The sequence below is a fragment of the Orcinus orca genome, chromosome 4 (genome assembly GCF_937001465.1).
Source record: "Orcinus orca chromosome 4, mOrcOrc1.1, whole genome shotgun sequence".
In the NCBI taxonomy this organism is placed as follows: domain Eukaryota; kingdom Metazoa; phylum Chordata; class Mammalia; order Artiodactyla; family Delphinidae; genus Orcinus; species Orcinus orca.
In genome coordinates, this window is record NC_064562.1 from 140,057,336 (window position 1) to 140,201,514 (window position 144,179).

Here is a 144,179-nt window from a genome sequence, read left to right on the forward strand (position 1 = left end):
CAAGAATGAATAGGACTCCTATTGCACTGTCAAGTGTACAAAAATACCGCCCTTCTATACTGTATTTATACACGCTGAGTCTAGGAATGTGACTTCTTGTTTTTCGTCCTAAAATACAGTTGGCTTCCCCTCCTGCCACTACCCTTCTTATAATATATGGGGAAGGTGGCTTGATCTTTAATAATTTTTTTCCTTTCACATTTCATTTGGAGTCATATACATGTACTTATCTGATCTTCTCTCTTCACCAGAATATAAATCTTCCAACATGATTGTATTTTTAAGACAGTCATATCGTGGTTTGAATAAAGAAAATTCCGACCCTGTAAGATTTTCCCCTCTTACTGACCAGCAAAAATAGCCACAAATCCAGGTCTTTCATGCACAATATATTTTCCTTTTGGTATTTAGTCTTATTCTTTGCACTAAGTTATACTCGCATGTCTCTTGCCTCAAATCCCTAAGGTCGCTTAAAGTTCTCTGTGCTCTTAAGGCATAGAATCACAGCAGGCTCAGATCAGATAGTACTACAAAGATCAGTAAGTTCAAAAGCTTCAGAAAACACATTAGGAAATTGAAACAAAACGTTTAAGAGACTTGCCCAAGGTCATACAGGTAGATTTTTTTTTTTTTTTTTTAGGTACACGGGCCTCTCACTGTTGTGGCCTCTCCCGTTGCGGAGCACAGGCTCCGGACGCGCAGGCTCAGCGGCCATGGCTCACGGGCCTAGCCGCTCCGCAGCATGTGGGATCTTCCCGGACCGGGGCACAAACCCGTGTCCCCTGCATTGGCAGGCGAACTCTCAACCACTGCGCCACCAGGGAAGCCCCAGGTAGGTTTTTTTGATGTGCAGTAAAAATATATTTTTTTTAAATTTGTCAGTGTCATAGCAGAGTTATTTTTTTTTAATTTACATCCTATAGTAGATTCCTCTTAATATCACTTGCTTTTACTCAGGACATGGCTGAATCAAGGACATTTATAAGACAAATCTGCTATACCCAACGTAATACAAAGCATTACAAAGCCAAAGATTAAGGAGGCTTAAGGAACCTTGGGGGAAGATATAAATATTTCATCCACTTGGCCTCATCCTATGTGGCTAGAATTCTAAGGCAGTGATGATGACAGTGGGTCTTATTGTCTTTCTTTTAGACCAGGACTGGGGATCTAGACTGATGTATGAAAGACTTAAATTTCCTCTCATCCACTCCCATCACTCAGAAGTAACAATGAAATCCACCATTTCTTTTAATCCTCTTAATTATTTCACTATATGAACTGACACAGGAGAAACAGTTCCACTAAAAACTATTTAGAAATAACCATATTACTATTTTCCTACTTTATTCACGTGGTCACAGATATATTTTAATAATACTTCGTATTTGTTAAAACAATTTGTTAAATATATTCATTAAAGAAAGAGTAGCACTCATTCTTCTCCTTTAATTTATAGTTAGAAACTTAATCAAAGCCTGGTCATAGTGTCACCTTGGTGATTAGTGATTTAACTGAGACAAGGACATGGACCCCAAATTCACATGTTAATACCGCATTTCATTAGAACCAACTATTTTGATTTATCCATTTATCTCAAGCTTATTTATTTCTAACCAACCTACATTGTCAAGTATTACATAAAAATTCTTGCTGATGAAAGGGATTTGTTCATCATTTTCGAACAAAGGACTCTGCTGAGTTTCTGAATCAAGAATCAGTGAACGGCATTTTTTACTTGATCCAGTTATTAAGTCACTGTTATATATGCTGTCAAATATCATCTACCTCACTCTTAGGTACTAGAGTATAAGCACTACTACTACTATTACTACTACTACTACTACTACTATATTCTGAGTGAGCCATAAAATAAAGATTGGGTCATTCTTCTCTAACATGGAAGAAAAAACGTAAGAGTGAAGGAAAGAGCAGTGCTATGAATTCTGAAACTACATGAGCAATTTGTTCAAAGCCAAACCTCAAACAGACTGAAAAAGCTATAATTTTTAGTTAATTTTAACAGCATAAGAAAGGAAGCAAATATCTTTATCCATTTGGCACCACCACCTCCTTATTTTACATTGTACAGTTATAATTCTTGCCCTTGAATCATGAATCTCCAGAACAAGATATGGATTCATTTTAAAGGTCCTTTCTAATAATTCAAAGATTAAACACCTCAACTTCATGCAAGTGAACATAGTTCTCCAATTATCTCTTCTACAAGTTTAATTTCTTTGGAAAATTATTTAAAAGAGGAAATACCCACACAGCTAGGCTCACTTAATGCAACTGTAATTTTAGTTCGGAAAATGCAGCTTTTGGGAGGTGTGGCCAAGATGGCAGAGTAGGAAGACCCTGAGCACACCTCCTTCAACTGACACACCAAAATTACAACTATTTACAGAGCAATTATCTATGAGAACAGCCTGATGACTAGCAGAAAAGATTTTTCACACCTAAAGATATAAAGAAGAAACCACAAAGAGATGGGTAGGAGGGGCTGAGACACAGTATAGTCAAGACTCACATACCCAGGTAGGCTATGCACAAAAAGGAAGATAATCACAATTGCAGAGTTTCTCCGCAAAAAGAGAGGGGTCTAAGCCCCACATTGGGCTCTGCATCCCCGGGGTCCTGACCTAGAAAGATGAGCCCCCAGAACATCTGGCTTTGAAAGACAGTGGAACTTGCATATGGAGAGCCAGAAGGTTGTAGGAAACACAGACTTCATTCTCAAAGGATGCATGCAAAATCTCACACACTCCAAGCGCAGTGCAGAGTCAGTAATTTGAAAGAAGCCTGGGTCAGATACACTTTCTGATCTTAGAGGGCCTCCTGAAGAGGCAACAGGCAACTGGGACTGCCTCAGGGGACACAGATGCTGACAGCAGCCATTTAGGGAAGCTCATTTTATCATCAAGACATTGCGCTGGCAAGTGACATTTTGGAGTCTTCCCACTAGCCTATCAGCACCTGCCCACCAGGGGCTCACCTGCCCACCACCAAGACCAGCACCAGTCCAGGAACCCCTAAGTCATGAAGCCATCCATGCAGGTACCTGGCTCTGCCCACTAGAGGGACAGCACCAGCACTGCCCTCTCACCCCAGCCCTGCTGCCAGTTGCCCTGGAATCTGGCCCCACCCACCAGTGGGCTGAAACCAGACTCCAGACTCCCTGGCCCAGTAATCAATCATTCCACAGCCCAAACGTAACCACCAGTGGGGAAGCACCAACCCCAGGCCTTGCCAGGCACCACAGCCAGTCACCCGAGGACCCAGCCCCACTCACCATCAGGCTGGCGCCAATGGGGCCAGGGACAAGCCCTGCCTACTAGGACACCACAGTAGTTGGCTGCACCACAACAGAAGTGTCAATACAGGCCACATAGGAGGGACCCCTACAGCATTTAGCTCTGGTGAAAAGAAGAGAATGTGCTGCTGGGCTCCACAGGACATATCCTACATAGCCACTGCTCCAAGATCAGGAAACATGACTGACCTAGCTAATACATAGAATAAACACAGAGAATTAGGCAAAATGGAAAGACAGAAAAATGTGTTCCAAACAAAGAAACAAGACAAAAGCCCCAAAGAAGATCTAAGCAAAGTGGAAAAAAAAAATCAACCAATAAAGAGTTCAAGGTAATGATCATGAAGTTGCTCAAAAAAGTTGGGAGAAGAATGGCTAAACACAGAATTTTAACAAAGAGTTACAATACATAAAGAAGAACCAACAGAGATGAAAAATATAATAACTGAAATTAAAAATACACTAGAAGAAATCAAAAGTAGATTAGATGGTACAGAGGAATGGATGAGCAAACTGGAAGACAGAGCTGAACAGAAAAAAAATTTAAAACATGAGGACAATTTAAGAGACCACTGGGAAAACATTAGGCATACAAAGATTCACAGTACAGAGGTCTCAGAAGGAGATAAGAGAGAGAAAGAGGCAGAGAAATTATTTTAAGAAATAATAGACGAAAACTTCCCTAACCTGGGAAAGGAAACAGTCATCCAGGTCCAAGAAGCATAGAAAGTCCCAAACAAGATAAATCCAAAGAGGTCCACACATTATATTTAAAATGGAAAAAAAATAAAGATAGGGAGAGAATATTAAAAGCAGTCAAGGGAAAAGCAATTACTTTCATACAAGGGAACTCCTGTGAGACTACGAGCTGACTCTTCAGCAGAACCCTGCAGGACAGAAGGGAGTGGCATGATATACTTAAAGTGATGAAAGGAAAAATCCTACAACTAAGAAATCCACCAAGGCTATCATTCAGATTTGAAGGAAAGATAAAGAACTTTATAGACAAGCAAAAACTAAAAGAGTTCAGCACCACAAAACTGACTTTACAAGAAATATAAAAGGCACTTCTCTGAGGGGGGAAGAAAAGACCACAACTAAACATGTGAATACTGCAAAAAGAAAAATTCCATTACTAAATGCAAATATATAGTAGAGGTAGCAGACCAACCATTTATAAAGCTGGTAGGAAGATTAAAAGAAAAAAGTAGTAAAATAATCTATATCCACAATAAGAAGTTAAGGAATACACAAAACAAAAACATGTAAAATATGATGTAAAAACCTTAAACGGGGAGGGGGTGGGGGTAGTAAAAATACCCGGTTGTTAGAATGTGTTCAAACTTAAGAGATCATCAACTTAAAATAATTACATAAATAAATATATAGGTTGCTATATATAAACCTCATCAAAAATCTATCATACATATACACACAAAAAAGAAAAATGAATCCAAATATAACACTAAAGATACTCATCAAATCACAAGGGAAGAATGCAAAAGATGAAGAAAGGAACAAAGACTTACAAACAACCAGCAATAATTACATACCTACCAATAATTACTTTAAATGTAAATGGCCTAAATGCTCCAATCAAAAAGACCCAGAGTGACTGAATGGATAAAAAAACAATAACCATCTATATGCTGCCTAAAAGAGACTTACTTCAAATCTAAAGACAAACACACACTGAAAGTGAGGAGATGGAAAAAGGTACTCCATGCAAATGGAAATAAAAATAAAGCTGGGATAGTAAAAGTTACATCATAAAAAATAAACTTTAAAACAAAGACTGTAATAAGACATAAAGAATGACATTACATAATGATAAAGTGAGCAATCCAAAAGATATAACAATTGTAAATATTGATATATATGCACCCAACATAAGAGCATCTAAATACATAAAGCAAATATTAACAAATATAAAGGGAGAAATTGACAGTAAAACAATAATATTACAGAAATTCAACACCTCAGTTACATCAATGGACAGATCATTCAGACAGAAATTCAATAAGGAGATACTAGCATTAAAAGACACATTATATCAGATGGACTTAATAGATACAGATACAACATTCCATACAAAAGAAGCAGAACACACATTCTTTACAAGCACATGGAACATTCTTCAAGATAAATCACACGATAGGCCACAAAAGATGTCTGAATAAATTGAAGAAGACTGAAATCATATCAAGCATTTTTTTTAACCACAATGGTATGAGACTAGAAGTTAACTACAAGAAAAAACTGCAAAAACCATAATGAGAAGGTTAAACAATATGTTACTAAACAATCAATGAGTAACTTAATAAATCAAAGAGGAAATCACAAAATAACTGGAGACAAAATAAAATGGTAACACAGTGATACAAAATCTATGGAACACAGTAAAAGCAGTTCTAAGAGGGACATTATAGCCATACAAGCCTATCTCAGAAAACAAGAAAAATCTCAAATGAACAATCTAATCTTACACTTAAACGAACTAGTAAAAGAACAAACAAATTCCAAAGTTAGTAGAAGAAAAGAAATAATAAAGATCAGAGCAGAAATAAATGTAATAGAGACTAAAAAAAATATAAGAGATCAATGAAACTAAGAACTGGTTCTTTGAAAAGATAAACAAAACTGATTAAACTTTAGCTGGACTCATTAAGAGAAAAAAGAGAAAGGGCTCAAATAAATAAATCAAAAATAAAAGAGGAGATGATAAAACTGACACCACAAAAATACAAAGGATCATAAGAGACTACTATGAAAATTATATGCTAATAAAATGGACAACCTAAAAGAAATGGAAAAATTTCTAGAAACGTACAATCTCCCAAGAATGAATCAGGAAGAAATAAATAATATGAACATACTATCAGTAATGAAAATGAATAAGCAATTTTTAAAACTCCCCAAAAAAAAAACAGTTAGCATCTACCTTTCTCAAACCATTCAAAAAAATTGAAGAGGAAGAAATGATTCAAAACTCATTCTATGAGGCCAGAATTACCCCGACACCAAAACCAAAGACAATGCAAAAAAAGAAAACTATAGGCCAATATCTCTGATGAACATCGATGTAAAAATACTCAACAAAATATTAGTAAACTGAATTCAACAATACATTAAAAGGACCATAACCATGAAGTGGGACTTATCCCAGATATGCAAGGATGTTTTAATATCTACAGATCAATTAATGTGATATACCACATTAACATTAACAAATTGAGGAATAAAAACCATTTGTTATTCTCAAAGATACAGCAAAGCTTTTGACAAAATTCAACATCCATTTATGACAAAAACTCTCAATAAAGTGGGTATAAAGAGAACATACCTCAACATAATAAAGGCCATATATGAAAAGCAAACCTAGAGCCAACGTCATATTCCATGATGAAAAGCTGAAAGCTTTTCCTCTAAGATCAGAAACAAAACAAGGATGCCCAGCCTCACATAAATAAAAATAAAATACTATGTTTATCCAACATAGTATAGGAAGTCCTAGCCACACCAATCAGACAAAAAAAAAAAAAATCCAAATTGTAAAGGAAGAAGTAAAACAGCCACGGTTTGCAGATTACATGATACTATACACAGAAATTCCTAAAGATACCACCAAAAAACTACTAGAGCTTATCGACAAATTCAGTAAAGTTGCAGGATACAAAATTAATATACAGAAATCTACTGTATTTCTATACAATAACAATGAACTAATGGAAAGGGAAATTAAGGAAACAATCCCATTTACAATCACATCAAAAAGAATAAAATACCTAGGAATAAAACTGCTTAAGGAGGAAATAAACCTGTACTCTGTAAACTATAAGACTCATGAAAAAACTGAAGGCCACACAGACAGATGGAAAGATATACTGTGTTCATATAGCAAAAATTAATATTGTTAAAATGACCATATACCCAAGGCAATCTACAGATTCTATGCAATCCTTATAAAAATACCAAGAGCATTTTTTAGAGAACTAGAACAAATAATTCTAAAATCTTTATGGAAACACAAAAGACCCCAAAATAGCCAAAACAATCTGGAGAAAGAATAACAAAGCTGGAGATACCACTCTCCCAGATTTCAAACTAAACTACAAAGCTCCAGTAATAACAAAAGTATGGTACCAGCACAAAAACAGACACACAGATCAATGGAACAGAGTGAAGAGCCCAGAAATAAACCCACGCACATATGGTCAATTAATGTACCACAAAGGAGGCGAGAATATACAATGGAGAAAAGACAACCTCTTCAATAAATGATGTTGGGAAAACTGGACAGCCAGTTGCAAAAGAATCTCAAAATTTTTTAAATAGGGCATATTTCAACTTAGAAGCTTTTGCACATTGACAGAATGAAAGGACAACCTACTGAATGGGAGAAAATATTTGTAAATGATATGACCAAAAAGGAGTTAATATCCAAAATCTATAAACAGCTCATACAATTCAATATCAAAAAACAAACAACCAATTAAAAAATGGGCAAAAGACCTGAATAGACATTTTTCCAAAGAAAACATACAGATGGCCAACAGGCACATGAAAAGATGCACAACATCACTAATCATCAGAGAAGTGCAAATCAAAACCGCAATGAGATTATCACCTCACACCTGTAAGAATGGCTATCGTCAAAAAGACCACAAATAACAAATATTGACAAGGATGTGAAGTAAAGTGAACCCTTGTACACTGTTGGTGGGAATCTAAATTGGTACAGTCACTATGGAAAACAGTATAGAATTTCCTCAAAAACTAAAAATAAACCTACCACATGATCCAGCAATTCTATTCCTGGGTATATAGCTGAAGAAAATGATAACACTAATTCTAAAAGATACATACACCCCAAGGTTCATAGCAGCAGCAGTATTTACAATTGCCAAGATATGGAAGCAACCTAAGTGTCCATCAAGAGACGAATGGATAAAGAAGATGTGAGATATATATATATACACATATAGACAGATATAGATATGTATATACCCACAAACACACATACACACACTACTGGAATACTACTCAGCCATAAAAAAGAATGAAATTTTGCCATTTGCAACAACATGGACGGACCTGGAAGGTATTATTCTTAGTGAAATAAGTCAGACACAGAAAGACAAATACTATATGTTTTCATTTATATGTGGAATCTAAAAAATATAATATACAAGGAAATATAACAAAAAAGAAACATACTCACAGATATAGAGAACAAACTAGTGGTTACCAGTGGGGAGCGGCAAGATAGGGGTAGGGAATTAAGAGGTACAAGCTACTATGTACAAAATAAATAAGGTACAAGGATATATTGTACAACACAGGGAATAGAGGCAATATTTTATAGTAACTATAAATGAAGTATAATCTATAAAAATTTTTAATCACTATGCTGTACAACTGAAACTAATATAATGTTGTAAATCAACTATACCTCAATTTAAAAACATACAACTCAATAAAGAATGGGCAAACTATTTTATCAGATACTTAACCAAAAAATTCATGAATTCATATATACACACACACATGCAGATAGCAAATAAACACATGAAAAGATGCTCCCTATCATGAATCATTAGAGAATTGAAAATTAAACCCAAAATATGATACCACTACACAACTACTAGAATGTCTATTTTTTTTGAATGATGATATCATATGCTGGCAAGAATAAAGAGAAACTGGAACTCATACTTTGCTGGTATGAAGGCAAAATGAAGACACTTTGAAACAGTTTGCCAGTTTCTTATAAAATTAATCACACACTTACCATACGACCACTAATCCCACTGGTAGACATTTAGCCTAGATCAATGCAAACATATGTCCACAGAAAAACCTGCATACAAACGTTTATACTTGCTTATTCATAATTTTCAAAAACTGAAAATAGCTCATATGACCATCAACTGGTAAACAGATGAACAAACTGTGGTATGCTTACATAATTAAATGTTATACTATTCATCAATCAAAAGAATGAACCATGGATACATACAACAACATGGATAAATATCAAAGGCAATATGTGGAGTGTAAGAAGACAGACTCAAAAGGCATCATATTGTATGATTCTATTTATATCATATTCTGAAAAAGACGAAACCATAGTGACAGAAAAGATCAGTAGTTGGTACAGAGTGGGTTGGAGCACGCTGACTATGAGTGAGCACAAGATAACTTTCAAGAGTGACAGAAATGTTCTATATCTTGATTGTGATGGTGGTTACATAACCATCATATTAAAATACATAATAGGATAATATCTCATTGGTTAAAATAAGAATGTAAAATTCATACTGATGAAAGAGAGAGAGAGAAGGCAAGTTCTATTTTCCATTGAATTCCAGCTAATAATTATAGAAGGAATAACAGAATTAGAAAATCACCATTTGGCAACCATATTATAATTACTGAGACAAAAATCAGCAAACAATGCTAAAACTACTAAGTGAAAGTTTCATAAGGAATAGAACACTTACCCAGATTCAAAGTATCTCCCACAAAATAATTAATTAGTTATTAAGAAATACAAATTACTGATTAATGAACTACAGAGTGGAGAAACCAGGTAGATACTGAATTAACATTACTAAGTAATGGCACAAATTGATATTATCTTTTCCTGGTATAAAATACAGTGAAGAAAGCATCACTTCTGTAACATTCCTGCCAAAAAAAGCATACTCTGAATATAAGCATGAGGAAACGTCAGACAAATCCAAACTGAGAGATATTCTACAAAATAGTTGGCTTGTGTACTTCTAAAATGTCTAGGTCAAGAAACAAAGGAAGGCCAAAGAATTGCTCCACATAGAAGGAAAATAAAAAGACATGGTAATTTGATGAAACTCTTGATCCTGAACTGGTTCCTCCACCAGAAGTTTTGTCTTTACTATTGTATATGTTCTCCTCCTCCTCCCCTCCTCCCCTTTCCCCCCTTCCCTCCTCCCCTTTCCCCCCTTCCCTTCCTCCTCCCCCATCTTTCTTCCCAATCATCCCCTTTCCCTTCCTCCTCCCCCATCTTTCTTCCCAATAATCCTCCTCCCTTTCCTCCTCCTCTTCTTATCTACTGCTATAAATGACATTATTGGGACAAACACTGAAATTTGAATGGGGTTTGTGGGTTATAGTATTCTTGTACCAAGGTTAATTTTCTGAGTTTGATATATTTTATGTATTATAGAAGAGTAGGAAATACACACTGAGGTATTTAGGAATAACAGAACATCACATCTGCAACAGACTCTCAAGTGGAAAGAAAAGATAAATAATAGAAATAGATGACAGAATAGTACATACATACATACATACATATATACATAGATGGGTATGTAGATGGGTACATAGATGGAAGAGGCAAATATGCTAAAATGTTAACAATCGGGGATTAAGATGAAGGCTAAACAAGAGTTCTTTGTACTGTCCTTGCAACTTTTCTTAGAGTTTGAAAGTATTTCAAAACAAAAGGTTTAAAAACAAAAGCAGTATTGTATCTCCTCCCTCCACCACCCCCCTCTTTTTTTTCTTGAATTCCACAAAGATATAAATGACCAGTTAGGAAAACTCATTACTGCATTTTTTCCTTACATTCTCCTATAGTTTTTCAGATTTTAAAAAAGACATAAAAGCTGCAATATTAAGGAAAAAACACTTCTATGAAAACTGTGAAGATTTTACAGTCGTGTTTTCTCATTTAAGTGACCATTATAGGCTCTTTCCTTTAACTTAGTCACATTTCAGGGCTGTAAATACAACCGGCTTTGTGACTTTCTCATAAAATCTATTTAGTATTAAGGTTTCCCTAAAATAAAACACACCCCTGAAGAGAGTCTTTTGACCTGACACAACACAGCGTTGGAATAAAAAATACTTTTCTGGTGAAATATTTGAAAACCCACAGTCATTTAGTGATACATATGTGCATGCTTGAACTGAAAGTATGAGTCTAGTTTGAATGAGGTTTGTGGGTGTATAATTACCAGTATTAAATTACGTGCTCAACATTGACTTACGGCCATATTTATTATTGCTATTAAAAATGCTGACTGCAACATGTGACATGTTCTTATGGTAATATGTGGCCCTTATCTAAAATAAAGCACTCCATTTTCTCTTTGCATGACCCTTGTGAATGAGGTCTAATAAACCTGATACAGTTTTTAGTGGTGGAAGCATGCTGGAAAGAAAATTCTAGTACTGATTACTTCTAAAATTAACATAAGAACACAAGGTTGGAATGTTGTTATTCAAAATCCACAGAAGCTGATTAAAGAGGAAAAAAAATAGCTCTAGCTATAAAACCCAGAGTGCTGCTTTGTTCTAAATAACTCGATGCACCCACAACCCAACACAATAAGTCCAACGAAAAATAGAAGAAATTGAGAAAGCTGAGTTGTTAATTTTGAGTTTTTTTGTTTTGTTTTCCTGTTGTTGTTTTGTTTAGTTGTTAATGTTGTTTTTTGTTTTCTTGTTGTTGTCTAGTTTACCTAATCCATTCAAGTGTGAAATATATCCCCAAATAGGCAATAAATACAAGGTATCTATAACTCTAATGGTTTCACATGTTCACAAGGCCAGAAAGAAATGAACAGTGCTTGCTGGATGTCCACCTTTAAATTCAGCCACAGGTTCCTGGACAAATGCTGGGTAGATTCTTAGGAATGAGTAAAGAGCTGTGAGTCATACTGCTCATTTCCTAATGCCAGTCAGACCTGCAACAGGCCTTCACCACAGTGTCACTGCTAAAAAGGTTTTGATGTACCTATTAAAAAAAAAAAAAAGACTCTGGGGTAATTTTTTGGGAGGAGAGGGGGTAGATTAGTTGTTAAAATACTCTAATTTTGTTTTAGTTGCCTAAGTAATTAAACCTGTGAAAGAGCAGGGCTGTAGCTCTCACCTCTCCTTTACTCTTCATTCCACTAGGGTAAAAAAATTTTAAAGGCAAAAAAGCAACCTATACTGGAGAAGGCATCAACAACCAACAGGTAGAACAATCCCTAGTGGTTTTATAGAAAGAGGAATTATACATTTTCAGTCGACAGAATGTTCCTTAAAGGCCAGAAAATATAATCTTTTTTATTTCCAGTCTAGCCTGAAACAGGCCTCTATGAGTCCCCAGGCTATCTTTCTCCATAAAAGGGGCTCTGCCATCTCATTGCAAACTGAGTTTTCATTCATTTGGAAAATATGTCTACATTCTAACTGCAAATCCAAAAAAAAAAAAAGTACAGTCATAACAAAGGGGAACAAAAATATGGCTTATATAAATTTTTTTAAATTAAAAATAATGCCCCATCTTCCAGGATCCTTGTCAGACCATCACTCAATCAATGTTACTGGGCAATAATCTGCCTCTATGCATGAGGTTTTAAATCAAATCTTGCTCTAAAGGCTGAGGTTTAGGAGTACTGCCTAATCCATGAACTGATCCTTTGAAAAATCATGTGCTCTATATAAAAACACAATCCAATCTACTGTTTCCAGTTGAACTGTATACAGAGATATTGGTATACAGAGATATTGTGCTCTGATGTAGAGGGATAGGATGAAAAATTATGACTTTTAGCAAAATAAGTAAAACTAATCATTTTTTATAATCTGATATTATTTAATTTTCTGATTAGAACACTGATACAAGGTGAACTGCACCAAAATTACAAAGTGTTCTATAGCAAGAGTTTTATTTCTCTTTGCTATGATGATCTAAGTAGCCCTTGAAACCTAGATGACATTGTTGTGAACCTACCTAAGATAATTTGGTTTTGTAAATCTTAGGTTCTTTTTGGTAGAAAACAACAGTCAATGAAGGAGAAGAGGGTTAGCTACTCCCCACAACTTCATTGGTTCTAACTGAAACAAGTTTCAAAGCAGCTACCCCACATTTCAACATTCATTAAATAAGCAGACATACGCATTCCTTCAACATGATAAACTCGATGAAGTGCCGGCTCTATCCTTTCAAGTGTCCTTGCATTAAAAGCTAATTCAGTCAGGACTGGCTAAATGATCTGTGGAGCCCAGGGCAAAATAAAGGTGGGGAGTTCCTTCTTCAAAAATTATACGAATTTCAGGATGGCAAGAGCAGAGCATTAAACCAAGTGTGAGTCTCTTCCAAGCACAGGTCACATGAGTACAAAGCCAGTCATGCACTCAGCACAGACACAATATTCCAGAGACAAGATTCGGGTACTTTACAGTCAGTATCAGGCAAGAAGAGATTTAATGATGGATTTACACTGCTAGACAAATAACTGATTTGAAATCCAGCCTGAGGTGCTACAAAGGGAAACTGATTTTTGATATTCAGTATGCTTACTAGCAATATTAGATACTGGTACAATAACAGAAGTTCTCATAGTAGCTACCTCTGTGTAACTTTGGCTTCTTGCTTAAACACAGAAAACAATCCTGAATGGTGCTTTCCTAATTAGGGCAACAAGCTGCCCCTGGAGTGAAACTTAATCAAACTGGCACATAGGTAATCACTCTGACTAAAAGCGTATCTAAATCATAGCCATCATAAAAGACAGTGATTCCAAAGAACATGTTCTATAGACAAAAGGATGTACAGGAAGTGTGGTTTGGCTTTCAATCAAAACTAGGAATCTCAATCAGATACAAAAAGAAAAGAGAAAGTATATTAGCATCGCTACAGGTGAATAAATAAATGTAATTTGGGAGGAAAAGTGATTTTTGGTGGTACCTGAATTTGTAGTGTTTGATTGTTCCTGGTTGATGAAATATAATATCCTCTTGACCTAGGGTTAAAGCAAGTTATCATCCATGAATGATACTACAACTCTGTTTAGATCTTCAGGAGTTGAGAGTTGTCAGCCCAACTCTCCTCTGGGATCCAGGACCCAAAATTTAAAGAGAAACTTCCCCTTACTTTCCCCTTGCCTCCTCCTCCTGTTCTCACAGATACATCCCTCAGACCAGAAGTTCCTGAAAAATGTAACAATTGAGCAAACCTTCCAGAAGCTAAGAACAAAAGGATAGTTAAAATGAAAATTCCAAAGATTAAGGATAAAAGCCTTAGTCTTGGAAAAAGGAAGAAGTTGTACAACCAGAACAGAAATAAAACCCCAAAGATAGTCAATAAGATTCAAAGAGAGATCTGGGAAGCGCAGGTCAAAGGACAGGCTCCAAAATTTTCAGATCTTAACACTGTCCTTCCTTTCCATCAGAGAGGGTCAAGTTTTTACATACATTACACCCTAGTTAATCCTCATAACAATCTGCAGAAGCACTTAATGACCACCTTCTCTTCCAGATGAGAAGACAGATTAACTGATTTACCCATAATCACACAGCAAACAAATGGCTGCCCTCAGTTAAAACTCAGATCTAACTCCAGAAGCTCTAATCTTAACACTACTCAATGTTGCCTCATGTTGAAAGGGGATGAAGGTAAAATTCTAGGGGATGAAGCAGGAATGGGACACTGATTACCAGCATGAATGCAACGAGAACTGCAGGGTTGGATGACAGATGGATGAATACATAGGTAGGTAGGTAGATCGATATAGATAGATAGTCACATTTTACTAGCTTCTGAATTCTTCATCTTAGAGTAATATAAAGGGAACTTTGCTCCCCTCAGTTGACAGCACAATAAAAAAGCCAGTTCAATAGTTCCGAATGTTTCAGCAAGTCAAGGTTACTGTCTTTCCATGATACTTAAAACCAGGAACAACAGAAACTTAATTCTATTGTCACAGGCCTATTATAAAATTATGAAGTTAAGTTCTTTATATAATATTCAATCATTCTTTCTGAAGAGTCCATAAAATACTTCACAATTCTTTGGCACATGGATAAATATTATACAACTTAGAAACAGACAGGAATAAGCCACAGGACAAAGGAAACAGACTATTAAAACTTAGTCAATATTTCCCAGGTGCCATTTTAAAAGAAACCATGATGCAAGGAAACTGGAAACTGTGGGAACTCTTTCTATGCTTCAGTAAACTTTTTAAGATGTGTGTTTTGTAAGAAATTCAAATTAGAACCATTTAAAATTACCACACAATGAGAATGGGGAAATATCATAAATGCTTTTCTGAGAAATAAACAATTAGCAGAAACATGTAAAACGATTACATAAATGAGGTTTTCATTCTGAGCAAATGGCTTGACTGAGGTAAAAAGTGGTTGTCTGCGGATGAAAGAAAAACAGAAAAGGGAACTCTGTGTCTCTTGCTGTGACCCAGAGTGCATATGATTCTACAGAGGGGAATTACTTGATGTTGCTGCTTAACCAAATAATCCTTGCAGAGATGTCCAGAGGCTACACCACAGCTTCCCGTTTCCCTGTTCTGAGATTTTCTGATCCGTAAATTCTCCCCAAACTATTTTTGCCTGAGTTGATATTGCGTGAGCACTTCTGTTTTGTTTTTATTTTTACATTCCAACTGTACATCTGTCTTTGGATTTTTTGAGGTTTCTTCTTAACCTGCTGGTTTTACACTAAATGCTACCCCGCCCCCATATGATGGGAACAAAATATTTCCAATGTGCAGTTTTTCCATTTACTTAATCAGAAGTCACGTGAGACATAAATCTTAGCCAAATTCAGAGGATTCCATATAAACTTTAAAACTGTATCTCAAATAAATAATATAGATCTATCCTGCAGAAGCAGATTATCCATCCTTGACATGATACAATAGCCATCGACCTTAGAAATAAAAAGAGCCTGAAATAAGGTGGAATGGAAATAATAATAAAAGATTGACTGAGCACTACTGTTCTAGGACATAACATACATTATCTTTTCATTTTCAAAATAATCCTATGAGATATATGGCTAAAAATATTGCCATCTCCAATTTACAAATGAGGAAACTGAGCCACAGAGAGCTTAAGAAAATTACTCAATGGCACACAGTAGTTTTTGGTGAGGTGCTAACTTGAACTCAAGTAGTCTGCGTCCAGGGCCCTAACAACTCAGCACACTGCGTCTCAGTCTGGGTAGAAAGACCAAGAAATGCTGCTTAGATAGAATTCACCCAATGGCAACTAACTAGATAAAGGAAAGTGGAGAAAAGTCAAATATGACTCCAAAATTAGGTGACAAGAATAGTGCTGTCATCAAAGTAGAGTTTGGGGAATGCTGAGTTTAAGTTCCTGCAGAACTATCAGGTGGAGATGTCAAGAAAACACTTACAAATACAGGTCCAGAGATCAGAGGAAGAGACCTCAGATAGATAACTGGGAGTCAGCTTCACAGAAGTGATGTTTAGAAAATTGGAAGCAGATAAGGAAAGGAACAGAAAAAGAACAATGGTCAGAATATGTACAGCCTTAAGAATGCTCCCATCTAGGTGGTAGGAATAATGGCAGAAAACTAGGATGGCTGTGCTCAAGTGAAAAGAACATTTTAGGAGGCAGAGGTCAATATTCCATAATATAGAAAAATGAGAACTGAGATTGGTCTACTGTATTTGATATGTAGAAGGTACATCGAGAACTCCAAGACAGTGGTTTCATTTTAGTGGTAAATATTTTTATAAACAATTTTGATAAAAGCAAAAAAGAAGATATGTTGATCAAATCTACAGATGTGAATGATAAAAGTTAATATCAATAAGTGACTCAACATTGAAAAAAATTCCATATACTATAAGGAAAAGCCAAAATTAGCATGATGAAATTTAGTAGGGGCAGGTAAAGTATTCTATATAGTCCAAAAAAATTAATTTCCCACCAAATCTACGAGAAGGTGAAATATCAGTAATTCATATAAAAATGATGTGGGTGATATATTTTTAATTTGAATTTTCCTTTTATTATAAAGTGAATATAATCACATTATAAAAGATTTATTTAAACAGAATATTTTCAAAACCTTATATAATTTCACTACCCTAAGAAGATCAGTGTCAACACTGGTATGTTTACTTATAATCCTTTTGTCTCCCACGTGTATTTTATACATGCAAGTAATATAGGGTAGATACAATTTTATACCCTGCTTTTTTTACTTAACGTTATATCATTAGCAATTTATATACTATAGATTATATTAATATTTATGTGTTTTATTGACTATGTAATAATTTTCCAACTAGTTAATGCAACATAATTTACCTACATAATCCTCTCATTTTAAAGATTATTTTCAGTTTTTCATTTTGGATGCAGTATTATATTGGCTTTGTAAAACAAACTGGGATAATTTTAACATTTTCTATTCACCAGTATAATTCATATTTTATATTTTGTATATATATTTTTATGTTTTATGGCAGGAAGATTACCTGATTCATCAAATGTTAAATGGAGTCACCTATGACACAATATAGACCCAGAGCCTTATTTAGAAACCATTTCTTGACAATATTTCTAAATTTATTCTATACTAGCTAGTCTTATATTTGAAGTCTCATATTGCTTATTTAAATTTTGGTGTTTCATATTTTCCCAGAATGTTTTTTCATTTCATTTTGATTTTCTAGATTTATTAGACTAGAATTGTAAATTGCAGGAGATGGTAAACATTTTCTATAAAAAGCCAAATAATAAACATTGTAGGTTTTGTGAACTCTACTGTCACTGCCATAACTAATCAAATCTGCTGTTTTAGTATGGAAGCAGCCATAGAGATGACATAAACAAAAGGGTGTGCCTGTGTTCCAATAAAACTTTATTTTTTGACTCATATTTTTATATAGGAATTTTTCAAATTCATGAAGTTTGAATTTTATATAATTTTCATATCACAAAATATTATTGATTTTATTTTTTTTCAACCATTTAAAACTGTAAAGATCATTCTTAGTTTACATCCATTCCAAAATGAAGGTCAAATTGCTGTATCGGACTCCCCCTACCACTCAGAAAGAAGCTCAATGCCTAACAGGCACCTTGAGATTATAGAGAGAACGTATATCTCATTTGGGCGTGCGTCTCTGATCCTTTTTCCAAGTAAGCCGAAGAGCTGCTAATTTTGAATGGCACTCAGAACAAGATAAGGTACTGTAACTTTTCCAGGATGATGTGCAAGCTGCTCTGAGACTTGAGTCTTATGGTCCAGCTAACCCAGTAGTCCTTAGAGTGTTTCTGGAAGACAGGAATGCTGTATGGAGCTCTTATCAGGCCTTTATAGGTAAATCACAGTACAGACCTATTGGATTTTAAGCAAAGCTCTACTCTTCTCTGAAGATAACTATTCTCCTCTTGAAAAACCAGCTTTGGCATGCTATTGGACCTTAACAGAGGCTGAAGGGTTTGGCCACAGCCCGCAAAGTTACCATATGACTTGAGATTCCCATCATGAACTGGGTGTTGTCTGAATCATCATACCTTAAGTGTGGGCCTACACTACAACATTCATTATCAAATGAAAGTGGAATATACAAAATGAGGCTTGAGCAGGTTCTTAAAACCACAAGTAAATTGCACGAGCAAGTGGCCTAGAAGCCATGGACCCTATTTCTGCTATGTTATCTTCCTTCTCCTCTCTCTCAACCTGCACCTATGTTCTTATAGGAAATTCTTCATGACCAATTGACTGAGGAAGAAAAACATGGGCCATATTTAGAGATGGTTCTACATGATATGCTGGCAATATCCAAAGTAGACTGCTACATCTTATAGTCTCACTCTGGGGAGGCCATAAAGGAAAATTATGGAGTTATATCTTCTCAGTAGGCATGATTCCAATCAGATATGATTATTTGCCTTGCCTGGAAGGAGAGATTGCCAGAGTGACCTCTACTGTTTCATAAGTGGAGGCTGATAGTTTTGCTAGATGGTGAGGGGCTTTCTTTAACTCCAAAAATACAGAACACCAAAGGCTGCTCCTTATTCTCTCCTTTTCTATGATGGATTATACCTTCCACATTACTGTACCCCTCTGCCTGTCATCTTCACCACTGCCCATGTTTCATTAACTAGAAAGTTACAGAATGAATATAGATAAGGATGAATATAACATATATAGAAATAAAAAATTGTAGGACAGATGGGGAAGTAGTAAGTTGTTCACCTTATAAAACTTTTCATACAATAAAACATTTGCTACTGGTTTTCTAATTGATGTAAGTGTATATCTTTGAAGAATAGGTAAGCAGTGGAAGAAGTAGAAATTTACTTTTTTAATATCTGAACCTATTTTATCTCTGGTCTCATCCACTCTTTAGCTAATCAAAACATCTTCTACAGTCTAGAATAAGACTGATTTATTTTTCATATCTATGTACTTTCAAAATTATTATGTTTAAATATAGAGAAAGCAAATTAAGTAATTCTAGAAAAATTGCAATTTAGTCCAAAAGTCAAAGCTACTTCTCCAATACCAAGGGTTTTAATTAAGTATTTTATCTAGCAGTGTACATCTTAGAAGCTGAAAGAACTGGAGGCATGTGCATGAATAGTGGTAGAGGTAAAAGGGACTTTATACCCAACAAAGATAAGACATGAGGGTAAGGCACCAGGATAAAATGGCTGCCTTCAAATATTTAAAAATAGTCACAAGATGTAAAGTATCAGAAGGTGTACCTGCATATTAATTAATTAATTCGATGAAACTAAAATGTAGATTCTGATTCAATACCAAAAAAATGACTTGCACAAAAGAATTATTCAAGCAGAGGCTAGATAATCAATAATCATCAGTTTTAGGAAAGGGACCCCTGCACTGATGACAAGTTTGATCTATTCTATATAATAACCTTAAATCTTGCCAATGTTTTAATTTTAGGAGAAAAACAGCTCCTCTGAAAAAGAAAATTTCTTTTCCAATCTGTAACACCATCTTTTTAAAATGACAGTTACTGAAAGAAAGGATTTTATGAATAAAAAATGTCAAATGTAATATTAGAAGGCTTTTTTGGCTAATTAATAAGCAAAAAGGCATTCTCGGAAATTCCTCTAGGCCAAATGATGTACAGAGAAATTTTTCTGTAATATCCCCTGAGCCAACTAATATATAACACAGCTCTGACTCACATGGTAGAAGGCAGTCTCACTTGGCAGAGAAACTCCACACTATGGGAAGAATCACAAGGTTTAACCATATTACAGATTAAAGGTTTCCCTTAAAACTTGCTAAAAGAAATATTTTGAAGAGCTCACTTTCTGGATATTGAATGCTTAGACACTGGAAATAGTTATAAATATCATATATCAGTTTTTCTTCAGAGAGTTCAAGACCCAAGGGTCTAATTATGGTCACTTGAATTATGATGTCTGATAATTAATTCCACACATATTGTTTTGTCCTCTTAAGTTTTATATCTGAATGCAAGCAAAGCAAAGGAATAAAAAAATAATCAGTGATTCAGAATTCTCTTACAGCCAATCTACACTAATAGCAGGAGATATGTCTACTGTGTGAGTAAACCAGGGTGGGTTTCTCATACATAGCCTCCCAAAATGCACCATCTCTTGAATTATACAGATTGTTATCAAGTACTTAATAACTTTACTTGACAGTAATTGAAGAAAAAATGATTCCTACCCTCTAACATTCTAAATATCTATCATTCACACTTAGCAACCTTGGCAGAAACCTTTCATTGGCTGTCTTTTTCCAAGCTCCCATTCTTTTCCAACTGACTCCCCACTCTACTCCACTTTTCCTCTATTAGTTCTTTCACTGCCTTCAAGAGTATCTACGTTCAATTATGAGTAAATCACCTATACCCTCCATTTTCACTGGTATATTTTCCAGTCCTTCTTAATCAGACAATTCCACATGCCAGAAACCTTAATAAACATTACTCTTCATACTGTGTTCAATACAACTGTCAAGGAGGAAAGGGTTTACACAATTTGTAGTCTTTATCATTAAGCAATTACCATTTTTGACAGTTATCTGATGATTTCTAGTATGTATTTGGCCTGAATTTCTTTATTTCTCCAGTCCTCCTCCTACCTCTGACTCCGGCTACCCTATTTTTTCTCTTTCTAGTCCTTCTATATTATGTCTCATATCTCAGTCTTATTCTCTCCTCTTTTTATACATTATGTTGTATTAATGTCATAGCTTCAACTCACATTTTGGTTAGAAGCCTCTCACATTTAAATAAACTGTCTAACGCCTATCTCAAACTCCAGATCTCCACCTCCAATAGTCACGTGAATCTACCATCTTCTCCAACCAGCACCTTCTTCTTCTCTGTTAATATGATCCAGTTGTCTCCTGATCACATGGGCAGAGTAACCCAAGGTTGAGGCTTGATTTCTCCCTCTTTCCTCTCTTCAACCACTCATCAAGTTCTATTTATCCATTCTTACTGTTACATCTGTTCCTTCCTTCCATCTCTAAAACACCTCAGTAGTTCCAGTTACTGCCTACTGCAATTATCATTGCTTACTACTTGGGTTCCTCTCCTCCAGTTCATCTCAAATCCCTTCAGTCCTGCACATCACATCCAGATGAAACAGTTCCTGCTCAGTAATGCTGATGGCTCTCTGTTGCCTACTAAATTCATTTAAAACCTGTATCTTGGGCTTCCCTGGTGGCGCAGTAGTTGAGAGTCCGCCTGCCGATGCAGGGGACACGGGTTCGTGCCCCGGTCCGGGAAGATCCCACAAGCCGCGGAACGGCTGGGCCCGTGAGCCATGGCCGCTGAGCCTGCGTGTCCGGAGCCTGTGCTGCGCAACGGGAGAGGCCACAACAGTGAGAGGCCCGCGTAACGCAAAAAAAAAAAAAAAAACCTGTACCTTAACACTAAAGGCCCTAAGGGTCCAGTATCTACCTACCAAACCTCACAACCAACCACTAAACAAATATTCATTGATTTCCTGCTTAAAGTTTTTCAATCCTTTCCCATTGCATAAAGAATGCAGAGGGTAAGGGTAATGCTTCTTTTTCACTCCTCTAGACTTCTAAACACTCCAGGTCTTTTAACCCACTCCTTAATTGTCCTCGTTGAAGTAGTATTCATTTTCTGATTGTAAAGTCTGAGAAAGCTCAGTTCCCTCCTCTTCTTTCTCAATGGGACTCAGAGAGCTGACATTTTTCTCTGCTCCTCCTTGTAATAAGTTTCATAAAAGCAGGGCTCTGTGGGTGGTGACCTATACTGTGCATGGCCACCCCTGTGACTAGGTAAGTAAGTCTGCCTAATTCTGAACTTCAGTAAGAAGTCCACTGTTGTCACACATCCATGTCACTTTCTCCCATAAGAGTTTTATCATTAATAGAGTTGATGTTTAGTTCCGCTGACTCCATTTTAATATTCAACTGATTTATAACTAAAGCAAGAAAAACAAAGATGCCATTTACAGGCCTTCTTGGGAGTCCAAGACAATTCATGTTTCTTATTCTGCCCACCTTTTGGCATCATCCTGTCACTCTCTGCATGCATTCTATACACTTGCCATGCTACTTGTAATTTCCCAGATGAGCCTTCTTGTTTTCACCACCAGAACTGTTAACATGCCATTTCCCCAGCTTGTGGAACTCTTCCAAACTCCTGCCCTTTATTAAAAAGCTTGAAGACAATTTGAATTTTGTTACCTCTTAAAAACCATCCTTGATATTTCCAGGAAACAAATCCAACTTTGGCCTTACTGAAAAGCCAACCAAGTTTTATAAAGGGTACATATCATATCTTAGTATGTCAAATCATACAGGGGTGATTCAAGTTCCTCTGAAAAGCTGTCACCGAAAAACACTTTGCTGTACATTCTCTAGATTCAATATGCCTATACCCTCAAAAAGTATATTACTGTGCAAGTCCAACAGTTAAAAGTTGAAATAGGACTTAGATTTAATAAGATGTTTTTAGCCAGAGAATCCAGAAATATCTGAATCCTGCTCCAGACCACAGGGAATATCCCTTGCCATAAGGCTCCTAGGGAAGCAGACCATAGGGAATATTGGCAAAGGAAAAAGAAAGAAAAAAACCCTTTATTATTAGGCATGCATTGGGCCCTAAACTCAAACGAAGACAATACTAGTGAGTTATAATTTACTGTGTATTATGCTAGAGACCTAAAGGGCCTCTGAGTCCAAACTGGAACCTCAGATCTTATCTCTCTCTTATCAGCCACAAAGAGGAAAAGACAGAAACAAGCTAAGTCTGAAGGAGGCCTTGAGTCTGGTGAAGACTAGCCTGAAGATACACATAAGGGGACATTTGCCTAGAGAAGGTATTGCAGGTTTTGAAACCAGATGAAATCCCCCAGTCAGTGAGTGAAATAGCAAAGAAAAGATCAGGACTGAGCCCCGAAGAGACAAAGAAGCACCACCTTAAGACTCAGTATCCAGAAGGAGGAAAACAGGGAGTAACTGCTATCCTTGAAGCCAAGAGGAAATTTAAAAAAATACTTCAAGGAGTATATATTCTATTATTCAAATTCTACTATTGAGTCAAATAAGATGAAGACTGAGAAAAGCCAACTGGGTTTAGCAGCATGGAGATCACTAGTGACTTCAAATACAAAGTGTAGATGACAGAAGTCCCAGCTTCACTACTGACTAGCTATGTGACTGTGGGCAATCTTCAATTTTTTTGTCTCTCAAAACATGATGAGGAGATGATGATGATAATAATTCCTGGTTCAAAGTGGCATTATGCAGATTAAATACACATTAAATGCTCAACACAGCACCTGTCACATTGCAAACTTTCAAATATTATCTATTAGTCCTGGGAGAGTAAGCAGAGGTCAAAGGCAAACCAATATCCCTTGTTCTTACTTCTCACACGGGCACTATGAGATATTCCATAGTTGTTGTGTCACATCCATTAAACTCCTTCTTCAGCTTCCCAACTCTTCTGTTCTCTTCCTCTCCCTAATTCTTAGAAGTTATCCTCTCCAATATAGTTATTCATTTGCAAAATTAAAGTTCGTGGCATTTCCATGAGTCAAAGCAACATGTTTTCTAAGTAGCTTCACTTGCTTTTTAAACAAATATATTTTGGTACAAGAAATGAAGAAGCCAAACATCTCTTTTTCATCTAAAACCCAAACCCCAAGGTGCTACTACCATCCTCAACAGTTTTCAGTTAGTGCCAAATTCATATGCACACAGTAAATATGCATATGCAGTAACAGTGCGGTATGTAGCCTCCAAATTTATTGTACCTAATAAAACTGTGTGTTGAAACAGTCCTATCTGCCCACAATATGTCTATGGTAGAATGCTGGTGACCTAATAAAAACTTTAATTCCCATTTGACATTCTTCATAGTAGTAATCCCTGTGCTGACAGGTGGCTAGTAATTTCAAATGTAATTATGGAGATAATATCTGCAGATGTTTGGGTATGTACTACAAATTCTTGTAAATGGGTACCATAGGAATATGTGGAAAATGATAGCTAATATAACTTTTACTATAAAGAGACACATTCTCCTCAGGAACATCTGGAAGACCTTGTATGCGAAAGAATTAGAGGTGGGTAACAGGGACCATGCAGAGAACCTTGGCACTTCAGAAGTATACACAGCTTCACGATGTCAGCAAGACATTGATTTGGTGCGAGGATTCTAAGTTTTCACCCTACATCACCTCCCTCTTGGGCTAAACTTCAGGACAGGAGCCAGATGGATAATTCCTCCCTTTTCTTTTTCCAACAAAAGGAACAAACTAAGACAATATATCAAGTTTATAACTGGTAACAAAAGTCAATGGGTGTGCATGGATATATTTTCTTCCTACAAGCATTCTTAAAATGAAATGTTCTGCATATAGCTGGAATGTAACTGTTGGTTATTCAGCTTCTCAAATGATGACAGTCTCAAAAAGCACAAGTATTATTTGTCAGCAGCTGCATTTTGCTAAACAAATTTAAATAATCCCTATTTACACAAGGAGCACAAGGTATTGTACAAAGGCAGCTTCCCACTAGTTCTAATTCTATTTGACATTATTTCTTAAATTATGAAATGCATCAGCAGACTATATTTCTGCCATGGTTAAATTATTAAATGATGACATAATCCATGTAAGATGTGTGGATGAATGCATTATACATACACATAATTGATCCTCCAGTGTTCCCATGTTTCTTGAACTATCTCTATTTAAAGCTCATACTTTTTACTTTTGTAAAAGAGCTTTGTCTATAAAAATGCCTTGCAGTCTATACTAGAAATCATATATCTGAAATAAAATATTTAAACATTTATTCTTTGTATATTTTAGCACTAAATTCTATTTAAAATAGTCATGGCCTTTGCTAACAATATTCTTTACAATTTCAAGTCAAAAATTACTAACTCAAATGGTTTAATTACTCATAACTGCCAGCTCTTTTTTAGAGATGTTAAATATTATCAATTACATTACTATGGAACTTTGTGAAGCACTTTTATACTTTTCATTATTTAGGTTTCACTAAAATCTAGTGAAATAGCTAGTGTTGATGATTCTGGTTTCATTATCCATGAAACTGAAGCTAAGGAAAATAAAACAGCTTTTTGTATCACATGCCTAATACTCACACAAACCAGGAAACATCAGCTGAGATCTGGTTCCTAGCTGATCACTTCTGACCACTCATGAAGATTCTGCAACAACAACAACAACAAAATGTCACAATCTAAAAGACAGACTTCACCTTCAAAATGCTCAGCTCTTTCTCACAGCTATTCATATTGTTTAAATACACACATTGTGTATTAAAGAATTAACCTTACTCAAAGAGACATCAGCTTTTGTCCTCTTTGGCCAGGAGGTGATCTCTAGGAAGAATGTCTTTGCTAACTTAGAGCCATGACTGCCTAACAGTCTAAAAATGTGAATTATGAGGAGTGGTTTGGGCCATGTAGTAACCACACTACCTCCAGGAGGGATGGCAATGAAAAGTCAACCATATGGGCAAACCATGGAGCCCAAATAAAAGCCTGGACGCTAAGGCTCAGGAGAGCTTCCCTGGTTAGCAATACTCTGTGTGTGTTATCACACATCATTGTTGAGAAAGCAATGCTGTCCATGACTCCAGGAAGAGAGGACAACTGGCAGCTCTGTGTTTGGAACCCTCCTGGACTCTGTCCCATGCACTTCTTCCCTTGGCTAATTTTAATCTGTATCCTTTCACTGTAGTAAACCACAACTGTTAAGTATAATAGCTTTCAGTGAGTTCTGTGACTCCTAGCAAATTTTTGAAGCTTAAGGAGAACCTTCTTGATAACCCCGAAACTTGTAATTAGTATCAGAGGTGAGGGTAGTCTTGTGGACTAACTCTCTAACTTTGCAGTTGGCTAACTTCATACTTTCAGATGAATGCAGTGTTTCTCCATATGATCAACTGGTGGGTAACTGGTTAGTCCTTATCTTGAAATGAAACCCACTTCAACTTCACCAGGAAAATGTGATTTATTATAAAAAAATTTTTTTGAGAATTACCAAGATTTTGACTCTACCAATACAGAAAAGAAGCATTCAAATGTAGTATAGAGTGTTTTCTCTCTCAACAGTAGTCTACTGTCTTTGCTGTGATAAAAGAAACCCAAATTACAATATAATGCCCAATGTTGTATGTACAATAGCTCTTTTCTCTCTGTTACAACTAAATAAAGCCAACAAGGCCATGTGTCATTTCCCCTGGTAAAGCATTAAATCAGTTTTTTCAGAAAATTTTGAGCAGCACAAGTCAACCAAATTAGTATTTAAGCCCCTAAAAACACTAAGAAAATGAAGAAACCAATATCCATATGTAAAACAAAGTTAACTTGGAAAGTGCATAAGTCAGTTCATTAAGTTTTACGTATTACTTGAGAACAGAACTCCAGGACCTAAATTGCACATGCATCACTGATTCCTCTCTTTCCAATAAGAAGAGGTGAAATAAGATCTTTCATCCCTTAAGAACCTGGGTACTTTAAACATCTTTGTCAACAGAGTTTCTTAGTATAGTTAAACACTGAATATTCTTTTAGGTTTTAGAGTGTGCCAGAAATATAAGCTTTTTTATTGGAAGGATACCTAAAATGAAGAAACTGGGAGAGAGATTTAAATCTCCTGGAAGATACCACTGAGATTCCTAAAATTTCCTCATTGAGATTTTAATTAAAGGAAAAACCTTCATACAGTTAACAAGGCATGGCCATGCCCACAAATTAGCCCTCTCTAATTTGCTGCTATGGAAAGCCCTGCTTTGGCATGGTACTGTAATTTCTTTCTTGAATTTTACTTCTTTAAAAGTTTAAAAAAGAAAAAAAAAGGAAAAACCTTTTAAAGAAGAATCTCTTTTCCCAGTTGTCCCAAAATAATAATAAAAGCAAAGTTTCTCTAATGATTATTAGTCTAAAAGAAGACTAATTTAAATATAGCAGAGGGATGAGCACTCCCAAACTCAATCTACGAGGCCACCATCACTCTGATACCAAAACCAGACAAAGATGTCACAAAGAAAGAAAACTACAGGCCAATATCACTGATGAACATAGATGCAAAAATCCTCAACAAAATACTAGCAAACAGAATCCAACAGCAGGTTAAAAGGATCATACACCATGATCAAGTGGGGTTTATTCCAGGAATGCAAGAATTCTTCAATATATGCAAATCAATCAATGTGATACACCATATTAACAAATTGAAGGAGAAAAACCATATGATCATCTCAATAGATGCAGAGAAAGCTTTCAACAAAATTCAACACCCATTTATGATAAAAACCCTCCAGAAAGTAGGCATAGAGGGAACTTTCCTCAATATAATAAAGACGATATATGAAAAACCCATAGCCAACATAGTCCTCAATGGTGAAAAACTGAAACCATTTCCACCAAGATCAGGAACAAGACAAAGTTGCCCACTCTCACCACTATTATTCAACATAGTTTTGGAAGTTTTAGCCACAGCAATCAGAGAAAAAAAAGAAATAAAAGGAATCCAAATCGGAAAAGAAGAAGTAAAGCTGTCACTGTTTGTAGATGACATGATACTATACATAGAGAATCCTAAAGATTCTACAGAAAACTACTAGAGCTAATCAATGAATTTGGTAAAGTAGCAGGATACAAAATTAATGCACAGAAATCTCTTGCATTCCTATACACTAATGATGAAAAATCTGAAAGTGAAATTAAGAAAACGCTCCCATTTACCATGGCAACAAAAAGAATAAAATACCTAGGAATAAACCTACCTAAGGAGACAAAAGACCTGTATGCAGAAAATTATAAGACACTGATGAAAGAAATTAAAGATAATACAAATAGATGGAGATATATACCATGTTCTTGAATTGGAAGAATCAACATTGTGAAAATGAGTCTACTACCCAAAGCAATCTACAGATTCAATGCAATCCCTATCAAACTACAACTGGCATTTTTCACAGAACTAGAACAGAAAATTTCACAATTTGTATGGAAACACAAAAGACCCTGAATAGCCAAAGCAATCTTGAGAAAGAAAAATGGAGCTGGAGGAATCAGGCTCCTGGACTTCAGACTATACTACAAAGCTACAGTAATCAAGACAGTATGGTACTGGCACAAAAACAGAAATACAGATCAATGGAACAGGATAGAAAGCCCAGAGATAAACCCATGCACATATTTCACCTTATCTTTGATAAAGAAGGCAAGAATATACAGTGGAGAAAAGACAGCCTCTTCAATAAGTGGTGCTGGGAAATCTGGACAGCAACATGTAAAAGAATGAAATTAGAACACTCCCTAACCCCGTACACAAAAATAAACTCAAAATGGATTAAAGACCTAAATGTAAAGACAGACACCATCAAACTCTTAGAGGAAACCATAGGCAGAATACTCTATGACATAAATCACAGCAAGATCCTTTTTGACCCACCTACTAGAGAAATGGAAATAAAAACAAAAATAAACAGATGGAACCTAATGAAACTTAACAGCTTTTGCACAGCAAAGGAAACCATAAACAAGACCAGAAGACAACCCTCAGAATGGGAGAAAATATTTGCAAATGAAGCAACTGACAAAGGATTAATCTCCAAAACATACAAGCAACTCATGCAGCTCAATATCAAAAAAACAGACAACCCAATCTAAAAATGGGCAGAAGACCTAAATAGACATTTCTCCCAAGAAGATATACAGATTGCCAACAAACACATGAAAGAATGCTCAACATCATTAATCATTAGAGAAATGCAAATCAAAACTACAATGAGCTATCATCTCACACCAGTCAGAATGGCCATCAACAAAAAATCTATAAACGATAAATGCTGGAGAGGGTGTGGAGAAAAGGGAACCCTCTTGCACTCTTGGTGGGAATGTAAATTGATACAGCCACTATGGAGAACAGTATGGAGGTTCCTTAAAAAACTACAAATAGAACTACCATATGACCCAGCAATCCCACTACTGGGCATATACCCTGAGAAAACCATAATTCAAAATGAGTCATGTACCAAAATGTTCATTGCAGCTCTATTTACAATAGCCAGGAGATGGAAGCAACCTAAGTGTCCATCAACAGATGAATGGGTAAAGATGTGACACATATATACAATGTAGTATTACTCAGCCATAAAAAAGGAACAAAACTGAGTTATTTGTAGTGAGGTGGATGGACCTAGAGACTGTCATACAGCGTGAATTAAGTCAGAAAGAGAAAAACAAGTACCGTATGCTAACACATATGTATGGAATCTAAAAAAAAAAAAGAAAAAGAAAATGGTCAGAGAGCCTAGGGTCATGACGGGAATAAAGATGCAGACCTACTAGAGAATGGACTTGAGGATACGGTGGGGGGGAAGGGTAAGCTGGGACAAAGTGAGAGAGTGGCATGGACATATATACATTACCAAACATAAAATAGATAGCTAGTGGGAAGCAGCCACATAGCACAGGGAGATCAGCTCAGTGCTTTGTGACCACCTAGAGGGGTGGGATAGGGAGGGTGGGAGGGAGGGAGATGCAAGAGGGAAGAGATATGGGGACATATGTATATGTATAACTGATTCACTTTGTTATAAAGCAGAAACTGACACACCACTGTAAAGCAATTATACTCTAATAAAGATGTTAAAAATAAATTAAAAACAAATTAAAAATAATAAAAGACTAATTTAAGACTTCATATATATCCAACTTACTAGAGATGGTTCAGTCATCCAAACAGTATTATTTATGTTTTCCCTGTAATCAGAGAACATGTTATACACATTCTTATGAAAGTTTTGGTATTGAGCAAACAATTGTATTATATCACGCCTTTTTAAGTAATGCAATTTTGATTTTTTTCAAGAGGCAGTGATTGATAATATTGACTGATAAGCTATAAAACAGTACTTAAAGAGGAGACATCAAAATTTTATGATACTCTAAAAGAGTCCAAGAGGCATCTGAAAAAAACTAGCCCACACTTAAATGTTGCCTGTTCTCTTTCAAATTGATTTTTCTCTTATTCTGCAAAAAAAGGAAAAAAATTGATCCCAAACTAGTTAACTGTCTTCAATATCAGCTGGAGCATATACAAAAGAACCAAACAGGCAACATTTCTTGACTAAAAAAAGGGAGGTCTACATCAGTAGCATTTATACTGTTATTACATAGAGGTTCAAGTCAACCTGCTACAATCACAGCAAAGGGGATAAGATTTTACACTCATGAGCACAAATGTTTCTCTTTATAGGCCTTTTGCTTTACTGACTCATGAATCTGTGAGAAACAACAGACTTTATGAGAATTTTCCATGGGAAAATGTTCATGAATCTTAGTAATGGCCCAGTTATCATCTCATCAGCATCACATTGAATTTCATTGCAAGGCCAAGGTTAGTGACTTCCTATTGGAACTGCAGTTAACGAAACTGGAACAAAAGGCCTTCATGTCTTTTATTAGAAAATCACTTCTCTCGAAATCTTTCCTCACAAGCTTTTCATCCTCTGCTATCCTCTTTTCACATTTTTTTTTCCCATGTAGCAAATCCCTGCTCTTTGTACAAGACTCACGTCAAATATCACATCCTCTCTGAAGCTTTCCCTGACAAAACCTTGCCTCCTCCCATAGAGTCATCATACCATCCTTAGTACTCCCTTAATACTTGGTGCCTAGTTCCATTAGCACTTACATCTCTATATTGCAGTTATTTGCTACACCTTTTTGATTTTTGTATCCTCAGCACTTAGCAGAGCTACACAGTAAGCATTCAGCCAATATTTATGACATTAATATTTAAATAGATGAAAGAAAGAAAAAAGTACCCCTGAGATCATGGTTAGTTTTATTTATAATTATACCCTGTAAACACTGATAGTCATGAACATTAATATGAATTACAAAAATTTTCATGAATCTAAAATAGAAGTTAATAGAATTTTAAGTAATCTCTGCTGTAAAAAACCAAATGGCAGTATTAAATTCCTACTTATAATAGGACAATACTGACCACATAACAAAGACATTTTTCTTCCATCCTCAAATTATTCAGTATCCAATATCATTTTAATAAGTCCTGATTATAATCCGAGCGGTGCATCTGACCTAATCACCTGAAAAAAGTATGGCCAGCATACGAGGAAGAAAAAGTAGGTAAAATATTCAGCGGGAATGGTCATCTTACACAATCATTCTTATTGAACTCAAGTTTTTGGATTCTTAGATTATGCAAATACTGAAACCACATCAAAAACACAGTCCTGTTTCACAGACTCATAGAATCACTGAACCACTGACTTTGAGAGAGGAGACTGCAAAATGAGAATATCAAAACGCATACAGGGCTTCCCTGGCGGCGCAGTGGTTGAGAGTCTGCCTGCGGATGCAGGGGACGTGGGTTCGTGCCCCGGTCCGGGAGGATGCCACATGCCGGAGAGTGGCTAGTCCCGTGAGCCATGGCCGCTGAGCCTGTGCGTCTGGAGCCTGTGCTCCGCAACGGGAGAGGCCACAACAGTGAGAGGCCAGCGTACCGCAAAAAAAAAAAAAAAAAAGCATACAAATATTTACAACGTGAGTTAAGCCTCCTTTATTTTACATATAAAAATACTGATGCCCAGAGACACTAAATGACGTATAGATCACCATCCTTAAGGACTCTGGTTCACGTTAAAGAAAGGATACCAAGATAGCTTGAAAGGTCCAGTTAACATCTTTATGCTACCATATCCCATAAAAACCTCTGGGCATGAAGCTTTGTGGCTACCATGTATACATACATATAAGAAGGGCTGAGTTCCTTAACATTGGATACAGCAGCTCCCACATAATAGAATGCTGACATTCTAATAGGAGTACCTTCCTCAGGAAGATATGGAAAATAATTGAGCTTATGGGATAACAAGGCAAAGTTTGGGTGCTGGTAACTTATTCTAATTTTTTTCTAAGGCAGTTCTACTCCTACAGTAATATCTCATTTATATGTTTATTTAGCCTCATTTACTGCAGACTGCACTACCTGCCCTAACCAGTCATCTCACAAATATAGGCATCTATCACCAGGTTTACTAAAATAAGAATTTTCACTTAGTCAAAACCGACCCATTGAAAAAGCCATTTCAAAGACTAATCCTTTCTAATAATAGGTCAGAAACAGTAAATGGTTCTTGGGAGGGTGGGGAGGTTGTTTCTGTTTGTTGTTTGTTGATGATTGCTTAATTCCCTAAAGGTTACTCTTCAGTATCTAGCAATGTTTTTCCTGTAGTATTTGAATATTAATGAAAATTACCTGTGGAACTGTCAAAGAAAAACTGCAGCAAACAAGTTAAACAACCAAAGAAGATTTTATTCAAGACTATTACAGTAGGGGGGAAAGACTGAACTCATCTGGGCTGAAATAAAAGGCAGGAGAGTATTTAAGAGTTAGTAGTGGTGAACTAACAGAAAATCACTAGAGGACGTTATTGGGGAGGATGGTCAATGTGATTAGACCATCTGTGTTGCTACTTGGTGCTTGCTGAAATTAGATTCCTACCCTCCCACACAGTCTGAGAGATAGGGGTGTTCTTTCTTGATGATAGTGATTTATACATACTTAATTTTTTGTTGTTGTTTTTTTGGCCGTGCCGCAAGACTTGCAGGACCTTCCCCAAGCGGGATTGACCTGGGGCCATGGCAATGAGAGCACCCAGTCCTAACCACTGGACCACCAGGGAAGTCCCAATGATTACATTTAAAGGGGATGGTCTTCGGTCCTTGAGAAAGACAGTCCTGGACTGTCAATTTGACAAGAGGCCAGGATAAGATATACATCTCAAAGGGGTCAAGAATGAATTTACAATTACAAATTTTCTAAAGTAAATGCTTCAGAAAAAGGGAGCTAGGGGTCTATATCAGAATGAAACAAATCTAGAGTTAAGTCAAGCTGAGTGCCATTAGGTGTTCTGGGTCAATACCAGCCAACCTACAAATTCCTGAGCCCAGTCATTCTTATTCAACAGGCCCTGATGTGGGCTCAGGAAATTTTTAACAAATACTTTAGTGGTTCTCATGCAGGAGTCCCATGGAACGGCTAACAGGTTTCAATTCTTATCAGTTGGTTGGCTTGTTTAAGCTCTGTGTTAATACAGAGAAAATATTCAGGTTCAGAAAAAGGGCCATGATCTGGTGAACTGGTGACATCTGCAATAAGCAAAGGATGGGCATGGATAGGGTCTGTAGGCATGCTGTGTAATTTCTATCCTCACTGGATGCTTCCCTAATGGTGCAAGTCCCATCACTAACCACTTAACTATTTCATTAAAAAAAAAAAAAATCTTGTGAAGTCTGTTTCCTGAATAACCCAGTGCTTCAAGTTACCCTGGAAATACTGCAACTTTAAAGAGAAGCTATGTGGCTTAAAATGGCTTGGATAGCACAGAAAATTTTTCATTTGTAAATGAAAATTAAGGAGCCTATTACTTTATAGCTGTTTCAGGAGATACTAGAATATATTGATACATTTCCTCCAAAGTGCAAGACAAGTTATTGAATATTGAACCCACCTACTATTTAAAAAGAGGTATAATGCTTCATGGGTCTGTTTGGATTTTGGAAGTAATATATACCATATTTGAGCACACTGCTCAGACCCATTTATCAATTAACCTCAAAGGCCGCCAGTTGTAAGGAGAGCCTAGAGCAATAGAAGGCTTTGCAGCAGAACCAAGGTGCAGTACAGGTGGTCACTTGGACTTTATGACCAGCAGATCCAATGATACTCCAAGTTTCTGTGGCAAATAACGATGCCGAATAAAGCCTCTAGCAAGATCTCAAAGGAGAATTATAGCACAGAATGCCCAGATTTTAGAACAAACCCATGCATTCTTCTCTAGATAACTATTCTCCCTTTCAAAAACAGCCCCTGGCTCATTGCTGGGCCCTGACAGAGATCATATTCCTAACTATGGGACATCAAGCGACCATATGACTTGAGATGTCCATTGTGAACTAGTGTTCTAGTGTTATTTGACCCCTCCAATCACAATGTTAAGGTGATGTAGCAAACCATCGTCAAGTGACAATGGCATATAAGTGATGGGGCTTGCCTGGAAGGCAGGAGTTAGTTGCGTGAGCAGGTGGCTCATACCTGTATGTCACCTACTCCTGCTTCATTGTCTCTTCTCCCCTAATCCACACTCAGTGCCTCATAGGAAATTAGTTTGATCATTTGAATGAGGAAGAAAAAACCTGGTTTATAGGCAGTTGTGCATAGTATGCTGTCACAACCTGCAAATGGACTGCTATATTTACACACCCATCCAGCAATGCTCTGAAAGACAGCGGTGAGGTAATCCTCCCTATGAGTAGCACTTCAAGTAATTCACCTGGTTTTCCACTCTGTATGGACTGAGAAATGCAGATCTAAAGTAGTCAGTAACTAGCTGTTTAGCTGAATAGTCAGGGCATTTGAAACAGCAGCACTAGAAGATTAAAGACAAGAAGGACTAGAGAAAGAGTAGCTGGGAGGACCTCTCAGAATGAGCCAGAGAGTGGCTATACTTGTGTTTCATGTGAATGCTCAAAAAAGAGCATCACATGCAGAGGAGACTCTAATAATCAGCTAGACAGATGACATGCTTTATGGATATCATTCAGCCTCTTTAATTAACCATCTAAGTGCTTGCTTAAAAAGAAATGTAGAAAGAGCCTCAATAACAGGAATAGAAGCTACAAATAGACTCAACACCATGAAATTTCACTCTCTAAGGCTTATCTGTCTATTAATTTTGAGTATCTACCTTGCCAACAGCAGAGATGAAGGTTGAGTCCCCAAGATGTCACTATTCCCTGAGGGACTCAGTCAGCAACTGGGTGGCAAATTAAATATTAGACCCTTTGCATCAGTACTACTACTGATGCAAAGTAGTACATGGTTTGTCCTCACTAGCATAGACATATCCTAGACACGAATTTGCTTCCTTAGTCTGTAATTCTTGTGCCAGCAGCAACATCATTAGACATAATGAATGCCTTATTCACCATCATGGTACTGTGCACAACACTGCTACTGATATGGACTCATTTAACCACCTAGGACATATGACAATGGAGTTGTACGATGAATTCACTGATCCTAATACTACTTACCTCATTACCCAGAAGCACCTAGCATAGTAGAATGGTAGAATACCCAACTGAAGCCTGACTGACAGCACCAGTTCACGGAAAACCCTCTCAAAGAAATGAATTCTATCTTACAGAATGCTGAATATACTTTGAGTCAACTGTTTCTCCCATAATTAGAATATATGGATTTGAGAATCAAATGGAAGAAGCGAGAGTGACTCCTTTCACTATTACACTAAATAATTCACTTGCAGAATTTTTACTTTTGAACTCAGCAATTTTGAGTTCTGCTAGCTTGTAAGTCTTAATTTCCAAGATATAAATTATTCTACTGGGAGAAGCAACATTTGTTCTATTGAATTGAAAGTTGAGACCACTTATTTTGAGCTCCTCATGATACTAAACCAACAGACAAAGGTAAGGATTACTTTATTAGCTGGAATGATAGTTTCTGATCATCAAGAGAAAATTAGGTTACTGTTGAACAATGGAAACAGGGAACCTAGAGAATTCTGAGAGACCCATTAGAAATTCCATGTCCAATAGTAAAAGTTGACAGAAAATGATAGTAACTAAAAAAAATCTGGGTCACTGAGAATTCAGACACTTCAGGAAAAAAGATTTGGGTCACTCTCCAAGGCAAAGAACACTGACTTCTACAGGGACTGGTTCAGGGCAAAGGAAGGATGTAAGGTAGTGTAAGAAGGATATAATAAACACCAATTATGGCCTTTTGACCCTTACAGAAATTAGAGTTGTAGTAGCTATTTTTTCCTCCTTTCCTGCTATTATTTTATATGAGGATTGTTGTTGCTGATTAACTTTCCAATTAGTCTTTGATTACAGATTATTCAAACAGGACTATAACTAAATTGAGGAGTAACATCCTCCAGTGATGAATAACCTGCCTTTACCCTAAGATGGATACTGTAACTTCTGGAACACTGACCTCTCTTTGGAGAGAGAAAGAGCATCTTCCTTTATATGAAGGTTATTTGCATCTTGTTAGGCGATGACATTAAAATTATCATTGCTGTGTATGGAAATTCAAACACGGGTAGAAGGGTATCTACGGATGCTAAGTAGTCAAAGGAGTAGACTATAGCTAGGTATTAAGCTCCACACTTATATACTGTTTTGTAATGCTGGGACTAGGAATTAGCAAACCGTATTTCTCCTTTGCCAGCTGCTACTCTGTTAATAAGGTTCTACAGCAGAGACACTAAATTGGAAGGCAAAAAGAGAAGAGAATGGATTTGTTCCTCTTACTTTGCTTGCTCTTCTTGACAGTACCACTCCAGAAACTTCACTTCACCCCTGGCAGCAGAGCTGGTTCCAGCAAGAGTTGGTTCTAACCACAGTCCTAGAATCAGCCTTACCATATTATCTTAACTGTAACAGTATCAGGTGGGCAGCACCTTTCCCTAAGCAATGAGTCCCATTTCTACAAGATCCTTCCAAAGCAGCTGCATACCACTCTCTTCTAAGATGTTTAGTTTCTAGGGTTCTGCAGTTATTGGGTTCTAGGAGTTCAGGTTCTGATAATTATAACTTCTTCCTTTGGTTTCCAAGGATGGTGGCTGCTTCCTGTAGTTATTACTTTCATATTCTCTCAGTCCCTCCTTTTTACCCTGCCAGTTAGCCCAACTCCTGATAAACCACTTTCTATATTATTGACACAATCTCTGTTAAAATAGCTACTATGGTTTCCATTTTCTGATCTTGATACACTGGGATATTAAATAAGGGATCAAATAATTTTTTCTTTCCAAAATGTGTATGAAAGTATATTTTACAGAACATGATACCATTCATCATCACTTGAGTAAATTTGATAACTATCTGAAAATAAAAGATTTGGGTTAGATTTAAGAAAAAGTTTTCTCATATAACTATTTGCCAGTTGCCAAGGCCAAAAACTTTGGAATCACCCTTTGCTTTTTTTGTTCTTATGCCCCACATCTAACCAGTAAGAAAATCTTGCTGCTCCTAAAGATTAAATATAACTAGCATCACTTTCACTTTTACCACCTTCATGGTTACTGCTTTGGACAGTGGTTCTCAACCTTGGCTGCACATTGAAATCACTGGGAAGATTTTAAATTACCAATTCTTGGCCACACCCACAAATATTTTTATTAGTTACTCTGGGTTTGGCCCTAGCATTGGTTATTTTTTAGAAGCTCCTTAACAGAAGCCAAGGTTGAAAAGCACTGACCCTCGATCAAGCCACCATCTTTCTAAACTGTATTATTATAATAGTCCCTATCTAGTTTCACAGCTTATATTTTTTCTTTCCCTAACTCTAAAGTCTATTCTCCACACTGCAGCCAGAGTGACCTTTTTTTTTTAAATTTACATGGTAGTTCAATGGCTTCCCATCACAGAGTAAACTATATCTCCTGACCATGGTCTACAGGCTTTACATGATGTGACCTTAGTGATCATTTGCCTGTTTCTCTCTCTCTCTCTCTCTATCCTCCAGCACTGGCCTATTCCAGTTTTCTTGAACACACCAATCATGCTCTAATCTCAGGGACTTTGCACTTGTATTTTCCAGGTATCCACATGACTCTTCTTTTAGAGAGGCTTTTTTCAGAGAGGCCTTCCTGAACAGCTTATATGAATGGCTCCAGCTTGTCATTCACCACCTTCTTTACCCTGCTCTACTTTTCTTCTCATAAATAACCACTACCTGACATTACATTATGCCTTCACCAATAGAATATAAGTTCCATAACGGTAGCAACTTTGTTGCATTCACTTCTGTATCCCAAGTGCCTGGACAGTATGCAACACAAAAATAGGCACTCAAGAGAGTCAACCAAGATGATGACTTAGGATTCTTATGAGCTCCCCTCATCCTACAAATGTACAGCTACACATAGAGCAACTCTTTCTGAAAGAGATCCAGAAACTGGCTGAGCAACTTCTTCTATAAATTAAAAGAATATGAAAATACCAACATCAAAATGGTAGGAAAGTCTGAGATACTTTCTGGCCATAAATCCCACCCCTGACCCAGTGCCATACAATCAGAAGGGAACCGATAACTCCTAGTTTCTCCCCGAGGAGCAAAGGGTTTAGACCCCACATCTTCAAATTTTAAGACTCCCACTGAAGGGAAGGACCCCCAAAATACCCACCCCTGAAAGCCAATGTGGTTTGTGTCTGTAAGATCCACAAGACTCTAGAAAACAAAGAAACAGTTCTTAACCAGTGCCTGAGCACTCACTGCAGCTATCCCCCCCGAGGGCTCAGCACAGAGGGAGCAGGCAAAATCACCGATCTGCCAGTCTTACCCTGAAAAAGCTTTATCTGCATTTTTAAAAGTGCTGTTTCACAGCCAAGCTTTCAATAAGAAAACATGAGATTTAAACTACATGGTAGACTAGACGAACTTAGACATATACAGAACATTCTATCCAGCAGGATACACATTCTTTTCAAATACACAGGAAACATTCTCCAAGACAGATCATACATTAGGACACAAGTCTTACTAAATTTAAGAAAAATTAAATCATATCATGCATCTTTACGGACCACAGAGGTAAGAAACTAGAAATCAAATATAAGAAGAAAACTGGAAGACGTACAAATATGTGGAGACTAAACAACATGCTGCTGAACAACCAGTGGATCAAGGAGGAACTCAAAAGAGAAATTAAAAAATACCTTGAGACAAATGAAAATGTAAATACAAAGTATCAAAACTTCTGGGATGCAACAAAGCAGATCTGAGAGGAAAGTTCACAGTGATAAACACCTACCTTAAGAAAAAAGAAAAATCTCAAATAGGCAACCTAAATTTACACCTCAAGGAACTAGAAAAAGAAGAACAAAATAAGTCCAAAGTTAGCAGAAGGAAGGAAATAAAGATGAGAGTGGAAATAAATGAAACAGAGACCAAAAGACAGTAGAAAAGATCAATGAAAGTAAGAGCTGTTTTTGAAAAGATAAACAAAATTAACAAACCTATAGCTAGACTACCAAGAAACAAGAGAGTGAATTCAAATAAATAAAATTATAAATGAAGAAGAGATATTATAATTGATACCATAGTAATACAAAGGATTATAACAGGGTACTATGAACAATTAAACACCAACAAACTGTACAACCTGGAAAAAAAATAAATTTCTAGAAACATACAACCTACCAAGACTGAATCATAAAGAAACAGAAATTCCGAACAGACCAATTACTTGTCAGCAGAATAAGTCAGTAATCAAAAACCCCCCAACAAACAAAAGTCCAGGACCAGATGGCTTCCCTGGTAAATTCTACCCAACATTTAAAGAAGAAATAATACCAATTCTTCTCAAAATCTTCCAAAAAATAGAAGAGGAGGGATAACTTTCAAAATCATTTTTCAATGCCAGAATTACCATGATACTAAAGACAGACAAGGACACTACAGGAAAAGGAAACTACAGGTCAATATTCCTGATGAACATAAATGCAAAAATCCTTAACAAAATATTAACAAACTGAATTCAACAATACATTAAAAGGATCATACACTGTGATCAAGTGTGATTTATTCCTGAGATGCAAGGATGACTCAACATATGAAAATTAATTACTATAGTACACTATATTAACAGAAAGATAAAAATCGTGATATGTCAATAGATGCAGAAAAAGCACTTGACAAAATTCAGCACCCTTCAATAATAAAAACTCTCAACAAACTGGTTATAGAGATATGTCCTTCAACATAATAAAAGCCATATATGACAAACCCACAGCTAACATGATACATGATGGTGAAAAGATGACAGCTTTTCTTATAAGATCAGGAACAAATAAAAATGCCCACTCTCACTACTTCTATTTAACATAGTATTATAAGTCCTAGAAAGAGCAATCAGACACGAAAAAGAAATAAAAGGCATTCAGACTGGAAGGGAAGAAGGAAAACTGTCACTATTTGCTGACTACATGATTCTGTATACAGAAAACCCAAAAGACTCTATCAAAAATTATTAGAACTAATAAATGAATTCAGTAAGTTTGCAAGACACAAAATTAATATACAGAAACCTATTGCATTTCTATACACTAATAATGAGCTATCATAAAGAGAAATCAAAAAAAACAGTTCCATTTACAAATGTATCAGGAAGAATAAAACATCTAGGAATAAATTTAACTGAAGACGTAAAACATCAGTACCCTGAAAACTATAAAACATTAATGAAAGAAACTGACAATGATACAAATAAATGAAAAGATATCCTGTGCTCATGGATTAGAAGAATTACTATTATTAAAATGACAATACTACTCAAGGCAAGCTACAGATTCAATGCAATCCTTATCAAAATACCAATGGTATTTTTCACATAACTTGAACAAATAATTTTTAAATTTGTTTGGAACCATAAAAGACCCCGAATAGCCAAACCAATCTTGAGAAAGATGAACAAAGCTGTAGGTATCACACTCCCTGACTTCAAACTACACTCAAAACTACAGTAATCAAAACAGTATGGTACTGGCACAAAAGCAGACACATAGATCAATGAAAAGACTAGAGAGCCCAGAAATAAATCCGTGTATATATGGTCAATTAACCTATGAAAAGGAGGCAAGAATATACAATGTGAAAAAGACAATATTTTCAATAAATGGTGTTGGGAAAACTGGACAGCTACATGTAAAAGAATGAACTTAGAACATCTTCTCACACCACATACCAGACAAATTCAAACTGGATTAAAGATTTAAATGTAAGAACTGAAACCATAAAACTCCTAGAAGAAAAACATAGGCAGTATGCTCTTCGACATCAGTCTTAGCAAAACTTTTTTTATCTCTCTCCTCAGGCAAGGGAAACAAAAGCAAAAATAAACAAACAGGACTACATCAAACTAAAAAAACTTTTGTACAGTGAAGGAAACCATCAACAAAATGAAACGGTAACCTATTTAATGGGAAAAGATATTTGCAAATGTCAAATCGGGGGTTAATATGCAAAATATGTATAAATAACTCATATAAAAACGAACAACCCATTTAAAAAATGCAAGAGGACCTGAATAGGTATTTTTCCAAAGGAGATATACAGGTAGCCAACAGGCACATGAAAAGATGCTCAACATCACTAATCATTAGTGAAATGCAAAACAAAACCACAATGAGATATCACCTCACACCTGTCAGAGTGGCTGTTGTCAAAAAGACAAGAAATAACAAGCGTTGGTGAGGATGTGGAGAAGAGGAACCCTAGTACCCTGTTAGTGAGAATGTAAACTGGCACAGCCACTATGGAAAAGAGTATGCAGCTTCCTCAAAAAATTAAAACTAGAACTATGTTATGATCCAGCAATTCCATTTCTGGGTATTTCTCTGAAGAAAACAAAAACACCCACTCAAAAAGATATATGCACCTCAAAATTCATAGCAGAATTATGTACAATAGCCAAGATATGGAAACAACCTAGGTGTCCATCAATAGTTAAATGGATAAAGATGTGGTGTATTTATACAATGGAATATTACTCAAAAGAAAGAATGAAACATTGCCATTTGCAATAACATGGATAGACCTGAAAGGTTTTATGTTCGGTGAAGTAAGTCAGACAGAGAAAGACAAAAACTTACGTTTTTACTTATATGTGGAATCTAAAAAACAAAACAAACAAATATAGCAAAATAGAAACAGACTCACATATACAGAGAACAAACTAATAGTTATAGGGGCTTTGGGGTAGGGAGGGGGAGGCAAAAGAGGTGAAGGGGATTAAGAGGTACCAACTACCAGTTATAAAATAAGTCACAGAGATATAATGTACAGCACAGGGAATATAGTCAATGTTTTATAATAACTTTGTAGGGTGTGTAACCTATAAATATTTTGAATCCACTATGTTGTACAGCTGAAACTAATACAATATTTTAAGTCAACTATACTTAATTATTTTTACAACCATTTTTTATTGAAGTATAGTTAATTTACAATGTTGTGTTAGCTTCAGGTGTTCAGCAAGGTAATTAAGTTATATATACTCTCTCTCTCTCTCTCTCTCTCTCTCTCTCTATATATATATATATATATATTCTTTCAGATTCTTTTCCATTGTAGATTATTACAAGATACTGAATATAGTTCCCTGTGCTATACAGTAAGTCCCTGTAGTTTATCTATTTTATACATAGTAGTGCACATATGTTAATCCCAACTCCTAACTTATCTCCCCCTGCACCCACTGCTCTCTTCTCTGGTAACCATAAGTTTGTTTTCTATGTCTGTGAGTATATTTCTGTTTTGTAAATAAATTCATTTATATCATTTTTTAGATTCCATTTATAAGTGATATCATATAATATTTCTCTTTTTCTGTCTGACTTGCTTCACTTAGCATGATAATCTCTAGGTGCACCCATGTTGCTGCAAATGGCATTATTTCATTCTTTTTTATGGCTGAGTAATATTCCACTGTGTATATATATACCACATCTTCTTTATCCATTCATCTGTCAGACACTTAGGTTGCTTCCACATCCTGGCTAATGTAAATAGTGCTGCTATGAACACTGGGTTGCATGTACCTTTCTGAAATACGGTTTTCATCCTTTCCAGATATATGCCCAGGAGTGGGATTGCTGGATCACATGGTACCTCTATATTTAGTTTCTTAAGGACCTTCATACTGTTCTCCATAGTGGCTGCACCAATTTACATTCCCAACAACAGTGTAGGAGGGTTCCTTTTTCTCCGCACCCTCTCCAGCATTTATTATTTGTAGACTTTAATGATGGCCATTCTGACTGGTGTGAGGTGATACTGCACTGTAGTTTTGATTTGCATTTCTTTAATAATTAGCATCTTTAATATTAATATTTAGCATCTGTTCATGTGCCTATTGGCCATTTGTATGTCTTCTTTGGAGAAATGTGGGAAAGTAGTTTGTTTGTTTTTGTTTTTTTTGCAGTACGCGGGCCTCTCACTGTTGTATAGCCTCTCCCATTGTGGAGCACAGGCTCCGGACGCACAGGCTCAGCGGCCATGGCTCATGGGCCTAGCCACTCTGTGGCATGTGGGATCTTCCCGGACCGGGCACGAACCCGTGTCCCCTGCATCGGCAGGCAGACTCTCAACCACTGTGTCACCAGGGAAGCCCGGGTAAGTAGTTTTTAATCAATCTGGCTTCTGCTCCAAAAATAGAGTTTTATGATATTAGTTTCAAATTTCTAGTTGATAGGTACTGTCTACAGATGAATAGCAGCTGCTCCCTTTAAATAGGATATTTATATTCTATATTACCAGACTCTTCACTATTCCCTGTGCTATTACAGCTAGTTGTTTCAGCAACTTAACTGCCAGTCCCTATAGGTGTTTTATTTTTTTAACAATCTTATTGGAGTATAATTGCTTTACAACGGTGTGTTAGCTTCTGCTGTATAACAGAGTGAATCACCTATATGTATACATATATCACCACCACAACTCCCTCTTGCGTCTCCCTCCCACCCTCCCTATACCACCCCTCTAGGTGGTCACAAAGCACCGAGCTATTCTATCCATGCAACGCAGCTACTTCTCACTAGCTATTTTACATTTGGTAGTGTATATATGTCAACGCTACTCTCTCACTTCATCCCAGCTTACCCTCTCCCTCCCCATGTCCTCAAGTCCATTCTCTACATCTGCATCTTTATTCCTGTCCTAACCTTAGGTTCCTCAGAACCTTTTTTTTTTTTTTAGATTCCATATATATGTGTTAGCATACAGTATTTGTTTTCCTCCTTCTGACTTAACTTCACTCGGTATGACGACTCTAGGTCCATCCATCTCACTACAAATAACTCAATTTCACTTCTTTTTATGGCTGAGTAATATTGCATTGTATATACGTGCCACATCTTCTTTATCCATTCATCTGTCAATGGACAATTAGGTTGCTTCCATGTCCTGGCTATTGTAAATAGTGCTGTAATGATCATTGTGGTACGACTCTTTTTGAATTAGGATTTTCTCACTGTATATGACCGGTAGTGGGATTGCTGGGGCATATAGTAGTTCTATTTTTAGTATTTTAAGGAACCTCCATACTGTTCTCCATAGTGGCTGTATCAATTTACATTCCCACCAACAATGCAAGAGGGTTCCCTTTTCTCCACACCCTCTCCAGCATGTATTGTTTGGAGATTTTTTGAAGATGGCCATTCTGATTGGTGTGAGGTGATACCTCACTGCAGTTTTGATTTGCATTTCTCTAATGATTAGTAATGGTGAGCATTCTTTCATGTGTTTGTGGGCAATCTGTATATCTTCTTTGGAGAAATGTCTATTTAGATCGTCTGGCCATTTTTGGATTGGGTTGTTTTTTTTTGATATTGAGCTGCACGAACTGCTTGTATATTTTGAAGATTAATCCTTTGCTAGTTGCTTTGTTTGAAAATATTTTCTCCCATTCTGACAGTGCTCTTTTCATCTTGTTTATGGTTTCCTTTGCTGTGCAAAAGCTTTTAAGCTTCATTAGGTCTATTTGTCTATTTTGTTTTTATTTCCATTTCCCTAGGAGGTGGGTCAAAAAGGATCCTGCTGTGATTTATGTCATAGAGTTTTCTGCCTATGTTTTCCTCTAAGAGTTTTACAGTGTCTAGACTTACATTTAGGTCTTTAGTCCATTTTGAGTTTATTTTTGTGTATGGTGTTAGGAAGTATTCTAAATTCATTCTTTTACATGTAGCTGTCCAATTTTCGCAGCACCACTTACTGAAGAGTGGTGTGTCCAGTGGTGTGTTTTGGGGTATCTGTGAACTTAGTATGATTGTAGGCAGCCTGGAGTATCTGTGAACTTAGTATGATTGTAGGCAGCCTCTCTGCTAGTGGGTGGGGTTTTGCTCCTGTCTTGCTAGTTGTTTGGCATGGGGCTCCCGGCACTGGAGCTTGCTGCTCATTGGGTGGAGCTGGGTCTTAGCGTTGAGACGGAGACCTCTGGGAGAGCTCTCATCAACTGATATTATGTGGGGCTGGGAGCTCTCTGGTGGTCCAATGTCCTGAACTTGGCTCTCCCACATCAGAAGCTCAGGCCTGACACCAGGCCGGAGCACCAAGACCCTGTCAGCCTCATGGCTCAGAAGAAAAGGGAGAAAAAAAGAAAGAAAAAATAATATTTTTTAAAAAATAAATAAAATAATGAAGATAAATAATTTTAAAATTAAAGTAAAAAAATTAAAAATAAAGAGAAAAAACAAGAAGAGTGCAAACAAACCAATAAATAAATCCACCAATGATAACAAGTGCTAAAAACTATACTAAGATAAACATAAAAATCAGAAACAAGTCAGTCGCAGATAGCAAACCCCAAGTCTACAGTTGCTCCCGAAGTCCACTGCCTCAATTTTGGGTTGATTCATTGCCTCTTCAGGTATTCCACAGATGCAGGGTACCTCAAGTTCATTGGGGGGATTTAATCCACTGCTCCTGAGGCTGCATGGAGAAATTTCCCTTTCTCTTCTTTGTTCGCACAGCTCCTGGGGTTCAGCTTTGGTTTTGGCCCCACCTTTTGTGTGTAGGTTGCCCTCAGGCTTCTGTTCCCAACCAGACAGGACAGGGTTACAGCAGCAGCTGATTAGGGGGCTCTGGCTCACTCTGGCCGGTGGGAGGGAGGGTTACAGAATGTGGGGCGAGCCTGCGGAGGCAGAGGCCAGCGTGATGTTGCAACAGCCTGAGGCACACCGTGTGTTCTCTCGGGGAAGCTGTTCCTGGATCACGGGACACCGGCAGTGGCGGGCTGCACAGGCTCCTGGGAGGGGAGGTATGGCTAATGATCTGTGCTTGCACACAGGCTTCTTGGTGGCTGCAGCAGCAGCCTTAGCATTTCCTGCCCATCTCTGTAGTCCGTGTTGATAGCTGTGGCTCGCACCCGTCTCTGGAGCTCGTTTAGGCGGTGCTCTGAATCCTCGCTCCTCAGGCACCCTGAAACAATGGTCTCTTGCCTCTTTGACAGTTCCAGACATTTTCCCAGACTCCGTCCTGGCTAGCTGTGGCACACTAGCCCCCTTCAGCTTGTGTTCAGCCAACCCCAGTCCTCTCCCTGGGGTCTGACCTCTGAAGCCAGAGCCTCAGCTTCCAGCCTGCACCCGCCCTGGCGGGTGAGCAGACAAGCCTCTCAGGCTGGTGAGTGCTGGTCAGCACCGATCCTCTGTGCAGGAATCTCTCCGCTTTGCCCTCTGCACCCCTGTTGCTGTGCTCTCTTCCATGGCTCCAAAGCTTCCCCCCTTGCCAGCCCCGTCTCCACCAGTGAAGGGGTTTCCTAGTGTGTGGAAACTTTTCCTCCTTCACAGCTCCCTCCCAGGTGCAGGTCCCGTCTCTATTCTTTTATGTCTTTTTTTTTTCTTTTTTCTTTTGTTCTACCCAGGTACGTGGGGATTTTCTTGCCTTTTGGGAAGTCTGAAGTCTTCTGCCAGCATTCAGTAGGTGTTCTGTAGGAGCTGTTCCACAAATAGATGTATTTCTGATGTATCTGTGGGGAGGAAGGTAATCTCCACATCTTACTCCTCCGCCATCTTGAAGGTCCCCAACTATACTCAATTTAAAAAAAAACAACAGAATATGTAAAGAAGAAAAAAACAATATAAAATAAGTATCATCTAAATCACACATGGCTGAGATTCGAGGTACGATTCATCCCTGGCAAAATTCCTCTCCAGATATGAACCCGTGAAACCAGACACATTATGTGCAGAGACAGAAATCAGAAAGAAGGGGTGATGTGTCCTAAGGAAGTCCAACACCTAGCAAGGCAAATTCCATTAGATTTCAAGGCCTGAGAATAATCCTCTCTGGTTCAATGCTCTGACCTCTAGGCTCACTGAGTGGCAGAATCAAACCCATGGCTCCTAGGGCAGCTCTGCTCCCTCAGCTCTCAGCAAGGGCTATATCCCTGAGGCAGTGGGCAGGATATTCTGATCTGCCAAAACTGAAGAGGAAACAAGAGGAATGAGCCCTGCCTGTTGGACATGTGGTAGGAGTGGCAGCCCTGATGATCTCTGAATCGTCTTCAGAGTCATTCTTCCCTTTTCTTGAATGATAAAGCATGTGTGCAGCAGAACAGCTCTATCATCCTGTCACATAGAATCTAAGAGCCCTCCATCCTTCTATTTTGTCCCATCTTTGTCCCCTTTCACTTCAAACTGGCAGGGTTTTTACTTGTATAATCCCATAATCTCTTTATCAAATGATAGTCAGCCATACCCCTGGTGTTCTCTTTGGAACACACTTGATTTTTTTTTTTTTTTTTTTTTTTTTTTTGCAATATGGACAACCTGAGGATTTTCCAAATCTTTAAATTCTCATTCCCTTTTTACTGAATTCCTTCTTTAATTTCTCTCTCTCCTCTCACATTTTACTGTAAGCAGACAGAAGGACCCGGGCCATACCTTTAACATTTTGCTCTGAAATATCCTCAGCTAAATATCCAATTTCATGGCTTACGAGTTCTACCTTCCAGAAAATACTAGAACAGAGTTCACCAAAGTTGTTTGTCACTTTGTAACAAACATTGCTTTTCCTCCAGTTTTCAATAATCTGTTCCTCATTTCTTTCTGACATTTCACCAGAATGGCCTTTAAGGGCCATATTTCTACCAAGATTCAGTCCACAAGCAATCTAGGATTTTTTTTAAAATGCACCTCAAAATTCCTCTAACCTCTACCCATTATCCAGTTCCAAAGCTACTCGTACATTTTTAGGTATTTTTTACAACAGTACCTCATATCACAGTACCAAAATCTGTATTACCTCACGATGCCATAAATATATACCATAGACTGGGTGGCTTAAACAGTAGAAATTTATTTTCTCCTAATTCTAGAGGCTACAAGTGCAAAATCAAGGTTCCAGGCAATTCAGCTTCTGGTGAGAGTTCTCTTCCTGGCTTGCAGATTTTCCTAGCTTCCTTACTTTTTCTCAGTGTGCTCACATAATCTTTCCAAGTTGTGCACAGAGCAAGGGGCACCAGCCCTGTTGGATTAGAGTTATGACCTCATTAAACTGTTATCATCTCCTCAGAGGTGATTTCAAATGCAGTCACATTGGAGGTTACCATACAAATTTTGAGGGGACACAATTCAGTCCATAGCAGAACTGAATATCAGACCCAGGAATCTGCTTTAATTATTGCTTTTTTACTCCTAAAGTTTTATTTGCAAAGCACTTTAGTTTACAAATCTTTTTGCTGAGCCTTACCATACTTTATACAATATATACAAAGACTTGGACCATAAAAAAGAGAAAACTATCTAGAAAACTATAACAAAGAAATCTCTCCCCACCCCATTCCCCTCATGGACTTAGCTTTTGAATACAAGCATGCATAGGACAAAGAACTGATTTATCTGATGGATTTACTTTATCTGTCTGTCCCATGCAACTGCTTCATTATGGTGTCTTAAACTTGTCAAAGAAAAGCCTAATACATTGCAGCAAGCACATTCTTTGCTGACAGCGAGGTAACGTTTAGCTCCACAGTCTTGCTATTAATAACTGTGGTATTGTTGTTATTAGATGTAGGTCCAAGAGACATCTAAACTTCTCTTCATCAGCATAAAACCTGGCTAGGCCTTTAAATTTTTTTTTTTTCCATGGGAGACTTATCATTCCATGGCTTTATCAAACAGATCATTAGAAAGGTTTTCAAATTGGGAATTTCTTTTTCTGAACTATTTTAGTACATATAGCCAGCTGGAATCTATTGATGGTTTCTGTATATGTAAAGTTAGGGAGGGAGAGAAGGGGGGCTTGAAAGAGGGGGTTAGAGTATCAAGGCCTCAGCCTCCATATGTGTTTCACCAAATATAATTGTTTTATTCTGAAGTAACATTTGCAAATGAATGTAAAATTGCCTATCAGACAGAATAGGTCAGAGAAAGCAATCTCATTGTTCTTATTTTCACTGCTATCTATAAAAGGTTAAAAATTTTTATGATTTCATCCCAAATTTTTTCTCATAACAAGGTATTTTTTTCCCACTACTTTGGAAAATACACCTTAAGACAATTAATGTTGTAATATTCCATCCAGTTGAAAATTAGTACTATATATCAAGCAATACCTGTATCAAACTACACGTCAGATAAAACTAATAATCTGAGAGTTCTGAAATACAAACTTTGAGAAAGACTCAAAAAAAAGTTTTGACCTCAATTATTACTCTCCCTCAAAATAAAACTGATCCATGTCATTTTTACTTGGTCTGTTTTTACCATTTCAATCATTTTCTAATGCCATAGCAATGTAACAGGACCATGATAAGGCTCACTGAAACCTTCACATCATATCAGCCGGAAAAGAAGAGTAATCATGGAGAGAGTCGGACCAGAGTTTTTGGAAACTAGGCTGTGTGGCTGACCTCAAGGAAGATAATCTGTAATCCAAGTAAAAGTGACCAATAGCGTATTGGGCTCAATCCAAGCCAAAAGCTTTATACATCAGGGCCTGGTCTAGCAATTGGGCTGGGAAAACAAGAATTTCCAGGCAATGGCGGTACTCTGGGTCAAGTGAATGGGTGATGGGATTTTAATTCCAGGTGATCCCTTCAGTTTCTAACAAGCCTTTAACCATCACTTGGGGGTCATGGGGAGTTCAGGAAGCAAGGCTCAGGCAAAGGACTCTCAAGGTAGGGTCTCAGAATCTGAAAATTAATTTCCAATAATGAATATCCTTATCTTATTTGTTAAAAGATTTCCTAACTGTCCCAGCTCACAGTGAGGTCACTTTTACATTTAAAAATTTACTCCTTGTGCTTCCCTGGTGGCGCAGTGGTTGAGAGTCTGCCTGCCGATGCAGGGGACACGGGTTCGTGCTCCGGTCCGGGAAGATCCCACATGCCGTGGAGCGTCTGGACCCGTGAGCCATGGCCGCTGAGCCTGCGTGTCCGGAGCCTGTGCTCCGCAACGGGAGAGGCCACAACAGTGAGAGGCCCGCATACCGCATTAAAAAAAAAAAAAAAAAATTTACTCCTTAACGATACTCAATACATATATAGTGCTTTGCAGCTTTCAAAGAACTTGCACATACATAATTTATTCTTCACGGCATACCTGAAACAGGAGTATAAAAGATATATTCATATCCACTTTATCAAAGAGGAGACCAAGAATTGTGTAGCAGCAGGGCCAGGACCCACTCTCTAGTGCTTTTCCAGTGTGCTGTACTATGATGCCTTTAAGGAAGCAGATAATGTAAAGTTCCTCCTTCCTGATCTTTTCCATATGTATGTAAGAGAATGTGGATGGAAGCAACCCACTGTCTTGGCTGTATACTGGCCCTTGTCATCGCCCAGTTCCTCCTCTAAAACCTTAAACATCAGTATCCTACTCAGAAGAAAATCTCCCAACTTGTTTCATTCCCACTAAAATCTACCTAAACTTCACTGAGATCTCAGTCTCTTAAATCCTCCCTTTTGTCTTCCCCACTCAGCTCTCTCCAAATCTTACAGCCTTTATTATTAGCATCCTTATTTTTTCTCATCTTTGTTCTCCTGCTGCACTCACCTGACAAGGCCCCTGACATAGATCAATCCAAGTTCTACCTCCGGGCCAAGTTTCAGAGAGACCCTGAGTTGACATTATTAAATTTTTGTCTTTTTCTCTGGCTAGGTCACTTACCCATTTCTGTAAGTAAGTGTTCTAAACTTTCACTACCATCCTAATGCCTTCACCCTACTTCTGTCATGCTCATTTTCTCAGATGATGTTTTCTACATCATCAAGGTCTTCCAATCAAATTCCTGTCTCCCAAGGTTTAACTGTCTTTGCAGCATCATTTGTTCATCCTTGTCTTCTCTCCCTCCTTTGCCTTGAATCTCATTCCCTACCATATTCCCTCAGTTAGTCCTTCTCAACACAATCTCCTTCATTTCTACTATCCTTTAGTGACAGCCACTTTCTTAAACTTAAAAAAAAAAAAGGAAAAAGAGCAATTTTCTCCCAACTTAAAAAGAACTCTGGATATTCATCCCCAAAAATCTTCACAAAAAAATTCGTGAAAGAGAACTTTATACTTTCCATCTCCACTTCATCAATTTCCCTCCTATAAAGTCCATCCACTTCAAATAAATTTCTATACTGTCTATAATGCAATAGATAATAGACTAGTCAAAGAAGTAAAATGTGTCCATTCAAAAACTGTCTATTTCTGCCTTTCTTTGTCAAGAACCATCTATAATGTGAAACATGCCATTTTTAAAAGTTTTGTTATATATGATTCTTTGGTGGGGAGGCCCCTTGAAAAAATATTCCCTATTTAATTTGGTCATTTATAAATATAAATAATTATATTTATATAATTTATAAATATATAAATAATTATAATAGTTATAATTGGAATAATTATTCCAATTATACATGAAGTTATTATATTTTCAAAAATAGTGAATGGAATAGAAACATATGGATTAATCAGGCATTTTTATTGAAGATGGTTTGCATTCTATTAAAATTTCACAGAAATAAAATATCTTTCATAATCAGAGAATCTTCATCATGGTTTGTTTTTTAACAAGAAAGCAATGGGATATATAGGTTTTTGTTTTTTTTTTTTAATAATGTGCATGAGTGTTTTTACTTATAAACCTAAAATATCAGCCCTTTAAACTTTTTGTAATCCTTCCACTCAAACCTCCAATGTATTGATTTTACATTGAATAACTGTGAAGCAGTTTCAATATTCAGATTTTTCTCTTCCATGTCATAAGTGCCTATGTCTCTTATTTGCTTGGAGTCTGAGTTCATTTAGACATGGTCTAGCTTCTATCAGGCTGTAGGCCAAAGACCTGAGATAACTGCATGACTGCTTAGGAATGCTTTTATAGTTTTTCATCCAGTTTAAGACAGAGAGAAAGAAGTGTATGTCAGAAAGTTACGTGGGGATATTACTGGTGTGTTTGGGCATAGATACACTATGTTGGAATGGGGCATTTACATTTAATTATGGAGCAGTTGTTCAAGTGGGGAAAATATTTACTTGAATGTACATAGATTATGCGGTACTGCCTCTATCCTTAAATGCAAAACATGGCTTTCTCTGTCTGTGGTATTTTGGAATTTCACCCTGTGTTGAGGCAAAAACAATGTTTAACTGCCTTTATACATGCACAGGAAAGGCTTTCAGGCGCCAGTTGTTTCTCAATAGGGAATCCCTTCACAGTAAATTGCATCACTTACTCTTATTGTGGTGATGGTGGGGTAGCAAAACCAAACCAAACCAGCCATGATGTGGGCTGTTAACACAGGAAGGTGCAGAACCCAAGTGCTGCAAACTCTGAGAAGTAAGCTGCTATTCAAATTAACCGTGATACTACATGAGATCTATTTCCAGTTTTCAACCCACTGGAATACACAGAGTACATGTTTCTAAATGAAAAGATTCTGAGGAGAGAGGGCAGATATTTTCTAACAAGCAAGGACCACAAAGGAGAGTATTTGTTTCTCTCTTCCTAATGGACATATAGTTTACTCTCTATTATTCTGAGGCTAATTATCCAGTTGTGGACTCTGCTAGTCACGGTCTCCTTTTCTCTCTGGCTCCTGGCTTTTGAACAAGTTGCTCATTAGCAACCTCACCCAAAGCTGGACAGGAGAAGTAAAATCTGCTGAAACACAAACTAGTCTATCCCACTCCTTGTTAGTAGTTCTCATAAAAGAGGATACAGAAACTGTTTATTAAACTGTTTATTAAACTCATAAACTCAGATTTATGAGTAGATATCAATGATCTATGAATCTCCAGCTCTCAATACCATGGATAATTGAGAGCTGATCACTCTACCAGACACTTAGGCCACAACAATTTCTTTTTAGGCTTATCTCCGCTTTCTCCACTCCTTCAGACTATAATAGACTAGTTCTATTTCCTAAATGTCAGTTTTTGTGATCAAGTCTGAAAATGTCCTTAAAATTATTTCAAAGGCGGTGGTCATCTCCCTCAGCAATTGAAGTAGCAGCAAAATATAAGACATCTGCCCATGCATTCTATACTTGCCCTGTGGGCAATAAAAATAAATCCTTCCGTTCTGCATTTAAGGTAGACTCCATGTGTCATTTACTTTCTTCACACAAAACATATTAAGTGATAGAGTCTGAGAAAGAGAAAAAAAATTTAAGCCTGTCAAATCTTCAGAATTTAATAGACTTTAGCCACTCTGGATTTGATGTGGCTATTTTAAGACTATTAAGTTGGATTATTTTTCTTTGTTATATATGAGCTATATTGGGTTTTAATTTTAATTTTAAACATGAGGAATTCAAAGTAAGTGAAATGAAACTGAAATCTTATCTGTGGACCAGTCTGGAGTTTTATATACACATGTATTAGACCATTGTGCTTCATCATGATGTTTTAATTAAGGAAAATAAAAGAGATTTGAGAGGAATCTAGAGTACTGAATAACGAGAGCAAAAGTTCAATTCAGGAAAAAAAACCCAAATTGAAAGAAAAGATGTTTATATGAACATGAAAGGAATGGATCTAGAAATTTACTGTATTGCTAAAAGTCAATAGTAATGATCTGACATTATTTAGATTAGCATGAGTCAGATGCAGATGCAACCTCCCTTGTCATCCCAAGGGACAACCATCCCTTGTCATCCTAGAGTACTGAATAACGAGAGCAAAAGTTCAATTCAGGAAAAAAAACCCAAATTGAAAGAAAAGATGTTTATATGAACATGAAAGGAATGGATCTAGAAATTTACTGTATTGCTAAAAGTCAATAGTAATGATCTGACATTATTTAGATTAGCATGAGTCAGATGCAGATGCAACCTCCCTTGTCATCCCAGGTAACACTAAAATAAAAGAAAAAAGACCTAAAGATTAAAGCAAATAAAGAGCAAAATGATTATTTGCTCATTCATTCAACAACCATCAATTTAAAATCTAAACACGAAGACTAAAGAAGAAAGCTCTCCTCTGCTTGTAGAGAGCTCCAGAGAAATATAAACAAAATAAAATATAGTTAATACTGAAATGTAAACTGTACACCAACAACCCTTGAGCTAGAAGGTGACAACTAGCGGTTATCAAAACTACTTAACTTTCCCAAGAGATTTCAACTACTCCTTTCGAGATTAATGGTGGCACATCTTTATGCAATAAAATCCACTTTTTATTTCTATTATACCCATTTGAACTTAATCACTAAAGAGATCAGTATTATTAGAAAACAAAATTTGTTTTAATCCCTAAGGTTTCACTGTAACAATGATAGAAAGCTAACACCCAGGATGATTAACCGTTAAGTCCATTCTATTCCTTTCAATAACATTTTATTGAGCACCTACTATATACCAGTTAAATCCCTTAGCTAAAGTACTCCCTCTCAAACCATAGTGGTTATGCTCCTAAAAACCCTGGTTGGAGAATTCATAGGAGAGGAACCTAAGGCCTTATGGAAAATTAAATCAGGAAGACCTATTCACAATAAAACCTAGGATGATGCTCTTTTGCCTTCTTCTAAAGGTATCATGGTTTTTCCACCCTTGGCAAGATTTAAAGCATCATCATCCCCCAACCATCCACTTGCTTATAGTCTTAAAAATAAAATATTTGTTAATTTAAGGACTTTACAAAATTTGCTTAAGATACACTTTTATGGAATGGAACATATTATTACCATTTGACATGAAACACCAAGCAGCCATGCCCTGGGTGCAAAAATAAAATAATATATTTTCATGATCTCTGGGATAAATGTGACTAACTCTACGTATAGAGAACTAAATGCGGGCTGATCAATATGGTAGCCACTGGCCACCTGTAACTGTCAAGCACTTGAAATGAGGCTAGTCCAAATTGAGATATGTTTTAAGTGTAAAATACCACATTTCAAATACTTAGTATGAAAAAAGAATGCAAAAGATATAATTAATAATTTTTATATTTATTGCATGTTGAAGTAATATTTCTGATATGTTGGGTTAAATGAAACATTATTAAAATTAATTTCATCTATTTCTTTTTAGCATTTTTAATGTGCTACTAGAAAAATTTTATCATATATGTGTCTTGCATTATTTTTCTATTGAACAGCACTTCCACAGAGAGGAATAGGCAGAAGAATGTGGGTTCATCCTGGAAGAGACACTCAGCATTACTCAGTGATTGCAACAATTTCAATTTTGAAACTTAGAGTTACCTGCCATTCTGATATACTTGATCAAAAATTCTTTCATTTATGAATAATATTATAAAAATATAAATCAGCATTTTCTGGAACATGCCCTAGTTCATAGTAGGGGAGAATCTGTTAAGCCCCAGTACCCCACCTGACAATTAAAATTGCAGAAACATAATGAGAAACCTGCTCTGATTTAACCCCTTGGATTTAGGCAGTCGGTCATTAGTAACTCTATGTTCTCATACCTAATTATATATATATTATATACAACAGTAAAACAATAGTTCATATTGGTAGCCAAGGTTTTCTTAAATCAACTCTTCATTAAGCCATAGTCCAAAGGGATCAGTAGCAATGATTCAATCTGTCCTCTCGGATATACAACACATAAACTAAGAATGCACAGGGAATCCTTAGGTGGGTTTCTAAGAGACAGTTTCTTCTAAATTTGGCTCCCTTGCTTTGACAACCTGAATTAACATAAGAAGATGAATTGTCTTTTCTTCATTAAATTAAATTATAAGTGCTAAATTAAGTTATACTTTCAAAATAAATCTACGGAAAAAGCTGGATCCAACCAAAATAGTGTCAGAGTATCTGCCCAAATTCTGAAGACTAGGTGGGATCAGAGACTGCAAATGGCTAGTGCTCTGTGCTAAGTCCCACAGAAGACTTGTACAGAGATTTTTATAATTTGGAATTAGTTGCCAAAACTTAAAATTCACAAATTTTACACAGAAACCATGCCCCCTTATTTCTCTAGGAAAACAAAATCAGAAGGATGGCTAACAATTGACATGTGTTCTCCAGTTCATCACAGCTCCCACTACTTCCCATTGACTCAGACTTCATTTTCCTTACTTGACTCTTCCCTGTGTGCATTTGAGTTTGCAACCCCTGAGCTAGGTAAAATTTTGGTAAGTGCATAAGACAGGTTTATGTCATTCATTGTAGAACACCGAGCATTACCTAGGACACATGGATACATGGCTCTTATCAATTATTTAATAATAAATAATAAAAAATCACACAAAAATTAAAGGCACATTTTCTTATAGGGAATGCTCATAGAAGCATATTGGAAACAAGGATTTATGTACAAGTAATTTATTTGGTAGGTAATCCCAGCAACAACAATAGTAAGTAAGGCAGTAACACAGAGAAAGACACTAACACAGAATGTGTTGATGAGCACGTTGATAACAATGGGCAACTAGGGCTCAGTTGTGCTGGGGACCTCTGCAGTTGTTCCACTTCAGAGTTGTTCCATTTGAGGGGCAAAGAAATGGGATATTTATACATGATTCCTGTCCAACAAAAGTTAAGTGCTTGTCCTAGGGGTGTTCGGTCCCCAGCACTTCTAGTCCCATCTCCATTGGCATGACCTAATCATACCCATGACCAAAGAAAGATTCGGGCAGAGAGTTGGAGGTGCTTACATCAGGAAACCATCAGAATGTATAAAAACAGTGATAAAATCCAGGCAGGGCACTCAAAGTATCTGCCATAGTCCACTCCCTTCCACCACTGAGAGCTATTCATGTCACTTGCTTATTTTCCACTCTCCTGTCCCTAATTCTTCAAGGTGGGACAACCTACAATTTCTAAAAAAAAAAAAAAAAAGTACAACTATTCTATGTTCCTCTCAGCTTGCCTAGAACTTTTGCTTAGTTATTTTCCCCCTCACTGGGGTTAGCCAGATCTTCATTCCTGAGGGATATGAGCTTCCTGTTACCAGGCCCTAGTCAGGCCATGACTAATGCTATTGCACAGTCATAATTATCACTAGTCATGGAAGCACCAAAAGGCACCACAGTGAACCTTCTATGTTCTAGGCATACTTCTCTCCTCTCCAATTATGTAGCAGCAATCTTATCTTTTCATGATAATCAGAGTCATTACCCCTGCCAGCATAGTATCTCCTTTCTTTGACTGCAGATCTATAAGCATGAGAAGTCCAAAATTACCAGCCAACAGCTTTAGCCTTAGGTTTATGGAATCCTTAGTGTGCCCCTTAGTTGAAGCATACCAGAGTCTCTAATTCAGCAGAGGCTAAAGTTATAGAGGCAGAAGCACATATTGCAAATACTGAAATTCAGCATTCACTGCTGATAGGTCAGGCATTCAACAGCTACAGTAGCTAGAATAATCTTGGTGATAGGGAGTGTAATGCTATTGGACCTCACGCATATCTTTCATTACTGGTCCTATGACCACTCCATTAACAAGTCCATTGCGTAAGAAGCATTGGTTTGAATGAGGACAGTCTGGCTGACCTCTGCTAAGGTAGACGCTTAAGGATAAATGTAAAACACAAAGATCCACACATTTTGTGCCCACTCCCACAGGACCATCTGAATATCTGTACCCTATAACTTCTTGTATTCAATCTTCCATCTTGCTTCACCTAGGCTTCTTAGCAATGAGCCAAACCACTGGCCACTGCCCAGGAGTCAATGTATATCCTTACCTTACATTGTTTTCCCCTCCTCAAAAAGTTAATTACCAGGTGTATTGCTCAAAGATATACCCTCTTGAAAGGCTTCCCCTAGCCTTTCAGGACTACCCGCAATAGGACTGTCAAGTAACAGTAGTCCATTTTCAGTTTGCATCAACATGTCAAATCAATCTACGAACCAGGCCCAGAGTTTTCCTTCTTTTGACAGCTGAGGGATAGGTACAAGGGTAGGTGACATGAAATGTAGGCCACCTCCTTGTGTAACCTACTTGTTCCTCCAGATATGCATGGGCCTGCCCAACCTTATGGTTTTGTGGTCTGATAATACCCAGTTCATGATGTATAACTCAAATAATACAGTAATTTGGTGTCCCTAACTCAAGGATTTAGTTGCTTTTTTAAAAGTGATAATTCTTTGCCAGAGGCATTATAGCTTTTCCAAGAACCTTAGGAGTCTGTACGACAACTCTCCTATCCAAATTTGCCAGGGAACCTACATAACATTTTACTCTACTAGATACTTCTAGTACCATTGGATCCACTGAGTCATATACTCCAAACAGCTAGGCTGCTTACACTACTCTCAACTTGCTTCAGAGTCCTCTCTGAGTCTCAGTCAAAACCTGCAGCCTTCCAAGGTACCCAATAATTAGACTGAGGCAGTATTTCCTATTATGATACACTATGTACTGGGCCTCTTTCTTAGTGATGGGAGATACAAGGTGCAATAACTTGCCTTTAACTTGGAAGGCATGTCCTAGTATGCCCAAGACCAATAGATGCATAAAACTTTTATTGATATTGAAAGCTCCTGAATATCTGCAGTGTTAAATCTTCCACCATCTAACACACGTCTTAACATACCATTCAGAATATCCGTCACTTTGGGCTCTCCAAACCCAGGTCAGGGAACCAATGTGAAGGTTTTACCAGCTGATAAGTAGATCTATCTTGCTTATGTTCTCAGGAACTGGGTAAATAACAATAGATTGGTCTTTGAACTCATTTGATCCACTGTCACATGAACCTGGGTCAGGATTCTATCAATCACCTGTCCTTCCCAAGTCCTCATTCTAACAAGGGACATGAGAACATTGTGGGAATTAGTGTCAGCTCAGCTCTACATCCCACTGTCCTTAGAAGTTCTGGATACTTCTGCACAGTAAAGTACTTAACCTTGCCCAAAGAGAAATCTGGCTTTTGCCCTTGCTTTCTGAGAAGTAATCTCTAAGCCTCTGGAATGTCACGTCTGATAGGAGTGTCACTGTTTGCTGAGGGCCTTCCTTGGACCACACCAATCTAATCAACGCGGTTCGTTGTGGGGGCTCTGAATCATGCAGTATCAGCTCTACCTCCAGCAGCGCTAGAGACTGAGGTCAGCCATGCGGGCAGTTCACCATGGAATGCAACCAAGACTCCATATACCAAGGTTCAGGTGAGCTTTTCTGGTTGGCAATATTCCATATTGTTATACAACTTTGCCAGAAAGAGTTAACACTGTCCATGACTGTGGACATGACGACAGGACATCTGGAGACAGAATACCTGGAACCTCTATGTTTGGAATCCTCCTGGACTCTATGTATTTCTTCCCTTAAGTGATTTTAATGTGTCCTTTCCCTGTAATAAACCTAACTCTATATTAAAACTTTGTATTTATTCCCCCGTAATAAAACCATGACTGTAAGTGTAACAGCTTTCACTGAGCTCCATGAGTTCTTCTATCAAATTATTGAAACTGAAGGTGGTTTGGGGAACCACCGAACTGACAATTGGTGTAAGTATGGGTGATCTTGTCAACTGTGTTCTCTCCAGCTCTGCCCTCCCCTTTTCCTGGTGTACAATTATTCTGTCTAATGGCCACATTCCTTTGAGAAGAAATGTGGGAATATCTACGTTACATCCTTACTGTAACACTGCAAGATATTTCATTGAAGGGATTTAGCACCCCATTCAACCAAAAGGCTCTGAGTCTAAAAACTGGGTCAAAACTGAGGGACTATAATTTTCTTGTTGCAGTAGTTAACATTATTCCTGTACTAACCTACAGTTTGTTTGTCTGTCTCTCTGTTTTATTATATTGATACAAGTCTAGCAATGCCCTTGTTGGCTGTCCATCTGTCTCACTCCTAGGAACAATATGGCATATTAGTCATTTCCACAGATACCTGAGGGTTAAGGTCCCCTAGCTGCCATCCCAGCCTTGAGGATGGCCCATCATGGTATTAATGTCCACCTTGCCTCCAACAGTTAAGTGCCAACACCTGGCCTCTGCCACTCCGTAATCAAATCATCCTCACTAACATTAGAAAACTGAGTTCCATAGAAGCATCTCTTATCATCAATGCTGGTCTACAGAGGACAGCTCCACTGAACTTCTGATGATGCTGGTATCCTACCCTGCCCCCACTAACACATTCCTTTTCACTTCAATGAATGAAGCACTCAGTAACCCTCAAAGAGAACACTCAGCTGATGGGTCTCTAGTCTTGCATATTACATCTATTCTAACATGCCCATCTCTCTGGGCCTCTTGTCCCACCCTTATTACTCTGTCAAGATATCTGACATCTCTACCTCACTCACTCTAAGTCATCGTTGTTTTCAAGGTTCATGCAGCCATGCCAAAGAGAATTAGAACCAGTTCCAATTGTCCATGCCAGGATATAAAATCCAGAGTTATGGAAGAGTTCCCCTGTATCAATAAATTCTCCTTTATTCAGCATTATATTCTGCTGTTCTTGCTCTAGTATCTTCAAGATTCATTCCCTGTGTATGGTCTCCTAGTTCCTGAAGATCCATATTGATGCATAAGATCTTGACTATTCTCTAGTCAAGTCATGCTGAGACTTGACTCCTATTATTGATCTATGCAATGAGAAGTCATGGGAAGAGGAATGAGCATAGCTTGTGAAGGATCATCATCATCTTGAAAAATATCTACCTTATATCCTCTGTTAGTAGTTTCTAGGCAATGAAAGCCTAGGTATTCTCTTCTAACATGAGAGAGAGAGCAACTACTTCTGGCCTAGAGGCATAAGGAAAATCTAAGGCACTGATTTTCTCAAGCCCAGCCATCTAAACATGCTAATCCCAGATCTTAGTGTTCTATTTCTTTCCTATCAGCGTCCTTTTCTTAAGTGTAGGAGAGTTGCCAGGGCTATGAATTCAGCTTACTTTGTAACTTCTCTATTCTTACAATCAAATTTTGGACCAGTTTCTTAGCATAGTCTGTTTTCTGACTGCTGGAGATGTGGTTCTCTTTAAAAGCTATCATGGAGAATTGGCTTTCACAACACATCTGAAAACAATATTTGGTTGGACTGAGCCTGTTCCTTTTCTTCCTTCAAGACTTCTATGACTACTAACAATAGCTACCTCACTACACAGGTCTTACATGATCACTGTCCTACATATTTCAAGTGTAGAGTTATTGCATGAGTCAGTGCATCCCTCTTCACCTCTACCTCATCTCAATCCACCACAGGTGACAGTATTAGTAACTGTGATGTTACAGATCATCAAGAGGTCTTGACAGTACCCTTATCCTCAGCAATGAAGCCCTTGCCTCTAACTGAAAAGTTAGTGATCTAATCCCAGGGTCTACTTCCTAGTACCCCACTTCTGATACAAACTGTCTAATGTTGGATTCTTCCAGAAGCTGACTCTTATATAAAGGTTTGAATGCAAATAATTTATGTGGGAGGTGATCCTAGAAATAACAATTTGGGGAATGCAAACTAAGACAGCCATCTCTGTGTGATGAATATTCATGAGTCTAGGTGGCCTGGGCCTGACTGTCTCTGCTAATGCAACTTTGGCTTCAGAACCGAGAGTGATGCTGCATTACTATCCAACAGACAGACTATATGCAGGCTTAGGATACCAGCAAGGCAGGGACACACAAAAATAATGTTTGTCTTCAATAAACTTGTCCATAAAAAAAGATCTAAAGAAAAAAATAATTTCACTTCCAGCAATAATTTACATTTTATGTTTTATGATTTACTGCTGTTTTAAAAGTACAGGACGCACAATTTTTTTCAGTAATTTTCAGTGCTAAGATCAGAAAACATCTGAATCTGAGCCACCCTCTGATGATATACTCGGCCTACCCATTGAAGGTAGCAAGTCAAATTCTGCCCTGCTGGGCTTCTGAGCAATCTTCTCCTTCTTAACAATTTTAACACCAACTTTGAGTCAATTCTTCAGCCAAACTTCAAATATGCTCACGCTTAACATCATGCCTGGTTCCTCCCAAACTCACTCAGGCTCTGGTCCAATATGCATGCCATCTCTCCTCTTCCAGAGACCCCCTCCCCTTCCCTAATCTTATTCATTTCCCAAACAGGAAATTTCTGTCTCCTTTCTTCCTTTTAGTGGGGGAGATTCATTACCAAAAGAGAGAGAGAGAGAGAAAATACACATATTTCCCAGAGAAAACTTCAGTCAAAAGAATTATCACAGAAATTAACACACCATTGTAAAGCAATTATACTCCAATAAAGATGTAAAGAAAAAAAAAGAATTATCACATAAGTTTTTACCCCTCTTCCCGCTGCTCCCAATTTAGAAATCACCTCTAGGGGGAAACCATGCTTAATACTAACAATTTTAGTAAATTATGCAATTTATTGCTAAATATCTATTTTTGATCATAGAGAAATTTAAGAATAAGTGACATAATTATTATTTCCTATCTACCAGGCACTGTACACTAAGTATTTAACAGGGATTATATCATTTAATCCTGATTATAACCATTGCTGTAGATACTATTTTTATCCCCATTTTAGTGATGAAGAAACTGAGGTTTAAGAGATTGGAATTTGGATCTCTCTAATGGAAATATTTTCTCTTAATCACCATGCTGTTTCATAAATAAATATTTGTTGAATGGAGTAAAGTATGGAAGAAACAAGATAGAGAAAATGAGAAGGAAAAAGCCGGAGGGGTTCTCTAGAGTGGTTTGGACCCATTCCATTCTCCCCTTTGGAAAACTCTCTTACAGCTTCTAAAAGAACTGCTATGTTCTTGCCACCTGGTTCCCAAGTACTACTTATAAACCTAGGTCTAGATTCAAGTGCATATACAGAAAAACATGAACATATTTCACACTCACAACAAATTCCAGTTGAGTAAGTAAAAATCAGATTGACTCTGTGAAACAGACCTGAAGCCACCATTGCCTTGTTCCACCACTTTCTTTGCTCCCTCTCAGTTTGGAGACAATGCATCTTCTAGCCTTACCTCTGAGCCTAAAGTCCCTGCCTCTCAGACTAAACATGCTGATTGCCAACCAAAACAAACAACTTTACTGACAACCAAGTTCTGCCTAGATAATTTTCGCTTAAAAAACAAAAAACTACAAAGCATGCTCTATCCCCAAAGGAATTCTTTCCTACTCTGCTATTTCTTCATGTTGAGGAGAGAATCTGATGATACGTGAAAATAGCTAGCTGTGAATCAAATATTTCACAGAGATCTCTGCAAGGCTAAATTTAGGAAGAAGAAAAATCTTGAAATTAGTATAAAAATCATAAGTTAAAATCCTGCTTCAACTCTACACTGATCAGTCTTTAAAAAACAGCTAGAGAACAAGCATGCTGTCTTATTAGTCATGTGGATCTGAAATTACTAACAGATACATAATTCCAGGCTTGATCTCATTTCTTGCCTGGCTTTGCTTTTAACTATGTACATCCATGCTGAGGATTCAAGCTGCTTCCCCAGCTCATAACAAGCCCTTTTCAGAGACAGGTCTCCTGCCTCCCTGCTGCCTGTATTAATGAGGAGCATGAGTTTCAAATCAAACTTCAAAAGAACAATTTTCTTGGAACATTATCCTGTAATGGGCTTCAAATACAACCTTCCTTAGGGGTTTAATATCTCTATAGAAAGTAGTTAATCCAGTGAGAGAAAATCTAAGGAAGCCAAAGAGCCTAAATTTGGGGTAGATTTGGTATTTCCCCCATGCTGGGTGGTGGGGGAAGGGAGAACTGAATTCTGGTGACATTAATACATAAATGGGTCTGATTCCAAACGTGAAAGTTTAATCTCACTCACCTTTGGAAAACTAAGCTAGCACCTTTAGACTTAGATTCTCTGATGTATGAGGATATTCAATACGATCCCATACAGCTCATGCAACATGAACCCCATGAAAATAGTCCAAAACCACAATTGATTGGAATTCTTAGGAAAGGAGAGGTTCTAGGTCATTGGATTTTCTTGTCAAGTCAGGAATGAATAGAAAAATCCTTCCTATTTCAACCCTTAGGATCAAAAATGTTTATAAATGCATTAGTCTATTTTCCTGATTTATTAAATGCAGCATGGAGAATATAATTCAATCTCTATTTGATGATTCAGATACCTATGGTTCCTGAGGTCATACCTTTGGGAATCAGTTACTTTGGTGCTATAACTATGAAGTCAGAGGTTAAGAAATAGAGGTAGAGCTGCACTGACATTAGGTTATAGTTATCAGGGTTTAGTAAAAAGTCATCATTGATAGGCACTTACTGTCCTTTTACCTATTTCTTATAAAATTACAGGGTTAAAAAATTCTGATTAATGGGTGAGTCTGATTATTTAAGAATTTGAATGTTTATACTAGCATAGCTTTTCCTTGGGGAGAAAAAATACCTTCCATCTTCATCTGAGAAAGAGCCCATTTCTAACTGGCTGCATGGTTCACATAGATATCATAAAACCTGTTAAAAAATAAAGTGACACAACATAAATTCAATTGAAAGCAACCTAAACTTCCACCTCCGATCCCAAGTTGCTGTTGTTACTGTTGGGGTGGTTGTTTTTGCTGTTGTTTTGGTAAAACAAGGCTGCTACTATACAGTGGGAGTTCCATTTAAATTTAAAGCCATCAAAAGTTAATTCTTCTTCCGTTCAAGAGGGAAAGAAAGACCTTTCAGTAATCTCAGGAGAAAGTTTTTTGTACTCAAATCCTCCCGAGCTGTGCAGCCCTGGAGTAATGAAAGATAAATCAGGCCAGTCACACGCATGAAGACCAAGAATGAGCAGCAAAACTAACCACAGCAATGGTGACTTCAAGTGCCAGCAGGCACAGAAAGGCCTTACTCCAGCAGTTTATTATGCCCCTATTCTCCAAAGGTTGTGTTTTTCCTGGCAAGAGAGGAGGAGAGGAGGTACATCTCCTAACTTGTTAATGACTATGCCTTCTGAGTAAGGAGAGCACTAGTGAAAACACAGGATCCCCGTCCTTTCCATCAGCTCTTTACTTGCCAGCAAGCCAGTGTTTACGGCTTCTTATGTTTGCCTAACAGATACGTTCACCATCAGCAATTCTAACTTGACCTATCCCTCACTGATGGTTATCCAGAGTTCTGTGCCAAGCACAAGGGCTAGGGGAAAAGGGGAGGGCATAGAAAACTGCAGGGGAAGGAAGGGAAAGAGAAAAAGGGTACCAGGCAAGGAAAAACCTGTCATGCACAATCAAACAACTGATTCATGTCAACAATACTAAACCTATGCTAGTTTCTCTGCCTTTCCTACCTATTTTTAGCAGAGCTTTAGGAAGTACAAGACCAAAAAGAAACTGAGTTTCTGCCATTTGATTCTACCCATACGCTACACACAAAATCTTTAAGTAATACCTGTCTTATTTGTCTGTAGGATACAACCAATGCAAGTAACACTCTTCCACTTAAGACTAAGACGAACAGTAAGTAAATTTCATTTTCGACCTAAGGTTCTAATCTGTTTCAACCTGGACCCACCAAGACCTGAACTTTCATCAGATCAACAAAATGATCCTTCTGTCTTTTTGATTGCCAGATCTCATCCAAGTAGTCAACTACTTAGGACTTTATTGACAGAACCTTGGAAAGACTGGGAACAAGGAGATGCAGCCAGGAGAGGAATGCAAAATTTCAGACATGCCGTGTATACTAATAGTGATACTTAAACCACTAAGATTTCCATTCCATTGATACTAATTTATTTCAGATTGCTCCATCGTGCTGCTAATCAAAGCCAGCAAACATACACCAAGACAAGCCAAGGGGGAAAATGACCTTCCTTTACCCATGTCAGTTGTCAAGAGGGTGGTAAATAGCAGAATGAATAAACACATATTTGCTGATGCTTTAATCCCATGATTATAAAATTTTTCAGTTAAAATGCCAGACACAAATTTGTAGAGTATTTATTAAATACTGCCCTAAAATCAGTTTCAGATATCTATAGTCAGATCCCTGAGTTCAGTGTGCCACTGCTTTTGATACTTTTTAAACATATGCTTAGTAAGAAAGGGTTAAATAAAGGATCTTGAACAGTAGGAAGTCTCTTAGGAATAAAGATAGCTATCCTTCAGTGATAGGTTTGAAATATAAAGATGAGCACAAAGTTAGCACAATTGAAAAAAGAAGGCGACTGATACTTTTTCAAGCTATTATGAACTTTAATTAAGTTTATAAACTATAAGTTTAAACTACATTTAAAAAACAATAGACCACATTTTTGCCCTAATTGGTTTAAAAAGCAGAATAGTTGAGGTTAAGTGAAAAGAAACTTTTAATTACTTTAAAAATAGTTTGAAGCAATGGACTAGATTTACTCACAGCAAACTAGATGTATCTTAAAAACATACTCCTAAGTGAAATTTTTAATGTAAGAAATAGAATAAGATCTATAGCAGAATATCATTTATATAAATGTAAAATACATGTATACAAAGCAACAAGGATTCAGTAAGAGTATATATCAAAATTAAAGGATACACAGTGAATGAATCAGAATAAGCTATCTATGGTAGTGTGGGAAAAAAGAGTGGAGAATGAAGATAAAGATAAATTTTTTAAAAATAAGCCTTTGCATGGATCAATGATGGCATTGTACTATGAGCTAAGAAATATGCTTACTATCAACCATATATACCCTTATATACCACAGTCCAAAAAATTAGAGTCACAGTCAATAAAGTTTCTATGTAAATGTGACAAAAATTTTTTTTAACTCCAGCGATAATAAGATGGATAATGGTTAATTAGGTCAACATGAAATGCAATTATATCAGGTCAATGACTACTATGCTTGTGGTTCATGACCCCAAGAAATTCATTGGGAAAAATCAATGAGAAATGCTCCTTAAAATCTGCTCCGTTTTTCTGCATTTTTCCAACAAATTTTAATCCCCAAATGAGAGTAAAACCAAACCTGGGCTTTTGATCTCCTTTAGTGCAAGATCATCTCCAGGTATATATGGAAAAAAGGATACAGATTTCTAATGGTGTAACAAGAAAACCTAGTGATGAATTTGCTATGAAGTAAAGGGTAAAGCCAAAGAAGACACATAGGTTTATAATTTAAGGAAGTATGTTTATAAAGACTGAGAAGAACATTAGTGGAAGAGGGGGTGGTGAGGATTAAGCATCTCTATATTCAGTACATCAGTAATTTTTATACGGCCATTTCTTATACCCTCCTCCAAAGCATGCCTGTGGTTTAAGGTTCAAAGGTCAAGTCAGGTAAAACATTTCTAGAAGGACTAAAAGAGCTCTCTGATGGTCTAGTTTAATCAAGGGACAAAAGGCAGGATATTTTTTAAATCCTCCCTGAATATTATTTCTCACAATTGAGGCTTTGATGAGCATAGAGCAGCAGAGAATTTGAAGCCATATTATTTAACCAGATTCTTAAAAGTCAGTTATCCATGTTAGACAACCATCTAAGTAAGTACCAGGAGGCTTGGCAGCTGTGGCATCTTTTTATTTTCCAAAAATATATAAATATGCATCCTACTCCATATTCTCTCTTACTGTAAGACTGATGCTTACACTTCTCCACAAAGAAGGAGGGTCTATGCTCCCTCACTTTGAACCTGGTGGACCTTCATAACTGCTTCAAGCAACAGATTATGTTGCAAGGAACACTGACTTCCCAGGCTTGGTCATGAAAGATAATATGGTCTCCACCTCTTTCTTTCACTCTCTTCTAGGATACATATCTTGGGAGCTCAGAGGCAACATTTAAGAAGTCTGGTTATCTTGAAGCCAGCATATTAGAAAAATCACACAAAGAAAATACACAGACAAAGAGATGTCTGAGGAGACCTCATTATTCCAGCCCCAAGCTATTGCAGTCCTCAGTCCTCACAACCTGACATATGAGTGAAGAAGCCTTCAAGAGCTCCTTGTTCCTAGCCACAATCTTACCACAACGGCATGAGAGACTCAAGCCAAAACTGCCTAACTTGGCCATTCCTGAATTCCTGACCACAGAAGCCACCTGAGATCTTAAAAAATCATTTTTGTTGCTTTAAACCACTAATGTTTGGGGTGATGTGTTACACAGCAACAGATAACTGATTCAGCAGTCTTTCAGGAAAGATGAAGAACTTAACCAGGGTGTGTCCCTGAACGGATGGCTGTCCCACCTACACGCAGAAAGAAAATCTGTGATTAAGCCTCAGAGCTGGCTGCTTAAGATTCTCATTCGTTTTTGTTGTTGTTATTTGCTAACATTCACTTATAGCTTCCTATGTACTGGTACTGTTATTCCCAACAACCCACTGAAACATTTATTATTTTATTGCCATCGTACATCTGAGGAAACTAAAGAACAGTTAAATAACTGCCAAAATTTAAAAACAATCCATTGAAGGAGCTTCCAGCAGTACAGTCTGATTCTAGGCCCATGCTTCTAACCATCATGCTCTACTGCTTTGGGCACTTTTCAAGACTGAGCTCAATTATAAACTTTTGGAAATGATGACAAAACAAGTCAAACTATAAAATGACAAAGTTAGCTAAATACACTTGCTGAAAATCGTTACCCTAATAATGCTGCTTTGTGCTCTGTGCACCCAAGCAAGGACACCTAAATGCTCTAATCCCATAGACTGATAATCTAATTAGTGAGTGTAAAATGTTAATATACAATTAATCTAAACAGATTAATATATAAATCAGAACAATACCCTGACTCATAGCAAAGGTCATAAAGGCCATTAAGAAGCACACGTACAAACTGGGATCGGGAGACAAGTGACAGTTGTGTTCAATCTAACATAAGGTAAAAAATACTGAGTGTTCAAGAAATGCTAATACTGACATAAAGAATGTTATTCGATCTGAAACAAAGAAACACGAAGAAGAATCAACAACAACAACAAAATGTTTCATTTTTGTCTCAATCCACAGAAAGCACTATATTTAAATCACCCGCTTTAGAATGAAAGTACTGGCAGGAATTCAACATAGCTCATTATGTCCCCTGAGGCATCATTACAGTATGTTTTCTTTTTAAAAAATCACACTTAAACACTTTCTCTCTTATAAACTGTTAAAAAGCATCACTATATTACTATTTCATGACCAAGTAAGTGGTCTCAGCATGTGTGGCTAGCTGTGGGTGGGAACGGAGTAGGAAGTCCTCATCAAAATATGCATCATCACCACCATTCAAGGCATCCTCACAGGAACGTGCTGTATGGCAACATGATGGGTGCTGTGTTTTGACTCCCTCACTGCTACACACAACTTGCCAGCAGTCCATAAAGTGTGCTTCTGGATCATAAAATCTAAGAGATTTTTTCTTCTATTTGGCATGAATCATTTAAACATGAATTCTAAATGTAGTAAGAAATGCCCAAAGCATAATTTCTCCAAAGCTAAATCTTAAATTACGTTTCCCTAATGCTCGGGAGCACAGCATGCAACACTATTGATTTGAATCCTGGAATAATCTTTTAGAGATAGAACAGTAGAATCAAATTCCTGGCTATATAACCCTAGGTGACACCAACAGAGAAAAATGGACAAGGCCATTCCCAGCAATGTTGAGATTTGAGGAAAATCAACCAAGAAGAAAGAGTTGGACAGAGATTGACATAGTTCAACACCTACCACCTTGGAAAATGATGAAAATCACAAACAGAACAGGATTCTCAATAAAGCCACCCCTGAAACGGTCCTTTGAAATGCCATGAATGACCTCTGGAGTGGGCATCCACGGTTCTCAACTTGAACAGTTTTGGGGGGAAAGTTTCCCAAATATATGCTTTCACAGCTCCTTTGCCACCCCCCCTTAAGTTACCCCAGCCCACTTCCACATCCTTCTTTTCTTCCAGGTCCCCACCTCACTGAAAGCTTCTGTCTCTAACTTATTTCCAAAGTTCCTCTACTATATGTTTATGTGGCCACCTAAAATTCACATGGAATTGAAGCTGTATGTAAACATCTATATAAAAATAAAAGATCTTGGGATAGAGCTGAATGCACTTCAAATTCAACATATCTAAATCCCACTCATTCTCTTTCCCCAAAATATACCTCCAACTTTTCTGTTACTGTTAATGACATCACTCTTCTCCTAGTCTCTCAAGCTAGAAAAGTGCACGTTCTCTTTCCATTCCTATAAGAAATAAATACAAAACTTGTCTCATTAATTCTTCCTTCAAACTCCCTCTTGTGTCTGCTTCTTCCTTCCCCTTTTCGCCCCCATCCCACTGGTTCACACATTTATCTTCTCATGCCTGAACTATTTCAAGCACCTCCTACGTAGCCACCTAAGCTGGAATCCCAACCATCAGCCTTTCCCCACCCTAATCTACCTTGCATACACCATATGAGACTTACCTTCCTGAATCACCTCAAACATCTTACCCCTTCATATTCTAAAATGGGTCTTTTAATGGGTCTTTGTTGAAAGGTCAAATTCCTCAAAGGGGCATCTGAGTCTCTGTCTGCCTCCCACTTATCCTTTAATTTTATGACCACACTAAGTGTTGGTGAGTAATGGGGAATGTTGGGGGAACAGGAACCCTTACACACTGCTGGTGGGAATGTAAAATTGTACAACCACTTAGAAAAACAGTTCTTAAAAATGTAAACATTCTCACACCATATGATCCAGGAATTCCATTCCTAATTATTTACCCAAGAGAAATGAAAGCATAGGTCCAAACAAAGATTCTTAAGTTAATATTTGTAGTAGCTTTATTTGTAATCGCCAAAAACTAGAAGCAATCCAAATGCCCATCACAAGGTGAATGGATAAACAAATGATGCTATATCCATCCAATGAAATACTGCTTAGGTATAAAAATAATGAACTATAGATACAAACTACCACATATATGAAGCTCAGAAAAAGTATCCTGAGTGAAAGAAGCCAGATAAAAACACTTCTATAAAGTTCTAAAAACTGCACACTAATGTATAGTGACAGAAAGCGTATCAGCGGTTGCCTGGGAACCCAGAGGTAGGAAGGTAAGAGGACTGGAAGGGAGAAATTACAAAGGTGCTCTAAGAAACTTTTGTCAGTGATGGGTATTATATTGATTGCAGTGATGGTTTCACGGTTAGGAACATACGTTCAAAACTCACCAAACTGTTCACATTAAGTATTCTTTGTACATTGTCTGTCAATTATACCTCAAAAAAAGCTGTTGAAGAGAATATCTTATCTCTGAGAAAATCTTACCTCTGATCACTCACCTTCTAAACCCATTCCTGAGTCAAACTGGTCAACTGATTAATACAAGAATGCACTGTGAACCTTTGCACATCTGTGTTCTTCCTGCAGCCATCCTCTCAAATGAAATACCATACTATTTGTCCTTCCAAACACAGCTGACCTCACACCTCCTCCAATGAGACTCCCCAGACCACTCCAGCTTGTAGAGTTCTTCTTTCTCTTAATTTCTAACTTTCTAATACACTCTAACCATCATTTGGCGAGTTTAACTATGGCACAGAGGCAAACCTAAGTTTGAATCCTAATTTTCTAGTTTATAACTCTGTGACCCTAGAAATTTACTTAATCTGTCTCTATCTCTTAATCATTTATAATAATAGTACCCATTTCATAAAGTTGCTGAATGTAAATTGATTGGCATAATACCTAGCACACAGAATAAGTATCCAATCTTTGTTGTATTAGATTTACTATATGTTTCTTTGTGATATTTCTTATATGAAATAGTTTTGGAAGGGGTGGTAGAGTCATCTGGCCTTCCTAATGGTGCCTGCCAGAAATAATTATATCTAAGCCCTTTTTGTACAATAGACAATAATTAGCTGGTTTAATTTTCCTTTTCCTGTCAATACCCTTTTCCAATATACATGTGTGTGTTTGTGTATATATAGAGACAGCCTGGGAGACAGAGAGCTAGAGCAAGCTGGAGAGGGCAGGAAGAGGGAGGGCAGGGGAGGGAAAGGGAGGCAAGGGGAGGAGAGACTAGGAAGTTGCAAATATTATGGTTTTCTGCTAGAGTAAGCTTAAATTGAATCTAGACATTACATTTAAATAATAAAATGTACTTAGTCATACTCTCAGAATTTGACTTTCTTAGCTACAAATAATAAAATAATCACTACCAAGCATTTATTACCTACATGATTAGACACAAAGAAGTTTGTAGTAAGTTCAGTCACAAGTCAAAAAATGGCTACAATACAATTTGAACCAATGCCTCTCTAATTATGTAATGATACTTCTAACAACTGCATCATTGATTTTACTTTCATCAGCTGTGTCTTAAATAATAAAATACAGATTACAGACTTTTAATAGCCAATCATTTATTTATATTAATTGACTTAATGCTACACCTCACTTAATACAGGGTACTTTATGGAGAGTGGTTCTCAAAATACTTTAGTTTCTTAAATCATTTATTGTTCAGCAGATTTGGTAATATTTTCCTTTCAATGGGAATTTTTCTTCAGGGTAAGTGAGGAAATACTGAAGATCAGTATCAGTACTTTAAGGGCAAGCTGCCATTTCACACTTGCCCTTATTTTTTTTTTTTTTTTTTTTTTTTGCGGTACGTGGGCCTCTCACTGCTGTCTCTCCCGTTGCGGAACATAGGCTCCAGACGCGCAGGCCCAGCGGCCATGGCTCATGGGCCCAGCCGCTCTGCGGCATGTGGGATCCTCCCGGACCCGGGCACGAACCCGTGTCCCCGGCATCGGCAGGCGGACTCTCAACCACTGCGCCACCAGGGAAGCCCCACGCTTGCCCTTAAAGTAACTAGTTTAGCAGCACTGACAATGCCCCCTCATTATTTACTTAATTCAGTATCAAAAGTGTTTGACTTTTCTTCCAATGGGGCCACGTAGATTTATAATTAAAAGAGATAGCCACCTCCCTGTAAGCAATAGGAAGGAATGTAAGAAGAAGACATCACCAATCCAAATAACTAAATACCTAATTGATGTTTTGGAAACTTATGCTTTAAGCAGAGCTTCACCTTTAGAAACTCAGTGCCTGGATAAAAGACAGTACCAAGGCCACTTGGACTGCAAAACACAGTCACAGGTGGAAATGCCAACATGCATAAACTAAATATTTGTAATCTCATCATATAGTTAGATGAATCATGGATGATCTTTTCTAGACATTGTTTAAAGTACTAAGCATGTACACTTCTGAAGAGTAATCACTGATTTTTTTAGCTAAATTACACTTTAACAATTAATTTAGAGTTTTATTATGTACTTGACCAATACTATTTGTAGCATTACCTCTACATTGCTATGATTTATAATTATAATAGCACTTATCAAGCATTAATTATGTAACAAGCACTATTCTAAGTATTTTGCATAGGTTAACTCATGTCACCTTTATAACTCAATGCGATAGGTACAAATCATGGGAGATAAGGCATAAAGAGTTAAAGTAAATGGTGGTATCATTAGCATTATTAGCATTGTTAATAACGCGTTCAAATATGGACTTAGATCTCACAATAAAATTTAAAAACTGAATTTCAAACACTGTCTCATTTACAACTCAAAAATCTATCCAATTATCCAAGTAAAAGGTTTCACCATGTCTTTCTTAAGACATAGATGCTTGGTGTTTTTGTCAAAATAAGAATACTTTCATGAACTCAAAACATAGCTTCCTTCTTAAGAAGCTACATAATTCAAACTTAGAAGTAGTCAAGATATAGACACACTTTTCACTAAACATGAGTATGATTTTACTATTAGAAAATCCAACAAGGAGCAAATAAAAGATGAAGGAGGTCACCTACAACCTTAGAAAGCATTAGAACCACCCACAAAGCAGAATACAGCTTAGACTATTTTCACTTTTTTGTGTGTTCTAACGGATATTTGTATTTCAGATACTTTCAAAATTATATTAGCTTTATAAAATTCTATTTTCTCCACCCCCCCATATCTTTCTTTTCCCACTTTAAGCCAATCAACTCAAGGTCTTTGGGGACTGCCAATTTGGAACATCCTCTGGCCTTGACAACTGGCAGCTGGGATCGATCAGTTCATAAAATCCAACTTGTCAGCTAAAACCAGTCATGTTTTTTAAGCAAGACAATCTGTTAAGCAGGTTAGGCCTTAAATCCTGAAAAACATTTGCAAAAACACATTTTGTACTTGCTCTTCCTAAGTTCTGAGGCTACAGATGTTACAGAAACCACGATTCTGGAAACTCTCCCAACCATCTATTATCCTTCCCTGAAAACTTGAAGGTATCTTCTGGGCTCCACAGCTAGCAGCAGACCAGCTTCCGATAGCCATGGGTGGGAACAGATATCTTCAATGTGGAAGGAATCCTTGATTCACCCTGGGCAGTTACACAGTAATTTCTTTCTGCTGTGCACTTGATCTAGTTCATCGTAAGCCAATGTCATCACAGTGCAGTTAGGCTAGCTTCCAGTACTGGCTCTGTCATAAGAAGAAAAATTTATTATAGAGATTTCAAAGCAATTTCAGAGCTTATAAAGCTAAGTGATCTTAGGCAAGGCACATCTTCTCAAGCTTCAATCTCCTTCTCAGTAAAATGAGAGGGCTGGAATGACCAAACTTCAAATTTCTTTCCAATTCTATAATTCCATGATTCTACTTCTTCCCATTGTTTTCACTTAGCTGGAAGCCTAAGATACTTCCTCACCAATGCCAGCTCTTATAGTTATCCAGGATCACAGTGGGTCAGTCCCCACAAAGCATCATGCCACAAATAATGATGGGTTAGACGAATATTTTTCAGACTTCATCATATTCAACTAAGTACAGGAAGGTTTCAAAACAGATAAATGTTGTTGTTCCCCCACTGAACCGTAATTTGATTATCATTACCTTTCAATATCATAATATCTTGACACTTCCTACCATTACTATCTAAGTTGGCAAATATATACATCAGGCAAATGATCATTCCCTTTGGCTTTACCCCAGGTAAACATCAATCACTGATCAAGCCAAGACCACTCTCAGAATCTTCAACTCACCCTTCCAGACAGCCACCACCAATTATTCAGAATTGGCATGCGTGAAAGAGTATATCTGAAATTGTGATGTATACATTAATTAGTACCAATCCAAACCCAACTGCCATCTGTATGTCTCTAACTGGATATTTCCCGAGACATACACTCATTCTCTTCCCACTAAAGCATCTCCCTTTTTATAAATGGCAATTCCAATAATCCAGACATCCAAATGAGATATCTTACCTCATCCTTACATCTAATCAATCAAGTCTTGCAAATTTTACTTCCTATGTGGTTTTCACATTTATTTTCTCCATTCCAAATAACACTTTCCTAGTCCAAAATCTTATCATTTTTCTTCAAACACATTGCAACAGCTTTTTAACTAGCTTACCTTGCCAATGGTCTTGCGAATATCATGTTTCCCTTTAAAACCTTTCAATGAATCTTAATGCATATTAGCATGACAGTCTCAGGTTATTCAAATAACTTACATGGTGGCTCAGGGTTTCATAAGCATGTAATAGTTGCATGGCCTTTTATAAGCTAGCCTTGGAAGTCAGTACCACGTCTACATACAACACTCTACTGGACAAAGCAGTCACAAGCCCACCCAGATTAAAGGTACACTTGATGGGAGGAGTGTCACTACAACCATGGTTTAAAGCCACCATATCCATCTCTAGTTCCCCAGTTATGCCACTGCACATGCTGTTTCTTCAGCATGGAATGCTGTGATAATTAATTTTATGTGTCAGCTTGACTAGGCCACAATATGTCCAGACAGCTGGTTAAATATTATTTCTGTATGTGTCTATGAGGATGTGTCCAGAAGAGATTAGCATTTGGAGTGGTGGACCAAGTAAAGCAGATGGCCCTCCCCAACGTGGATGGGCATCACTCAATCCACTGAGGGCATGAACAGAACAAAAAGGAAAAGAAAAGTTGAATTAACTCTGCCTGGCTACTTGAGCTGGGACATTGACCTTCTCCTGCCATTGGCACTCCTGGTTCTCAGGCGTTCAGACCCAGACTGAAACCTATACTATCAGCTCTCTGACTCTCAGGCCTTCAAACTACACTACTGGCTTTCCTGAGTCTCCAGTTTGCGGATGGCAGATCGAGGGACTTCTCAGCCTCTAAAATCATGTGAGCGAATATCTTATAATAAATCTCTTCATATACATTTCCTATTGGTTCTCTTTCTCTGGAGAACCCTAAGACAGATACTGTCCTTACCTGACCCCCAGAAAACCCCTGTCATTCCTGTAGTATCATCAAAATACTACTTCCACTGTGACAGCTTCCCTATCAGTACATAATGAACTTGAAATTCTTCCATACTCCAGTACGATCTCACCAACTAGACCAGTGCTTCTCAAGGATACAGATCACCTGGGATCTCATCAAGATTCACACTGATTCAGTAGGTATAAGGTGAAACCAAAGATTCTACATTTCTTACAAGTTCCCAGGTAATATGTATGTTACTGTACCAACCACAGTTTGAATAGCAAAAGGCCACTCAAAGAGCCTACTCAAAAATTGCTGGCCCAGAGTGGAGTGTTGCATCCAAGGAAAGATACCTTTCCTTGGATGCAACACTGGGCACAGGGGCAAACTGCAGATCACGCATCTGGGTGAGAGGCCAGAATGGAATGGGAGAAGATACAGCAGGCACCTAAGAGCAGGCCGATTGTTAAAATATGTGCATTTCTGAGACAGGCAAAGAGGAAATTTTGCCCATAGGAGGGAAATCAGAGAAACCACGCCAAAAGCTACCAAAGGTTTTAAGTGAAGGGTGGGAAGCAGAGAATGGAGGAATCCCAGAGCTAATGAAAGAGAATGTGTAAAAGCTGCTTTTAGGTTTGAAATAGGAAGGGAGCCATTAAGGCACTAGGCTAAAATTAACATTTTCGAAAATATTTGTCTATACCTCCATTGAGGTAAGCATCTATTTATACTGGATTTTTAAAATTTGGATATCTATATCTAAATTCTACTTACCATAAGCTAGATTCCTGAGAACATGAACTGTTTTTATTTATTAGAGACTGGTATTTAAGAACATACATATGCCTTCTGGGTTCATATCTTAACTCTGTCACCACCTGGTTTGTGACAATAGGGAGACTTTTTTTTTTTTTTGCTTTCATTCCCCCAAGCATAAAATAAGGGATAATAATAATGTCTGGACATAGAAATTTTGAGAGGATTAAAACAGAATATATCTGAAAGTGTTTACCTTGGAACATAGTAGCCTTAAAATTAGCGTTCGATATTATTATAGGGAGAGAGTATGATGTCTAAGAGTTGGCTTGAGAATCAAACAACCAAAGTAAAAAATCTCTTGCTCTCCTATTTACTAGTTGTCTGACCTTAAACCTGGTTCTTAACTCCTCTAAGCCTCAATTATTTCAACTGTAAAATTGAGATGCTAATAGTTACTACTTAATAGTTACTACTTAAGAGAATTGAGATCATCCATCCCTGATATATGCGATAAACTTTCAGTGAATACTAGTTATTATTGTTATCAGAAACAACAGCATGACAACACAATCTGGCATTTGGAGGGCTTTCCACAAATACTGAATGACTAAATAAATTAATGAATGTAGAAATGGTTAACATTGATCTCAGCAAATTCACCTCCCTCCAAGACTTTAAAATATTGCTATATACTCAGGGGAAAACTTTTCTTAGGACTCACGCAAGGAAGAGGTCAAGTAGAAACACAGGGCCCCCTCTATCTTCACTTTCATCTTTTTTTTTTTTTTTTATATATATATTTTTTTTATGAAAGAAAAAGAATATTCATTTATTTTTAATGACTTATTAGAACAAATACCTATAGATATCATTATATATATGATATATAAATTAATTATACAATATATCATGTATTAATTATTAAAACATACTCTGGTAAATATTATATATTCAATATGAAACAGGAGGAAAGGGGGCAGGGCACAACCTTTAAAAGAATTACATAGCCCGAGGACACAACATAAACTGATTAGAACAAAATAGGTCCAAGATGGCGGACGAGTCTACTTCCACTAGACCTTGAGCCTCAGTATACACTCATTGTAACACATCAGCAAGCTAAGCGACACACCCACAGGTGCCACGACAGTTCCAAGGATGACCATAAAGGTCAAAAAGTGGGCGGTGGCTCAATTCCTAGAAATCCCCACCCCTTCCCCAAAATAGCTGGAATACTCCTCCCACTCATCAGCGTATGAAATTACTCACCCCTATAAAACTAACAACCCCATACCCTGGTGCTGCCCTCGCCTTCTTTTTTTTTTTATTTTTTTTTTTATTTTTTTTTATAGGTATACCTGGATTTAATTCTCACTTCTACCGCTTGGTAGCTGGATAGCCTTAGGCAAGTTTCATACCTCCCTGAAATTCACTTAATTCAGTCTGTAAAATGGCATAATAACTTATTATAGCATCCTTTTAGGAATTTTAAATCAGTTCTTGAAATAAAAGTACACAATATATAGACAAGTATGGATTCCTCAATAGATGTTTGACCTTTCATTTCTCCAGTATCCCACCCGCATCAAATAAAGAAAAATACTTTTTAAAATTTACGAATATTTCATTGTTGTAAAGTTAAAGCCATAAAAATAATCAAATGGCCTACTATCATACCGTTAGAAGAAAAAAAAAGGTGTTCATGAGAGTTCCATATTAGAATACAAGTTTTCCTTAGGCACCTGTTTATGTATGCTATTCTGCTCTTTGCAATAAATAATTAAATTTAAAAGACTTAATTCCTCACTTTTAAGACCTTATTAGTTTACAAATTACATATTGACCTATGCTAAATTTTATACCGACCCATGCTAATGAATTCAGTACAGAAAACAAAAAACACTGCACTCAAGCAAACTACATATATATATATATATATATATATATATATATATAACTTATATGAGAATTGCTACTCCAGCTTTCTTTTGGTTTCCATTTGCATGAAATACCTTTTTCCATCCCCTTACTTTCAGTCTGTATGTGTCTCTAGGTCTGAAGTGGGTCTCTTGTAGACAGCAAATATATGGGTCTTGTTTTTGTATCCATTCAGCCAATCTGTGTCTTTTGGTGGGAGCATTTAGTCCATTTACATTTAAGGTAATTATCGATATGTGTGTTCCCATTCCCATTTTCTTAATTGTTTGGGGTTTGTTATTGTAGGTCTTTTCCTTCTTTTGTGTTTCTTGCCTAGAGAAGTTCCTTTAGCAGTTGTTGTAGAGCTGGTTTGGTGGTGCTGAACTCTCTCAGCTTTTGCTTGTCTGTAAAGGTTTTAATTTCTCCATCAAATCTGAATGAGATCCTTGCTGGGTAGAGTAATCTTGGTTGCAGGTTTTTCTCCTTCAACACTTTCAATATGTCCTGCCACTCCCTTCTGGCTTGCAGAGTTTCTGCTGAAAGATCAGCTGTTAACCTTATGGGGATTCCCTTGTGTGTTATTTGTTGTTTTTCCCTTGCTGCTTTTAATATGTTTTCTTTGTATTTAATTTTTGACAGTTTGATTAATATGTGTCTTGGCGTATTTCTCCTTGGATTTATCCTGTATGGGACTCTCTGTGCTTCCTGGACTTGATTAACTATTTCCTTTCCCATATTAGGGAAGTTTTCAACTATAATCTCTTCAAATATTTTCTCAGTCCCTTTCTTTTTCTCTTCTTCTTCTGGGACCCCTATAATTCGAATGTTGGTGCGTTTAATGTTGTCCCAGAGGTCTCTGAGACTGTCCTCAGTTCTTTTCATTCTTTTTTCTTTATTCTGCTCTGCAGTAGTTATTTCCACTATTTTATCTTCCAGGTCACTTATCCGTTCTTCTGCCTCAGTTATTCTGCTATTGATCCCATCTAGAGTACTTTTAATTTCATTTATTGTGTTGTTCATCATTGCCTGTTTCATCTTTAGTTCTTCTAGGTCCTTGTTAACTGATTCTTGCATTTTGTCCATTCTATTGTCCATTCTATCTCCAAGATTTCGGATCAACCTTACTATCATTATTCTGAATTCTTTTTCCGGTAGACTGCCTATTTCCTCTTCATTTGTTAGGTCTGGTGGGTTTTTATCTTGCTCCTTCATCTGCTGTGTGTTTTTCTGTCTTTTCATTTTGCTTATCTTACTGTGTTTGGGGTCTCCTTTTTTGCAGGCTGAAGGTTCGTAGTTCCTGTTGTTTTTTGTGTCTGTCCCCAGTGGCTAAGGTTGGTTCAGTGGGTTGTGTCGGCTTCCTGGTGGAGGGTACTAGTGCCTGTGTTCTGGTGGATGAGGCTGGATCTTGTCTTTCTGGTGGGCAGGTCCACGTCTGGTGGTGTGTTTTGGGGTGTCTGTAGACTTATTATGATTTTGGGCAGCCTCTCTGCTAATGGGTGGGGTTGTGTTCCTGTCTTGCTAGTTGTTTGGCATAGGATGTCCAGCACTGTAGCTTGCTGGTCGTTGAGTGAAGCTGGGTGCTGGCGTTGAGATGGAGATCTCTCGGAGATTTTTGCTGTTTGATATTATGTGCAGCTGGGAGGCCTCTTGTGGACCAGTGTCCTGAAGTTGGCTCTCCCACCTCAGAGGCACAGCACTGACTCCTGGCTGCAGCACCAAGAGCCTTTCATCCACAGGGCTCCTTAATTTGGGATGATTCGTTGACTATTCAGGTATTCCACAGATGCAGGGTATATCAAGTTGATTGTGGAGCTTTAATCCGCTGCTTCTGAGGCTGCTGGGAGAGATTTCCCTTTCTCTTCTTTGTTCTCACAGCTCCCAGGGGCTCAGCTTTGGATTTGGCCCCGCCTGTGCGTGTAGGTCGCCGGAGGGCGTCTGTTCTTTGCTCAGACAGGACGGGGTTAAAGGAGCCGCTGATTCGGAGGCTCTGGCTCACTCAGGCCGGGGGGTAGGGAGGGTCACGGAGTGTGGGGCGGGCCTGCAGCGGCAGAGGCCGGCGTGACGTTGCAGCCTGAGGCGCGCCGTGCGATCTCCCGGGCGAGTTGTCCCTGGATCCCGGGACCCCGGCAGTGGCGGGCTGCACAGGCTCCCCGGAAGGGCGCGTGGCCAGTGACCTGTGTTCGCACACAGGCCTCCTGGTGGCGGCAGCAGCGGCCCTAGCGTCCCATGTCCGTCTCCGGGCCCCGCACCCCCAGCCGCGGCTCGCGCCCGTCCCTGGAGCTCTCTCAAGCAGCGTTCTTAATCCCCTCTCCTCGCGCACCAGGAAACAAAGAGGGACGTAAAAGTCTCTTGCCTCTTCGGCAGGTCCAGACCCTTCCCCGGACTCTCTCCCGGCCAGCCGCGGCGCACCAACGCCCTGCAGGCTGTGTTCACGCCGCCAACCCCAGTCCTCTCCCGGCGCTCCGACAAAAGCCGGAGCCTCAGCTCCCAGTCCCGCCCGCCCCGGCGGGCGAGCAGAAAAGCCTCTCGGCTGGTGAGTTCCGGTCGGCCCGATCCTCTGCGCTGGAATCTGTCCGCTTTGCCCTCCGCACCCCTGTTGCTGTGCTCTCCTCCGCGGCTCCCAAGCTCCCCCACTCCGCCTCCCGAAGTCTCCACCCGCGAAGGGGCTTCCTAGTGTGTGGACACTTTTCCTCCTTCACAGCTCTCTCCCGCTGGTGCAGGACCCGTCCCTATCCTTTTGTCTCTGTTTAGTTTTTTCTTTTGCCCTAACCAGGTACGTGGGGGGTTCCTTGCCTTTTGGGAGGTCTGAGGTCTTCTGCCAGCGTTCAGTAGGTGCTCCGTAGGAGTTGTTCCACGCGTAGATGTATTTCTGGTGTATCTGTGGGGAGGAAGGTGATCTCCGCGTCTTACTCTTCCGCCATCTTCCCGGAAGTCTCCACTTTCATCTTTTGTTATAAGTTAAGCTTCCATGTAAATTTCCCTTCAAAAATTGCTTCCACCCCTAAAGAATAAAGATTATATCATATTTTCATAAATATGTCTTCTCCTACAGACCACAAAGATTAGCGCAGCATAAAATGTCTGGTTATAGTCATTCTAATAGGTGTAAACATCTAAACAACAATAAAAATTAAATGAAAGGCAGCTATATCATCACACCATTCCCCATTCCCCATTCCTCTACCTCCTGAGAATCTAAGAATGAAATTAGCTGGGAACAAATATGACACTGACTAGCCTGTTAGAATTAGCATAGTGCTACTGTAACGGCAAAAGAATTAATAGAAGTAACACACCTAGTTCCAATACACATGGTGGGAAACCTCTTGCTGACAGAGATACAGGTAGGACTCATCTCAGCATTCCACTGAACATTTAAAGTAAAAAGCACAACTCAAATGCACCCCAAAGAATTTGCGAATTTAGAAGACATCCGATTACCCCATTTTACAATAAGTGTCTGGACTAGAACCCTTTAGAAGGGTCACACCCTCTCCCAACTAGTGCTTGTTAAAGAAACGCATTTTTGGTGGTATGAGGATGTTTTCCTTTACTTCATATCTATGTTGTTAGACATGGGATAAACTCAAATATATTTTGTTGCATAAATTCATACAATCTTTCTTCTGTCTTCTACTGGATTTAGGAGTGTCACAAAATTTTAAACTCCAGGAGAGAAATCTTCCACAATTTATTTCACATGCAACTCAATGCTTTTTCTTCTGAGAATTAGCACCAGGCAGACCCTATAGACATCCTTTGAGAGAAGTTATGTACATTCCCATGGCTACATATTTCAGATATTTCCATCTTAATAAAAATCCTCCTCACTGGTTTGTCTTCTGTAGGCTCAGTTACACAGTGTTCTTTACATAAGTACTGAGCCCTATATTCTACGCAGATGGAGATAATAGAAATCAAACAATCAGACCTACCATATTCTGAAGATTACTGAGCAAGAGAAAATAATAATCACCAGTGAATTTTAGTCTTATTTTCCCAAGTGATGACACTGAAAACAATAACCTATCCACCCCACTCAGTAGGAGCTGAGGCTCACTATCAACACAGCAACAGATGAGGATATACGGCTTACGTTAAGAGGTGGTAGTTGGCTAGGGGCTGAGGAATATCCCAATTCTGACCCCTCACCACCCACCCCTTAACAACAACAACAACAACAACAGAATCTTCAAAAACCTGGGCCAAGAAACCCTTTATTACTAGAAGACACTCTGGTTCCCAAATCCCATTACAGAATTCCGGGGAGATGACCTACTACACCTCATGGAAGAATCTAATTTCCCAGGTGGATCTAAGGAACCAGCCTTCACACAAAGCCCCAACCCAAATCCCAAATCTATACATCTAAGGGAAGTAAGGGCCTTCCTTCATGAGATATAGAGAGCCAAGAGGAAGAAATGTCCAAGAATTTTTTCCTAATCTAGAGTGGCCTTTCCCATACTACATACCCCAGATCTTTCTCTGGAGTAAGGGAAGGGGAAAGATGCCAAGGAAGATGTTTGTAGGCCTGTATTACATAGACTCATGCGAAAGGAGAGAGCACCCTTTTCCTACATGGGCTGCCATTTTGGTCAATCCAGACCTGTGCTCTCACCTCTTAAGCATAGAATGTGGTGTGTTAGCAATTGGGGTAACCCTTGGGGGTGAGAAAAGGGCTCTAAGTTCCCTTGGAGGTCAAAATGGCTGACAAAAATCTATCTAATCAATTATTACCAACTTTGTATGAGGGAAGTAGGAAAAAGTTATCTTTATATCCCAATAAAAAAAATTCAGGGCTTCCCTGGTGGCGCAGTGGTTGAGAGTCCGCCTGCCAATGCAGGGGACACGGGTTCGTGCCCCGGTCCGGGAAGATTCCACATGCCGCGGAGCGGCTGGGCCCGTGAGCCATGGCCGCTGAGCCTGCGCGTCCGGAGCCTGTGCTCCGCAACGGGAGAGGCCACAGCAGTGAGAGGCCCGCGTACCACCAAAAAAAAAAAAAAAAAAATCATAGAATTTGAATGAGAGGTGTTACTGATATGAGTATACTTTACATTTGATATGGAAGCAAGAAAAAAATAGAAGTACTACTAAATAAATTAAAATTTTAAAAGTGGAAATTTATTACTCATACAATTATTTATAAATGTATATACAAAGAATAACCAGACAACATCAACTTTCTCTCTTTTTAAATAAATATTCTGGAGTTAAATAACAAAGCCACAATTATTCAATTAATTTTCACGTTCTTCATGTGTAATGCTGAAATAGGATTTTATACCTGGGTTCTAGGCAAATCAAAAGATAAGTAACAAGGGCATGAATGCTGGGGTGAACACTGACCCCTCCCCCTCAATCTTCCCACAGATAGCAGTTAAACCACAGACTATAGACTGGGTCTGAGGACTGGCTCAGTTTCCATGAATTCCTTTAGAGCTGAGAGGGCTTTTCTCAGTCAGATGTGTATCCCTACAGACACAAAATGGAGCAATAGGGAAAATATTGGGAATAAAAGAGACTATATATCCTAGGTCCTCACCCAGTGGCTTCTGCCTCAAAATAATAAATGTTTCACAGGACAAAATAAATATCCTCTAAACTTTCTCACTTATTACTATATTCCCCATAGCCCCCAAATAATCACTTTATGAAACTCATTCCTATTGTGAACAACTAATGGAATACTTTTTTTCTTTTTCATGGAAAGGCATTTTATTTTAAATATAACAGTGTGTACATGTCAATCCCAAACTTCCAATCTATCCCTCCCTCACACCCTTCCCCCCCGGTAACCATAAGTTTGTTCTCTAGGTCTGTGAGTCTGTTTCTGTTTTGTAAGTTCATTTGTATCATTTTTTTTTTTAGATCCCGCATATAAGCGATATCATATATTTGTCTTTCTCTGTCTGACTTACTTCATTCACTATGATAATTTCCAGGCCCATCCATGTTGCTGCAAATGGCATTATTTCATTCTTTTCAATGGCTGAGTAATATTCCATTGTATATATGTACCAAATCTTCTTTATCCATTCACCTGTTGATAGACATTTAGGTTGTTTCCACGTCTTGCCTATTGTAAACAGTGCTGCAGTGAAAACTTTTGCTTATACCTAAAATGTATTTCATCTCTTATTGGGTAGATAGAGATGATGCAAATGGCTTATGAGGGTGATCAGCATTACTCACCGATACTGTGTGGCCCAGAGATTTTATGTTCATGTTATGTCAACATCAGTGTCAACACTGTGTTAAAATCTTCATGACAATCAGGTCATTTTATGTTGGCAGTTCCACAATGAGTTTATCCAGAAACTTTTCATCAATATTCATCAGTAAGGGAAAACATTTCAATGATGGAAGCATATTATTTTTATTTTAATGTAGGTTATAGTGTCCCAAAACTGGTCATTTAGGCCTCCTCCAAGGCAGACAACTCTCTAATTATAAATTCCATGAAAAACTACAACCCAACATTTATTGAGCTCTTCCTATATGGCATTTCTGTTAGAGACACTTTGTATGCACTATCTCATTGAATCCACACAACCATCCAGTGAATTAGGTGCTATTTTATTCTCATTTTACTGAAGAAAAGCCTTATAAAAGACCTGGATTTAAACCAAAGCAAGATGACTCCAGTTATGTACATTTAACCTCATATTATCCTGCATTCACCAGAACTTGATGTCTGGAAAAAAAATATTTTTTAAAGCAACATTTGAAAGACCTTGGCTGTGCAGGGCTCATGCCACTTGCACTGCAGTGTTTCTTGGCAGCCTAATATGTAAGTGAAGTATTACAAAATTTATTTTTTGCTGCCCTGGCTCTTTTTCAGGGGGATGAGGGATGCATAACCTTAGCTGTTTAGGCCAAGTAGTACATGCTTGTTGGAGATTCCACCCACCTGACCAGCAAGAGAAAGATATTTTGCACAGACTCATTTCCTCTTGAGGTATAACAACAATTTAAATTTCTCCTTTAAAGCCCAGTTGCATGGTCCATCTGTTCCAACTGGCTATTCTCCTGAATCATGGTGGCTACAGGAGGGAGGTGAGGAAATCTACTTGCTGGAAAAGAATCAACCAATGCTGTATTAAATAAATTTGCATCACGGTTGTAAATACACCCAGGGGCCAAGGTGATGAATGCATTTTATAAATCAAATAAATGAATAATAACTTTTCGAGGTTGCTAAATGTAAAATGTTTGAAGAACTGAACTGAATGAATCCAAACTGTGTCCAAGGGTTACACTTTCTAATTAAAACATACACTGAAAACATTAACCTGTTCATAATCTAAATAAAACTCCGTTTTTTGAATGGCTTTCCATCTTTATGAATTTTTTATTACAACACAAGGTAAACAAATGAAAGTATCCTTAATGAACCCAATATTTTTCAACTTTCTGCAATAAAAAAACAAAAAGAATAAAAATGAAAAGAAACATAAAAAGTGCCACATTTATGATTCTCCTGCACATACCACATCTCAAATGCTAGGCTTCTGCTCTTGCCTTTAGGAACTGACTTAAAAATTCAGAAGCTCTTTACGTGAAAAAGAAAGAAAAAAAGAAAGGGAGGAAGAAAAGGAGATTAGGAGGGAGTGAGGGAGTAAAGAAGGAAAAGAAATTTTAAAAAATGAAAAGGGGGGGATTTCAAATATCTATAAGGACAACACATTGGAATTAATATAATAAAATGCAAGGTTCAAAGTCACCTGTCTCTGAAACTTAGCTGAAAATAAATTGTTTATGATTATTTTTTTAAATACCAAAATAAATCAATTAAATTAAAATTTCGTCAATTAAAATTGGGGCAAGTGAAGCAGGAATTTGCTGCAAACTTTTTGGCACATTATTTTCATTTCCAACTTTTGGTTTATCTGTGCTGTTTTCAACATCTCTTTCTATGGTGTGAATATTAATCAGGCCAATGGTATTCTGTTAGGCATTGTGGGCTCAACAGAGCATGGTTAGATTTGGTTTTAAAGAAATAAGCTCTACTTTTTAAAACAACAGAATGCCTATTAATTGAAACAGAAGGTCTGAAATTGTGAATAATTTGTCTGAATTTATACTCCTTGAAATCAATGGGAAAATCAAGAGTAAAAAATATATCTTCTTTTTCCTACTCTTCTGAAATAAGTTACATTAAGGAAAGAAAAGAAGGAAGGACAGAAAGAAATGTACAATCTAAGGGCACACACATATATCAGTCGCATAATTCTTAGGGGAAGTGGGCAGTAATTCACCCCAGTCTTTGATCTTAGTAGCTTTGTCTGTTTATTCTAATGTAGCATAGAGATAATATAATTTTATGTGGGTGCCATAACATGAAAAATGTAAGGAACATTGCTGCAAGAACTTGTAAGTTTTGCTGGGTGTATTAATGCCACAAATTTAATCATAGTGTGAATCCCCCTAAACTTTCCTCAGAAACACTTAGATTTTTTAAATACTGATTCCCTATTATAACTAAATTATAAGTGCATCCTCTTTTTTAGGCACAATGTGATTAAATTCTTACAGAAGCTTTTGTCACTCAGCCTGTCTTTATATCAGTAAAAAACACATTATTAAACATTTGGGAAAATAGAGCATTTTAGTTGGTAAATGTCAGTCATTCTAAAGTCATTTTCCATACTAAAAAAAAAAAAAAGCCTTCCTCTTGGTTAAAGGAGACCTTTCTTGAACAATATGTACTGATCCTAGGGTGGAAGGTGGGGAATAAGGTTTCAGCCTCCTTTGCTAACACAGTATGGCCAGCTGACACAAATGTGTCCTTTGAACAAAGGCTCATGATGTCTGCTGTTCTCCTACCAATGAAGAAGGCGCCAAACCCACCTTCTTCGACATGATTGTCCTTATGCCATTAAACTCTAACTTCCGCATTACTGTTAGAAAGGTTCCCACAGCACCTCCCTACAGCTCAGAAACTGGACTCCCATAGGGTATAGCAAATTCACTGGAATTCTACAAGAACACTCCATAAAAATAAATACAACTCCAAAAACAGACTTTAGATTTTTGTGATGAGAATTATAAAATTCAGAAAATTTTTCTCAAAATTTTAATTGTTTTGGCACAGCCTCATTAACTAATAGAAGAATTTATAATACAAAAAAAAGAAGGCAGAATCACTGATTTCTAGGAAAAGGCAAAATAAATATTTCAGTTTTTACTACTCACTGTAAATATATTTTTTTCCCTTAAGAAAATAATTTAATAGGGTTTTGTTTAAGAGAACGTTTATACATGAAGGAAGACTAACAATATCCAAGAGTGATCAACCATCAATTAACTTTTAAAACTCATGCTCCAAGCCAAGTGGCCACTAGAGAATTTGGTGTTTATTTGTTTACTTGTAACTAGTTTTTATTGACTATAACCAGGCCACAGGTTCACAAATGATGCCCTCTAAATGAAAGTAAATAGAGAAACCGGAGGAACTTTTTCACTGAAAATTCACAAATTATTCCAGACATATCCAGAAAATTATAAAGTAAATAAACTAAAGGCATGTAACTGATAACAGCCTCTGACTTATGTATTATGTTAGATTTGGTTGTTTTGCCATGCAGATTGCTACAATGAACTCTTTTTACTCTAACATTTTTTATCTCATCTGTTTGGTACTAAGGTTGCTCCCCTAAAACCGCTCAGCCTTAGCCTAATGTTTGATTTTCAAATCTAGCAATAAGCTACTATGAGCCCAGCCCAAATATATCTCAAATAATAAAACAACGTTTCTTTGGGTTTCCTTTGATGTTGCATTACACTGTTCACTCTTCTGGCAGAGTCGATGAAGGCTATTGATATAAGGTATCCAGTCAAGACATGTGTTTACAATTATAGCCTTCAAAATAAAGAGAGGATACATAACCGTATCCCCTGGGGTATGGAAATTACACCATTAGAGGAGCATGGCCAGAGGCCAATGGTCTGTACTGGTACACCTAATGAATAGTGTATTTCCATCTCCAAATGTGCATTCTATTTATAATAACATAATGCTATTTTAGATGAACAAAATATTAGGCATACCTGGCACAGTGACATAACTAAAGCCTTGAGAATAATAAATTGATAGAGCATAATAGTGTCTGGCACAAGGAAAGGCATGTTTAGATGAGGGCATGCTGGGAAAAGGTGCTTACATATACCACAAGCAAAATTACACCCTGCTGTATAAGAGAGAGCACACAAGAGAGGATTTGGGAGATGAGGTCTCTACATTACACTTTGAATTGTTACCAAATAGCAGCTTCAGAATCAATAAGCAAACTCCTCCAATGACCTGGATAACAGGCAATTTCCAAGTTTCAAGGGCAGAGTGGTAGTGTAAATTCTATGATGTCAAGGCCAGTGATAGAAGGGTGGACTCCACATTAGATTCTGAGCTCATAAAATTTGGAAGAAACTTAAAGGCTGCCACATGTCCTGGCTCTTGCTCAAATTCTCTTGCCTGAACTGAATCAGGAGAGAGGGAAGTAAAAACTGCTCATGAAAGGCGTCCCCAGTCCAATACCTGATCTATGAGTGCCAATGTTGGCATCCATTAGTGCATCTTTTCTACTTGTGAAGCAGGAAGAAGAATGTAAAAGTGACTATAAGAGCAACAGACAAACTAGAAAATCTGGCAAGTCACTTCAGCTGCAATGAAACACTGAAACTTGAGTGAAGCTGATATCTGCCATATGCTATTCATTATACCAGAAAAAGAATGAGGAAGTAGTATGAGGAGCAACCCTATAGTCCAGCAAGAAAAGGGAAAGAAGTAATGGGCAATGGTGTGGACATAGTGAAGGCTGCCTGTTATAGCTCAGTACATGCTTACAGCTTTTCTAGGTGTTACCTAACAAGCCCATCAAAAGCATATTTTCCTTAAATTTACAGGTAAAAATCATTATTTATAATTCTTACCACTGTAAAATAGACTCATATGAACCAAAACAAGAATCCCACAGGCCTTCAGTCATAAGTGCTAATAAATTTCTCATTATCTTTATTAAACTATCCATCCCTAAAAGCTGCCTTGGTTCAGAACTCACAGTTAACTTCACATTTAGTCAGGGACATAGGAGTTCAAAAAGGGATCAAAAAAGAAAAGTAAATTTTTGAAAAACAAAACAGAAGGCAAATATAACTTCTAGTCATTTAGTAAACTAGTATAAAATGTTAAGATTCAGACGTTTGACAATATATTTTAATGCTTTGAAGTGAACTGTGTTATCTTAATAGAGCATGCACAAGAATAACAACAACAACAAAAAGAACACAACTTTTTATGTTTTTTCAAAAGGGCTTTGGGACGTCCAAAAAGTATAGGTAATGGCAATACGTTCAAAGGCACTAAAACCTTGGCCATAAGGAAAACTCCCTTACCTTAAGATTTATGAGGCACTGGGATGTGCTGCTAGGAAGAGCTGTGAAGTCTCCAGTGATATACAATTTTATCAGTAGGGTATAACCCATGAATCCAAGGTCATTTAAATAGCAACACACCCTGGGCTAAAAAGAAGATATCAGATATAAAAATCACTTCAAGGGCTTCCCTGGTGGCACAGTGGTTGAGAGTCTGCCTGCCGATGCAGGGGACACGGGTTCGTGCCCCGGTCCGGGAAGATCCCACATGCCACGGAGCGGCTGGGCCCATGAGCCATGGCTGCTGAGCCTGCGCGTCCGGAGCCTGTGCTCCGCAACAGGAGAGGCCACAGCAGTGAGAGGCCCACGTACCGCAAAAAAAAAAAAAAAATCACTTCAAGCTGTGACATTCTACAAGTCTAAAGTGACAAAAGTACAGTTTGCATCACAGTTGTTTTCTCTAATTCCTTCAAAGGTTAAAGAATCATGGAAATACAGCATCTTAAACCTGAATCTTCAAAGATCTTCTAGTCTCCTCATTTTATAGATATACAACATTACCTTATGCAATACATAACTGAAATAATAAAAAGCTGTGAGCAGAGAAATCTAAATTTACTCCAAACTCCTACATTCCCAGTAAATTGATGGGCAGACCTTTAGGTATCTTACATTTAAATTTAGCTTGACCCTGTCCCCATGATTTTGAGATTCAATCTGTTCAGATAGCACCGCTGCACAAGACAGGGGCACAACATCACACAGTCATATTCTTCAACTGATAGATTTACTGAAGTGTTTATTAATAGAACTCCCTTGTTCCCTGACAAAACAAAAATGCAGTTGATTGTTTTCTCCTCTCATTTGTGCCCTCTCAGTCATCAAAATAGATTTTGAAATCATTTTTTCCTTGTGGTGATCACCCTAAAAATCCTCAATGTAAGTGCCATGTAAAAAGGAAAAAATTTTGAGGAAAAAAAAGGTTTGCTTGTTTATCATTTAAGAAAAAAAAGATTGATTCAAATTGCTGAAAAACTGAATGAAGCAGCTTCTTATATTTGCTCAGTCGTGGAAATAGGTGTTTCTATCTGAAAACAAGATCTTGATAAGTATCTCATCAGTTATTTGGAAAGTAGGTAGGTGATTCAGAATGATCAACCTGAAATAGTAAATAGAGGATCTAGGTTGCCTTCCTTGCAATCAGCATAAGTTTTATAAGGATCTTAATAAAACAGTACAATCCAATACAGCTATGGCCCTGCAAGGACTTGGACAAAGTCTACCAGCAGTGAAAGGAAAGAGTCCTCCTGAACACCAGTCAATGTGAATCTACTTTACGTATAATAACAAGCCCTCAGCAATAGGAGAGGGGTGCTCAAGCATGGGCACAGATGAAATGAGATCTCTGAGACCTTGGATCTCAAAGAATTGGCCCCAAGTCTCCCTGGGACATCATCAGGACTAGCCACATGTTTGTCTCTACATAGTGAAGGTTTTGGAAATTATGTTCCTAATATATCTCCTTAAAAGAAGTAAGAGTCAATTAAAGAAAAATGAAATATGCAGGGCATTGTATTAAGGGATATCATAGTGCCTTAAGTTTCTGTTATGTTAAAGACTATTCCAAGATTTCTTCAAAACCTGGGACCTCTGCCCATTCTCAGAATTTGAATTCAATGGTGGGAAATGAAACAGAAAAGAGATGAGAGTGGGATCTCCAAGTTAGTGGACAGGAATAGAGCTTCTTTAGGGTCATTTCTATCGGTCAAATTTTAGAAAAATTTAGGAATGCTAGGCAATTTACAAACATTAGCGAAACTGGAAAATGTGATCCCAAAACAGAAAAAAAAAAAATAGGGGAATATGGAAAAACACTAATAGGTGATTACACACAATAAGATAAAACAGAGAGAGACCCCCACCCCCACCAATCCACACACATGCACTTTCCACCCAATGTTAGTTAGCATGGTCCCATATTATAAAACTCACAATGCTTCACTGAGCTGTGCTTTAGCAGGTGAGCTCCTTTTCATTTTGAGATATCCAGAGCCCACATTAGAGTTCAGCACAATGCCTGACAAACTAGAAGCTGCTCAACAATGCTGGTTAAACAGAACAATCTCCATGTCTTCTCATCATGCCAGAAGATGATAAGTTTAGGACAAGAAACAACAGCAGTGCATGTCATGGTGAATGAAAGGAATAAAAGTACACCATCAAACACATGAGTAATATATAATCCATCTTCTAAGGGGAGTTAATTGCAAAATTTCAGAGGAAATTTGACTGTTCTTGGATTTCTAATTCAGCACCTAGAGGCATAAGTCAGTATGAGAAGATTAACTAGAAATTTAGTCAGTTGCATTCAGTTACCTATGTCGCATTTATTCTTCACAGGAAGAGCAGTGACCTCCAGAAAGAGCTCTTGGCCCATGGCAGAATGTGAATTGGCCTAGCCAAACTTTACAGAAATAATCATATCTCGGTTCAGAAAAATCTATATTGACTTCCCCCTACAGTCTTCCTGCATGTCTTTAAGGTAACCTGACACTAATGTGGCATTCTGAGCATTTTACAACATTAATATATTTAATTCTCATAACAAATGAAAAAACTGAGGAAAAGAGAAATAAATAGTCTTATGCAAAGTTCATCACTCCTGAGGGGCAGATCTGGAACTCAAGTCCAGTCAAGTTGGCTCTAGAACCAATATCTTAATCATTACATTACACAAAGCAGCCCCTACACTTTTGGTTTGGTGTGCCAGTTAATTCAGGATATAAACTCAGCCAGTTCAAAGTTCAAACCCCTCCTCAAGACTATGCTTCCCTGTTGTGGGATCTCTCCCATCTACTCTTCTTCGCTGGGATGGTATCTGGGTACAGCATCCTGGCAGTAAAGGAACAGATTCTCATTTTCTGGATCCGTGCTGGCCTCAACTGTACAGCCTCACCCTGCTTGGTCTTTGGGTATTGGCTTCTGATCCCTCTGTTTCCTCCTGATACTACAAGATTACCCATTTCCTCAGGATGAGTGCTAGCACCTGATAATGCTGTAGTCCCTAACATGGCCTCTAACTGTGAGGTCTACCACCTTAGGTGCCCTCCAAACTCGACCCCAGGAATCTGCGAGTCCATCAGAACTCTTCCTTCTTTGACTTCCACTAGGGCATGTGTGAACTTCTGGATTTCCTATTTGCCATTTTGGGCCACATTTTTGCCTGGGGCTCTGGTAAGTTTGTTAGGACTCCCCAGACATGTGCTGCCCCAGCCCTCACTAGGCTCCTGCTCCAGGCCCTCGTTTCAGCACTTCTCTCCACGAGGGCAAAGGCTGCTATTGCCAATGAGTATGCACCTTACAGGGAACAGAGCTAACTCAGACCCCAGCCCCGCTTCTGACCAGGGCAGGGGCAGCAGCTGCCAGCAAGTGTATCCCTGCTCACACTTGGAAGGACTGAAACTAGCTCCATGGTAAAGACTGTAATTGCTAGTGGGAGCAAAACCAGCTCAGTAGTGTGGCACCAACCCCCCGACCTTGATCCAGCTTCTAACCAAGGTGTGCACACCAGAGGAAAAAGTGAAACCAGCACAGAAGTACAGTCCCAAGCCCTCAGACCCAAGCAAGGTGGAGGCTACAATCACACCCAAGAGAAACACAACTCTACCAGGGCTCCTGCTCCAGCTCTTTGGCCCTAACCCTATCCCCAATAGAGCCAGACTGGCCATTTTGCATAGGAGAAACCCTGGCTCGCACCTGGTTTGACTCTAGTCTCTCCAACTCCAGCTCTATCTTCCCCTCACCAGCACACCCAGGGGGAAGACACAGCCTATGCTCGCTTCAGATCCAGCTCTCTCAACAAAGCCAATGTGCACGTGCAGACTGCACAGGGACACTCTCACGCAAGGACACACCTTCAAGACCAGGACAGGTAAGTGCTTCACCTAATTTCATAGAGAAAGTTAAACAAAACGATAAAAGAAAGGAATATGTTTCAAACAACAGAACAAGAAAAAAAGAACTGGAAAAAAGCTCTAATAAAATGGAGATAAATAATTTACCTGACAAAGAATTTAAATCAATAGTAATAAGAAAGCCAAATAAACATGGTAAAAGAAAATATGAACAAAGTTAGAATATTAATAAAAAACTTGAAAATATAAAAGAAACAGTCAGAGCTGAAAAATACAGTAAGTGAAATTAAAATCATACTAGAAGGAATCAACAACAAATTAGGTGATATACAAGAATGCATAAGCAATCTGAAAGGTAGAATAATAAAAATCACCCAGTCATAACAGCAAAAAGGAAAACAAATCTTAAAAAATAAGGATAGTTTAATGGATCTCTGAGACAACGTCAAGCATACTAACATTTGCATTATAGGGGCCCCAGAAGGAGAAGAGAGAGAGAAAAAGGTAGAAAATGTATATGATGAAATTATGGATGAAAACTTCCCAAACCTAAAGAAGGAAAAAGATTTCAAGATACAAGAAATACAGAGTCCCAAACAAGATGAACCCTAAGAGATCCACAAAAAAACATATCATAATTTAAACGGCAAAAGTAAATAATAAAGAGAGAATTTTTAAACCAGCAAGAGAAAAACAAAGAGGCATTAGCTAATTTTTCTGCAGAAACTTTGCATGCCAGAAGGGAGTGACATAATATATTTAAAGTACTGAAAGGGAAGAACCTATAACCTAGGATACCCTACTCAACAAGGTTAACATTCAGAATTGAAGGAGAGATAAAGAGATTCTCAGACAACCAAAATCTGAAACAGTTCATCAATACTAAACTGACCTTACAAGAAGTGTTAAATGGTCTTCTTTAAGTGAAAAAGAAAAGACTACAACAAAAAAATTTTTAATTACAGGAAAGAAAAATCCCACAGGTAAAGGCAAATGTACAGTAAAGGCTGTGGATTAAGCACTAAAATAAGCCACTACGAAGCTTAAAAGACAAAAATTATAAAATTAAACTATAACTACAATAAGCAGTTAAGGGATAGACATGAAAATGTAAAATATGACACCAAAAACACAAAATATGGGGAACAGGGGTAAAATGAAAACGTAGGTCTTTTAGAATGTGTTTGAACTTAAATGACTATCAGGTTAAAACAAGTATACACAGATATAGGTCAACACATATGAACTCCATGATAATTACAAATCAAGAAGCTACAATAGATACACAAAAACTAAAGGGAAAAGAACACAAACAAAACACACACAAAAAAGTCATTTAACCATAGTAAAAAACACAAAAGGAAAAAGAACAGAGTAAAACTACAACAACAACCAGAAAACAAGTAACAAAATAGCAATAAGTGCATACCTATCAATAATCACTTTAAATGTCAATGGACTAAATGCTCCAATCAAAAGGCATAGTGTGGCTGATTGGATTTTAAAAACTCCCATCTATCTGCTGCCTACAAGAGACTCACTTTAGAGCTAAAGACATACAGACTGAACATGAGGGGATGGAAAAAGATATTTCATGCAAATGAAAACGAAAAGAAGGCTGGTGTAGCAGAACTTGTATCAGACGAAGTATATTTTAAAACGAAATCTATAACAAGACAAAGAAGGGCAATATATATTAATAAAGGTATCAATACAAGCAAGGGATATACATATATAAACATATATGTACCTAATAATAAGAATAGCTAAATACATAAAGCAAATACTAACAAACAAACGGAGAAATTGACAGTAACACAATAATAGTAGGGAAATTTAACACCCCACTTACATCAATGGACAGATTATCTAGAAGGAAAATCAGTAAGGAAACAAGGACCTTATATGACACATTAAATAAGATGAACTTAATAGATATATACAGAACATTCTATCCAAAAGCAGCAGAACACATGTTGTTTTCAAGTGCACATGGAACATTCTCCAGGATAAATCACATACTAGGCCACAAAACAAGTCTCAACAAATTTAAAAGTTTAGAAATTATATCAAGCATCTTTTACAACTATAATGGTATAAAACTAGAAATCAATTACAGGAGGAAAAATGGAGAAAACACAAACATGTGGAGACTAAACAACAAGTTAATAAAAAATAAATGGGTCAACGAAGGAATTAAAGAAGCAATCAGAAAATACCTTGAGAAAAAGAAAAAGAAAAAAATAACTTTCCCAAATCTGTGGGGCACAGCAAAAGCAGCTCTAATAGGGAAGATTATTGCAATACAAGCTCACCTCAAGAAATAAAAAAAATCACAAAGAAGCAACTTACCCTGTCACCTAAAGGAATCAGAAATAAAAATCAGAAGGAAAAGAAGGTCAAAGTAGAACTTCCCTGGTGCCGCAGTGGTTAAGAATCCACCTGCTGATGCAGGAGACAAGGGTTCAATCCCTGGTCCGGGAAGATCCCACAGTCTTAGTGGAGCAACTAAGCCTGTGCACCACAACTACTGAGCCTGCGCTCTAGAGCCCACGAGCCACAACTACTGAGCCCGCGTGCCACAACTACTGAGCCTGCACACCTAGAGCCCATGCTCTGCAACGAGAGAAGCCACCACAATGAGAAGCACACGCACCACAACAAAGAGTAGCCCCCGCTCACCACAACTAGAGAAAGCCTGCGTGCAGCAACGAAGACCCAATGCAGCCAAAAATAAACAAATAAAAAATAAATTAATTTTAAAGAAAGGTCAAAGTAAGCAGAAAGATGAAAATCATACAGATCAGAGAGGAAATACATAAAACAGAGGCAAAAAAACATAAATGATCAATGAAACCAAGAGTTGATCTTTTGAAAAGACAAAATTGATAACCCTTTAGCTGGGCTCATTAAGGAAAAAAGAGAGAGGATCCAAATAAACAAAATAAGAAATCCAAGAGAAGAAATTACAACTGGTATCACAAAGATACAAACAATCATAAAAGAATACTATGAACAGTTATAGGTCAAAAGATTGGACAACCTAGAAGAAATGGATAATTCCTAGAAACATACAATCTTCCAAGACTGAATCAGGAAGAAATAGCTGATGCAAACAGACTGATTAAAAGTACTGAAATAGAATCAGAAATCAAAAAACTCCCAACAAACAAAAATCCAAGACCAGATGGCTTCCAAGGGGATTGTACAAAACATTAAAAAATAGTTAAAACCTATCCTTCTCAAGCTATTCCAAAAAACTGAAGAGGATGCAACACTTCCAAATTCATTCTACAAGGCCACCATTACCCTGATACCAAAACCAGACAAAGACACTAGAAAAAAAGAAAATCACAGACCAATATCTGATGAATACAGATGTAAAAATCCCCAATAAAATATTGGCAGACCGGGCTTCCCTGGTGGCGCAGTGGTTGAGAGTCTGCCTGCCGATGCAGGGGACATGGGTTTGTGCCCCTGTCTGGGAAGATCCCACATGCTGCGGAGCGGCTGGGCCCGTGAGCCATGGCCACTGAGCCTGCGCGTCCGGAGCCTGTGCTCCGCAACAGGAGAGGCCACAACAGTGAGAGGCCCGCGTACCGCAAAAAAAAAAAATAAAAAAATAAATAAAAATAAAATAATTGGCAAACCGAATTCAATGATATATAAAAAGGATCATACACCATGATCAACTGGGATTTATCCAAGGGATGCATGTATGGTTCAATATCCACATATCAATCAATGTGATACACCACATTAACAAAATAAAGGATAAAAAACACATGATCATCTCAACAGATGGAGAAAAAGCATTTAGAAAATTCAATATCCCTTCATGATAAAAATTTTAACAAAGTTGGTATACAGGGAATATATCTCAACCTAATAAAGGACATTTATGACAAACCCACAGCAAATATCATACTCAATGGTGAAAAGCAGAAAACTTTTCCTCTAAAATCATGTACAAGACAAGGATGCCTACTCTCATCATTTCTATGTAATGTAGTATTGCAAGTCTTAGCCACAGCCATCGGGCAAGAAAAGGAAATAAAAGCCATCCAAATTGGAAGTAAACAAGTAAAACTGTCACTATTTACAGATGACATGACAGTATATACAGAAAACCCTAAAGTGTACACCAAAAACCCTATTAGAATAAATGAATTCAATAAATTTGTAGAATACAAGATTCACATACAGAAATCTGTTGCATCTCTATACTCTAATAATGAACTACCATAAAGAGAAAGCAAGAAAACAATCCCATTTACAATCACATCAAAAAGAACAAAATAACTAGGAATAAACTGAATGAAGGAGGTGAAAGACTTATACTCTGAATATCATAAGACACTGATGAAGGAAACTGAGGACACATGGATTGGATAAATTAATGCTGTTAAAATTACCATATTATCCATGGCAATCTACAGAATCAATGCAATTCCTATTAAAATACCTCTGACATTTTTCACAGAACAGAAGATATAATCCTAAGATTTCCATGGAACCATAAAGACCCCAAATAGACAAAGCAATCTTGAGGAAAAAAGAGCACAGCTGGAGGTATCACACTCCATAACTTCAGATTATATTACAAAGCTATAGTCATGAAGACAGTATGATATTGGCACAAAACAAACCCAGATCAATGGAACAAAATAGAGAGCCCAGAAATAAACCCATGCACATATATTCAATTAATATATGACAAAGAAGGCAAAAACAGAGGGGAAAAGACAGCCTCTTCGATAAGTGATGCTGGGAAAACTGAACAGCTACATGTAAAAGAATGAAATTAGAACATTTTCTCACACCATATACAAAAATAAACACAAAATTCATTAAGGATATAAACGTAAGACCAGAAACCATAACACTCTTGGAAGAAAACATTGGTAGTACTCTCTCTGACATGTATCTTGCCAATATTTTTTCAGATGTCTCCTCAGGCAAGAGAAACAAAAGCAAAACTAAACAAATGGGACCTAAGTAAATTTAAATGTTTCTGCAGTGCAAACGAAACACTGAAAAAATGAAAACACAGCCTACTGAATGCAAATAAGATGACGGATAAGGGGTTAATATCCAAAATATATAAACAGTTCATACAACTCAATATCAAAAAAACAAATAAACCAATTAAAATATGGGCAGAAGGCCTGAATGGCCATTTTTCCAAAGAAGACATAGAAATGGCAAAAAGACTCATGAAAAGATGATGAACATAGCTAACAATCAGAGAACGGCAAATAAAAACCAAAATGAAATATCACATCACACCTGTCAGTATGGCTATCATCAAAAAGACAACAAACGATAAATGTTGCTGAGGGTGTAGAGAAAAGGGAATCCTGACACACACTGCCGGTGGGAATGTAAGTTGGTACAGCCACTATGGAAAACAGTATGAAGGTTCCTTAAAAACTAAAAATAGAACTACCATAAGATTCAACCATTCCACAGTTGAGTATATATCTGAAGAAACTGAAAACACTAATTCAAAAAGATATATGCACTCCAATGTTCACAGCAGCATTACTTACAATAGTCAAGATATGGAAGCAAACTAGGTGTCCATCAACAGATAAATGGATAAAGAAAATGATACATGCATACAATGGAATATTACTCAGCCATAAAAAAGAATGAAATTTTTCCCATTTGCAGCAACATGGATGGATCTGGATGGTATGCTTAGTGAAGTTAAGTCAGACAGAGAACAAATACCATATGTTTTCACTTACACGTGGAATCTAAAAAAATAAAACAAATGAATATAACAAAACAGAAACAGACTCACAGATACAAGGAACAAACTAGTGATAACCAGTGATAAGGGGCTAGGGGGCAAAATACAGGAAGGGAATTAAAAGATACAGACATTGAAGGCACACAATAGATATTTGTTGAATGAATAGATAGGCAAATGAATTGAGGTGCTGTGCTTTTACTGACCTGGGAAATACTAAAAAAGCAGACTTAGAGTTTAATACCATGAACTCAGTTTTGGACATCAGGAGTTTGAGATGCCTGTCTCATTCAGGAAAAAGAACTGTAGGTGCTGAATGTATGAGTTGTTGACATAAAACAGACTGCCAGATATCTCTCCAGCTAACATGGGTTTATTTGGGATCAGCAGAGAAATGCAACTTGGGGCCTACAAGCATGAGCCACAAGAAAGTTCCCACACATGAAGGAAGGAGAACACTTTTATAGAAGAGAAAAGGAAGTTGGGAGGGCTAAGTAAACAAAAAGCTCATGGCTTTTCATTGGTTGAGTCCTTGACAGGAAAGAAGAGGAATCTTTCTTCTCCCTGTTGGGCCCTGCTTGATCATAGGGTGTGAGAGCTCCCCTTCTGGTCTCCTGACTCTATTCAGTTGTGGTTTCTCTTTATTAATTTTTTCCATTTTCCCCTTTTGATCAAGATCTTTTTATAAAAGCATCTCTGATCAATTGTCAGGTTTTCTGGGTTTTGCCCCTCAATGCCAGGAAGAATCTTTGCTAGGTATAGTGTCTCACAGCACAGAGAAAGTACACAGATTGGAAACCTACTGAGTTCACATTTGAGTAACAAGGAGGAAGAACACTCAGGCACTTTTTATCTAGAGTTCATATATTATAAAGATCACAGATATTAGAGATCATTTAAAGCATTATGTCATCATCAAAGGTTTGGTGGCAAACTTCCAACAGGCCTGGTCGAGATATCTTGGGAAAGCTGTCTCATCAGACATCTGCTTCAATACCAGGAAATCTTTACTTTCAGGTCAGCAGATGATATGCAGGTACAGTCAGGGTTTGGTGCTTTCTTTATGTATGTCACAGGAATATAAGAGTCTATTCCTTAGATTCTGGCCATACAAGAGTTTGTTAACATACCTGATAGGGGCCTCTTTGGCAAGGTTGAAGAGAGTTCTTCTAGAGGTGTCTTTTCCAACAGATGAAATCTCCAGGTTGCAAGGTGTGATACTTAAGGTCTTCATCTCCAGAGAACGTACTGTGAAAAAACTGCTCTACCAAAACATGTTTTTTTTTGTTTTGTTTTGTTTTGTTTTTCCGGTACGCAGGCCTCTCACTGTTGTGGCCTCTCCCATTGCGGAGCACAGGCTCCGGACGCACAGGCTCAGCGGCCATGGCTCACGGGCCTAGCCGCTCCACGGCATGTGGGATCTTCCAGGACTGGGGCACAAGCCCATGTCCCCTGCATCGGCGGGCAGACTCTCAACCACTGAGCCACCAGGGAAGCCCCAAAACATGGTTATTTTTAATAGAAGAAATTAGGCCTTTCCAGTACTGGAGTATCCCTCCTAATATCAGTTGTGAGTCAAAAGAAATGGAAGCCAACTCTATCGGGTATCTTATGACTATCTTAAATGGTAAGAGTTTATGAATTCCAAAAGGGGTGGATCTGAGATTTAGAAGGACCAACAGCAATGCTTTTGGCCAACGTATATGAAAGGCTTCTACAAATTTTGCCAAATCCATTAGTGTGTTAGACTAAACCAGAGAATTAAGGGGTAAGCTTAGTGGAAGTGTTGTAAAACTGTCCAAACATCACAAACTTGTCATAATACCTGGCCGGTAAAATGGGTTCCTCAATCACTATCAAGTTCAAGATTATCCCAGGCAGGAATAATCTTTTCCAAATGGACTTTAGCCACAGAAGAGGCAGTAGCCTGTCGGCAAGGGAAGGCTTCAGTCCAGTATGAAAACATACAATGACTAGAACATATTTATATCCATTAGATGGAGGAAGTTGTGTAAATCTATTTGCCTGAACTTCAATTTTAAATGTCTGGAAACAGGGGCTTCCCTGGTGGCACAGTGGTTAAGAATCCACCTGCCAAGGCAGGGGACACAGGTTCAAGCCCTGGTCCGGGAAGATCCCACATGCTGCTGAGCACCTAAGCCCATGTGCCACAACTACTGAGCCTGCACTCTAGAGCCTGCGAGCCACAACTACTGAGCCCACGTGCTGCAACTGCTGAAGCCCGCACGCCTACAGCCCGTGCTCCGCAACAAGAGAAGCCACCGCAATGAGAAGCCCACATGCCGCAATTAAGAGTAGCCCCAGCTCGATGCAACTAGAGAAAGCCCGTGCACAGCAACGAAGACCTAACTCAGCCAAAAATAAATAAATAAAATAAATTTGAAATAAATAAATAAATAAATGTCTGGAAACAGTATGAACAGGCTTCCTGTACTTTGGACAAGTAGGACAAGTGAGGCTGGCACTTCTTCCAGCCTTGTTAATGTTTCCCCACCACTACTGATTCATTAATGCTATCATTGTGTCGGCAGATCAATGGTTTAATGCATGTACAGCGACGGGGAGTGGGAATTTCAGAGTCTCTGGGAGGACTGAGTTATTTGGCCCAAGCCAGAGCTTTCTCTTTTATCAAACCAACAACTGTTGCATTTCCAATCTTGTTTTCCCATTTCTGCAGCCAGTTGTTGGGCTTCTCTAGCCAGTTTTCTAATTTATCGTTTGGGGAAATTTCACTTTGGACCATGGCAGCAGTGTGGCTGTTGTTGGTTCCTTTAAGGGCAGCATTCCTTGCGTAAATATCAGCCAGGTGATTTTCCCTTTGCTTCCAGAGAGTCAAGTTCAAAACTCCCCAGAATCTTAATAATACCTAAAGAGGCCAGTAAAAAATATCACATCTATTAATTCCTGAACATAGGAGCCATCTCTATTTTTATTTCTGCTAGAAGTAAGGAAACCATGTTGTTTCTCCAACATTCTAAAATTATGAGCTACTTCAAAAGCATATCTATTATCAGTATAAGTATTGGAATTTGGCCTTGGCTAAAGTACAAGCCTGTTGGGCTGTAGTAACCATAGGTAAAGATGCTGCCTCAAAAACAGGAAAAGGAATAGCAATAGCATACCCAGCACAGTATTTGCCAGTGTCACCTTTTAAATCAGTGAACCATGAGAAGTCAGTGTTACCCACAGGAACTTCTTGTAGATCATGAGGAGTCAAGAGGTAATCCATCAGCGTTAAGTAGTCATGAGGGACTTTGTCAGTGATGGAAGTGAGAAGAGTAGCAGGATCAAGGTTACTACAACTACAGTGTAAAAGAGTTCTGTGAGGAGGAGTTAACAAAAGGATTTCATAGGCGGTAAGGCAGCTAACTGAGAAATATTCATTGTGATAACATTCTGGAGAGCTTTTACTGTATGAGGTACAAAAATGATTAATCCCACAATTTTCTTGGTGGTCTTAATTAAAAGGGTGGTGGCTATAATGGCTCTAAGGCAATGGGGTATCCCCATGCCACAGGGTCCAGTTGCTGGCTGTAGAACCCAATGGGTCTATGGTGGTCCCCATGTTTTTGGGTGAGTATCCCAAGAGCATCCCCTTCTTTTTCATATATAAAAAGGAAAAAAAATAATCTGATAATTGGGATTCCCAAGGGCAGGTGGGTTTATCAAACTCTCCTTTAAGGTCTTGAAATCTGTTGTTCAGCTTTCTCATAAAATTAGGTCAGGGTTGTTATTGTTTAGTGAAACATACAAAGGTTTGGCCATTAACGAGATATTTGAAATCCATTCTGACAATAACCATCTAGCCCAAGAAAATCTTGCAGATGGTGCTTAGTTTTGGATTAGGGGAAACTTAGGACACCATGAATTCTATATGGATCTAGGTACAGGCCTTGTTCTGATTTCAGATGCCCTAAATATTGAACCTGAGTTTGAGCAAACTGCAATTTTTCTTTGACAACTTTATGTTCCTTTAAGGCTAAAAGCTTTAGCAAGTGGATGCTGTTTTCCTGTGAGGAGGCTTGAGAAGGAGAACAAAGAAGCAAATCATCCACATACTACTACAAAGTAGAACCTCTAGGGGACTCTATATTATCCAGATCAGCCTCCAGGATTTGTGAGAAATAAGAACCTCAGTAAAACACTGCGGCATTACCATCCAGGTGAACTGTTTTTCTTCCCAAGTGAAGGCAAAAGGTACTGACTAGCTTCATCAAGTGGAATACTAAGGAATGCACTGCAAAAATCAATTTTAGTAAAGAATCTGTTTCCAGTGGGAATGGATGTTAGTAATGTATGAGGGTTAGGAACAACAGGGTGTCAAGGGATAACAATGTAGTTTATCGCTCGCAGGTCCTGGACAAACCTCCACCTTCAGCCCTTGGATTTTCTCACTGGTAAAATGGGAATGTGATATCTTCTATTATGGACTTTAGGCCTTAAAGGGCTTTACAGAGTATTGATTAATTCTGGGAAGAGGTTTTGAGGGATCTATTTGAATCCTGATGGGAGGTGTACTATGAATTTTGCCAACATCAATTGGAGATTTTGCCCCTAAGGAAGGTGGCAGCTGATTCAATAGAGAAAAATGATCAGTGTTTCCAAAATCAGCTCTAGTACTGTCAGGGAGGAAACAGTAAAAGATTTCAAGGGTCATTTAATTTATTTAAGGATGACTAGTGGGATTGAGCACTGATAGTGTGGCTCTGGTGTCAGTTAAGACTGGCATCCCCACTCTGGAGAAATGCTTCTCCAAGTTGATTAAGAGGGAGTATTCGGAAGAACCTTTGTAACCTTGTCATTGAGAAATGAGGGGATGTCGGAAAGACTGGTTAGAGGGTGGAAGGTGCCTAAAGAGCTTAAATTTGCTACGATCTCTTTTCCAATGTCCTGGCTCTTTGCAATAATAAGAGAAGCTAGGAAAATTTTTATTTCGGCTAGGAGACTTCATTTGCTAGAGTTAATTAAGAATTTTGGTGGTCTTCCTTTTAGCAGATTCATCTAGAGGGCAATTGAGCTGGTTTGCCAGGGTAACTAAATCTGGATTGGGCACAGTTTCCCATTCCATCATGGTCCTTTTCACCAGAAAGGATAGATCCCATTTCAGCCCATGAATAAGCATGGAGTTAAAAACTACCTGGATGGAATCAACATATGAAAGAAGACCAGAATTTTCATTAAACATAATCTGAAGTCGATTATAAGAGTCATAAAGCAGGTTCATCAGATGTTTTTTGTGCAAGCCTAAATTTTGTTCGACTCAACAGGCTTTTGGAAAGGCCTCAAGAATTGCTAGATGAAGTCACCTAGAAATTGCCGAAGCTTGATTATATAATAAGTTAGCAGGCTGGTCTCCTGGTTGTAATTCTAAAGACCTTTCAGGATTTTCCAAATTAGCAGTTTTCATCCAATGCTGGGCCTGGCCTTCACCAACAAGCATATGAATCAGCTGTTAAAAAGTCAGAGAAACCAAGTGATAAGTTTGAATGACTATATTAAATCCCTCATCAAATCTGTGAGAATCTCCAGTTGCTTTAGGAAAATATTTGACTATGACATATAGTTCAGCTTTAGTCCCGGGTATATAAGAAATTAAGGGTTTAGCCTCTTCATCCTCAGAAGGCTTAATTTTAAAGGAACAGGTTCTGATAAATTCAGAGAAAAAGGGAGTGGGGAGTTTCAGAGAAAAGGGGTAGTTAGGCAAGAAAATTAGCAGGGAGGCATTGAGGGTACAGGCAGACCCTCATTTTATTGTGCTTCTTCACTTTACTGTGTTTTGCAGATATTGTGTTTTTTACAAATTGAAGGTTTGTGGCAACCCGGCTTCAAGCAAGTCTATCAGCACCACTTTTCAAACAGCATTTGCTCACTTCACGTCTCTCTGTCACATTTTGGTGATTCTCGCAATGTTTCACACTTTTTCATTATTATTACATTTGTTACGGTGATCTGTGATCAGTGACCTTTGATGTTACTATTGCAAAGATTATGACTTGCTGAAGACTCAGATGATGGTTAGCATTTTTTAGCAATAAAGTATTTTTTAATTAAGGTATGTGTGTGGTGTTTTTAAAGACATAATGCCACTCCACACTTAATAGACCATAGTATAGTGTAAACATTACACCTATATGCGCTAGGAAACCAAAAAATTTGTGTGACTTGCTTTATTGCAGTATTCACTTATTGTGGTGGTATGGAACTGAGCCTGGAATATCTCTGAGCTATGCCTGTATAGAAGAAGGCTAAATGGCATAGAAGTAAAGGAGAAAGATGGAGACAGATGCAGAATCTGAAACAAAGAAGCTAAGGAAAAACAGCCTGAGGCTTCAGGATCCATTTTATCTTTTTTTTAATTGTTTGTTTGCCTCAGTTAATCTTAAAATCTTATTTTGCAGAGAGGCAATTTTAGGCTTCTCATAACATTTGGAAGCCTCATGACACCAAATGAAATAGGCATACCACTCAGTTACAAAAATTGTTGCACTATTGTGATCCAATTCAATTAAGTTTGGGGATTTCAAAAGTTCCCGGTAATGGCCATAGATATACTCAATTGCCTTTGGTCAGGTTCGTCCATTAGTTATAAATGTGCTTGAGGAAGAATCACAATTTGTAAACACAAAATTATCTGGAGTCCCTATAGGGGTGGTGCCCTCAAAATATTTAGATAACTGAGATCCCATTTCTCAGAGGTTTTTCTCTAGAATAAAAGAAAAATTTTCAAACAGCTTAAACACCTTACAGCTCAAACAGCTCAATTCAAACAGCTTGCAAGTCTATATACCAGCCAACTCTAAGGAAACAGCTTAGTCCCAGAAAAACCATGCCAAAGCCTTTTTCAGCCAGTTTCCAGAAAATAAAATATTCCCAAGGAATAGGCCAAAGGCTGAAAAACCAGCACAGTTTCAGCAAAGCAGTCCCTGTTTCCCAAGGAATGGGTCAAAGGGGTTTTCAGCTAGCTTCAGCTGAAAGAGTCTGATTAAAAATCAAATAAGTGCCAAACAAGTACTTGCATACAGAACAAGGTCTCAACCAGAAAGACAAGAGCTTAAAACAGATCACAAATAAAAACTGGAAAGCTTCAAATGCAAAGAGAGTATGAGCTCAGATCCAAGAGAAAGACAGATCTTCAAACTCCAAGATGGACAAGAAAAGCATTGAGCAACAACAGCCTCAAATGTTGGTACTGTTCACTCACCAGCCCAAGCCTTTGGGGTTGTCTTCTCCGGTCCCTATACAGGCCACCAAAATGTTGACCTAACAAATAGACTACCATGTATTCCTCCAGCAAAGATGGATTTATTCAGGATCAGCAGTGGATAATAACTCAGGGTCTGCAACCATGGAGACCCATGTACAAGTTAATGCACAGCAAGGGAAGGAGAAAGCTTTTACTGAGCAGGAAAAAGAAGTTGTGTGGGCTAAAGTAAACAAAGAGTACATGGCTTTTCATTCACTGAGTCCTTGCCAAGAGAGAAAAGGAGTTTTCCCTCTTCCTATTGGTCTCCTCTATAGTCGTAGGGTGTGACAGCTCCCACTTCTGGACTCCTGACTACTTAACTGAAGTTTCTGTTTATTAATTTTTTAAGAGTCTGAAAGCCAAAAAGCACATCTGGCCTGGAGATACTCATTTTGGCACTGGTGACATATGAAAGGTAATGGAAGCAGAAGAACAGAGATCACTTAGGAAAAAAAGTATTAGAGTGAGAATGGGAGAGGACCTAGAAATCCAGCCCTGAGGGACATTAACATTTAAAACTCAGGCAGAAGAATATGCCTCCTGTCTCCAGCTAATTTTTCTACTAGTGAATTAGTGTGTCACACTGACTACCTCAGAAATTTAAAATTGAAGAATACTTTTGCATTATTAATGAACATTTATTGAAAATCTTCCTTCTGTCAGATAAACTCCTAGGTGCTGGAGATACAGACCTGAGGCATATTCACTGCCCTTGAAGACCTTAGTGACCCAACCAGCCATGTGATTTTTGTTCTGAATTGCTCTACATTCTATGATACCTAAGAAGGGGCTAAGATTAAACATTTTTTGCCTTCATCATAAAGAATGCTGAGCTCAGCTACAGAAAAATAAAGTTATATTTCTACACATCTGAGACATAGTTTATATACTCTAAATCTGCTATACCATGTAATGACTAATTAAATCATTATAGGCTCTCTTCTACAGATACAGAAGAGACATAGCAGAGTGATACAGAAAGAGGCTTTGACAAAAAAATGAGAGAACAGATCTGTAAAAATGATTTCCTGAGTGACTTAATCAAATAATGAATTGCCTTGTGTGAAATGCCTCACAAATCTCTCCACCTCTGAGAGAAGTTAGCAGAAGCCAGAAATGCTATGCTCAAGGCAGGACTCTGGGAGTTATATGACAACTACCCATTTGAGAAAAAAATGAATTGAGGCTTTTGGGTCCACTTACCTGATTCCTAAAAAAGTATACCATTTAGATTTAGGAAGAGAATCTTCCCCCAGGCTCTCAACTGAACTGCCCTTCTATACTATGATTTCCAAAATATTAATAATAGAATATATATATTCAAGCTCTTTCCCATCCATATCTCATGTGATCTCGGACACACCATTGACTGTAAATTAACCAGAGTTCTGCATGTTGGGCTAGGTCCTAATAGTGGCTATGCCCAGGGATGCCTTAGGAGATTAGGCACCCCCATGATCTCCATTACCCTGTCCCAAACAAACATATAACCTAAATAAAAATAAGTGTGCTTGCTCTGTCAACACAGTCTCAAGATAAGCCCCATAGGTTCCTCTTCTAACCAACCTCTGATCCCTGGTCTCTTCCTGTTTAGAAATTCTGGGGCTGCCTTTGGGCATTTAAATAACAAGATGAAGACTCAGATTATGTAATTTGCTCATATCAAATTAGCTAGTTCTCAAACCCAGATCTACGGATTTCAATACCATTTCTCTTTGTAACTATTTCCTATTGTCATCCAAACCACTATGTTAAACAACTGTGAACAGTAGATATGAAAATTTGGGAGAAAAAACGTGGAGAGAACATTTTTATCTGAAACTCTTCTAACTCTGGTGAGGACAGGGAAAATGTTTTGTTTACCACTATATACTGTACTTAGCTCCTAACACATTACTAAGTAGGTCAACTACTAAGTAGTCGCTGAACAAAAATAAGTTAAATAATTAACTGATGAGGTGAAAATTAATTATTATTAATAAGATCTACTCCGTTAGTGAGTCCATTTCAAAGCTGGTTCCATAGAATGTCTAACATTTTAGGTTAAGTTTGAAAACTATATTATAATAATTGTTTAAGTTACACAGATTTTATCAGTGTGTTCTACCAGGAAACACTTAAGGCTGTGGAGTGATAACAGGTGTCACTTTCCCAGAACAGTAATACCATTTGTTCCAGCTAATTTATAAAGGTGGGATGTTCTTAACAAAAAAGTATGATAAAGGAAAAAACAAACCCCAAAAAAGAGTATAGAGTTATCCTCTTCTGTGGGAAAATGTAGCTCAAAACCACAAACAAATAAAGCTATGTGTTTTTGAAACCCCATAATCATTACAAGTTATATAAGTCTAGGCATATGAAATTATGTTATGTATTTTATTTAAAAAGATAAATATTTATTATCTTATAATGTCATCACCCTTGTAACCACAAAATTTCCCTTGATGAGGACCAAGCTCCCAGAAAGCTCTAAATCCTAAAATTGAGTTCTTCTTTTGGTATGGTATACAAATGAGAAAAATATATATATATATATTTGACTGCTTTAAAAATGGAAAATGTGTTATCTTTCCATACTCACATTACTCAAAACTAAGTAAACATTTTTTTAAACTCTTCCTCATAACAGTGCTAAGCGGAGACTATGCATCAGTATGATCCAATAATTTTTCAAGTATAACTAAATAAATATCCAGATAACAGTTTCTAAAACCCTATCTTCTTAATGCAGTTTTCTTCCAAGGAATGCAAGGAGATTTCACAATATCATTCATTCATGCAACTTATTTTCACTAAATCATATCAAAGCTCATTACATGAAACAAACCTAATAAAGCAAATACTTATTTTAAAATAAATGTCCAATACTCAGTTTCCCTTTGTCAAATTCAGAGAAACAGCTGACTGATATCAAAGGAAAAGAAACCACTCATAAAGCATAACTAATCATTATTATAATATTAAAAATCTGGATTCATGTCTCTTTTTTCCTACTATTATCCAAACCATAAGAGAACCCTATTTAGGTTTTCATTTTTTCTTCCTTTGCGCCCCATAAGCTTTCTCTACCCTGATCTTTTTTTTTTCTTTTGAATGCCTTGCACCTCCTAATATGTAATTTAAACTATCCACCACATTATCAATTAGCCAATAACATCAATAATAAGAAAATTCTTCCAAGATAGTAATATATAATGTTATATTTAGATAGTTTTGATTCCCCATATAAGGCAAATCCGTCCTGCATGCTGATTTCTTTCAGGAGGGAAAAAAAAGACTAGCTCACACAAATTTAAGATTTCTGTGTTTTCAGAGGAAATGTTGCATGTATACTCTTAAGCTCTTCTCAGCACACTGAGACTTTTAATAATCATTTGCTATGCTACACCATGCACAATGTATCATTGTGTATTACACAGTAGTTATTTTGGAGCAAGAGCTCTAAAGCAGTTGTTCCCACAAAAAGAGAACAGACTCCATTTATAGACAGAACAATATATTAAAGTTCCAAGAGCTTTGCCAGATGGAGGGGAATCTGCCCCCTCGGGTAGGATGCCCCATTAGCACTTCCAAGGGATTGCCCATGAATTCAACAAACACATGAAGACAGTAAACTCAAAAACCTCTTTGAAGTTTCCAAACTCAAAGCCTAAATGCTATACAAGTATCCTTAATATTGTGAGGTAGGGAACCATAAAGTAAAACAACAATGTACTCTTTCCTAGGCAAATTGCTCATGTCCTCATGGTATCACAAAATAGTATAGCTTAGGCCCTATAATTAACATTTTCAAGTAATAAGAATGCAAAAAGGGTAAAGATAATTCCCTAATTCAAGAAAAGATTCAAAACCCTTGTTTTGTGTACTCATAACTCAAAACCACTAGAGCTAAAAAGCACATTCTTGGCAATATCAACCTCTATCAAGCCCAATGTAATATTTATTTTCAAGTAGAGATGGTTTGAAATTATGCATGTGTGTAAGAGGGGTAGGAAATGATCCTATTTATTTTTTATATATTTTAAATTTGCTTACAGATGTTGCATACAGATGTTGTATAAACATTTTATAATCCCTACTTTCCTGCCCATATCACTTCTCTCCAAAATGTTTTCTAGCTTACTAACATTAGGATTTTTTATATTTCATTCAGAAGTTAAGAAACCAGTATAATAAGTATAAATAACATGCTCAGTGAATCTATAATTTTCATTAAGACGTTTCTTTTAACCATGATTTTCTCTGCAATCCACCCTAATACTCTTCTGTTCAATGTCTGTCAAATAAAAAACAACCCAGTTTGGAAGCCATCTGCAAACTCTGGCTGCTTCAGATGGCTTCCATCCATTCATCCAGGACTCACAAGAGGGATGACTGGCCTTGTGCTCTTCTGGCCCAGCCACTAAATAATAATCTCACACTTACAGAATTACCAAGAAAAGTATAATATTTAGTGCATTAATGGATAATGTTAAAAGTTTGTTAAAAGTTTAATCACATCTCTTGACCTAGGGAATCTACCCAATTTGTGAGATAGATGTAGAGTACTAAGGAGATAAAAGAGCATTCACTTAAATACATGACTTCTGGTATGCTTAATTCTCCCATCATGATCCCCAAAATCATGACCTTGTAGCCATTTGTTTCCCACCTGGAAAGATAAAGAGGCAATGCTTGCATCTCACAAATACCATAACCAAAGCCAGTGAAGGGACCACGGACACTTGGCTTTCCCCAGCGAAATGAATGGACAGAGTGGAAGCAGGAAGTTTTACATCAATACTACTTCCTCAGTAAACTATCCTTTCCTTAGTTGGGCGTGTATAGAGACCAGGTCTTCCTTTCTCTTCACTCCAAAAAGAGACAGGAACTGAGAGTGAGAAGATGAGCTGACTTGAGCACTCCCCTGTGGTCATTTCTATCATTGCAAACTATAATACTGCTCTGCTTTAGATTGGCCATTTATTCTTTAATCAGGAGACCTTCAAGATGGGGGAGGAGTAAGACGTGGAGATCACCTTCCTCCCCACAAATACATCAGAAATACATCTACATGTGGAACAACTCCTACAGAACACCTACTGAATGCTGGCAGAAGACCTTAGACTTCCCAAAAGGCAAGAAACACCCCATGTTCTGGGGTAGGGCAAAAGAAAAAAGAAAAAACAGAGACAAAAGAATAGGGTCGGAACCTGCACCTCTGGGAGGGAGCTTTGAAGGAGGAAAAGTCTCCACACACTAGGAAGCCCCTTCACTGGCGGGGATGGGGTGTGGCGGGGGGAAGCTTTGGAGCCACAGAGGACAGTGCAACAACAGGGGAGCAGAGGGCAAAGTGGAGAGATTCCTGCACAGAGGACTGGTGGAAACCAGCACTCACCAGCCTGAGAGGCTTCTCTGCACACCTGCCAGGGCAGGTGGGGGCTGGGAGCTAAGGCTCCGGCTTCGGAGGTCAGACCCCAGGGAGAGGACTGGGGTTGGCTGCGTGAACACAGCCTAAAGGGGGCTAGTGTGCCACGGCTAGCCGGGAGGGAGTCTGGGAAAAAGTCTGGAACTGCCTAAGAGGCAAGAGACAATTGTTTTCGGGTGTGCGAAAAGAGGGGATTCAGAGCACTGCCAAAATGAGCTCCAGAGATGGGCGCGAGCGGCGGCTATTAGCATGGACATCAGAGACCGATATGAAATGCTAAGGCTGCTGCTACAGCCACCAAGAAGCCTGTGCACAAGCACAGGTCACTATCTACACCTCCCCTCCCGGGAGCCTGGGTAGCCCACCAGTGCCAGGGTCCCATGATCCAGGGACAACTTCCTTGGGAGAACACACGGCGCGTCTCAGGCTGTTGCAATGTCACACCTGCCTCTGCCACCACAGGCTCACCCTGCATTCCATACCCCTCCGTCCCCCCAGCCTGAGTGAGCCAGAGCCCCCCAGTAAGCTGCTCCTTTAACCCCATCGCGTCTGGGCGGGAAAAGATGCCCTCAGACAACCTACACAAAGAGGCGGGGCCAAATCCAAAGATGAACTCCAGGAGCTGTGCAAACAAAGAAGAGAAAGGGAAACTTCTCCCAGAAGCCTCAGGAGTGGCGGATTAAATCTCCACAATCAACCTGATGTACCGTGAACCTCTGGAATAACTGAATAGACAAGGAATCATCCAAATACTGAGGTGGTGGACTTTGGGAGAAACTGTAGACTTGGGTTTGCTTTCTACATCTAATTTGTTTCCAGTTTTATGTTTATCTTAGTTTAGTATTTAGAGTTTCTTATCATTACTAGATTTGTTTATTGATTTGGTTGCTTCTCTTCCTCCTTTTTTATTTTTTTCACATATACATATATATTTTTTTCCTTTTTCTCTTTTTTGTGAGTGTGTATGTGTATGCTTCTTTGTGTGATTTTGTCTGTATAGCTTTGCTTTTACCATTTGTCCTAGGGTTCTGTCTGTCCTTTTCTTTTTAATGTTTCTTAAGTATAGTTTTAGTGCTTGCTATCATTGGTAGATTTGTTTTTTGTTTTGGTTGCTCTCTTCTTTCTTCCTTTTTTTTAATTACTTTTTAATTTTTTTCATTTTCAATAATTTTTTTATTTTAATAACTTTTTAATTTTATTTTGTATTACTTGTTTCTTTTTTTCTCATTCCCCTACTGAGCTGTGTGGCTGACAAGGTCTTGGTGCTCTGGCTGGGTGTCACGCTGATGCCTCTAAGGTGGGAGAGCTGAGTTCAGGACATTGGTCCACCACAGACCTCCCAGCTCCACCTAATACCAAATGGCAAAAGCTCTCCCACAGATGTCCATCTCACTGCTAAGACCCAGCTCCACTCAAACACCAGCAAGCTACAGTGCTGGACACCCTACACCAAACTGGCAAAATAGGAACACAACCCCACCCATTAGCAAAGAGGCTGCCTAAAATCATAATAAGGTGACAAACACCCCAAAACACACCACTGGACATGGTACTGCCCACCAGAAACACAAGATCCAGCCTCATCCACCAGAACACAGGTATTAGTCCCCTCCACCCAGAAGCCTACACAAACCACTGAACCAAACTTAGCCACTTGGGGCAGACATTGAAAACAATGGGAACTACGAACCTGTAGTCTGTGACAAGGAGACCCCAAATACAGTAAGTTAAGCTAAATGAGAAGACAGAGAAACACACAGCAGATGAAGGAGCAAGGAAGAACCCACCAGACCAAACAAATGAAGAGGAAATAGGCAGTCTACCTGAAAAATAAATCAGTTATGAAACTAAAGATGATCAAAATCTTGGAAATAGAATGGTGAAAATACAAAAAAAGTTTAACAAGGACCTAGAAGAACTAAAGAGCAAAGAGACAGTGATGAACAACACAATAAATGAAACTAAAAATTCTCTAGAAGGGATCAATAGCAGAATAACTAAGGCAGAAGAACGGATAAGTGACGTGGAAGATAAAATAGTGGAAATAACTACTGCAGAGCAGAATAAAGAAAAAAGAATGAAAAGAATTGAGGACAGTCTTAGAGACCTTTGGGACGACATTAAACGCACCAACATGTGAATTATAGGGGTCTGAGAAGAAGAAGAGAAAAAGGGACTGAGAAAATATTTGAAGATATTACATTTGAAAGCTTCCTGAATATGGGAAAGGAAATAGTCAATCAAGTCCAGGAAGCGCAGAGTCCCATAAAGCATAAATCCAAGGAGAAACACTCCAAGACACATTTTATCAACTTATCAAAAATTAAACACAAATAAAAATATTAAAAGAAGCAAAGGAAAAACAACAAATAACATACAAGGGACTCCCCATAAGGTTAACAGCTGATCTTTCAGCAGAAACTCTGCAAGCCAGAAGGCAGTGGCAGGACCTATTTAAACTGATGAAATGGAAAAACCTACAACCAAGATTACTGTACCCAGCAAGGATCTCATTCATATTGAATGGAGAAATTAAAACCTTTGCAGACAAGCAAAAGCTAAGAGAATTCAGCACCACGAAACCAGATTTGCAACAAATGCTAAAGGAACTTTTCTAGGCAGGAAACACAAGAGAAGGAAAAGACCTACAATAACAAACCCCAAACAATTAAGAAAATGGTAATAGGAACATACATATAAATAATTACCTTAAAAGAAATGAATTAAATGCTCCAACCAAAAGCATAGACTCGCTGAATGGATAGAAAAACAAGACCCGTATATATGCTGTCTACAAGAGACCCATTTCAGACCTAGGGACACATACAGACTGAAACTGAGGGGATGGAAAAAGATATTCCATGCAAATGGAAATAAAAAGAAAGCTGGAGTAGCAATTCTCATATCAGACAAAATAGACTTTAAAACAAAGACTATTACAAGAGACAAAGAAGGACACTACATAATGATCAAGGGGTCAATCCAAGAAGAAGATACAAAAAATGTAAATATTTATGCACCCAACATAGGTGCACCTCAATACATAAGGCAAATACTAACATCCATAAAAGGGGAAATCGACAGTAACACAATCATAGTAGGCGACTTTAACACCCCACTTTCACCAATGGACACATCAACCAAAATGCAAGTAAAAAAGGAAACACAAGCTTTAAATGATACATTACACAAGATGGACTTAATTGATATTTATAGGACATTCCATCCAAAAACACCAGAATACACTTTCCTCTCAATTGTTCAGGGAACATTCGCCAGGATAGATCATGTCCTGCATCACAAATAAAGCCTTGGCAAATTTAGGAAAATTGAAATCGTATCAAGTATCTTTTCTGACCACAGCAATATGAGACTGGATATCAATTACAGGAAAAAAATGTGTAAAAAGTACAAACACACGGAAGCTAAACAATACACTACTTAGTAACCAAGAGAACACTGAAGAAATCAAAGAGGAAATCAAAAAATACCTAGAAACAAATGACAATGAAAACACAATGATCCAAAACCTATAGGATGCAGGAAAAGCAGTTCTAAAAGGGAAGTTTATAGCAATAAAATATTACCTCAAGAAACAAGAAACATCTCAAATAACCTAAACTTACACCTAAAGCAATTGAAGAAACTAGAACCAAAAAACCCAAAGTTAGCAGAAGGAAAGAAATCATAAAGATCAGATCAACAATAAAGGAAAAAGAAATGAAGGAAACGATAGCAAAGATCAATTAAACTAAAAGCTGGTTCTTTGAGAATATAAACAAAATTGATAAACCATTAGCCAGACTCATCAAGAAAAAAGGGAGAAGGCTCAAATCAATAGAATTAGAAATGAAAAAGGAGAAGTAACTGACACTGCAGAAATACAAAGGATCATGAGAGATTACTACAAGCAACTCTATGCCAATAAAATGGACAACCTGGAAGAAATGGACAAATTCTTAGAAATGCACAAGCTGCCAAGACTGAACCAGGAAGAAATAGAAAATATGAACAGACAAATCACAAGCACTGAAATTGAGACTGTGACTAAAAATCTTCCAACAAACAAAAGCCCAGGACCAGATGGCTTCACAGGCGAATTCTATCAAACATTTAGAGAAGAGCTAACACCTGTCTTTCTCAAACTCTTCCAAAATACAGCAGAGAGAGGAACTCTCCCAAAATCAATCTACGAGGCCACATTCACCCTGATACCAAAACCGGACAAAGATGTCGCAAAGAAAGAAAACTACAAGCCAATATTAGTGATGAACATAGATGCAAAATTCTCAACAAAATACTAGCAAACAGAATCCAACAGCATATTAAAAGGATCATACATCATGATCAAGTGGGGCTTATCCCAGGAATGCAAGGTTTCTTCAATATATGCAAATCAATCAATGTGATAAACCATATAAACAAACTGAAGGAGAAAAACCAGATGATCATCTCAATAGATGCAGAAAAAGCTTTCGATAAAATTCAACACACATTTATGATAAAAACCCTCCAGAAAGTAGGCATAGAGGGAATTTACCGCAACATAATAAAGGCCATATATGACAAACCCACAACCAACACTGTTCTCAATGGTGAAAAACTGAAACCATTTCCTCTAAGATTAGCAACAAGACAAGGTTGTCCACTCTCATCACTATTATACAACATAGGTTTGGAATTTTTAGCCACAGCAATCAGAGAAGAAAAAGAAATAAATTGAATCCAAGTTGGAATAGAAGAAGGAAAGCTGTCACTATTTGCCGATGACATGATACTATACACAGAGAATCCTAAAGATGCTACCAGAAAACTACTAGAGCTAATCAATGAATTTGGTAAAGTAGCAGGATACAAGATGAATGCACAGATATCTCTTGCATTCCTATACACTAATGATGAAAGATCTGAAAGAGAAATTAAGGGAACACTCCCATTTACCACTGCAACAACAAGAATAAAATACCTAGGAATAAACCTACCTAAGGTGACAAAAGACCTGTATGCAGAAAACTATAAGACACTGATGAAAGAAATTAAAGATGATACAAACACATGGAGAGATATACCATGTTCTTGGATTGGAAGAATCAACATTGTGAAAATGACTCTACTACCCAAAGCAATCTACAGATTCAACGCAATCCCTATTAAGCTACCAATGGCAATTTTCACAGAAGTAGAACAAAAAAATGCACAATTTGTTTGGAAACACAAAAGACCCCATATAGCCAAAGCAATCTTGAGAAAGAAAAATGGAGCTGGAAGTATCAGGCTCCCAGACTTCAGACTATACTACAAAGCTACAGTAATCAAGACAGTATGGTACTGGCACAAAAACAGAAAGGTAGATCAATGGAACAGGATAGAAAGCCCAGAGATAAACCCATGCACATATGGTCACCTTATTTTTGATAAAGGAGGCAGGAATATACAATGGAGAAAAGACAGCCTCTTCAATAAGTGGTCCTGGGAAAACTGGACAGCTACATGTAAAAGAATGAAATTAGAACACACTGTAACACCATACACAAAAATAAACTCAAAATGGATTAAAGGCCTAAATATAAGGCCAGACACTATAAAACTCTTAGAGGAAACATAGGCAGAACACTCTATGACACAAATCACAGCAAGATCCTTTTTGACCCACCTCCTAGAGAAATGGAAATAAAAATAAACAAATGGGACCTAATGAAAATTAAAAGATTTTGCCCAGCAAAGGAAAACAATCAAGATGAAAAGCCAACCCTCAGAATGGGAGAAAATATTTGCATATGAAACAACTGACAAAGGATTAATCTCCAAACTTTACAAGCAATTCATGCAGCTTAGTATCAAAAAAATAAACAACCGAATCTGAAAATGGGCAGAAGACCTAAACAGACATTTCTCCAAAGAAGATACACAGATTGCCAACAAACACGAATAATTAGAGAAATGTAAATCAAAACTACAATGAGGTATCACTTCACACCAGTTAGAATGGCCATCATCAAAAATCTACAAACAATAAATGCTGGAGAGGGTGTCGAGAAAAGGGAACCCTCCTGCACTGTTGGTGGGAATGTAAATTGATACAGACACTATGGATAACAGTAGGGAGGTTCCTTAAAAAAATAAAAATAGAACTACCATACGACCCAGCAATCCCACTGCTGGGCATTTACCCTGAGAAAACCATAATTCAAAAAGAGTCATGTACCACAATGTTCACTGCAGCTCTATTTGCAATAGCCAGGACATGGAAGCAACCTAAGTGTCCATCAACAGATGAACGAATATAGAAGATTGGCACATATTTACAATGGAATATTACTCCACCTTAAAAAAATGAAACTGAGTTATTTGTAGTGAGGTGGATGGACCTAGATTTTGTCATACAGAGTGAAGTAGGTCAGAAAGAGAAATACCGTATGCTAACACATATATATGGAATCTAAAAAAAAAAAAAAAATGGTCTGAAGAAGCTAGGGGCAGGACAGCAATAAAAACACAGACGTAGAGAATGGACTTGAGGACACGGGGAGGGGGAAAGGTAAGCTGGGATGAAGTGAGAGAGTGGCATGGACTTATATATATTACCAAATGTAAACAGATAGCTAGTGGGAAGCAGCCACATAGCACAGGGAGAACAGCTTGGTGACCACCTAGAGGGGTGGGATAGAGAGGGTGGGAGGGAGATGCCAGAGGGAGGATATATGGAGATATATGTATAGCTGATTTACTTTGTTATAAAGCAGAAACTAACACACCATTGTAAAGCAATTATACTCCAATAAAGATGTTAAAAAAAATACTACTTCCTCCTTGGGAGTGGAATGCAAGAGCAGTTTATTCTGCTCTTCTGAATATATTTCTCTCCACTTTACAGAAGAGCAGATTAAACTGTAAGAAAATATTTTAATTTTATTCAGTAACCTGTTTGAAGAGTTTGATACCAACATCAATTTCATATAATTTTCTTCAGTACTCTTTGTTGTCCAAAGTTCCTCTCTGTTCTATGTATAGAGTTTTATGATGTAATGTTGCAGCTTTTATCCAATGTGAAATATAACCAGATGCTGCTATCCATTACACATCTTAGTGTCTATTTCTAATATAGTGAACAAAACACATTTTCTATCATAGGTATGTGGTTATTTTTCAAAATGGAAAAATGACCTGGTGTTTGATATATGTGGGAGGTAATAAAGGACAACGAAATGCGAAGAATGGTTTCGAACCCAGTTGAAGAACCGTGTAATGGAAACTAATTCTGGGCCTTATTTCCAGATGACTAACTCTTAGAGACTGGCTCCCATATAACATGGAGCTAAAAGATGTGAACATCATATTTTGCTTTCAAACTATTCTTATCTCTGTTGTATACAAATCGCATGTAACCTTGAATGTTAAAATCCTCAAGAGGACATAGAGAAGAAATTATACTATTGTACAAAGTGTTCCACACTGTGAAATTGAGGAAAAAAAGATATGCCTCAGTTTTAATTTCCTTAACTATAGAACAATTATCTCCAAAGTCACTCCCAATCCAAAATTCTGTAATTCTAAAATTGTTTCACATAGCTAATTTTTACAAGGTAGAATCTATGTTGAATACAGATAACAGCAGGAATATTGATAAGTTTTTCATAGGGAGCCAATGTGGACCATTCTGTTTCATCTTATTACATAGTACATGGTTTTGTCCAGTTGTTTAATTGATAATGGTAAACACATATATACATACACACACACACACACACACACACACACACACACATAGTATCCTCGGACTTCTGACTCCTTTGGTGATCTCATCTAGTCCCATGCCTTTTTTTTTTTTTGCAGTACGCGGGCCTCTCACTGTTGTGGCCTCTCCCGTTGCAGAGCACAGGCTCTGGACGCACAGGCTCAGCGGCCATGGTAGCCGCTCCGCGGCATGTGGGATCTTCCCGGACCGGGGCACGAACCCGCGTCCCCTGCATCAGCAGGCGGACTCTCAACCACTGCGCCACCAGGGAAGCCCTAGTCCCATGCTTTTAAATGCTGTCCATATGTGTACAATCTCCAGTGCAGACCTCTCCCTGAACTCCAGACTCATCCCATTTCCTACTTGATACCTCCTGTGATGTCTGTATCTAAATACAGATATCAATCTAATATACAGATACAGATATAATCTAAAATTTAGATATCTGTATGCAAAATGTGCCCACTTCTTACTACCTCCACAGTTACTACCCTAGACCAAGGCAGCATCTCTTCTTCTAGACTATTAAAACAGCCTTTTACTAATTTACTTATTTCTACCCTTGGCTTTCCTGAAGACTTTTCTTCAAACAGTGGCCAGAGGGATCCTTTTATCATGCAAAATGGGCCACATGACTCTTCTGCTTAGAACCCTCCAATGACTTCCACTCTCAGTTAATAACCCAGTTCTTGCCTGCACAGCTCTAATTCATTTAGAGCTGCTCCTCTTTGATCTCATCACCTTCCCTTCTCCTCTTACTCACTGTTTCCAGCCAAATGACCCCATGTCCTGATTAATTTTTCTTTATAACTGTTATCACCATGGGACACATTGTACATTTACTTTTGGCTTTTGCTCTCCTTCTCAGCTGGAATGTAAACTCTTCAGTGTCAAGGGTTCTGTTCGTTTTGTGTATAGCTATACCCTCACAGGCAAGAATATGGTCCAGAAATAGTACACGATCAAAAAGTATTGTAAAATAAATGAATAAAGTAAATGACTTCTATTTCACAAAGTATTGTGTTTTGCACATAAATATTTGGAAAAACATAAAAAAGAGAAAAAATTGACTGGGAAAATTGTGCAGTAGCTAAGATATAAAGGATTAATACATTTTATATAAAGGGTTCCTATAAATCAGTGAGAAAACAGAAAGACCAGAATAATACCTAAAATACTGTATTCACTGACACTTGTTATAGACTTCTATGGACTTTTCAAATGCTGAATTCTCTGCCAGGAATATCATTTCTCCCTTCTTTGTCTTGTAAACTCTCAACCACACTTCTAAATATAAATTAAATAATATTTTTTTGGTGATATCCTGAACAAAAGAAATCCAAGTAATAAGCACATATGAATATGCTTGAGCTTTCTAGTAATGAAAATGTAGAATAAAATGACAACAAATAATTTTCCTTCATTAATACAAATAATTAATACACAGAAATCACTTGCATTCCTATACACTAACAATGAAAATCAGAAAGCAAAAGCAAGGAAACAAATCCCATTTAACATTGCATCAAAAGAATAAAATATCTAGGTATAAAACTACCTAAAGAGCCAAAAGACCTGTACTCAGAAAACTATAAGATACTGATGAAAGAAATCAAAGACGACACAAACAGATGGAAAGATATACCATGTTCTTGGATTGGACGAATCGATATTGTGAAAATGACTATACTACCCAAAGCAATGTACAGATTCAATGCAATCCCTATCAAATCACCAATGGCATTTTTCAAAGAATTAGAACAAAAAATTTTACAATTTGCATGGAAAAACAAAAGACCACGAATAGCCAAAGGAATCTTGAGAAAGAAAAACAGAGCTGGAGGAATCAGGCTTCCTGTCTTTTGACTATACTACAAAGCTACAGTAATCAAAACAATATGGTACTGACACAAAAACAGAAATATAAATCAATGGAACAGAATAGAAAGTCCAGAGTTAAACCCATGCACATATGGTCACTTAATCTATGACAAAGGATGCAAGAATATACAATGGAGAAAAAACAGTTTCTTCAGTACGTGGTGCTGGGAAAACTAGACAGCTACATGTAAAAGAATGAAATTAGAACATTTTCTAACACCATACACAAAAATAAATTCCAAATGGACTAAAGACCTAAATGTAAGGCTGGATACTATAAAACTCTTAAAGGAAAACATAGGCAGAACACTCTCTGACATAAACTTCAGCAAGATCTTTTTTGATCCAGTTCCTAGAGTAATGAAAATAAAAACAAAAATAAACAAATGTGACCTAATTAAACTTAATACCTTTTGCATAGCAAAAGAAAGCAAGATAAAAAGACAACCCACAGAATGGGAGAAAATATCTGCAAACAAAGCAACCGACAAGGGATTAATCTCCAAAATATACAAACAGCTCATACAGCTCAATATCAAAAAAACAAACAACCCAATCAAAACATGGTTGGAAGATCTAACTAGACATTTCTCCAAAGAAGACATACAGATGGCCAAAAAGCACAAGAAAAGATGCTCAACATCACTAATTATTAAAGAAATGCAAATCAAAACTACACGAGGTATCACCTCACACGGTCAGAATAGCCATCATCCAAAAAATCTACAAACAATAAATGCTGGAGAGGATGCAGAGAAAGTGAACCCTCCTATACTGTTGGTGTGAATGTAAACTGTACATCCACTATGGAGAACGGTATGGAGGTTCCTTAAAAAAATAAAAATAGAGCTACCATATGATCCAGTAATCCCACTCCTGGGCATATATCTGGAGTAATCCATAATTTGAAAAGATAGATGCACTCCACTGCAGCACTATTTACAATAGCCAGGACATGGAATGAACCTACATGTCCACTGATGGATGAATGGATAAAGAAGATGTGGTGTATATATATATATATATATATATATATATATATAATGGAATATTACTCAGCCATAAAAAAGAACAAAATAATGCCATCTGCAGCAACACAGATGGACCCAGAGATTGTCATATTGAGTGGAGTAAGTCAGACAGAGAAAGACAAATATCATGTAATATTGCTTATACGTGGAACCTAAAAACATGGTACAAATGAACTTATTTACAAAACAGAAATAAAGTCACAGATGTAGAAAGCAAACTTACGGTTAACCAAGGTGGAAACTGGGGAGGGGCGGGTGATAAATTGGGAGACTGGGAGTGACATATACACACTACTATATATAAAATAGATAACTAATAAGAACCTACTGTATAGCACAGGGAACTCTACTCAATACTCTGTAATGACCTATATGGGAAAAGAACCTAAAAAAGAGTGGATATATGTGTATGTATATCTGATTCACTTTACTGTACCCCTGAAACTAACACAACATTGTAAACCAACTATACTCCAATAAAATTTAATTTAAAAACATAACTGAAAAATAAATAATTAATTAAAATCTGATACTGATGACAGTCTCATATATATTGTTTGCTAGGGAAATTGAAAATTGTAAAACATTTGTGATAAGCAATTTAGTGATATTCTTTAACACACTCATCAGGTTTTTGAAAAGAGCAGAATTTTAGAAACAGTTAAATAGGAAAATGGTTTGCATTTATTAAATATATTATGGTATGTATACAAAAGAGAATGTTATTCTGATATTTAAACTATGCTTGTACGGATAATGTTGTAAAGAGAAAAAAATGTGTTAATGATATATTAAGCAGAAAAAATATTTCCTCCAAGCACATCTAGAATTTGTGAATTATGCTGTTACTACCTCTGAATCCATGACCTTGTGAGCCCCACCCATTGTCATTCCTGCACAAAGTCCCACTCTTACTGCAATAGGCCCCAATAGCATTACAGCCTAACAGAGTTAGTGCACCACAGCTATCTTCTCTGAAACTGGATGACATCAGCAGATGCATTATGATGATCAACAGTGTATGATGGACATCTATACAGATGAAAGATGTACATCCATATTTAACACTCTGGAATCTCAAGCCAGGAGAGGTAAAACAGCATTAAGAGATAACACAGTATTTAAAGGAAAACATGTCCAAAAAAGATTACCGTAGATGATACAGAAGGTTTGATTACAAGCCAGAAAATTTTAGACTCAGTGTACCAATCAGAATTCCTATTGGTTTTAAGACCTGTCACTGGAGAATTATGAAAAAGGACTAATGAAAAACAATCAGCAGCTATTGACCCTGAAGCTCCTACATTCAAAAGATGATCAGGAAACTCTGATTAGATATGAAACATATTCTAGGTTCACATACCTTACACAATATTTCTGAATCATGTGGTAGGAGATGTAGGAAATCAAGCTGTTCTACGGTTCTGGCCTTTATTAACCCTTCTATCCCGTGCTTTAGAAATCACACTTTGAGTTATAGTTGGATGCCCAGGGGCCATAGGACACCACATTAATTACAGGGTATTTTTATTAAACGCATTATTTCAGAAACACTTCTGTACACAGATTTGTTTACACTGTGAAGGCATGCCCAAACTTGTTCTGCCTGATTCCTTTATAGCCTGTGGAGTTGCCTTCTCTCAGTGTGCATAAGCTGAAAAATATCAATCATACCTTTTCTAAAAAAGGAAAGTGTCAGCAGTTCTCTACTGAGGAACAAAATCATGGAACAATGTATTTTTTCAAGATGTAGAAAGAACAGCTGGAAGAGTGAATGTGATGTGATAGTCAATAAAGTTTTGAACAAGAGAAATATTTAAAGAAGATTTTCTCTACCATAAAACATAAATATAATATTGTACATGAAAACAACATGATATTGCTGGAGAAATGGAAAACTAGAGTAACAGAACAAAATTACAGCCTTTCTTAGAAACAGAAATATTCATACTTAATGAGTGTACATATATGTGACAGATAAAGATATAGATGTAAATGTTTGGTTAGAGTGATATTTGAAATCAGAGGTAAAAGAAGTCAGTAAGTGGCAAGTGGCAATTGCAGATACATTTAGAAGAAATAAAGTTTACAGTCACATCACATTCTAGACAATTATCATTTCCAGAAAGATTAAAGAGAAACATTTTTTTTAAACTATGAAAGTAGACTTAAAGGTCTCTAATTTTCTCCTTATAATCTGACCGTTTAAAAACATATACTTATCTCATATCAATGAAACAGAACGGGGAGTCCCAAAATAGACCCACACTTCTATGATCAATTTATTTCTGATAAGTGCCTAGGCAGTTCAAAGGAGAAGTGAGTCTTTTCAACAAATGGTACCAGCACAAGTATCTATATGCAAAAAAATGCAATTCAATCCACAGCACATACCATTTACAAAAAGTAACTTGAAACAGAATATAGCCTAAGTGTAACTAAAATTATAAAACTTCCAGAAGATGGCACAGAGGAAAATCTTAGTGTCTTTAAGTTAGATTCCTTACATAGGACATAAAAAGCACAAATTATATAAGATTGATAAGTTGGACTATACCAAAATTAAATGCCTTCCTCTTTTATAGACACTATTAAGACACTTATAAGGAAAGGAAAAAGCAAGCCACAGGTTGGGAGAAAATATATTCAAAGCATACACTTGACAAAAGATTACAAAATATAAAAACCTCTTACAACTCAATAGTATGAATATAAACAACACAATTTTTAATGGGCAATATAGATTTAAATAGGTTATGTACCAAAGGAGGTATACACATGGCAAATAAACCATGAAAAGACACTCAACATCATTAGTCATTAGGGAAATGCAAATAAAACCACAATGAGATATACTACTACACACGCATTCGAGTGGATAAAATTGAAACAACTGACAACACCAAATTTTGGCAAGGATATGGAACCACCTGGAACTCAGAACTGCTGGTGGAGATGCAAAATGTAAAATCATTTTGGAAAACAGTTTGGCAGTATCTTATAGAGTTAAACACACACTTAGCATTTGACCCAGCAATTCTACTCCTAAGTACTTACCCAAGAGACAGGTAAATATACGTCCACGTAAATACTTGAATTTGAATCACCATAGGTGATTTATTCGTAACAATCACCAACTGGAACAATTCAAATGTCAATCTTCTGTGGATAAACAGACTGTAGTATGCACATATATGAAATATTAATCAGCAATAAAAAGAAACCATCTACTGATACACTCGGTAATATGGGAATCTCAACACACTATGCTAACTGAAATAAAGTCAGACACAAAAGATCACATACTGTATGTTCATTTAAATGAAATTTTAGAGAATTTAAAACTATAGTGTTAAAAAGTAGATCAGTGGTTGCCAGGAGCTATGGGCAGTAGGAAGCAACTAACTGCAAAGGAGGATGAAAGACTTTTGGGGGTTATGTAAATGTCTTATACCGTGATTATAATGGTGATTACATACTGCATACATACGTCAAAATTCATCAAAACTTTAAAATTGACTAATTTATAACTGAAATCATATCTCAATAAAGCTGATTTTTAAAATATATCAGAATGGAAGATTTGAAGTAGTAATTATGTGCTGATTACCTGTTTGTTTACATAGAAACCCCAAGGGAATCTATCAAGAAGGTATTAAAATAAGTAAATAATGTCCACATTATTGTTGACAATTCAACAAGATTATCCGACAAAAATATAAAACCTTGACATACTGTAATCAAGCTGAAAGTGGAACATAACAAAGAAATCCATGAGAAAAAAACTTTCAAAAAAAATAGATAAATATCTTTATAAATTTAAGGCTAGAATTTATATGACAAAAAATTTTATAAATATTGATTTTTTTCATCACACCAAATTTTAAATTCCTATGACAAGATACTGTCCTAGTAGTTAACTACTGCTGCTTAACAAATTACCCCCAAAACTTTGCTGGTTAAACCACAAATATTTATTATCTCACATAGTTTCTCAGGATCAGGAATCTGGAATGGCTTGGCTCCATGTTACTGGCTTGGTATTTCTCAAAAATTTGTAGTCGAAGTGTTATCCAGGCTGTAGTTTCTGAAGACTCAACTGGAAGTGGAGGATCTGCTTCCAAGTTTATTCATGTGGATGTTTGGCAAAAGGCTCAGTTCCTCACCATATGAGTCCCTGCACAGGACTACTCATGACACGATTTCAGAACAAGCAAAACATATATGCACAAAATAGAGAGAACCCAATATGGAAGCCACAGCTGTTTTACAACCTACTCAGAATGACATCCCACCAGTTTTTCCATGGTCTATTTGTTGAAAGTGAACCAATAAGTCCAGCTCACACTCAAGGGGAACAGATTACAAAAGGTCATGAATACCAGGAGGTAGGAATCATTGGGAGTCAACTCAGAGACTGCCTACCAAAGACACCATTAAAAAATTTTAAAAAGACATCGACAAGGAGAAAAGATTTGCAGTACATATAGCAAACAAAGAAACATTATCCAGAACACATAAAGAATTCCAAGAAAGCAAAAAGAGAAAGGCAAGCAACCAAAACGAAAAATAAGCAAATTAACAGAAGAGCCAAATATATCTGGCAAATATATATCTGCAAAGTTGCCTGACCTTACTAATAATCAGAAATAATGTGAAATAAAACAGAACATATCACATTATTTCATACCCATTATAATAGCAAAAATGTAAAAACCTATCAATACTTGGCAAGGATGTAGGGCCATTAAGTGTCCTATTTATTCAGATAGGAGTGTAAAGTCACACTGGAGAGCAGTGTTGCAAAATTATAGAGGTTAAATGACTTACCTGCCTTGACCAAAGGTAGTTAGAGACAAAACTGGAAATCAAACACAAGTCTCCATATTGTATTTATTTCTACTGCATTACACTGTTGTTTTACAGTTGTAATTATAGTTTGACTTGAGGTCTCTGCAATTTTTCTCAAGGTCTCTCATTATGAACACTAGATAATCACTAGTTGAATGTAGGGGTGTAATGGGCTCCCATGGAATAAAGTTCAACCATACACCCTATTAAGCAGCAGTCAGCCAGCAACAAGTAGTTACCAATCATTGATACTGAATGAATTACATTCACAAAGCAAAAACTTCCCAGTATAAAATTACAGATAATTATAAGTAAAGAACAGAATATATTTTACTGCCTCTACATTTACCTAACCTCAAAACATTTTTTCAAAATTTCTAAAGGACAAAGTTCTTCTTGTTGGGATAATTTCACAGTGAATCACAAGAGGAAATATTAAGAAATGTGATTAACTCCACTATTCAAAGTAAGAAGCAGAGACTTAGGATGGGTGACTGGGAGCCATGTACACAGGGCAAACACCCTAATAGACAAAACATGCAGAAACTGAGAAATATCAAGGAACTGTTCACATACTGCCACCAAAGGAAATTTAATGCTACTCATAGAGGGATTTGGATCTCAGGTTATAACCCAGATTACCTAACACCAAGTGGATGCTGTCTACTTGAAACTCTAGATTCAAATACTATATAGTAGAATATCATTTACCCAGAATTTTCAGGACTTAACTTATTCAAGATTATCAGATGCCCTGAGTTTAGATATTCAACAATTTAAAAAACATGATCCCCTCTCCAACATCTTCTAGATGCATTCTCTTGATTTCCATTACATTAAATGAATTAAGAAATACATACACACACATATACACATATATTTACATAATTACAATTCATCATTGCCACTAAAATTATGACATCAGCACACATCCTGAATTGTACTTCAACTATTACCATGAGGGGTTATCATTACAAATTCTTTTACAACAATTCCTTCGTTTCCATGCTTCTGATGTCCGCTCTGAGTCAACAGAGAAAAGAATACCCACATCCTTCTACATTGACTTTAGAAAGTAGTAATTTTTTTCTACTGTAAATTTATGTTCATTATGTGGTTTTCTTATCAAAGCATTAGCAATGACTGGTGATCAAAGAGAAATGGCACTTTTTTTCTAGGGGATAGAATTAAGCCCTCAATCTTACCACCTACACAGGTGTGCAGTGTGCTTGCACTCACATTCCCCACCCCACCCATCTCTTTCTCTCCCTCCTTCCCTCCCTCCCTCCCCCACCCCTGTAATGTTCTAATTCCCTCCTGGGAATGCCAGGACGGAAGTACAGCTCAGTTAAGTTTCTACAGCTTTTTCTTTTAATAACTGAATCCAAACCTAACTGAATCATGGGAACCATAAATGAATTAAACTGAAAGAATCTGCTGAAGAAGTCAATTTTTTGACAATTCTAAATATAGGTACTGCTGATCCCAGTAAAAATCCTTCATATTGTATAGTCTTCATTTTACACGGTCTGAAAGGGAGCACAAAGATAGAGTACTGGTAGAAAATAGTTGATCCAATATAATTTACAACATATTCTGAGCAGGTGAGTGTGGCTATGGGACATACTAAAGCATTGGGTCCAATTACATCCAAAAGTGAAAAACAGTCACAAATAATACCTAAGTGGATAATCCACAGATGAACTATAGAGAGCTAACTGTACTGATAATAATGTTGAGATGACTCATTGCTCCAGGTTAATAATCCCTGTAAATAAGGGAATCATACATGTTGGGTACAACAAGAACAGTGACCATTCCATAAAAATGATTCCAACATTTAAAAAAAATCTATCTTCAGTATCCTACACTTAATCCTGTTCAACATATTTCCCCCCAACTATCAGTCACCAGATGCCCTTCAGATCACACATACCATTCTATTTAAACTGGATGAGTAAGGCCATCCTTATGTGTAGGCAATTCCTTCCTGTAATACTTGCCGAAAGAAATGTTAAGTTTCTTTTTGTCTTATGTTAAAGTTCTTTGTCTTATGTTAAAGATTCTAGTTGGGACATATCAGTCAACCTGCTGTATTTATTTATTTTGATACTCAAAACTGATCTTACTTGCTACAGAGTGAAAGTATAATTTAAACATCTTCTGCTGAAACACCCATTTTTGATACAAGGCATGCCCATTAGCACAGTAATAAGTATTCCCAAGAATAAATACATAATGGATACTCTAAACATATTTGTACCACACACTGAAAAATGAAGAGATTTTCTTTTGGATCATAGATAAATGTATCATTTCCCTGGAATTTGTCAAAATTATTGGTTTCAAAGTAGGGAGTTTTTTTTTTTTTAATCTACTGGATTTAAGGTATTTGGACTTCATATAACAGAAGGGATTCATATAGCTTTTGTGTGCTTTCTGCCATTCTGAAAACAAGGACTACAGGCACCTGCTTTTATACTGCTCCCCAAATGCTCCCAGGAAGCCACAGAAATTTAAGCTATTTGATTTGTGTCTTCTATCTCATTCAAGAATGTCTAAGTCTTCAACCAAAATTGAACGTAATTTACATCTGCAATATCTAGAATGAGTTAAATTTCATGTTCAACCCACAGCCCCCCCAAAAATGTTGAAGTTATGAAGGCATTATAAAATTATAATACCAGGCAAACTCCGGCAGCTCTGTAACCTCCCTTCCAGGTGGAATTCTTAAGTTAACAAAGCTAAGAGTACTTCCTCTTTACCTTGTTAAAGTTAACCAGACCCAAACCCTAGAGTCTACCACTTCATCTACAGCTCTGTTATTCATCTCTGAAAATCAGCAAGAGATAAAAGCTCCTTTCTAACACTTAATAAACAGCAAGCATACATTCTCTTCATTTCTTATTCTAAAAAACTGACATGAAAGCACATGTAGAATAGGAAATTCTGTACTTCATTTAAAAGAACTCTCTTCTACACACTAACCTGGAAAGTCTTTCTATCTTTCAAGAGAAAAGTGATTTCACAGATGCGTCTAAATAAATAAAAGAAATTTTCAGTTGTCTGAAAAAAATTTCTCTCTAGTCAATGAACCAGAAACAATGACTGCTTGAAGAAACTTAGAGCTTTTTCAGTTTTGAAAGTCCTGTTAACTACTCCACTGAGCTCTGGTCTAAAATCAAAATCTTAAGTCTCGTCTCTTCCTGTCATATATTGTAGAGTCAAAAATACCCATAAAAGCACTCTATTTTTTCTATGAAAGTACTAGAGTCATTTGGGGTCCATATCTGCATTTAAATACACCCTTTCTGTCTTAGCATTTTATTGTCATTTTAACTTTTATGTTAATTCACAGATTTACGCTTTTTCTTATCATTGCTGGCTTGATGGCTTATGTTCATATTTTTTATGAGCTTCATGTGGCATTTTTTATTTAATATAAATTAGTACTCCTCACCACAATCAATGTGTTTTCTACATGGACTTTTCCACCTCTGCTATCAAATAATCAAGTCAACCGGTATCAGCTTGAGAACCAGCCTGAGTCATCCCATAGGCTTCTCCCCTATTTGCTTGGTACTAATAGCTCCACTCTTCCTTACATTTTTCCCCAATTATACAGTGAGTACTGGTCTTTCTTCCTACTATGTGGTTCAGTCACTGCCGAATGATTTAAAGATATCTTTTTGTCTACTTTCTCCTCAATCCTGAGTGATTCTAAATTTTTTTACCCCTTTTCTTGGTCTACCTCATCTTTGTTCCTCCATTTCCAAGTTGAAGATATTTTGTTATTTTATATGATTTTAGATAATCCTGATGAATAACAGTTACTTTTGTTCTTATAAAGATGAAGCTTTGTTTTAGCAAGTAGCAAAAAAATAAAAATTAAATTTTAGTAAGTTGAATGGGTGTCTATATACACATATATGGCTTTTTCCAAGCCTTGGTCAATTAGTTGAGCTACAATCACCTATACTTCATAAAAAAATTTTTTAATATTTTTCCGAAAATAACCTTTCTTATGAGATTCAGCCAAAAAGGGGTGAATAAAACATATCTAGCACTACTCAGGACTTTGGAAAAAAAATTTAAAGGGACAGGTTTCTGGCTTTGTGGCAGCTACTACTTTCCTAAACCCTTAATAATCATTTCCCCAAAATGATTTTTTAGGGGACATTTTAGGAGACAATGCCCAATTTAACTCTTAAACCCAAGGTTTATGCCAATCGTCATTGTTATTTTGAAAGACATAAACTTATTTAACTTCAATAATGTGGTAGTTACAACATCATGTACAAAACATGCAATTTAAAACTAATTTAATGATCTTTTTCATCAATTTAGGATTTAAAACCCAGTGATACAAGTTTTACTTAATGCTTTTCTTAAGGTTTTGATTTCCACATTTGAGTTTTTATTCTCACCTTATTATTTTTTTAATATTTATTTATTTATTTGGCTGCATCGGGTCTTCGTTGTGGCATGCAGGATTTTTCGCTGTGGCATGTGGGGTCTTTCGTTGTGGCATGAAGGATCTTTCATTGCAGCACTCGTTGCGGTGCACGGGCTCTTCACTGCGGCGCGCAGGCTTCTCTCTAGTTGTGACGTGCGGGTTTCCTCTTCTCTAGTTGTGTCACGGGCTCCAGAGCACATGGGCTCTGTAGTTTTGGCACGCAGGTTTAGTTGCCCCACAGCATGTGGGATCTTAGTTCCCTGACCAGGGATCAAACCCACATCCCCTGCATTGGAAGGCAGATTCCTTACCACTGGACCACCAGAGAAGTCCCTTTATGCTTATCTTAAAATGAACCCTTTACACCACCATTGTCTGTTTTCTTGATTTTAAGTCATTCTTTATTCTAAACCATACCCATGAGACACAAAGTTGTTTATGTATTTTACATAAATTTCACACAGAGATCCAGTTTTCTCTGTTTCTATTCTGGCACATCCTGGTATGCAGTCAATCTGCTTTATTTCAGGGATCAACCCATCCACAACCATCACCACACTACCAACACCACCACTACCACGACCACAAATGCCACCCTTGGATAGGAATAACTTGACATTTTACCTCTCAAGTCATTGGGATGTTTCTACAGCAAATGGAAAATGGATCTTAATAGGACCACTCTTCAGATTATATGGCTGTGTCACTCCAAAGAAAAACTCTGCATATAGCTTACCCTCCTACACAACTGAACCATCAAATTAACTTAAGAAAAGCCAATTGTTCTAAACCTTGGTATAGGCCATGCAAGAAATTCCTTTCTTTTCCATCTCTCTACTTTTTTTCTTTTTAATATCTTACTATCTTCCTCATCTCATGTCCTTTCACTTTCCCCTCTAGTCAGTCACATATTTAAACTTCTCCTAAGAGGGAGCTCTAATCACACACACACACTCATACACACACATATATTGTCACCAATGTACCCTAGTGTTCCAAAATACCTTTTGTATGAAAATACAAAATGAAAATAGGTCAGACTTGTAAAAGAATACAAAATGAAAACAGCATCAGAAAGTTCTAATAATTTATGAAATTAGTAAAATAAAGGAAATACATTACAAAATACTTCTTAGTATGCAAATTCTGTTACACTTGGCTGTTGGCTGACAGATTATATTGAGCGCTGATTCACAGGAAATGTGGGAGAGTAAAAAGTTTGATAAATATGAATTTTAAATCATTGATATTAAATTGTATGAAATCTTCAATAAAATATATAATGTCAAATTGTTAGCCTCTGATTCTACCTGTGCCTATACTCTCCAGTCTGACACACCAAATATGTATATTTTTAAATTTCATCTTTGCTATATGAATTATTAATCAAAAGTAACACAGAGATTCCGACCAAATAACAAAATATGTTTTGCTACACGTCTAGACAGGCAGGAAGAACATAAAGCTAACAGAAATAGTATAAGAGGGTGTTTCAGAAAATAAAGTCCACCAACCACCTGCATGAGAATCATTCATGGTGTTCATAAAAAGCAAATAATCCTAAGTGCTACCTGAGACATAGAAAGAGAATCTCTGAGTTAGGGCCTGGAAGTTAGCATTTTTTAAAGCTCAAGGCTGATTCTTAGGCACAATAAAGTTTGAGAACCACTGCTCTAAAAGACATCACCAAACTCCCTACCAAATGCAAAAGCAAGTTATCTTCCATCTTCCTACATTAAAAGTCAATATGACTTTCCTGTTTTTCCTTTTCAAGTGCCAGATGATTCAAAATAAACTCTTCTTTTTCATTCAGTTTATCTAAACTACTGGTCCCAGGCAATGTTTATTACATTTCATTTTCCAAAATATATAATCCAATTTGCTTTCTCTGACTCACTGATGTGCACGGGTAGTGGAATCTACTTTATACCAAACTATTTGTACACAGATGTTCAGGTACTAAGCCTTAAGCCTGACTACTTCCTGAACTAGTATCTGAATGGGGAGATTTGCTAACTCCAGGCCTTTGAATATCAGTTGAAGAAAACATGTGTAACAATAAAATAACTGTAAAATGGAAAATAAATGCTATAAAATTAGACTATTCCATTATAGCCTCTGAATTTTATAACTGTTTAGAGATAATAATTATTTTAATTTCCTAATGTCCCAGAAATATAACAAATGACTTCTGAAATCAACATTAACTTTCCATATACATAAGGCCAAAATGTTAAGGTGTAGCAATTAAACACTTAATGGCAGTTGCACTGTGGAGGATACAATATGAGGGAAATAAAGTACTCTTTGACAAACGTTCATGTTTCATATTAACCTTGAGAAATTGCAAAACTCCCCTTCAAAATACAATGTATCAAAGAAGTAAAATAAGATCAAGGCATTACTTTTAAAGTATCTTACATTTTCCTAAGAAAATATTAATAATCAACAGCTCACACAAGGAATGGACTATCTTAGTAGAGAATATGATTGAAAGAGAATAGGATCAATAGAACCTGAACACATCCTGCCAAGATTTTTATTAATTCCTGATGAGGATGAATTGGAAAGTAAGGCCAAAACAACTCTGCTGAAATTAATTTTAATTTGTATCATTTATTTCCCAATGTGACTTCCATCATTCTCAGATTCTCTCACACATTTCTAAAGCACTGAATTACTATCCTCTAGACAGTATAGTCCATTAGTTCGAATAGCTAGAAGTATTCTGATGCTCAGAATGGATATATATTGGGTTGGCCAAAAAACCCAAATGAACTTTTTGGCCGACCCAATATAGTAAGAGATTTTTTTTCATCTAAAAATCTTATTATTTTATAGATGTATGATTCACTGGCATTAGAAAGTTACAGATCATGAAATGATTTTTAGTAACAAATTCAAACATAAAACAAACTAAACATCATCTAGCACTCCAATTGTGTTAATCAATAAACAATTTAGTTTATGTCCCGATCATCCAATATGGAGTAGCTGGAGCAGTTGGTGATCAGCAACACAAAATTTTAACAATTCTAAGACGTAATGCATAAATTATCTGTTGTGTTATTCTGGTTATAGATTCTGATAACTATTACTTTTCGTAAATTTTAGGAACTTTTTGATAAGAGAATTCAGCCACAGAGTAAGTAATATCATCTAATGCCACAAACTGTAGCCATTTTAATAGTGGTCTCAAACTTACTTCAGAATCTTGCAAACTCAGAAATTAACCTAACCTTGCACACACAGAGATAATTCTCCAACAACCTAGCCAGATCAGTAAAGACCCCAACCTAATCCCAGGTATTCCTTTAAAAACAATCACAAAATCTAAATAAAACTTAATAGTTATTTTTAATATAGCCTAACTTCTCTCATGGGTCACAAGAATTACAGATTTGGAGGAAGACAGTTAATTCTTTTTTTTTTTTTTTTTTTATGGTACGCGGGCCTCTCACTGTTGTGGCCTCTCCCGTTGCGGAGCACAGGCTCCGGACGCGCAGGCTCAGCGGCCATGGCTCACAGGCCCAGCCGCTCCGTGGCATGTGGGATCTTCCTGGACCGGGGCACAAACCCGTGTCCCCTGCATCGGCAGGCGGACTCTCAACCACTGCGCCACCAGGGAAGCCCCGAAGATAGTTAATTATGAATAAGGAAAATGAGGTATCTTCTTAGAACATGTGGGCGCTGGCTGTTCGTACAATGACATTTCTAAATTGACTTACTGGCTAAAACATTTATTTCTCTTTATTTTCTTCTTTCACTCACAGACACTTCTCTGTCTTTGTAGTTAATAAAAGACAAAATGGAGGCAAGGCAGAACTCTGGTGTTATATCTAGATAGAAATCAAGCTCTCATATTTATGCATAAGGACTAGACTAAGCTATTGAGTTGAAGCTGAAGCAACCCCACTGCACAATATTCAAAAGTGGTTGGTTTGCAACTAAGCTACCTCAGCACTTCACAATTAGCATTCACAGTCTATATATCAATGTGCTTTCCAGAATGTTAAAAACCCTTTCACCTACAGAGTATCTATTAAAAATTATTTATATAAACTGATATACCCTCAGTGAAACCTATACCAAAGGATCAGATGAATGACTGATCCCTTTAATCAGAGTTCAGCATGAATGAAGCATAATATTGTGCACTTTTTGTGGGTCAACATAGAAAACAGGAAGAAAACATTTCTTCTATTAGTACGTTTGGGAGAGGGAAGTAGGTGGATGGTTATGAAAGAGATGGAATGGATAACTGATTTTTTTTATCATAAAATCAAATAGGAATAATGGTTTACCAAAATGGTTCAAAGTTTCTTTGGGTGATAATCTTGAATTATTTTTTAATGGACTTTATTTTTTAGAGCATCTTCATGTTCACAGCAAAACTGGGTGAAAGATAGAGTTCCCATACAACCCACACCCCCACATAAATAACATCCAGTCCCACTACCAACATGCCACTCCAGAATGGTACATTTGTTATAATCAGTGAACCTACATTGACCAGTCATTATCACCCAAAGTCCATAGTTTATATTAGGGTTAATATACATGTTGTACAATCTATAGGTTTTCACAAATGTATAATGTATAATGACATATATCCACCATTGTGAATAATGACATATATCTACCATTACAGTATAATATAGAACAGTTTAACTACCCTAAAAATCCTCTGTGCTCTGGCTGCTCATTCCTCCCTATTCCCCAGCTTTTGGCAACCGCTGATCCTTTTACTGTCTCCATAGTTTTGGCTTTTCCTGATTGTTATAGAGTTGGAATCATATACAGTTGACCCTTGAACAACACAGGTTTGAACTGTATGGGTTTGAACTGCATGGGTTCTTCCATGTCTTTTTTGGCTTGATAGTTAATTTCCTTTTAGCACTAATTAAGATTCAATTCTATGGATACGTTTATTTAACCATTAAACTGCTGAAGGACATCTAGGTTGCTTCCAAGTTTGAGGCAATAGCGATTAAAGCTGCTGCAAACGTGTGTGTAGGTTCTTGTGCACATACAAGTTTTCAACTCGTTTGAATTACACCAAGGTGTGTAATTGCTGGATTGGATGGTAAAAGTATGTTTCATTGCTTTAATCTGAGTTCCCTTGAGGTCATATGCTTATTTGCCATCTTTATATCTTCTTTGCTGCTATTCAGAACTCTTGCCCATTTTTTAATCATAGTTTTTTGCATATATGTTCATGAAAGATGTTGGTCTGTAGCTGTTTTGTAATGTCTTTGTCTGGTTTTGGTATTATGGTAATGCTGGCTGCATAGAATGAGTTAGGAAGTATTTCCTCTGTTTCTATATTCTGAATGCTTCTAAACAATTCTTCTGAGCATCTATCTTCTGCAACTTTTAAGTGAAACTCTGGAGGATTCTATTTCCAGCCAAGATGCAATAACAGGGACTAGATTTACTCTATAACCTGAAACAACCAAAAAACTAGACAAAATATGTGAAACAATGGTTTTCAAGACACTAGAAATCGGGCAAAAAAGGAGAGTGATCCCTAGGAGACAGAAAACAAAATGAGGTGAGTTCTGCAATTGATGGAATGTAATGCCTTGAGAGTTTCCAGTTAGCAGCAAAAGAAGCAGGAACCCAGGTGCTATGGTCTGAATGTTTGTGTCCCCCCAAAATTCATGTGCTCAAAACCTAATGCCCAAGGTGATGGTACTAGGAGGTAGGGCCTTTAGGAGGTGATTAGGTAATGAGAACAGAGCCCTCATGAATGGCATTAGTGCTCAAATAAAGAAGGCTCCAGAGAGGTAGCTCACCCCTTCCACCATGTGAGGATGCAATGAGATGTCTACAACCCAGAAGCGGGCCATCACCTGACAAAGCGGGCACCCTGACTTCAGACTTCCAGCCTCCAGAATTGTGAGAAACAAATTTCAGTTCTCTATAAGCTACCCAGTCTGTGTATTTTGTTACAGCTGCCTGAACAGACTAACAGGCAAAGCCAAGAAGATTCCCCAAGTTGAGATGATGAAATTGAAAGGCTGAGGAGACCAACATAGCTAGAATTCACAAAACAGAATACCAGAAAAGAGAAAGCTGCACATAGAGAGAATTCCAGATTTCTACAGAGGGTTTTCCTTGAATAATCATGTGAATACTGATCAGCATGTACATGTGAGCAAACTATTCAAGGCCAAGAAAAGACCTAGCCAAGAGGATTAGATGAAAAAGTACCCAGCACTCAACAAGGGCCAAATACAGAATAATGCATTACTGGATTAAAAGAGCGATGCATAAATCACTCTTAATTTTAGTGTAAAGATTAAAAGTTCAGCTACAGACAAAAATGGGTACACTATATAAAAGATATTGTGACATCAATAGCATGAAGTGTGGGTAGGAGGAGAAGTAAAAATGTAGATGTGTCAGAAGCTAACATGTTAACAATTTAAATACATTATTAAACTATTATGTAGTCTCATGGTAACTACACACACACACACACAAATACTTATTGAAGATACAAGAGAAAAAAAGAAAGAAATCAAAGAATATCACTTCAAAAACATCAATTAAATACAAAGGAAGATAGAACATAGGGAAAGAAGAACAAAAGAACTATAAGACAGAAAACAACAGATGGCAATAGCAAGTCCCTCCTCATCAATAATTACTTAAAATGTAAATAAATTAAACTCTCCAATCAAAAGATGAAAAGAGGCTGAATGGATTAAAAGAAACAAGACATGGGTATTTGCAGTCTAGAAGACACATTTCAGATTTAAGGACATACACAGACTGAAAGTAAAGGGGTGGAAAAAGATATTCCTTGCAAATAGTGAACAAAAGAGAGCAGGGATGGCTATATTTACATCAGATAAAATAGAATAAATCAAAAATGGTTACAAGAAACAAAGAAGGATATAATACAACGATTCATTAGGATGATATAACAATCATAAATATATATGCACCCAACAGCAGAGCACCAAAATAAAAAAGTAAGTATTAATAGAAATGAAGGGAGAAATAGCCAGCAACACAATAAAAGTAGATTTAAATATGCCACTTTCAACAACTGATAAAACATCAGGATAAAAAAATAATATGGAAAAACAGCAGATTTAACACTACAAACCAAATGGACCTCACATACACAGAAAATTCCACCCAACAGCAGCAGAATACTCACTATTCTCAAGCACACATGGAACATTTACCAGGAAAGACCACAGTTTAGGTCACATAAAAAGTCTTAACAAATTTAAGAAGATAGAAATTATATCAAGTATCTTTCCAACCACAATGATATGAAAATGAAAATTTAAAAAAGGGAAAATTGGTAAATTCACAAATAACAAGAAATTGACCAATTTCTCCAATGCATCAAAAAAGAGATCAAAAAGGAAATCAGAAAATATACTAAGATAAATGAAAACTCAAACACAACATACCAAAACTTAAGGGGCACAACAAAAGCTACTAAGAGAGACATTTATAGCAATAAACACCTATGTTAAAAAAGAAGAAAAGGGCTTCCCTGGTGGCGCAGTGGTTGAGAGTCCGCCTGCCGATGCAGGGGACGCGGGTTCGTGCCCCGGTCTGGGAAGATCCCACATGCTGCAGAGCGGCTGGGCCTGTGAGCCATGGCCGCTGAGCCTGCACGTCCGGAGCCTGTGCTCCGCAATGGGAGAGGCCACAACAGTGAGAGGCCCGCGTAACGCAAAAAAAAAAAAAAAAAAAAAAAAAAAAGAAGAAAAAAACAACTTCACACCTCAAGGAACTAGAAAAAGAACAAACTAAGCTCAAAGTTCACTGAAAGGCGGAAATAGTAAAGCTTAGAGCAAAAATAAATGAAATGAAGAACAGAAAAACAATGGGAAAGAAATGATGAAATTAATAGTTGGTTTTTAAAAAAAATAAACAAAATGACAAAGCTTTAACCTAAACTAAGAAACAAAGAGAAGACTCGAATAAGTAAAAACAGAAATGAAAAAAAGACATTACAACAGAAGCCAATGAAATGGAAAAGATCATCAGAGACTATTATGAATAGTTCTATGCCAACAAATCATATTATATGAATAATTACAGAAGCAATGAATAAATTCCTAGAAACATACAACCTACCAAGACTGAATCATGAAGGAATAGAAAACTTGACAGACCAGTAAGGAGATAAAATGAATAACCAAAAACCTGCCCAAAAAGAAAAGCTTATGACCAAACGGGTTCACTGTTAATTCTACCAAATATTTGAAGACTTAACACAAATCCTTCCTAAACTCTTTGAAAAGACTTGAAGAAGGAATACTTCCACACTCATTTTATGAGGCCAGCATTATCCTGATACAAAAGCCAGACAAACAAGCTACAAGAACGGGCAGGAGCTTCAAGATGGTGGAAGAATAAGATGTGGAGATCACATTCCTCCCCACAAATACATCAGAAATACATCTACATACGAAATAACTCCTACAGAACACCTACTGAATGCTGGCAGAAGACCTCAGACCTCCCAAAAGTCAAGAAACTCCCCACATACCTGGGTAGGGCAAAAGGAAAAAGAATAAACAGAGACAAAAGAATAGGGATGGGGCCTGCACATGTGGGAGGGAGCCGTGAAGCAGGAAAGGTTTCCACACACTAGGAAGGCCCTTCGCAGGCAGAGACTGTGGGTGGCGGAGGGGGGAAGCTTCGGAGCCACGGAGGAGAGCACAGCCACAGGGGTGCGGAGGGCAAAGCGGAGAGATTCCCGCACAGAGGATCAGTGACGACCAGCACACACTAGCCCGAGAGGCTTGTCTGCTCACCCGCCAGGGCGGGAGGGGGCTGGGAGCTGAGGCTCAGGCTTCAGTCGGATCCCAGGGAGAGGACTGGGGTTGGCTGCGTGAACACAGCCTGAAAGGGGGCTAATGCACCACAGCTAGCTGGAAGGGAGTCCGGGAAAAAGTTTGGAGCTGCCGAAGAGGCAAGAGACGTTTTCTTAACTCTTTGTTTAGTGGTGTGCAAGCAGAGGAGATTAAGAGCACCGCTTAAAGGAGCTCCAGAAACGGGCGCAAGCCACGGCTATCAGCGCGGACCCCAGAGATGGGCATGAGATGCTAAGGCTGCTGCTGCAGCCACCAAAAAGCCTGTGTGCAATCACAGGTCGCTACCTACACGTCCCCTCCCGGGAGCCCGTGCAGCCCGCCACTGCCAGGGACCCGTGATCCAGGGACAACTTCCCTAGGAGAACGCACAGCGCACATCAGGCTAGTGCAAAGTCACGCTGGCCTCTGCAGTCGCAGGCTCGCCCCATGCTCCGTACCCCTCCCTCCCTGTGGCCTGAGAATCAGCGGCTCCTTTAACCCCATCCTGTCTGGGCAGGAACAGATGCCCTCAGGCGACCTACATGCAGAGGGGGGTCCAAATCCAAAGCTGAACCCCAGGAGCTGTGCGAACAAAGAAGAGAAAGGGAATCTCTCCCAGCAGCCTCAGGAGCAGCAGATTAAATCTCCACAATCAACTTTATGTACCCTGCATCTGTGGAATACCTGAATAGGTAACGAATCATCCCAAATTGAGGAGGTGGACTTTGAGAGCAATGACATATTTTTTTTTCCCTTTTTCTCTTTTTGTGAGTGTGTAAGTGTATGCTTCTCTGTGTGATTTTGTCTATATACCTTTGCTTTTACCATTCGTCCTAGGGTTCTGTCTGTCCGTTTTTTTGTTTTTCTTTTTAACATACTTTATAGCACTTGTTATCATTAGTGGATTTGTTTTTTGGTTTGGTTGCTCTCTTCTTCCTTTCTTTTTTTTTTTACTTTTTTTAATAATTATTTTTTATTTTAAAAACTATTTTATTTTATCTTCTTTCTTTCATTCGTTTTTTTTCCTCCCTTTTCTTCTAAGCTGTGTGGATGACAGGCTCTAGGTGCTCCAGCCAGGCATCAGGGCTGTGCCTCTGAGGTGGGAGAGCCAACTTCAGGACATTGGTCCACAAGACAACTACCAGCTCCACATAATATCAAATGGCGAAAATCTCCCAGAGATCTCCATCTCAACGCCAAGACCCAGTTCCACTCAACCAGCAGGCTACAGTGCTGGACACCCTTTGCCCATCAACTAGTAAGACAGGAACACAACCGCACCCACTAGCAGAGACGCTGCCTAAAATCATAATAAGTCCACAGACACCCCAAAACACACTACCAGACGTAGACATGCCCACCAGAAAGGAAAGATCCAGCCTCACCCACGAGAACACAGGCATTACTCCCCTCCACCAGGAAGCTTAAACAACCCACTGAACCAACCTTAGCCACTGGGGGCAGACACCAAAAACAATGGGAACTATGATCCTGCAGCCTGCGAAAAGGAGACCCCAAACACAGTAAGTTAAGCAAAATGAGAGGACAGAGAAATATGCAGCAGATGAAGGAGAAAGATTAAAAACCCACCAGACCAAACAAATGAAAAGGAAATAGGCAGTTTACCTGAAAAAGAATTCAGAATAATGACAGTAAAGATGATCCAAAATCTTGGAAGTACAATGGAGAAAATACAAGAAACTTTTAACAAGGACCTAGAAGAACTAAAGAGGAAACAAACAGTGAAGAACAACACAATAAATGAAATTAAAAATTCTCTAGAATGCATCAATAGCAGAATAGCTGAGGCAGAAAAACGGATAAGTGACCTGGAAGACAAAATAGTAGAAATAACTACTGCAGAGCAGAATAAAGAAAAAAGAATGAAAAGAATTGAGGACACTCTCAAGAGTTCTCTGGGACAACATTAAACACACCAACATTAGAATTATAGAGGTCCCAGAAGAAGGAGAGAAAACTAAAGGGACTGAGAAAATATCTGAGGAGATTATAGTTAAAAACTTCCATATATGGGAAAGGAAATAGTTAATCAAGTACAGGAAGCACAGAGAGTCCCATACAGGATAAATCCAAGGAGAAACACATATTAATCAAACTATCAAAAATTAAATACAAAGACAAAATATTAAAGCAGCAAGGGAAAAACAACAAATAACACACAAGGGAATCCCCATAAGGTTAACAGCTGAACTTTTACCAGTA